The sequence below is a fragment of the Perissodus microlepis genome, chromosome 9 (assembly GCF_051167445.1).
Source record: "Perissodus microlepis isolate ML-2025 ecotype Zambia chromosome 9, ASM5116744v1, whole genome shotgun sequence".
Lineage (NCBI taxonomy): Eukaryota > Metazoa > Chordata > Actinopteri > Cichliformes > Cichlidae > Perissodus > Perissodus microlepis.
This window is the reverse complement of record NC_140469.1, coordinates 26517553-26661731: the sequence shown is the minus strand read 5'-3', so window position 1 is coordinate 26661731 and position 144179 is coordinate 26517553. Positions and strand designations below refer to the sequence as shown.

The 144179-nt window shown below is 40.5% G+C and overlaps 1 protein-coding gene and 1 long non-coding RNA gene across 4 annotated transcripts; one reads left to right on the top strand and one right to left on the bottom strand.

The window, feature by feature from the left end:
- Window positions 1–26825: 26825 nt before the first annotated feature.
- Window positions 26826–34353, top strand: LOC146380608 (uncharacterized). The gene is made up of 3 exons (XR_014801327.1): window positions 26826–26857; window positions 33801–33999; window positions 34240–34353. It is a non-coding gene; the product is annotated as an uncharacterized LOC146380608 (long non-coding RNA).
- On the bottom strand, window positions 34012–133902 carry LOC146380607 (cadherin-20-like). 3 transcript variants are annotated; one of them, XM_084939802.1, is made up of 13 exons: window positions 133420–133902; window positions 96199–96293; window positions 63243–63546; window positions 58053–58347; window positions 57651–57770; window positions 52131–52298; window positions 50494–50681; window positions 49821–50074; window positions 42462–42598; window positions 40736–40857; window positions 40353–40470; window positions 38263–38514; window positions 34012–35861 (listed from the first exon to the last, which is right to left on the bottom strand). In XM_084939802.1, exons 3-13 carry the CDS (start codon window positions 63459–63461, stop codon window positions 35344–35346), a joined length of 2391 nt encoding a protein of 796 aa, XP_084795928.1. In that variant the 5' UTR covers window positions 63462–63546; window positions 96199–96293; window positions 133420–133902; the 3' UTR covers window positions 34012–35343. The 3 variants fall into 3 exon arrangements, with proteins under 3 accessions (XP_084795928.1, XP_084795929.1, XP_084795930.1); XM_084939803.1 differs by having other exon boundaries at window positions 63243–63543; XM_084939804.1 differs by lacking the exons at window positions 96199–96293; window positions 133420–133902 and adding an exon at window positions 70982–71388.
- Window positions 133903–144179: the final 10277 nt, after the last annotated feature.

The following is a 144179-nucleotide window of genomic DNA, read 5'->3' as shown; positions in this document are numbered from 1 at the left end:
GAGGCAGACCCCGAGGTCATTTTATCCTGCTGAATTTAACTCCCACCATCAGGACAGAGTTTAGTTATATGGTAATTTAAGTGGGAAGAGAAGGGGGGAAAGTAATGAACAGATTTCCTTCCAAATTCAATTAAAAATGACACCCACTCTCAGGAAATGATTGAACATCAAGCCAAAGTGTTTTTACTTGAATGCCAGCAAAGAAATGAGTCAGCTGAAGACCTTTGCTTGCATAATTTCTCAATGATTTTAATGTTTTATATACTGACCCGTGACTTTTTCAGGCTTTCCAGGCTTTTTAAAAATCACACTGGATTTGGGGTCTGCAGATTTTTATTTTTTGGAATCACTTTAGATGACTTCATTATTCATTGGGAGCTACTTGACACTGTGATCCCTGAAAAGATGAGCTGTGTACTTACAGAAACATTTCTGTGTCATATCTGGCTTTTAGGGTGACATTTAAAAATGCATTTTAAGATGGCACTGACAGAGCTCGCGTTCAGGGTCATTACAAAGATAAAAACTTTGTTTGATTGTTGAATGGATCGTAATCTGCAGCTAGAAAGATTGAACAAACCAGTGCCAATAAACTGTAAGATAAGGATCGTTTCTTTGCCTGTGGACAGCCATGTTTGGGGTATTAGTTGGTTTTCTGTGGTGACTGGCTTCTTTTTTGACTTCCAAAGTCAAACTATGAAGTCAGTGAAGGGAAACGGAGACAGTGATAATAAACACAAGAGGTAATGAGGAAAGAGGAAACACAGCTGAAACTAATCAGGAAAGACCAGACTAGGGAAGTAAACTACATACCAAACATGCAAGATACAAGTTACCAAAATAAAACAGGAGATAACCAAACAAGAAAACATCACTGATGGAGACTTGTCACGCAAAGATGGAACTCAAAGGAAAAGATAATACACAAATCCAGGGGTCAATATAAACCCAAAGAAAACCAAGAACCACAGTGAAGCTGCATTCGCTTCAGCTTTTTGCACTTGCATTTCTCAAGTTGTTATCTCTTTGTTGTATTTTGTGCATTGAACTAAAACGGTATTACTTATGGATCTAGATAGGAACCACAATACCCCGATGTTTATCTAGTTTAATTTAGCTTCCTGTTCAGGAAATGACCATCACCACGTCATTCCTGCTTCTTTGTTTCCTCGGAATGTTCTGGGAACAACAAGCTGCGGTCTACAGCAAATCTTTTGCTCAGACATACTCTCGCTGTGACCTTTCCCACAATCAGGGCAGATGGCCAAACACACCCTGGATTGCTTCCAATTTTCATTCTTTGAAGAGATGGCACGCTCTCTGCAGCTTTGCACTTCTGCCTTGAAAAACAAGTTGAGATGATGTTATTTGGAGCTTCTGCTAACTTTAGAACAGAATTCAGAACCGTGTCTGAAAGTTTGAAGGCTAACAAAGGGCTCATTGGGGGACCATAAAAAAAAAAAAAAAGGGATTCAAGTTTTAATGGAAAAACCAGCTCCTGTGTGTTTGTCTCATTTTCTTCAGAGGATGCCCACGAGGTAAGGATGGGGTATGAACAGATGGTATGTTTTATCACCGGCGAGCACTCAGCTCTCATGCTTTTCTTTGAACATGAGTATTGTTCACTTCAAGTGAAGCCCAAATTGACTTCCTTCCTCCCTGAGCTCTATCCCCTCCCTGCTGCTTCACTCCTGGAAATCCCTCTCTGACGCTGACAATACCCCGATTCCCCCGAGCAATTACACTTCAAGGACTTAATCACACTGTTTCACACTCTCCTCTTTTATTGCTCCGGGATTCTTGCTCGATTCTCCTCGATTTTACTTCTCCAATTGACTTCCCAGCTTTGACTTAATTGCCGGTTTGAAAGACAGTGTTTCTTTTTCTTTCCTAGTCTGCCTGTGTACACATCAGCGTCTTTTTATCATTAAGAAGGGGTGTCAAGGATCGCAGAGAAGCCTGTTAAGAGACTAAAGGCTTAATTAAGGAGTTTAGACAGCCGAGAGCACTGCTTGCCTAAGTGGCCCTTTAGTTGGAAAGTTCTGTCAATCTTGGCAGCATCATTGGGGATGAAGATGGGAAGAGAACAAGATGGTCGCCATGGGTTTAAAGCTTTCACTCAGCCCACTACTTTAGCTTCTTTAAAATACTCGGATTCCTTATGCAACATTTAAAACCCCCTCTTACCACAGAATGTACGGGTTAGGTCTCAAGTAGTGCAGAAAGTTATTCAACAGCGTTTTTAATATTCAATTAATGCATTTGAAAATACAAAATATTTGTAAGTTACAGCTGTGCAGCTTCTTGATATAATAATAATAATATGATGATAATCTCTAATCATTGAAAGGCTTTAGGATCTTTCCGTGCTGCCCCTATAATGAGAGCCCATCTGAGCCCTGTAGTATTCCCAGGATCCGATCCTTCTGTACCGTATCAGTACAGAAGCTCAGAGATTCACAGATTAAACATGATGAGATGTTTCTACACTTTTAAAAACTGAAAACTGATGAAACTTCAGGACAAAAGTTTGGAAAAAGCTCTCAGATTTCTTTGCTTCTGGTTTTGACTTCTTCTCTTGGTTTTTAAGTGTATTATTATTATTATTATTATTATTATTATTATTATTATCCTCCTATTTAAGCACCAATGCGGAGATTTTGTCTGAGTGGAGGTACCTATTTTTTTGGAGAATACCACAGTGAGTAGCCGTGCACTCAGTGCTAGTATAATATTCTTTTGGAATATGGGTTTTTGCTTGGTCTGTGTATCCAGAGGGGTTTCCACCAACTGTGAACGTGCTGCCTTGCAGTACTCCAATATCTCAGTGGTGCATTGTTGGACGCAAATGACCTATTTCCAGTGTCGGTCGAATGTTGATTGGTTGACAAGTGGGCCGAACCAGGGAAGAAAGTGAGAAGCACAAACAATATACAATAATAAATAAATCAAAGATAAAGAAAAAACACAGCATGAAAGGTGCAGTGTAATGGGTTAAAGGAGGGAGGATCCACAGATCCATTCATATAGGTGTGAAACTGTAAAAATAATTGATAAAGTATCAGAATTTCAGGAGCGTGACCACGGCTTCAGACACGCTCCTTACAGTTCTTATCTAAATATGTTCAACAAGCTGTTCTTGTTTACGTGCCCCACCGTCCCACCCTTTTCAATTCTTTAACTTCTTCACTTCTATTTAGTGCACGGGGATCCGCCAGGCCCGGGAGCTGCCACCAGTCCCCTTCAAGACCTTCCCCAAATCGCAGCTCACGTCCAAGCCATTCACCTTTATCTACTAAAACACAGTCAAATTTTTTTGTTATTATTATTATTTTTTTGTTACAGTTGATGGGAAGACATTGGTTTTTGCTGCCACCACTTATAAACTGTCCCAAAGAGAAGTAATAGTGAAAGCAATCTGTCATCTATGTAGACGTGATCTGTGGTTGCTGACGAGTGGAGTGAAAAAAGTTCATTTACACATATTAATTGTTTTTTCCTCAGGAAGAGGCCGCTGATGATGGCAAGGAGTTTGTGTGCTCAGAGAGCACTTTGGTGATACATTTCAGTCAGCTGTTACCATTTTCATTCAGTTTTTAATTTACCTGTCTTAGATGATCAGAAAGTGGATACTTGGCAGTAATTGTAAACTGTATCGGGTGATGATCTAAAATAAGTTAGTTCCTTTTTCTGCCGTGATAATTATGCATGGAGCTGGAAATCTTCCTCCCCCTGAACACAAGGCATTCAGTTAAAGGTTAAGAGAATCATACACGGAGTAAAAAAGCAATCTTAATTTAAGCAGAGTTGTCTCTGACATTTACATCTTTCTTCAAACAAGCTTAGAAAAGATGCATTGTTTAAACAGAAGAGTAACCGTGCCATTTATTTTTCAAGTTGGAGCAGATAAAGTCTGTACATGACAACTCAGGAACTTGATACTGAGAATGAAAAGATCAATACTGAATTAAAAAGTAAAACAACAAACTTTAAATCACAAGTTAAACTTGTGAACGAAGGACACTCAATAACATCTTTTATTCTTCTGAAATGCAAAACAATTAAGCTTAAACATTTTTTCCAGTATTTTTAATAGTTTTTACAGTTCTTCAGCCAGGAAGGTGGGCGTCAATGTTTTAATTTGATCCAGATTATTTTGTTAAATTGCTAAAGAGTGGCAGAAGATGTATGTGTTTGGCTGTGTGTGGAGTGATGGGGTGGTAGAGGTCTATCATTTCTATTTGCTTTTCTGTAAAAGCCACTGCTCTATACAAAAGGATTCTAGAGTCAAACGTGAGGCCATTTGCCCAACAGCTGAAGGCTGGCCAAAATTGGATCATGCAGCAGGATGCACAGCAGCAAATCTAGAACTGAATGGCTGAGAAAGAAAAGGATGAAATGAACTAAATCATCACTGTAAATACCAAGGTAAATAATAATAATGGATTGCATTTATATAGCGCTTTTCAAGGCACCCAAAGCACTTTACAATTCCACTATTCATTCACTCACTGGTGGAGGCAGCTACAGGTGTAGCCACAGCTGCCCTGGGGCAGACTGACAGAAGCGAGGCTGCCATATCACGCCATCGGCCCCTCTGGCCATCACCAGTAAAGGCTAAAGTTGCTGCACAGCAATGTGAGAGACTGATGAAGTCATACAGAAAATAATTACTTCAGGTTATTGAACTTATTGCCGCTAAAGGTGGCTCTACAAGCAACTGAATCATGGGGTGTACTTAGTTCTTCACATGACTTCATAGAGTCCTGTAGTGAACTCATGAACGTGGCCCAGACTGACTATTGCAACCTCTTAATTGAAGCTCTTACATTTTCTTTTGCCCTTGTTACATTTGGTGATGTAGTTGATGATATTTCAGTCAGAACAGAAGAAAAACCCGGCATAAAAACACAGCAACACACACACGCACGCACGCACACACTGCTGCAAACCACAGAAAAGCTGAATAGCTTGTGTCAGTGTGACCTCTGTGGTTTGGAGTATAAACCGACGACTGGCTTCAGGTCTTTGTGGCACACCGTTCATACTTTATCTTTTCAGTCCTCTCTGCCTTTAGATGACGACAGGGGATAATAAAATAGACGAAATGATCTGGCAAATTCAGTCAGTGATGCCTATTTTCTGTGATACAAGATTAAAAACAGAGCTATGAGAAAAATAAAGACTGGAAAACAAAGCCTTTGTTTTTATACATTGTAATGGCATTGTTTCAAGGTTATGCAAACATCAGTGGGGACTATTTTGAAAATCTCGTTAGCTGCCGACTAGCAGTGTTTCCACCGGGTTTATTGTCAGTCAGTGAAACCCAGTAGATAAAAAGTAAACAAAGGCAGACCTTGAGGGATGATGTGAATTTGTTTTCTTATATTTAAAAGGCTTCTGTTTGGAAGACAGCAACAAGACAACAGATGTCGGTATCCTCGGATAGATAGAGTTGTTCCTGCAGGAGTTTGATAATTTGCCAATAATTTACCAATTATAATCCAGTCCTACTGTTTCTACCTAATTGTTATGTTTATGTAAGTCTCATGTTCTCTTCAGTTTATACTCTAGTTTTATTTATTCTAATGTTTGTACTCTTAATTTTTTATCTTAAATCATGTATAGTTTTCATCCCCTTCCCCTATTTAAAGTTGTAGCGTTTTAATTAAAGTTTTCCATTTTTAACTTTGGTTTTTAATTTTAGCCCCATCTTTGCACTCAGATGAGTGATGTTTAAATAAATTGTGTTTTCTTGTTTAATGGAGCAGAAAGCTTAAGTTAAAGCTTTATTTTAAATGACAATCCTGTCACGCTGCCCATCCATCCATCCTCTTAACTGCTTCTCCAGCTTGGCTTCATCCAGCCTGTCCTTTACATCATATCTTTTGCTTTGTGACACTTTATTTTTGGCTCATCGTGGAAACATTCACTGATTCACTACACTGGAGAGTGGACTTTGCTTCTTAAAAGTTCTGCACACTTGTGTTTATATCTATGATGCTCTAGTGGCAACATGTACGGCGGGTTATTACACGTAGACCTGTCATAATCCCTTCAGTCCTCCATCTATCTTTCAGTGTTTGTGTTTCCCTTCCAGGGAAGGTGTTGCCTTCTTCTTTGCAGGCTGGAAAACCTATAATCAGTCACCATGGCAGACTGGTTGGTGGCTGAATACACTGAACACCAGCAGGGACTTACTTATTTCTTTCTGGATGTTCTTCTTCAACTCTCAGTCCATCAAACTGCAGGTAACCTCTCCTGACGTGACGTACTGTCCAGCTTTTTCTCCACTCAGAGTGGTAAACTCCCACTGTGCCCGTAATGGCTAGAATCACTGCTCTTCCACTCTGGCCTAAATGGCCCACAGATGGAGCCACTTGTCTTTTTCAGTGTCTTCATCCTGATGTCCCACTGGGTTTTGTTTCCCATCTCGTGTGAGCCTGTGTTGATTATCTACTGATAGAAAGGCACAGCCATCTGGCTAATATCTTTACCAGACATCCTTTATAGATTTTTCTCCCCAAGTCGTACCAAAACAAAAAAGGTGCAATATCAATCTCCTGAATTCAGCAAAACCCAATAAAGACAACATCGATCCTGACCGGTCCCAAGAGGGTGAATCCTTCCGCTGGTGAAACACTTCACCCTCCATTAGATTATTTCTTAATTAGATTTGCAGTGCAGATTATTTGCCGTCACTCGAGACAGGCTGTGAAGCAGGCTGGCGGGATCGATGCTGTTCGGCGATGACTTCAGCTGCAGGTGGCAGAGATGTTCATTAGCATATTTTTACATCAGGAATATGCTTCTGGATTTGTCTGCTCTCCTCCCTACCCACATGCTCTTGTGTGTTTAGATAGTTCAAAGAGGCATAAACTGAAATTAATTCTGTCTGCGCCAGCAGAGGAGCAAAGCACTCGCTCTCTCCATTTCACTGACATTTTTGCCACTTGGCGATGTATTTCCTCAACTGTCCCATCGCCGCTTTAATTTATTGACGCTCATATTGATTCAGATAGTTCCCAGCGATGCATGGCCCCGTGCGAATTATTGGACTACACTGGAGTATTGACTGTAGAAACCTTTTTGTTGTGCCATCATCACACAGGCCTGCGAGCCAATTTCTGCAAGCCGTGCATTTTTTATGCTCACAATCATAAAAGCAGACAAGCAAAATTATGCAAACACACACTCGCACTTACACTCAGGCAAACACCTGCATCGCTCCACCCTCACACAACATATACAGACACGCACATCAAACTTGTTTCTTTCATTCCTTGCTGAAATGAAGCATGCTCGCTAAGAGACGGGCCCCATTCTGGCTTGTCTAATCCATCAGCTGTGAGGAAAACGCTGTGCCAGCCATATTCACTAAATCCCTCACTGTCAGAGTCATCAGCCCGCCTGTCTGTCTGCTTGTCCTCACTTCAGGCCCCTCGAAAGATCTTAACACTGCTCCATAAATATTCTCGACTTGTTCCAGACTTTAAAGGGTTAGTTTGCTCAAACTTGCCTCCAAAAATCGCTCAGCCACAGTTGTGTCTGCTGGTATTTACTAGCATGTGTAAAGTAATTATCAGTGTTCCCTTCAGACCAGTTTCATAGCAAAACCCCACACGTTTGCAGTTAATTTCAACAGGAATTATGTTTTGTTTCCTCTGAGGGGTGTCTGAGGTCAGCCTTAGAGAGAGGGTGAGGTGACTGGTCATTTGAACCACTGTTCCTCATCAAAAGGAGCCAGTCGAGGTGGTTCGGGCAGCTGACTAGCATCCCTCCTGGGCACTTCCTGGGTTAGTATTTCAAGCAGGTTCAACTGGGAGGAGCCCCAGGGGCAGACCCAGGACATACTGGAAAGATTATGTACCTTAGCTCACTTGGGAACACATTCATGTGACCCCAGAAGAGCTGGTGGCTGGCGAGAGGGAAGTCTGGGCATCTGCTGCTTAAAGGGACCAGGTCACAGATGAGTGTCAGAAAATGGATGAATATGGATGGATTGATGTATCTGCAGCACATCCATGTATTTTCTCCATACTAAGATCCTTGATTTAAACTTAAATAAGTATCTTTATAGATATTAATTCAAAATGCATGTTAACTTTCACTTTACATTGGAGATAATTTATCTCCAATAACCTTCGTTCGAACAAAATCATACAATTGATTGTCCCAAAAATCAGAACAGAATTGGGGAAAAGGGCTTTTAAATACGCTGCCCCTGCTTCCTGGAATAATCTGCAGAAGGAACTGAAATTATCAGAATTGGTTACCTTGGGAGAGTTTAAGTCTGTCTTAAAGGAACGAGAGAACAGCTCTTTTACTCAGTGTGATTGTTTTTAATGTACTCTTAATTTGATCTGTTATTGTATATTTTACACATGTTTGTATGGGATATTGTATTTGTTTTAAATGTTATATACCTATGTGGTATGTGACTTTTGTTGCCATGATGCCAGGTCTCTCTTGGAAATGAGATTTTTAATCTCAATGAGATTTTTTACCTGGATAAATAAAGGATTAATAAAAAAAAAAAAAAAAAAAATCTGACATTTATCTGAATATGACAATCCTCTTCCAGTTTATTCTCAGTTTCATGCCCCAGCTTCCTTCCCGGTTTCTCATTTCTCATATTTCTCATTTGTACATGAGGATCTGCTCCATGCACTTGCCCTCACCGCCCAAACACTCGCAGCAGAAAGCTGTCCCTCCCTGAGCCTGGTTATGCTGGAGTTCTTCCTCCCCACCATCACCACTTGCTGCTCATTAGGGATCCACTGATTGTTGGGGTTCTTTCTCAAATATTGTCTTTGCCTTACATTTGTAAATAAATAAATACATTCAGCATGAAAAGTTGCCAAACTTTAAGTGGTTTCAGCTAGCCTCTTCCTGCAGGTTTTATAACCCAGATATTGATTTCAGATGATGCTAAGTTGCAAAAGATAAAATGACTTTTTAAAATTTAAGCACAATTATGATGTGAAACATTTACCTTTATATTTAATCCATACACACCAAATAACTGCATCTGCCCATCCGTCCAGGTCTCTGCCTCATCGTTTTTTATACACACTCTAAAATCATTTTACTCCATACGTATGAGACCCCACAGCATTACAGTGTGGACACACTCTCCTCATACATTTCCTGAGAGACGCAATCATACACAGATACTGTATTTTTAAAGACACACCTGCTCCCACAGTCAGCCCATGCTGTCAGCTCTGATCTAATCAGACCCGACTGCCTGAGAATGGGCCGCTCTGACATTTACACCACCTGACCACAGCGCTACCAACTGTCAGTCTTCCTCTGTGTGTGTGTCCTTAAAAATGCAATTTATTGAAAGCTTTTATTCAAAATGGCTCCCAGTCTTGGGTGTGTGCATGTGTGTGTATTTCTCTCTTAAGTAGGTCCAGTGGGGAATCGAATACCTCAACTCTGACGTCACTAAACCGCGGTCTGAAAATAACTTCCTGCCCATGTTTTAGATTTGGAATCGAATCCTAAAGCACAAGTTGAAGGTAACCTCTTTCTGCAGGGCCCCTGCTGTTTGAATACAAGTTTCTTTAGTTTGCTTACATGTGGAAAACATGCTTATTAACCAAAAAGGACTGTGTAATAAGAAGGATTGTGTAAATTCAAGTAAATCTGCTACAAAACGTATGAGTTTAGAAACTATTTTATATTCAATGTCCTACATTATTATGGACAAAAATAAACTGTGTGCTCATACATTAAATAGCAGGTGTCTAGTATAAGTGTTTAATATAAGCCACTGACCTCAGTACTTTAACATTTATATGTTATGGAGCACAGATGTAAAAAATACATTGCAGATACAATTTAACTAGAATCATCAGAACGAAATGTATACAACAGCTAAAATGATAGATATTTATAAATACTTAAGATGGAAAAGTAAAACAAAGAAAACCTGTAATCGGTGTTTGTGTTTCTCTCCTAATGGGGCAAAAATGAGCTGCTCTTTCCACTGGAATGCAGGAAATGTGCATTTACGAGTTTCCGCCTTTAAAAAGACACATCAGAGCACAGGCAAGAATTTCAAGACTGTGAAACAAGCCTGTAATTATCCTTAGATCTGATGGCACAACAGGAGAGAGCAGATACAACTAATAGCGGGCATGCATTGCTTTAAAGATAAAGGACCAAGTGGTTCTGAAAATAACTGGCTCAGAAAAGCAAAAGCTTTAGTGCAGCTGGAAAAGGCATTGGAAAAATAACTGAAGCAAAAATGAAAAGTGCTAAAACACAGATGTTAAGTTAAATTAGCATACGGTATAGCAGATTTTAAAAAAAAGCTAAATTAGCTAGACGATATTAGCACTATCACACACTTCAGCATGCTGAGTTATAAGCAGGGCTGCAAACTTTAAAGCAGCATTAGAAGGATTTAGGACCAGTAGAGCAAATACTATCCACATATATTGGTCCTGCTGAATGTGCTTAATATTCACCCTTAATCAGGTTTCGTTTCCATTGATTTAGCTGTCAGGTGTTCTACTTCCTCTACAAAGACACTCAACTTATTTAATCTGAAACATTTAGTTCAAGCCTGCCTACTGGGGCCTTAACACGGGGAAAAAACACTAGCTGTGAGATCAGAGGCCATGAAACATCAGAGATTCTTTGACTTGTAGCAATGGCATGCTAATTAACCAGTGACAGACTGATCTGTCCAGAGTGTACCCTGTCTCTCCAGCCCCTCCCCACAACCCTCTGTTGGATGTGCATTAGTAAGCCAGATGGATGGGAGATAAACAGTCCAAGTTAACATTTGCACCTTGGACCCTGAACTTAATATAAAGCGTCCCGAGGCAACTGTTGTGATTTGGCACTATATAAATACAATTGAACTGAATTAAATATTCTTTCTTAACCACCGTTTACACATCATCAGATGAAAGGGTGATAGAGATTTATAAAGAATATCTTTAAAATATATATATATAACAATTTATCCAAAAAAAGGTTCGCTTAAACTTTTAAAGCTATTAAGTGGAACAAAGTAAAGCAACAAACAGTGTTGGTTCTTTTTTTAATATCAGGTTTAAAAATTTCTAATGTATAGGCGTCATGAAACATATTAATGATGGATGTATTCGGTTTAGATCAGCTGAACCATTATGTGTATAATATGGTTTGAAAAGTGAACCGCCATTCTTTTAAATGGCCACCAGGGGGCGATACCTGTAATTGCAAGATTGTAGTAAGTCTGTGAAGGTTCTCAGTCATCCAGGTCATCGTAGTCAAAGGAGCTTGTAAAGAAAAGCGTCTGGACTTCTTTAAGTTACTTGAAGACGTTTCACCTCTCATCCGAGAAGCTTCTTCAGTTCTAAGGTCAAATGGTGGGGAGTCCCAGATATAAACCTAGTGGGAGTATCCCCCCACAGAGGGACAAAAGGACCCCCTGATGATCCTCTAATCGCCTGAGCCAAGGTGTGAAACTGGGTGTGGGTCCCAATCAGCCAGAGTTTCGGGTGTGTTCATTGTGAAACCTGGCCCCACCTTATCATGCGAATTCCTGAGGTCAGATGGCCCAGGATGTGAGTGGGCGTTAAGGCGTCTGGGAAGGGATCTCAAAACTGGATTATAGATGGCAGAGAGTTGGTGTCGTAAACCCCCGCCTCTGTTCAAAGATGGTCGCTCACAGTGGACATAGATGGCTTCTTTCACTCCTCTTTCAAACCATCTGTCCTCTCTGTCCAAAATGTGAACATTGGCATCCTCGAAAGAGTGTCCTTTATCCTTAAGATGCAGATGGACTGCTGAGTCTTGTCCCGTGGAGGTGGCTCTTCTGTGTTGTGCCATGCGCTTGTGAAGTGGCTTGAACGTCTTCAAGTAACTTAAAGAAGTCCAGACGCTTTTCTTTACAAGCTCCTTTGACCAAGATTGTAGTAAACTTGTCTGCCATTTTGGACATGTGACAATCATGAGGATAATGTAAGACCAGGTCAGTAATCATCTGACAGTCACCTATCACTAGGTAAAAATTTTATTCCCTCCTTGGTCTGGCCTCTAGCATATTTCTGGTTGCATTTTGTATGGAAGTGTTGGACTTGTTGCTTGCTGCTCTCTAAGCTCTAGTAAAACTTGAAAAAGTATGAGACAAACTGGAAGTCAAGAAGGTTTGCCTTCAAAGTAAAAATTGCACATTTTGAAACAAACTTTAAAGGTGAACCTTCTGAATTTCTCTCTCGTGTCACATTTATTCATGTTTCACCAGAACTGGATTAGAAATTGACAAGTATTCGCAGGCAAACATGGAAAAACTACAGGCCAGCAAAGCAATCAAAGTAGTCGATGTAAAAACAACCCTTAGTCCTTACCTGTGTAAGTATTTGTTTATGGGATCACTCACTTTGGTCATTGGATAAAAAAGGAAGTCCATTGTATAAATTTAGTTTGTTGGCAGAAAGGAGGATTATGCAGGGAATTCTCTATTAGCTAATGATTTCTGATTTAATAAGTCATTAGTTCCACCCATCATATCAGCTTTCAAAAAGCCAAGATGGTGACAGCAGAAAAAAATCATCTTGAGACTTCATAAAAGGACTTCACAATGCCTATATCCATCTTTTATACTGTCTATGGTATACTGCTTAAGAAACTGCTCAATTTTACATTTAATTTAATAATTCATATTTATCTTATATCTTATTTGGTCTGGATGATCCAGTTTCAGTTTTTGACATTTGTGATTATCTCCAGTGTAAATTACATGTGAGCAGTGACTGCATTTGACCCGATTTGAGGTTCCATTTCTACCTGTTCTTTAGCTATCGATCTGTTTACGCCTCTCGGCCTTAATGAATGCACCGGGGAGGCTGCAGAGGCGGCATGACGGATTAAAGGAGGTCATACTCAACTCAAAACAAATGTGTGCAATCCTGGGAATATGCATCATGCTGCTCTGTATGCACCGTGCCCTGACAAGATGCTTGCTCACGTTGCAGATTCCTATCTGCCTAAATCCACCTTCATCCTGACATCAGCTTGACACACACCAACCGGATAGAGACCTGCTTCAGACTGGACTTTTCAAAGTTATCCAGGCATATAAATCGCTGTGTTGCCCTTGAGCAAGATCCTTAATGGCAGCAGAGTTCAGTCTGTGTTATAACATGAAATAAAGGTAAAAAATTGCTCCTTTGAAATGGAAAACTTCAGTGTAGTATTTGTAGAGAAGTCTGCACCAGCTCCTCTGTCCTCACATTTGTCTTTGGAGACTTAGCCTGGCTGCTCTTTGAGAGGTGTAGAGTCAGAGGTGAGGAGAGAAGCTTTACTTCATGTTTCTCACTGGGAGAAAGGAGTCTCAGAAGGTCAGTAAGAGGGCGAGAGTCTGTCTGTGTGACTGTAGTTACACTGAGGGAGACAGAAAGAAGGCACAAGTCAGTATGAAGGGTATTGTTAGAAAAAGGAAAGAGAAGATCTAAGAAAAAGCCATTCAGAGTACTTAACAATTTGGGCTAAATTTGTAAATGGACTCCACTGTATATAGCTTCTTTTTTTTGGTTACCATAGCTGTCACAATGCACTTTACAGTGTTTTTGCTTTATTTACCTCGCTCACATTCGGCCCAGGGGATCTGGAGATGTAATGCAAGGCTCCAGCCTGCAATAAAGAGCAACTTTAGGTCCAGTGTGTTACACAGAGTCTCTCTCAGTGTGTGGTGGAGAAGGTCAAAACATTGTATACCCCCTAGAGCTACTTATCAGACCTTAATGTCTTTAATAATAATATGAAAAGAAAAGGTAAATATTTTTTTCCAGTGTAAAGGAAACCATTGACAAACTTTTATTGACACTGTTAAGATACAGTATTAGAAGATATTTGCCAAAACAAAAGTAAAATAGGTTAGATATTGAGTAGATTTGAATGTTTCTCTGGGTGTGTTGATTTTTCACCATTTCAGGTCCATTTCTGCACTCTTACAACATATAATACCATTACCAGAAATTCAAGACTAGTCTCCATGAGGTATTATCCACATGGGTATAAATAAGTACACAACAGCATTGCCCAAGTTACAATAAGTTACCTTATTTTCTGAGAGTGTATCCTTATCTATGAAATGAACAGCTGGTGGAATGTCATCAGCTGTTACGTGGACAGCTGGTTAGGCTACAATCCTGTTGAGTCACTGCAGCCAGGCTAGGTACAAGCAGCTCAGTACCTCAGGTACAGGTGGTACACTTTCTGATTTCTGCAGTTTCTTTAAAGATATTTATTAAGGCATCTGGGCAATTGGTTTAACTCTCAAGGCGCCATGATCCTTAAGCATGCAAAGCACTTTCTATTACAAGTCTTATTCACAAAATTACACATGAATGGATTGGAGGCAACTTGGGGTTGCCCATCGATACTTTCACATATGGTCCACCAACCTTAGTAGCATCCCTCCTGGGCACTTCCTGGGTTTGCAGTCTGCAGACTTGCAACTCTACCACCTGAGCAACAACCGCCCCTTGTCTGTTCTTCCTCGTCCCTCGTTTTTCATCTTTTCTGGCTTTTTGTTTGGAATTCAATTTGCAGTTGTTGTTTTCGGGCTGAAGTAGGACTCTGGATTCAGACACAGGGTGCCAAAGTCAGTTTTAAAAGATTTGTTGAAAGGCAACCAGTTCTCAATATTGAGCAAGTGTGAAACTCGAGATCTAGGTCTCAAGGCAGGAAAAGTAAAGGGTAGACATCAAGTATAACCCTTATTTGTAAGTGTGAGTGACTGAGGCTCAGGAGGGGTTTGTGGAGGACAGGTGAGCATCCGGAAAGGTGAGTGGTGCAACGACAGAGAATGGATAGGCAAGGTTCAAGTAAGTCCTTCTCCTTATGGGTAGGAGATTCCTAAAGTGATGGTGGTAAACACAGATTTCCTCAGTGCAGCAGGGTTGGAACAGAGCAGGTTAGCTTTGCAAAGGCTAAAAACTACAAGACTGATGGTGAAACAAAGTTAGTCAATGGAAACCCAAAACACAGCAGCAAACAAAGAGGGCTTGATAACCACGAGAACGTAAGAGCAAAAACCCAGAGCCTGCCCAAACCATAACAGCAGTATCATGCATTTGGGTCCTCTCCATATTAACCTCCTAAGACCCGAACTCTTCCACGGCATGCATTTTTAACTTCTCTTTGATATTTGGACATATTGGGACCCGATGAAAAGATTTTTTTTTTACCTGATTTTTGTTTCTAAGAAAAATGAGAGCCACATATGAGGGTATTCGTTTAAAATTTCGATAGAACAGTAGCAGTATAATGTCCTCGTAAGTGGATATCAGGCCCCTGTAGAGCAAAATTGAGTATTTTGGTCTAAATAACCCAAAATATGTGGACGCAGGGTCCTAGGAGGCTAAGCTAGAAATATGTTTTAAATAATGAAAAACTCTGATGACAAATGGTTGCATCTCTATTATTTAAGAAAAACTATATCTAAGAGCATTTTTCTTGTTTAATACCAGATATGAGATACGCCTTATAACATTTGATATTTATTTTAAACACATCATAGTTGAGTCTGTGTGTTAGATCGAGATTCAGACTTGAATTCAACAGATGGTTTTCAGTAGATAAACTCGCCTGCAGGTGGGTGCAGACTGAGGCAGCTGCTCTTCACTCACGTGGCTGGATCTCCATGAAAGTGTGTCAATGACTGACATACAGCTGGCAGCTCCTGTGATGTATCGAGTAATCCTGGACTGATGACAGCCCTCACGCTCCACCTGTCTCCTCTGAAGATGTAGCCCGAAGCGTGCCCTTCCCTGCCAGCTCCTCCCCGCACCTGAGGGTGTCAGCGCTCGTCATGACTGACCTCTGAAACTCTGCACCAAGGGGGAATGGCTGCTCAACTTCTTACCCTCAAGGTTCCTTGAAAAAGCCAGACCTGGCGAAAGTTAACCTTGCCTGTGTAATCCGTGTGCGTGAAACAGCTGCTGGGCACTTCCTGACAAGATTCAATAATAGATTTTTCAAAATGCCAAGGATATATAGGATTCTTAGAAGAACTGTGCATCTGGCAATTGAGTTATTTTCTCATCAAGTCCCTGCTGAGCACTAATTGGACAGAAAGTAGTATGAAATGTCATCCATGTGGTCATGAGTTCCAGTGTAGCGGATCTATATAGGCCACGTCTCTGCAGCATTGAAATGTACTCACCTACACATAATGTCAACTTTTTACACCTCATTTTATTTCAATCAGTAAATTTATTGTTGTTCTAAATTTGGTCTAATAGTACAAATGTGTTTACACAGGAAGCACGATTCTCCACAGAGAGAAGTTCACACTCCATAGAGTGGAGCCAGAGGGTTTTTTTTAATTCACTTGGTTATCTCAGTTAAAAAAGAAGAAACCCAGACAGCATGAGGCCAAGAACCGGTTTCTCCCAGGGTATATCGTCTCCCCCCAGGATACAAGTGCTCAAAAAAAAAAAAAAAAAAAAAAAAAAAAAAAAAAAATGTAGGCATGTACTTCACATTTTATGTAAAGTAAATTATTTAAGTTCTGATTTTCTTTCACTCTCATATATAGACTATATTAGCCTGTCAAAGCTCCAGAGATGTTGTAAAAGATAGCTAGGCTTCTATCATAGCACAGCCAGGCAGTACAAGGATTCAAGGTTTTTTTATTGTAATTTCTGGATATGTAGTTATATGAGGTGAAAAGATATTTTGTACTCAAAATATAAAAAAGAATAAGAATATTTTTAAGAAAAAAATGAAATGCCAAGTAAGTTTCTAAGAGTACAGAGTTGTGATGCAAAAAACCCTCCTGAGAAGGTAAAGGTGCTGGTGTGCCATCTTAAAAAGGAAGTGCTGTGGCTCCTGGTAAGAGAGTGTACATGCTTAAAGATGGAGACGACTTCAACGGCTGCTCCCCCAATGTGTAGGGGTGGAGGGGAGTTTTTGCTCCTCTTGAAATCCAAAATCATCTCCTTTGTTTTCTTGACATTAATGCAGAGACTCTTGTCCCTGCAACGGCTCTCCAGTCTTTCTACCTCCTGCCTGCAGTCACACTCATCATTGCTGATGATGCATCCCACCACATCTGCAAACCTCACAATATGGCAGCTTTGATGTTTTGCTGAGCAGTCACATGTCAGCAGGGTGAACAGGAGGAGACTCGGCACAGCCCCCTGGGGAGCTCCAGTGCTGAAGATGATGGGGGAGGAGGAGCTGGTCTTAATTTTGACAGGCTGTACCCTGTTGGTTAAGAAGACCAGGACCCAATAGCAGAGTGAGGAGTTCAGGCCAAGCATTGCTAGTTTTTGCACCAGTCTGTGCAATAATTGTATTGAAGGCAGAAATGAAATTTAGGAAGAGCAGGCATGCATATAAGTCCTTAGTCTCAAGGTGTGTGAGGGTATGTATCACTGATGACCTAGTCTGTGATGCAATTAATGCCCATACACATATGCCTTGATTTGTTGAAATGCCCCTTAATCTTTTGTTGGTTTTGCCATCTTCATGATTTATTATATATAATATTAATTCAGCAAAAATGGATGATCATTTTACTTGAGCGCAACTAAAGCACCCAGAAAAATAACTTGTTTTTCATTTTGGTCTGTAGGTTTTCAGCGCGTCACCTCAGCAGGTGATTCCTCTGAAGAAGATTTCTAATTGAGGGTGTGCTAATCAGTGAAATCAGCAGTGGAGCCTGTGCCCTAAATTAAATCCTGCTGACACAACATGTGGAGCACAGTTGTTTTTTGTTAATTCACTTGGTTATTTCAGTTAAAAAATAGAAGTCCAGACAGTATGAAGCCAAGAAGTTTTGTCTCCCAAGGTATGCCTTTATCCACACATCCTAATGGCTGCAGTCTGCAGAATGTGGCATCCCTGTCTTTCAGCAGAGACTTGACCTCTGCATGCAGCCAGAGTTTGCATGCAGCCAGAGTTTCTGGTTCTGGTAGATAGTTTCGGTCTTAGCGGTGGTGACATGGGTAATACATTTGGAGACGTATCAGCTCCACCTCTCTCCACCTCTGTGAATTGAAAACTGTCCTGTAACACAGAGATAGGGTCACTCAGCCACATAATGATGGTCCTCTGTGTCCAATGTGTTGTTTTTCCATGTTGCTATGGTGCCGTGCTGGTAAAATTTAGGCAGGATGTCCGTCACATCAGTGTGGCTGAAGTCTCCAACTACCGCCTAAAAGGCCTCCAGGTGCTTGTTTTGGAGGGAGCTGATGTCGTCGTCCTCCAGCATCAGCAGCTGGTGGGATTTAAACAATCATGACAAACACAGCTGTAAACTCATGAGGTCTAAGGCGAAGGATCAATCACAGTGAAAACACATGAACACAGTGAAATGTTCATAAAAGGCCACACAATTCTGCTTTTTTACATAACTAAACCATGCTGAATTTGATTTCACCCACGTGTTTTCTTTTTTAAAGATGCTTATAGCATCAGAGTAGATCTTGAATCAGAGTCATCAGCAATAAGAAGTAGGTGCACTGTCAATTAACATTCTTTTATTTCAAATAAATCTACAAGTAACACAACACGGATGTCTGTGTCTGCTGTGTTTAACATTGGAAATGTATGACCAGAGAATGTTTAGATAAATTACGTTTTGTGGCAGTGAAAGGTAACATTCAATTCAGTCATCATCAGGGGACTGTGGATATAAGTAGACTGTACTCATGCTATGTTTTTCCACTCAACTTGAGCAAACAAAATGCCTTCTTACTACACAAATGTCCTTTTATAGTAAAAAAGGTGCCTCATTCACAGATTTTTTTCTACATCTAAGCCTTTGCCTAACTTTCACACACATGTACAATATGATAGATCCATCTGGGAAGGTCTCGGTTCAGTATTTTGTCTAAGAATATGTGAACATGCAGACTATGGGGGCTCCTAAGTGATAGACTACCCACTCTAGCCAAGGAGCCCCTCCATCCAATGGAGTTTTCAAAATCCGCTCACCACATAAGGCACTGTAAATTAACTTCTACATCAACTGGATTAATAAGGAAAGTGCACAAAATTTCCAACATTTCTCTTCTCACAAAGCAGGATGAGGCCAAGAAGAACCTGCCAGCAACCTGCCAGTAGGTGCAGAGTTTCCCTCATCTCTGGCCTTTCACTAAACCTGTTTTCTGGAGCAGGGACCAGCTTTGAAGCCAACATCATTAGAAAACTGATCCGTTTGTGCTGCTTTTGAGGATGTCGTTCACAAACTTTGGAACAGCTTCCTCACCCCATCAGGCTGTTTGAATCTGTAGTTCATTTTAAAATAACTGTTTTACACAAGCTTCAATCTGTTTACTAATTGTTGAGTTCTTCGAGTATTGTCCCGGTATTGGGTTTGTAATTATGTTCTTTGATTATTGTTGTTCATGTTTTGGGGTTTCTTTAGTTCTCAGTGATCTTAGTCCTCTCCCCCTTGGTTTTATCTCAGCCTGTGTTTGAGTCTCTGTGTTTGTTCATCCCCTGTCTTCCCAGTCAGTCATGCCTCCCAGTCACTGTTAGTTACCCTTGTCTCTGTGCTCTATGTTCTGTTCCTGGTGTCTTGTCTCTAGTGAAGGCTTAGTTCTGTCTGTCCTCATTTAGTCTCCATGCGCTGTGTGCTTGCCTGTCATGCTGAACATCTCTGTGTCGTCTGTTTGTGTCACATGCTTCCTGTTTTATTTTGATAGTCTTTGTCCTACGTCAGTGTATCTAGTTTTGCTTCCCTTGTCTCTTTATGTCTGATTAGTCCCAGCTGTGTTTCCACCTGTTCCCCATCCTCTCATTATCCTGCCTGTGTATTTTTGTCCTCAGCTTTCCCCTGTTTGTTTTCGTGTTGTACCATCAACCTTCACAATACTGTGGTTTTCCCTCTGCGTTTCCAGCTATTTCCTAGTTACTGTTCCTGGTTTGGTTTCTAGTTGGAGTTTTGTATTTGTAGTGAGTTATTTACAGCCAAAATAAAGCTGCCTCTTTTAGTTTACTCTTTCGTTTATGAGCGCTGCATTTGGGTCCTACATCCTGCCTGCCACACAGCAAATCCTTAACAAGTGTGGATCTTCATATTTCACTGTAGATCAAACTGGTACTTGAGATAAACTTTCATAAACCAGTATATATCACGGTCCTGTTTACTGAAAACGTATTCTTCTGTTTCTAATTGTTCATGTTTTCCTGGAAGCACAACAATTCATATTCCTCTTTTTTCCCCCCTTTGTACATCCTCTTTACAAAAGCTAGAGACAAGTGCTTTGAGATGAGCTTCTCAGCTTCTGAAAGTTAAATGGACGTGGCTGTCACCTCCATGGAAATTCAAGGGAGAGTTAAAAGTAAGATCTTTTAGCTCTCCATGTAGAAAATGTGAGCTGGCAGAATATTAAAGGCAAGACAATGCACTCAAGATAAAAAATGTAGGCTCAAATTTGGATATCTGTGCCGCTTCACAGGGAGCTGAAACTTGGAGGTTACCCTTTGTTGAACTCTAACACTCAGCTGCTTAAAAATCAGTTCAGTGTTGGAGGAATTCAGCAAATATGGTTCTGTGTTTTGCTCTTGTTTGCAAACAAAATGTGATGAATATATGCAAGAACCCACAGTTCTGGGAGTCTTTTACAAAGTGAAAGCCACTTAAGATTACTGGCACTTTAATATTACAAAGAAATGAAGATAAAGTGAAAGAAAAAGCTGCTTCTCAGATGCTGAGTTGAATATTTAAAAAGCCTTGTGTTTTCAGCTAGTTTACTATTTTAACAATGGTTTTGCTTGTGCTCTCCTAAGCATAATGTGTTTGGATGTAGTCCAGCTCCTTCAGCGAATGCATGATGTGCTTTTACTGCAGCTCGTGCTTGCACAGCTGGAATTAGATCCATGCGTGACCAAAAGTACACAAGTTGCACGTCTTCCATCCATCTTCAGCCAACTGATATCAAACCTGCTGTGCTCAGTGCCTTTGGCCTCTGGGGGTGGACAGCCATGCACCACTGAGAGTCTGCAGGATTTAATTTAGGGCAAAGACTCCACTGCTGATTTCACTGATTTGCACACCCTCAATTTCAAATCTTCTTCAGAGGAATCACCTGCTGAGGTGACAAGTTGAAATGAAAACCTGCAGATCAAAATGAAACAGAACTTCTGGGTGCTTTAGTTGCTCTCAAGTAAAATGATCATAATTCAGTTTTTGCACGTGTAACAGCTTATGGGTAGTTCCCATTAAAGTGCTTAATTAATTAGCTTTGAGCTATGCAAGCCCACAAAGTGCCCAGAACTTTTATCACTGTCAAAACATCTTTAAAAGTCTTATGCAGACAAATCTGTCTACATGATATCAAGTCAGGCATGAAAGCCCATGTTGAGGTGGGTTGCAAAGTAGCTTACAAGGGCAGGAGTAACTTATGCTGAAGAACCCTACATTGCCTGTCCCATATCAGATTTTTCAACAGGATACACAGAAGGGAATCAGATGAATCATCTGCTGATGTGAACTGGCTTTGAAATCAGCTGTAATGCTAGAATTGCTGTCTATGCTCCATTTCCACACAGATAGTAATTTTCCTCAAGCCGTGTTAACCTGTTTTTACACCATAGTCTAAAACCCAAGATGCATTTCACAAAACTGACAGTATGAACATTACAGTTTTTTTACACAACAACTACAACAAAAAACTATGTCGGGGGCAAAATGATTACAACCTTACATTTTTAAATTGGAACAGCTCCATGCCATGTTGAAGCACAGTCAACAGAGACTAAACGTGTTACTGTTGCAGTTTTCTTAAAAAGAGTAAAACTATCTTTAAAGATTTTGAGAGCTCACACGGTGGTTTGGATAAAGGGGACATTTCTAGAGCTTAAATTTCAATATTCTGAAGGTATAAGGTTAGAAGTTAGTGGCAGAGGTTTAAAATGCTCCAGAAGGAACCAAAACAGTCCATCAATAAACCGTCCGGTTCAGTGATTTGAATTAGTAGAAGCAAAAGCTTCTTATGTCTACACAGCTGTCTAGAAAAAGCTGTTGTGCCACTGGCTTTGAGCCTCAATAAAATACAGATTGAGTTATCACAAAAATTCATCCCATGTTAAATAGAACAGAAACTTTGATCATGTTTATTTTACTGCTCAAACTAGGCACATTAACAATGGAGTTTATGAGGACTGACTCACTTTGTCAAAGGTAGGGGTAGTTACTTTGACATCACCCGCTGGTTTCTGCTGTCCCATTTTGAAGCTTCAAGTTGAGTGTTTACCCTGTCACCACGTTGGTTGCAAAACCCTCCCAAAAGAACAGAACCAAAAAAACTAAACCAAAGAAAACCCCTAAAAGCTTGTGATTGACAAGTCATTAGCCAATGAGCATCTGGTTGTATACTACAGCTTATCCTCCGTTTTGAAACATGATACAGTGCTTTACTAAATACTCTTTTTATTATTGTATATGACTCCAAATCCCTCACTGAGATCACAAACAAAGAGAATTTTCACAGAGGTCAATCACAAATTAGTCAAATCTCTTTCCCTTGGACTTCTATTGGGGCCTCTTTTGTGAAGTCATGCTCACATTTCTCACGACTTGTCTACCATATTGGATTTGATGCTACCACTGGATGCTTGGGAAATATGTGTGTTCTGACTGGTGATTACTGGACATTGCTGGCCATGACAAACTGGATTGCAAAGGAGGTACTGGACAACAAACTTTACTTACAGATTTCCATAGTTGTCTGTAGTTTTCCCTTGTTTGTCTGCAAATACTTGCCAACTAACAGTGTTAGTTAAACTTCATCAAATGTGACTCAAAACAGTACCAGTTTAGTTTAGTGGGTGAGCAGGCAGCCGTATGGGACATGGCCAGAAGGCAGCAGCCTGGATTTGAATCTTATCTGGGGCCCAGAGATTTTGTTTGGGGAATATACTTTTTCCTAGCAACAGGTTGTATACACTTGCAATCAGTTTCCTGCAAGTGCCATCAACCTCCAGCAACCACACCCAGTCAGCGAATACTGATTTTGTCGTCACAGCCAGCGTTTGCCATTTCGTCGAGTACCACTCTCTAAAATATGAGTCACATTGTTAGTGGCCACATCTGCAAAACTCCACTCTGAAGTGAATGCAGGTTTTTAGTCATTTCCTTATTGGCTTATTTTTTCCTTGACCTGGAAGTTAAGTCCGTGTTTTACACCATGAGCCACTTTCAAGTGGCCACTAGAGGAACTGCATTTTTTTTGGCACTTTTTCCTTAGATTAATTTTTAAATTATACAGCTTAACCCCCATGATTGTATGTGACACGTTTCCACTTATTTCTGTATTTACAAAAAAGTTTGTTGTTTTTTATTTATGTTAAGAGACCATAAAATACATATTAAGAAATTAAATCACAATAGAACAATTGATTAAATGTTTTCATTTAAAGAAGTAAAGGTTGTTCTTTATATCCTGGCCTATTTTTGAGCCTAATGATGGAGATCTCATCAAGACAGCTGTGAATCAGAAGACACAAAGAATGAAATACTTCATCTCAGGCTCATGTAATGCTTAGAGCTGTCATTAAAGTTTGGGTGGGTGGCAGAAGATTTGTCCCAGTTGTCCCAGTGCAAGATAGGTTTGGTGATTTGCACATGCAGTATTTATTTAAGTCCTAATCTGAAACTACAGAGAAAGCAAATTATGATGGTGAGTTAGTGAAATGCTAAAAAAGAGGCTGCTTGTTTGTTAAACCAGCAATATTTTCTGAAGAAAGTCACATTCACAAATGGTTCATATTCGCTATCAGAGAGAAGGAAGACGGCTGGTAAACAAATCAGCCCAAAAGATCATCATCTTTATCATCTTGGGGCCAGCTTTACAAACACTCCATATTCCTTCCAGTCCTCTTGCTGTTTTCCTCTTTGTACAAACAAGCATTCATTGTGAAGGTCCCAGATACTCAGCACACTGTGTACCAAGTCCAATTTGTCAGATCCTGTTTGTGGATCCACAGGGATGATGGAAGCAAACAAACTGGACACTGCGAGGCAAAATGAAAAGAGGACGTATCGCTTCTTCTAATCATTGCCTTTGATAGATCGAGCTACACCTCCTGGGTCATGGTTCGCCTCCCACCGACTCTCAAAGATGAAAGGTGTCTGTCAGCACCATTAATAGCAAAACGTGCAAAGCAGGCGGGGGCGAATGCAGCGAACACTCTTACAGGATCAAAACAGTTTGAAGTGCAGAGTGAAATTCTTGTTTCTGTCATGAATTTTTTTAGAGTTTATCATATAAAGGAAAAAACAAAACACGCATGACTTCCTCTGTCATGTTTCTGTCATCTCTACCTGGAGGATAGCCGCTATCCGTGACATCTTTCCTATACATTCTTGTGTGTGAGGACTTTGCTGCTGTCTCTCCTTTTTTATTCAAGAAGCGGGACGGATGCTTTGATGCTGCTTGGCAGTTTTGGCTCCTCTGTATGTATGTTTAAGAGTTTTTATCTAAATACAGTGACATTCAAGTGACCTAATGCAGAGTGTTTAAGCTTCGAGCTTGTGTTTGACATTACTCATTTGTCCTCATTCCAAAGTCATCGAAAGTGCTTTTTCTTAAAAGCAGCTCTGCACAAGGTGTCCTCTGGTAGTGGATGAGGCATCAGGCATGAGCTGAGTCTGTCACTCCAAGGAAGGTCATTTATATCAGTTTTGTTAAGTTTTCTCTCTGTGATAACCATTAACCATCCTACCTGATTAGTCTCGTCTGTGTTTTCTTTTCTATCTGCTAATGACTCACCTGTCCACTCAGTACAGCTTCCTTTTTTTTCTCCTGCAAGACTGTCTTTTTCTTTAATCAAATGTTCAAGCATTTACTCAATAATACTCCTGAGGTTTCCATTTTCAAATGGTTTTGGATTTGTGGCTGTCTCGTTTTCTTTTTCTTTGTTCTGTTCTCCTCCCTTGTGATGCGCATAGCTAAACAGGCTTGATTTGGCAGTTTTACACAACCAGATGTTTGACACGTCGCCTTTGGGCTTATGTCTCAGTCGGAAAACAAACCATCAGTCTTGCCAGGCAAAACGTGTTATGCACTAGACTATGGAGCTATGCATGTTCTCATTTCCCAGTCATGTAAATTAGATTTTGGTGGTTGATTTCTCACAGGCTCTTTGAAATGACAAAGACCACACAAGGATGCTCCAGAAAATACATGTCATTTTCCAAAAATCTAAAATATTAACACCGGCAATTAAATCATTAACTAAATTATTAACAAAAAAAATATTTTCTAGCATAACCGGAGGAGTCTGATTCTGTTGTGCCAATGCCAGTTAACAAACAGGGAGGCTAAAACAAAGTGCATAATACAATGGTCTGATTGCCACCCCTCAAATGTCCCAGTGAGGTCCTCACTGGTCTAAAACTTTATTGGTGTAAATGTGGTCTGTCTCACTGGCCGCGTCCACACTAAAACGGCGTTTTTGTCTGAAAACGCTCCGCGTCCACACTAGCGTTTTCAGTTGTTTTCACAGAGTTGTGTGTCCACACTGAAACAGCCGAAAACGCTTACGTTCCAGTTCTGCGCATGCATGAAACGCAAGACGATTCGACCCGCCTCATTTCTGTCAGCCGCTTATTTACTTTCCGGCTCGCTGAAACGTTGTGTCAAAATGTTGAGGAAAAGCACCGAGTTTTTTAAATGGACTAACAATGAGGTGGAGTTGTTGTTTCGAGTAACACAAAAGTACAAAGTTGCAAAAGCGAGTGAGAATGAAAGAATTTAATTACATGTACAAACTGATATTAATCTTTAATAGGGCTGTCAAAATTCATAGCAAACAAAACAACTGGCGTACAACGCCCGCCGCTATCTTAGTTTAATAGGTCACATGACTGCATCATATGACTAACATGCGTCATCATTTTAGAAAGTCTGCGTTTTCACTGTCCACACGGCGACGCGAAAGCACCGTTTTGAAATATATGCATTTTCGAGAGCGTTTTCAAAACGCTGCGTTTTCCATCAGCAAAAACGCCGTCTCAGTGTGGATGCGAGGCCAAAACGAAAACGCATTAGTGTGGAGGTAGCCTCTGTCTTAGCCCTGTGATTGACTGATGACCTTTCCAGAGTGTATCTTGCCTCTTTCCCTATGACAGCTGGGATAAACTTCGGCCCCATGACTAAATAGATGGATGGCTGGTTGGTTCTTTTGCATCTTGTTTTGGTTTTACATACTGTTTGTTTCCATTCTCTGCGATGATCTGACCTGTCTTGGCTTTTGTTACTTCACCTGCCTCTGTGTCCTGCATTTTGATCCCACTGACCTTTGTTTGACGCTGCTGGTCAAAAGACACCCTCCCGATGACTTCTGATAAATTTGCATTATGTAACACCGTTCTTGCAACTTCATGATTACGTCCAATGAAAAGTAAAACCTAGGTCTGTGCATACCAACATTTCCCTCAATATAAATCACAATGGTTGTTAGGATGCCTGGGTTGTTGACCCAGGGTTTTGAGTTTATGTATTATTTATCATTTCTATTCTTTGGTTTCTTCGTTAGAGTTATGTCTTATGGTTTATGTCTCTGTGTAATCCTTCGTTGCTATATCCACGTGTCCAGTCAGTGTCTGTCTGCCCTGGTCCCATGTCTTTGTTCCCTCTGTTGCAGTGCCTGCATGTAAGTCTGTGTCTTTAGTTCAGTCTGTGTTATGTTTCCTGTTTTATTTTGAAGGTCCATGTCTGATGTTAATGTATCTGGTTTTGCTTCCCCTTGTCTCGTTAGGCCTGATTTGCCCCAGCTGTGTTTCCCTCCTGTTACCCATTCCCTGATTGCTCCCTCTGTGTATTAAAGCCCTGTGTTTCTCTGTGTCCGTGTCGTGATCTACCCTCATCTTGCTGTGTGGTCTGTCTGCGTAAGCTTATTTTGTATTTCTAGTTTTGTTACCCTTTTGAGTTTAGCATTAAAGCTGTTTTGAGTTCACATTTTGTCTCCGAAGTCTGCACCTTGGGTCCTTTTGCTGCCTGCACACAGCTGTTACTTGACAATGGTGACTTGAAGAGATTCTTTGTTTGGCTGGATGACGTGAACTATCATAAAGAAAACAGTTTAGCACCAAATTTGCTTCATACTGTCCAAAAACACCTTGATGTGCATGTCGAGCATGGATACAACGTCCAGTTTTATGATTCTGGCCCATGCTCACCCACTTCACCGAATGCGAAGGCTGTCTTCATTGTGACTAACTCTGGACTGCATGCAGACATGGGCACTTAAGAAAGCTGACGTCACATTGACAAAGATAGAAAATATGAATTGGCCATAAGTGTCTGAGATTACTATAATTTAGTACCACTTTTATTCTTATTCAGTAGCGTAAAGGGTCATGAATTTTCTCCAGTGGTTTCACTTTTAGTCCAGGAACTTTTTGCAGGATGTCAAAGTGCAGATGTGAGTGTGCTGATGATGTTCTTACACAGATTAACTGGTCTTAATTCAGATATCAACAGAAAAAAAATGTTGTGAAATATTTTTACAGTGATTAAAATATTAATATTGCTTTTGTTTTAAATTTAGACAACAATAAATGTCAGTAAGTTTCCAGCATAGCAGCTGATAGAGTTCTGAAATCTTCTCTTTAATATTCACTTCATGTTCTATGCAGAAATAATTTAGCGATAGGTCTATTAGATCAGCACAACCAGTCATGACCCATGTCCTAAACTGTCATAGAGAGATTTTATTCTAAGCTGAGAATGGATCCTGTACACTGAGGTTTTGTGAGAGCAGCGCTTTCTTCTGATCATTAAAAGTAATAAATGTAGGAGAAATTGGCCTTGAGCAGCAAACTGAAACTAATGTGAACTGAAGTTCGCTGATGTGAACTGCAGATTAATCCAATATGCACTTTGATATTGACTGCAATTTTCAGGCACACCAAGAGGCCTCAGATTCTTTTATTTCTGCAACAACAAAGCCCAGAAAGTCTCAAGTTTAGTTTTCTTTGTATCTGCCTTCAGAGAGCACAGTGGTGTGGTAGGTAGTCCCTTTGCCTCACAGCTCAAAGGTTCTGGATACAGACCTTCTGTTTGGTTGGTTCCCTTCTGTGTGGGTTTCCTCCCATGGTTCAAAGACATGCTTGTCAGGGGAAAAAAAAAAAAAAAGCCAAAAACTGCAGTTCATCTAATAAGTATCAAAAAGTGAGGATTTTGACTTGAAAGATAACATATTTCAGTTCCTAAACTCAGGCTTGTTTGTCAAGTGGCTAAAATGCAATCCAATCCTAAATAATTCAGCAGCAACCTGTTAGATGTTTATGTTGTGACGCCAGCTGTCTACGTGGAGGATTTGAGGTGGCTCTGCAATAATGGCTAATAAACACCAAAAATCTAATGGGAGAAAAACACCCAGAGGAACAAAAAACAAGGCTGAGAGGAATCAAGCAGATTGTTGCTTGAAAGTAAAGCTAGTGCGAGTGTCTGCAGCCAAGTGTGAAGTTTCTCTAATAGCCACTTAAGGCTGCTTCCAGAAGTGAGCTAATCCCTATACACTCCCATGTGAAAATGTCTATCCTAACAGCATAAAAAAAGTACATTTACACCCTATTTTGGCTTAAAGTTACTGGTCTGCTATGAAGGTAAACATTTTGCAAAATGTGAGAGCTTGCAGACACACGGAGCTGGAGCTATTAGCTAACTATTAGATCTAATCACCACTAATTCCAGTCACTGAACTAGACATCTCAACCATGTTTGTAAGGCTGAGGGATTTTACCTGACACATAACAATTTATTCGGCAAATATTTGTATGACGCACTTGTACATTTAATGGCTTGTTAAAGGGCATACTCATCTCTTGCCCAGTGACAGTTGAGATTGATTCCAGGCCCTCGTGACCCCGTGTTGGATAAATGGTTAGGAAAATGGTCCATGGATGGCTTCATAGTCAAGTGCCCAATTCCCTTAATGGATCTTTTAGCTACAAAGAAGTTGCACTGGTGACTATTTGTCTTACAATATTAATGAAAATGCATGTAAAATCTGTGTTTCGTATAGCCTGCTGCTCTCACTGGCTGTGGCCCAGTGCTTCTCTCGAGGTTACGTCAACGAGAGGAGCTCCTGAGATTATTTGGCATTATTTTCTGGCATTGCTATCGGCGACTCTGTAACAGCTCCCACAGTGTCTGGCTGCTCTAACCTAATGTTCCTCAAATCAGGACACAATTTGGGGTTTCACTTTGAGCTGGTCTTAAAAAAGCTGCTCGTGTTATCAGACTGATATTTCAATCAATAATGGCTTTAGTCTAGCATCCAGCAAAAGACAAATTCTTATTTTAAAAATGTGTCTTTTAATGTAATGAGTATTCAAAGTGGTGTTGTATGGCTAGACTTTCTAAAATTCAAAAATACTTAGAAACATTCTCCGGTGGCCTGTAATATGAAGCAGGCTTTGCGTTATTGAGGTAACTCAGTATTACTAAGGTGTTTCACTTCCTACCAAAGCTTACTTCTCCAGACCAAGATGTCTTAAAAGATCGGAGGATATTGATTAGGAAAAACCCTTTTCTGGTCGATTGTTCCAACACTTGAATCCAAGTTCAGTGGAGAGGATTTGTAACTGGGAACTGTGGGATCACATTGCTGCAAGGCCGTCAGACCCTTAAATAACTAAAGTGAGGGCAGTATCGTGTATCTGGGTGGGTGCTGGACTCCACCATGATTTCCCCTGTCTCCACTATCCTGTTTTTCATGGACAGGATCTCAAGCTGTAGCCAGGATGAGGAGGGTCTCTGCTTTGGGAACTTCAAATTAGCATCCATGATTTTTTTGAAGATGATATGGTTCTATTGGCTTCATCGCCCTTCAGTATTCATTGGAACAGTGCAGCTGATTGTGGAATGGCCAGAACCTTCAGTTTTCTCTGCTGGAAAACAGTGGCATGCTTCCTCTGGGTTGAGGGTCTTGGAATTTTAGGTGGAGTATGTCTTAGACCAGTGAACAAAACTGAAGCACTAATGCAGGCATTGTAACAGACTGTCATGCTAAAATGAGAGATGATCTGAAAGGTGAAATCCATCGACATTCCAACCCTCATCCATGGTTATGAGATCTGGGAAAATGACAGGAAGTCTAAGCAGCACTTGTCTCCCTTCCGAGGTTTTGCAGGGATACTCAGCTCCGAGGAATCCCTGAAGTAGACCCAGAATGCGCTGGAGAAATTATATGTATGCATATCTCATCTGACCTGTGAACACCTCAGGACCTCCCACAAGGAACTAGAAAGGATTGCTGGGAGAAGAACGCCTGGAATACTGTGCTTTAGCCTGCTGCCAATGTAGGTGGATAGATTTCTTGTTTGGCTTCAAATAGTCTCAACTTTATTGATATAGTAGCTTTGTTTCCAGTCTTAACTGACAAGTGCTTAAAGGTCACACATATTTAAACAGCACTTAATACTATTCTCCTCAAAGACATTCAGACTGCAGCAGCTGTGTTGCTTTTACTTATATTATGTTGTATTAAATGTTTGCTAGATGTTTCCAGTTGGTCAGCTGCTCCTGTGGCTACTTTTTCATGTAAACATACGGGTAGCTAGATTGATGAGCGTTGGGGTAACGATCTTTATGCTCAGCCTGATTTCGGCTGATAGGATAAATGAAGCTGGATAAATATATCCTGAATATGTTGAAGTACGTTCACCCTATTTGGTGCAAGCCCCAGGCCAGCAGCAGGGTTTAGTTCACATTTACCTCACTGTTTGCCATCATAGGGTGAGAAACATTTGGTTCCCCAAACCATACTTATTTAGCACGTGATTTAGTCCTGCATGGTTCACCAGCAACATGCTGAATGTTAAAGTTAATGTAGCTGTCTATGTGAAGGGTGGGAGCAGGCCCTGTGGTAATGGCCAATAAACTCCACAAACTTAATGTGAGAAAAACAGCTAGAAAAATAAAAGCTACGAGGAATCAGCAGGTTGTTGCTTGAAAGTAAAACTATGTGCAAGCATCCTCAGCTGAGTGTGAAGTTCCTCTAAACCTCTGAGACGGCGATGATGTGCCGCTCAGGAGCAAAACACCCTGACAGCAAAAGCTCATGTTCTGCTGCAGCTTAAAGAGATAAAGTGGAAATAACCCATCGCTGGGCTGAGGAAGGGAGACAAAGATGTAGAAAGGGGGGGAGAAAAAAAGGTAATGGAAAACATGTAGGGCTTTTGAGTGAAAGAAAGATTAAGAGTTGAACTTGTGGGAGAATAAAGGAGGTGGAGATGCAGAGATAAGGGGATCAGAGGGAGGCAGCCCGGCAGCGATTGGGTCTGTATATGTTTCACTCTCTGATTCTACATGTCAAATGGGTCGGACCTGCTTTTCTCTCCAGGGGCCTGGAGTTTGCCTTTCTTTCCGCCCCTTAATTTCCAGCAGAGCGTAGTGTGTGTTTGTGTGTGTCTGTGTGTGTGTATGTGGTGGGTTTTTTTAAACTTTGCAATAGGGGATGATTCAGTGGGTCTGCTGCAGTTTACCCTCGGCAGGATTAGAGCTGGAAGCCGTCTTATTATCTTCCACCGTTTGAGCTCCGTCGTCTGTTAGAAAGAGCAATGGAGCTTAAGACAAATTACCCCCTCAGTGTCTTTCGGCTGGCATGGCTTCGGCCTGGAAATGGCCTTGGGAGAGGTTGGCAGTGGGGCAAATGGGGAAGGAGGAGGCGGCCTGTGAATGGGAGAGGCTGGAGGGATTGTTAGTTTAATTTATGCTGCAGAACAAGGCAAAGTGTAGAGGAGGGCACTGAGGAGGAAAGAGACTGGAAGACATGTTTTTGACTGCATATTTATAGTGAGAAGTGATGGAGCGTCCTTCTTGTCTTTGAAAATACATGCCAGAATTTACAAAGCCCCTAACCTCTGAAAGATGTTATTGTTTTCTTAAATTCTTGACACCAGAAGTGATTGGATTTTGACAAGTTGTGTGGTAATAGAGTAGCTAGCTTTACTAGACAGTAAATTTATTACTTTATTTCTATATGTTTGCCACTTTTTCTCAAATAAAAAAAACAAAACAGAAAATTTTGAATATTTTTCCTGTCAATTTACCCCTCCTCGGGGAGTCCCTTAATAATCTGTTATTATTTTTGCCAAAAATGTCTGTTTCTGTCATTAAATCTGAATCTTGAGTAGCTTTGGCGTATTAGAGTTATAACCTCGATTTGGTGTTGTTTACATTTTTTCATCCACTTTCAATGCTTGCTAATTATTTCTGTATGCGGCAGCTATTTAGCCACTACCTCAAAGTCTACACTGGATTGTCGTGGTAGTTTAAAACACTTATTTTGAAGCAGAGATATGATGCAAGATAGGGAAAGAACAAAAGATTTGGAAACCCTTTGTTGAGCGCTGAATGCTGAAACAAAGAGTGACAAATTAGAGAAAACCCCCGCTGTGTAATTGAAGCATTCTGCTCAGTGTGAAGAGGATATGAATTCATTCAAGTTTAAATTTAAATCCGAGAAATATTGCAGGCTCATCTGCCGTGCAATTTCACTGTTGAGTGCCACTCAGCAGGTAAGCCAGAGCCACTGATTTCAGTTATTTCTGTTATTTGTTTTGACAACACAAATGGAAATTTTAAAGTAGTGGAAAATACCTTGAGGTGTAGATTATCACTTTCTCCTTTCTCTCAACGTCCACTTCTTGATTTCCCTTCATCTTTCCCCCTCCTCTTTAGTTTTGCCCCTCCTTTCTCTTCATTTTGATTGACATTAGCAATTAAGTGGAGCCTCTTGTTTATAATTGATTGATTTCCCATTGGCAAATATTCCATTCGTTCATGTAAACGTTACAGTGAGAGCAATCAGATGGAACGATTTTTGAGGCTGGAGGCTCAGGTACAGCAGGCGGTGTGTGGGATGAGCTTTTAATCAGTGCCGAGCATTATCGTTGCAAAACAAAATAAGTCAAGCAAATTAAGCACTTTGAGAGAAACTGTAATGAAAAGTGAATCATCTGCAGCAACACTTTAGAGGACAATTTAGCATATGATTGCAACTTTAAATAGCTGCTTTATCTTCTCAGGGACTTACACTTCTGTCACACTTCGGGGAACTGCATAATGCTCCTCGCCGCCCAAAGAAGCAGTTTATTATTCCAAATTACACTGACAAAGATGCTCAGAGAGGAACTTTTTGTTGTCTTCCTCATTCCACTGTATAGTATAGTACACAGAAATATAGCTTAAATCCTAAATGACCCCACCCAGCCACTTGGTTAATGGTTTCAATCCAGAAACCAGAAAATTGCTAGACAATGGAGTGACGGATTTACAAGAAAAAAAACTTTATGTCAAATTATGAGAGGAAAAAAAAGTGACTTTGAAGGAAGAGAAAAATATGTGAGGAAAAAAACTGCAACTTTATGAGAAAAAACCCTTCAAATTATGATAGAAAAATGTGGCAACTTTATAGTGATGGAAGCAAATGACAACAAGAAGAAAGCAGCAAAGACATTTGATGCAAAAACTGACAAATATACAAGGAAAACATTGAAAATGTATGAGGATGCAGAACCCCCCCCCCCCCCCCCCCCCCAAAAAAAAAAAAAAAAAAAAAAAAAAAAATTTGAACCTGACTAGAAAATGAGAAGAGTGGCAATTTCCCAAGGGAGACGCAGGCAAATTTGTGAAAAAAGTGGGATATTTAGGAGAAAAAGACAGCCCTCATTTGATACGCCCTCTTTTAAAAGACCTAAGATGTTGATGTCAGATGTTCAGAATGGGACTTGACACACCAGTGAATGACATCATGGTGGATACTTCCACCGTTTTTTTAGAGACCCATGAAAGATTAGCTGACGTTTGTTTGTTCCACAGGTTTTCTTTTCAAATGTGCACATGGAAGAGTCCAGACCAGACTTGCTGAGATGGGTGCAGAGACTAGACAGAACGTTCTGCCTTTAGTCATGCAACTCTTCATTTATTGGACTCTGCACTGCATAATGGGAGATTATGCAAGTCAGAATTACCTACTGAGCCTCAGTGCACAGAAACAAAGAAACATGAAGACCAGAAGGCAGGCAACACCCATTTTTGACTTTTTATTACCAAGAATACAAAATATATCTACATTCACATACCACTTACTGTAGCATGACTCACAACATAGATTTCAAGTAAACTCCATCCAATTGAATTATCAAAATCTACCTCCACATCTCTCCCAGTTTGGAAAATCCTTTTGGTGTTTGTGTGTGATTTGCGTTTTTTTATTTTTTCCTTCTTCTAAAATGTCTTTCATTTGTCCTTTTTACAGTTGGCACTTGATGCAGGTTCTCAATGTCTCTGTAGTCCACAGGATCGGAGGATTAAGCCACATTTGTGTGGGGACAGAAAAGCAACACGGTATCTCTAACAGGACAGATCAAGCCTCGTTGCCACCAGACTCCGGCTGGCACGGCGGTGGATCCAAAATGAAAGGCGACTCGGTCGGGCGTTTGTCCACATGTAGTCCTTTCCGCTGTGCCACATGTCTCAGATGAGATTTGAACATCCACTAAGACAAATCCAAGATTTTATTTAATTTTTTTAATAAAATGCTTCCCTCTCATCCTAATGAATGGATACCTGCTTTATGTTTTGGAGTTACAATACAAAGAGCTTAAAAATGGTACAAAAACAATAATACAGTAAACATATTAACTCTGAAACCCCACATGGGACTACGACATCGCCATCTCCGCAGCACGTCATGTGACATTTAGAGATGCAGCTTCTCACACGGATTGAAAACAAAGGCAGTTACATCATGTATGTTACAACGTATGCGTGATCTTTTGAAGATTTCCTCGCATGGCAGAGGCTTAAAGTACAGTCTCGGCTTGAAGGACCCAAATAACTTAGCAGAACATATAAATACAGCAAGTGGAACAAAGAAATAAATTAAGACCTGCCACGGATGGAACAAAAACACGACTGCAGCAACGACTCCTCGCTTTGATTCTTCAAGCCCAGGACAGTGGATCAGCTTTTTCAGAGTAAGCTAGTCCCGCTGTCTTGTTTTCATCTCTGGCATAAATTGCTCGGCGTCTTGAATCGAAGGGGCTCTGCCTGTGGCTGGGTCAGGCAGTTGAAGTTGGTGTGTGCTTTGAAGCCGTTCCTCAGCTTGGCCCCCAAGAGGCTGCCAGATTCGGCCTGCCTCTGAAGCCCGTCTCTGGGGTAGATTTAAAACCTGCTGCAGGCCTTCAAGGCTGTGGAGAATAGAGGCTTCGGCAGGATTTTGATTTCTAACAGTCATGGATGTGGCCATGAGCACATCTCAGCTTTGTTGTTGTCACTTCTTGGTTGTTTCTGTCTCTTTCTTAAAAAAAAAAAAAAATCTTTTTATACGTCCGTTTGTAAAGGAAAAGGCCCCGTCGTCCTACCACAGTGGAGGACTGTTTGTCTCCAGCACGCCGTACATCTCAGCAAGTTTTTTAAAGCGAGGCCCCCAGTCATTCAGGTAGTCGTACTCATGGTCGGTGTTTGAGGTTCCAGATTGCAACGAGCTGAGGGACTCCGCGACAGAGCCTTCCCCCTCGTAAGCGTACGTCTGCAGGGAGTCGTAAGGCGGGGCGCACGGGTCCATGTCGGCTTCCAGGAGCTTCGCCAGCACGTATCCGTGAACATTGCTGTCCCCGCTGCCGCCGCCCATGACACATGCCTGAGGGACGTATCGGGACAGGCTTTCGATCTCCGGCAGCATGTCCTGTCTCATCTTGCCCAGATGGTGCGCCTCACGAGGGTTCCACATGGCGGCGATGTCAAAGGCCTCGGTGTCTTCCTCGCCACCGCCTTCATCGTCATAGCGCACGATGTTCTCATGCACGTTCTCCTCTTCGTCACACAGGTAGGGCTTCTTACGATGGGTCCGCAGGGAAAGCATGAGCAGGATCATCACTGTTATAAAGGGAAAAAAATAATGAGTATAGAGGCCATAAGGAATCAGTGCTTTAAGTAAATGCTGTGACAGACACGGTTATTCATTTTTAATATTCTTGGTGTTTTAATGTTAAAATGTAAAACCAAGCCTCAAACTCTGCAGCTGCAAACCATACCAACAACTGAAGTTATAGTGGCTACTCCCATCTTTTATATACAGTCTATTATAGCTACTCATGGCAAAAGGTCAAGACCGGGGTTTTCAAACATAAGGCCGGGGGTCCAGAAAGGCTCCAATGGGGCCGCTGGATGGCTTTGGAATATTTGAAGGAGTGCATAGATTTTTAACTTTTATAATAAGGACTCAACTTACTTATTCACATCTATGAATAATTAACTAACTCTGGGAATAGGAGCAAGTATAAAAACATTACCAACTGATACAAAGCTCAAAGATATTTTTAGAAAACACTATTTCATAACCCTTCAGCTCAAATGCATCAACAGTGTTCAGGAAGAAAAGCTTGTGCCATCAAAACCAGAATTACTGCATCTACGAGGAAAAAAATTAAATTCACAAGAAGGCGAGCAAGGATGTTTTAAGAAAATTTACTGCTGCCTGTCAGAGCAGCAGAGCGAGTCAACCTGCTGAGCCCTCCTACCCACAGCTACAGGTCTGCAGGGAGAGATAAAGCGGGTCCGTATCGTCCCCTGGGGAACTGAAAGTGTGATGCTGCAGGGCAGCTGGTGCTAATGAATGCTAGACTTTCTGCGAGGGTGAGAAAAGAAATCCATATTTAATCCTACAATGCTGATGTCACACTGGGAGATGCCTCCTTTTTTGCAAACAGACTTTTTAGCCTTCGGCTGTTGTGTTGTGTCACGTCATGGGTGATCTAAGATCTCTCGGCAGGCTGCATATTTTGCACACTTTGCTTTTTAAGTTCAGCTTCAGGGTTGATTACCTTCTTCAGAGGGGGTATCACAAATATTTAAAGTAGCACACCGACTCGCTGAAAGGTCAGGGTGTAAAACAAAGTGCGGCAGTGATTTTAATCACGGCCCGCTCCTACCCCTGAGGCTCGCCCTCAGCTGGTTCTTTCACATCTTACAACAGGAGATTAAAATGTGGTCTGACTTGGAAAATGTTTTCCAGCCACATATTCCAGCGGTTTACGGAAGCTGCATGATGTCTTTCTGCATTTGTGCACTTCACGTTTGACCTGTCAATGAAGCAGGCATCCAAAATGAGACAAACCGTGAAGATTTCGGTGCAGAAAAAGGTTCTCGTCGTGCTGGGTTTCCAACATGACATTCACAGTTTGTGCAGAGCATGACTGGACAAATCAGGGACAACTGTTTGACCAATGTTTTTCTTTTGCATTTACTTTTTTAAAACAGCGATCGCAGGACTCAAGGATAAAACCACAAAATGGAGACCAAAAGCGACATTTTATAAATATTCACAAATATTAAACATGCCTAACCCGTATCCCTTTAAATCTCACTTGTTACACAGGACACTTCAGGGTAAGTATAGTGGAAGGTTTTACTACAGATTCTCAGTGCTTTGTCCTTTAATTTCAGGTAGGTTTAGGTCATTAAGCTGAAAACAGCGGCTGATGTTAACTATGACTTTTCTGAATAAAATCACACTACTGTCACACAGCTTGTTATATTTTCATATAAACACAGGTTCAAAAAGGCAGCTGAAGACAGAATTGCTTTATATTGTTTTAAGTTAAACACCCTACAATATGCATCTGATGACTGTGGGGAGGAAGAACTCCCTTTTAACAGAAAGAAACCACCAGCGGACCCAGGCTCAAGGACAAATGTGACAAAACACAAGCTACAGGCATTCATTGTGACATATAAACATAAAGACAGCATAACTAAGCGACGGTTGCTTGTGCAGGTTGTCTGCATTAGCTCTGTTTTGTCCACCCAGTGTAAAACATGCTTTGTTAACGCTGTCCATGTCAACCCAGAGGATTCTTATAAAAGGGATTCTTATTCTACTTTTAGAAAATATACAAGTAAGACTGTAAATGGAGATGGATAGTTTCTTCTATAAACCGTAAACCTGCCCCAGTATAATTGTCATGAAAGAGAAATTTCACTATAGATAATAAAATCTTGTTTTGTAGCAGACTGTAAATATGCTTAAAATTTGGCATTTTAGCATGGAAGTCTAAGGGCATTGGTTCTTGTCTTATGGAACCAGCCTCAAGTGGCCATTACAGGAACTGCAGTTTTTGGCACTCTCTTTATATTAAAACTCAAATGTTCGTTCCCTTTAATATGTAAGAATAATAAACCATGTAGGGCAGCAGCACTTATATATGTCACCTAAACTTAGGCTTTGTGAGCTTTTAGCTCACACGGTTATTTGCACATCATCGTAACAGCAGCTCACCCAGCAAGACGAAAATGCAGGCCAGGATGGCGATCAGAGCCCCCCTGCTGAGGCTGGCGGGCAGGCTGTAGGCCTCAGCGTTGCATGACATGACGTTGCCCTCCTGGTCGCAGCTACACACACGGATAGTCAGCGTGCTGGTGCTACTCTGAACCGGCTGCTCACTGTCCGAGATGAAAATGGGCAAATAGAAGACGGTCTGGTCTTGCTGTGACCAACCGCCACGGCGTGTCAGGATCCACGCTGTGTTGTCTGGAAGCGAACACAGAGGTCACAAAAAGATCAAGTTAGTGTTCAGAAATACAACAATAAGATGCTTAGTGTGAGGTAGCTGATAGCAGCAGGGTTTCATGTATGTGCTGCGTTCAGGGTAACTGAACACGCGGAGGAGTCATGGGATGGTGGTGAGAATTGAAGACGAGCACAGCTGTGAACAGGAAATGTCGACTGAAGCTACTAAATGCAGAAATATCACACCTATTACTCACGGAGGCTTATTTCAAGACGCTGATCTTTACTGTCAATATATAGCAGGAAAAAAGAGTTTTAATAGCCTCACATATATTTGATCATCTCCCACGGTTTCTACAGCTGTTACTGTAGTTAAAACATCCTTTAGTGCAATATTTCTGTCTAGCCTGAGGGAGAAAAAGTTAGCAAAATTATCTGATTGTTCTAAATTACTATAAATATAATTCTGCTTTGCATTCCCTTCCCCACGCTCCTAGAATGTAATTATAACGGAGAAACACTGAATCCTTCATTATATTTTTATTAAGTAAATGAAGATATTTGAGAAGAATCATCTTTAACAATATCAAGAACATGAAGATTCATAAGAATGTGAATTGTGTGTTTTAATGAAAGGAATTAAAAGTCCTTAGCAAGTTCTAAAATTTGATAAATACAAACTCAGATGAACTACAGCACATGACACTTCATATTTGCATAACTGATTTAGGAAAAATGAAGCCAAAACGCATGTGTGGTGAATACTAAGTATACCCAAAGAGGAAAGACATCTGCAATGATCTTATAGAAGCAACTATCGCTGGACATTAATCTGGAAAAGTTACACAATCTTTTTCAAACAATCTGAAGTCATTCTGCAATGAGAGATTCTACATAAGTGGAAGTTGACATCCCAGCAAACTCAACCCAAGGTCAGACTGTGCAATGCTTAAAGAAATTGAGATGTAGCTCTTGGGTTTTTAACAATTTGTACAGGTGTCAGTTAGCATGCTAAATGTTAAAATTCTGTTACAACTAGGAGAAGACGGAAGATGGTTAGTTTGCCAGGGTTGCCAGATATAGGCCTGTTCTCTCTAAAAAACAACATGGCAGCATGGCTTAGGTTTGCAAAGTTGCATCTGAACAAACCACAAGAATTCTGCATTAATGTCCTCTGGACAGAAAAGACCAAAGTGGAGATGTTTGGCTATAATGTACAGCAAGTACCAATCACAGCATGCCAGCACTAACGCCCCATACCAAGTGGTGAAGGGGTGATGATTTGGCACAGGCGCAGGACCTGGCCACCTTACAGTAGTTGAGTTGACCATGAACTCCAGAGTATCTGTCTCCACTTCCAAGTATTCTAGAGCCAGTTTTGAGGCCATATGTCTGTTTCATCGAAACTGAATCATGCAACAGGACAATGATCCCAAACACAGCAGCAACTCTACAACAGACTGGCCGAAAAAAAAGCGGTGTTATAGTGTAGTTTTTGTTTAAAAAAAAAAAAAACAAAACACACATGCTGCAGTTCATTTGAGGTTGTTTTTTAATAATAATTTAAAAAATTTGACTTGCAAAGGACCAGATGATTTTTAATTATGTCCCGATTCGTAAGACCTTAAAACAGAAGGAAGCTGTACTTGCTTTTTACCACGACTGCATTAAAATGTAAAAACCATGAATATTTACTGCTGGGCTGCATACTTCCATACTACATATTTTACACTGTGGATGCTGCTCTTCCATAGATAAGGAGAAACAGCGATCTTATTTTACTGGTCCGACCCACTGGAAATCAAATTAGCCTGCATGGAAAACTCGTGCATGACACAGAACCATGAGTGAACGTGTACCTTGGTTATCTTTCAGGGTGAAGTTAGGGTTGTTGACGGCCTCTGGAGCCAAGCTGTAGTAGAAGTGCTGCCCACCAAGCGGCTCGTCTGGATCTACTGCTGTCACGGTCTGGATCAGCTGGATTACAGACATGAAAGTCATATTTAAAATCTGCTAATGGCTTATTTCACTTTCAGCAAGAAATGGTAGAAGTAATAGTCGAACAGATGTTATGTAGTGGAGAAAAATGTGTTTTTCTGGAGTACAGGTAAGGGTGGTATAAAATGTGTCTCAGATTTTACTCTAAGAGCACCAGAATATAAATTATACAAGTATCTTATCATCACTAATGACTTACAGGGACTTATTCCAAACACTGTGATGCAAACTGGTGTCTCCGTACCTGCCCTGCTTTGGCATTTTCACACACATACGCCTCCAGGTAGTGCATCAGCGACGGAGGATTATCATTCACATCCAGGACCCTCACAGCCACCGACACGCTTGCGATCTGTGTGGGGTTATCTGCAGGGAAACGCAAACTGGTCAGAGGCTGATGGACGGAGATAAATGACTCTGAGAAATCCTAAGGTTCAGCATGTTTGCTGTAAAAGATTAACGGAGGAGCTCAGCAGGATCCTCACAGATTACAGTCCTGTTATTCCCCATTACAGCCTGCCATTTGCATACCCTAACCAGCTGTGTAATAAGCTGTGAAAACACAATTAGTGCACAGTAACTACTTTCTCAGGTTTCATCACATGATCCATCCATCAGAGGTGTGAGATTAGCTCTCGAGGCCAAAGCTCTGCGTGGTCCTACTGTGCTTTAATATTCACTGCAGTGAGCGTGCTCCAACTTTGCTGAAGTTGAAGAATTGGTAAATTAATAATCTACGAATTAGTTTAGTTCAAATTGAACTACACTGTGTAACAAATTAAAGTTCTGACACAATCTCCAAATTAATTAGCACTTTTGGTAGCAAAATGTTGACTCTATCCTAAACACATTGTCAAAATTCTTAAAAAATTTTTCACTTAATGCTTTCAGTTCTCACATAATCACCTTTTTAATTACTAGTATTGTTAGTGTCTGACTGCTTTTTGTGTTTAATTCAGGACATTTAGCAGTTTTTGGACTTCTTCACATAAGCCAAATAAATTTTCAATTTCATTAACACAAGTAACACAATTTTGTCATTAAGAAGCTAATGTAAAATTGTTGACACATCATAACACACATACCTTTCACAAACATGGCTCAATCTCAGTAATCTTATGTCCACAGGTCTAAAAATACTTATATTACAACTATAAATTTACAATTTCATGTGAGTTCCTCGTTATTTTTGCTCTTGAATTTACAGCAACATCCAAAAAGCTACTCATCAAGTATGAAGATGAAAATAAGAACTGTGAAGTAGAGAGAAAGTTTTTTATCGTCAGCTTTGCTTTGTTCCGGTTCATTGAAATTTTTTCCCTCTTCCTCTCTGTGCCCTTTCCGTCTCCGTCACATCTTTAATTAGCCACCATGCGGGAAGTTCTTTAATTAGTCATTAATTCAATTACCATCTCCTTTAAGGTGTGTCTACCAAACAAAGGCACAAACAGACAAACAAAGCAAAGGGAGGAGGGGTGAAGGTGACTTTCGGGGCTACCAGCTGTGTGCGGCTCTGCGGGGCATCTCCTGCTCAGCGTTACATAACTCTGCAAGAGCTGTTCTCAAAAAATCACTCAGTCTGCGTTCATTCAAGTTTACTCCATCCACCTGTTTGTTTCTGTTTTCTGCATAAAGCCACTGAATGAATCTCACAGATTTCTGCTGTTAAGTCCTTAAATTCAATATAACAGTTATTTAAATTTGAGCTGCAGTTTTACAGGTTATGATAACTGTATGCATGATTGATTTCTATATTACTATATTTACATATATCTATATTTTTTAAATGTTAGCACTAATCTGTGTCACGTAGTGCTCCCATACCACCTATGGATGCACATGCTGTTCAAAAACTACTTGTGGTTTCCTCAGTCTTTAAATAGAGACTACACTGTAATGGCATAAAAGCAGCAAAAGCAGAACTCAGTTACAGCCAGATGTGTCTTTATTTGCATGTGTGTAAGACGTACTCATCTCCATGGCGAGGATGGTGATGTTGTGCCAGCCGACTTCCTCTCGGTCTAGCGAGCGTACCGTCATCAGTGACCCGGAGGTGATCTCGATGTAGAAGTACTTGTCGGGGTCACTGGATCTGTCGATGGAGTACCTGGTGACACAAGATGATGACATAATGACAACAATGATAAATAAAATGCACCTTTGTGTAATTTTGAGTGGTTCATAGGGTAATGCATGCACACATAATCCAGTGCGTGACCCACGCGTGGATGTGTGTGATAAGATGTCAGGCTGGAAACTTCTGAGGGAACTATGAGAAGAGGCTCCAGATAAGACTTAATCAGAGTATCTGCCTCCTCTGCCAAACTTCCAACATGTTGGGACATGCAGACCTGCAGAGTGCCGCCCTGGCTCGTTTCCTGCCACCGTGGGCCATTTTCCAGAAACGCTCTTTTGAGAGAGACGCAGCAACAACAACAACCGGCCACACTCACACACACAGGAGGAGAGGGATGAAGAGCGCATCCTCTTCCAGGCTGCGGAGCAGAAACCAGTTTATTCACACAGAGATGGAGCTCACCTGTCACTGCCATGCTCTCCTCTCACCTGGAAGAGCCGCCAATGTGTGTTTCAACCAGGAAACAAGCATATGTGTGTAAATCTGTGATCTGATGATAACTTGCATGTTGTTGCACTTTCATTTTTTCCAAACATAAGGAAAAAAAGGAAAGTAAACTGTATTCTGTTAAATTCCTTAAAGGAACGTTAAAATGATGGTATAACAGAGCGTCAGTGACGTAAGATTTTCTTCTGCGGTTATATTGGACCAGTGAATACTAGACAGCACTTATTGAGCAGAAAATCTCTCATATGCTGAGGCAAGACTAGCATGCACAGATGATCAATAATAGCTTATGAAAAACCCACTTTTGTGCTATTTTGAACTTTTATAATTTGATCTGAGAGCAATGCATTCACGCAGATATAACACATCTTCTCCTTCACTGCATCCATGAACCTCCTTCGAGGCCTTCTTCTTTTCCTCCTGTCTGGTAGCTCCATCTTCAACATCCTCCAAATAAAAGTTTTAGCATCTTCAGCTCTGCCACCTCCAGCTCGACCTTCTATCTGCTTGTTTCACTCTTGCTGCTAACCTTTGGTCAGAAATCACTCCTGACACTCATTTCCACCCACACCGCCCTGCCAGCAGCCTCTCCTTCATCACTTTTGTGCATCGTCCATTGTTTTGGATTGTTTACCAGACGTATTTAAACTCGGGTACCTTCACTAACTGTACATCTGTCTCCCCCTCATTCACACACATGCATTGAGTCTTACTTCCATTGACATTCATTCCTCTTCTCTCCAGACCATACCTCCACCTCGGCAGCTCTCTTCTACCTACTCCTTACTTTCACTACAGATCAGTGTCATCTGCAAACATCAGAGTCTTCACCGTAGACTTCTATCTGACCTTATCTGTCAACCTGTCAAACAATACCCCCACCTTGAACCCATCTGTCACTCGTACTGCACATCTTATCACTCTCTTGTTGTCCATATTCATGTCTAGCACCACTTTCTCTCCCACTCATAACTTCATCGTGTAGTGCCACAGTTCCTCCTCATGTAACCTGTCATATGCTTTGTTTTTCACTGCTGCAAATCCTGATATTTTAGTCTGAACTTGCCCTGGTTAAGTCTTCTCTTTTAATAAATATGACCAGTTTTATTTGTCTCGTAGAAGCGCATTAAATGCATCACAACATACTGACACAGGCAACATACTGAAGGAAGAAATATTTTTGCCTTTAAATGACTAATTAACACACATGCTGTTGTGATCATCACCAGATGCAGATATCAAATGTTTAATAAAAGTCTGTTGCTGGCACACTGAGGCATTGGCAGCAGACTGTGCTTGCAGACTTGCTCGCTGTGCGCGTTTTTGACTGACTGCCGACAGGAAACGGTCGTGATTGGCATGTCTGCCGCTGGCGAGGATCTCCCTGAAGGATCTCTATTAATATCACTGGTCCACAGTCCTGAGGAGGGGGCAGTGTGTGTGAAAAAGCAGGTGAAAAAGTGTGAGGTGAGTGCATACGGATGTATCTGCCAGTCACGCTGCAGCGCAGAAAGGACGGAGAGATGACAGATGAGGCAGACAGAGACACTGAAGGTCACCTGCTGCTTGTTGTTTTCTGCCATCTGATGTTGCTGTTGCTGCAACAGCTGATTCCTCAGTTATCTGCAGCTCCCATTGCCAAAACTCGCTTTTTGAAAATCTCTCACTGATGCTCGTCCAGCTCCGAAGATTTTAGTGACACGACATTTTCAGACTGCAACTTCAGCTGCTCTGAATCCTGTTGCTTCCAGATATTAGAAATCAGTTTTCTGCTGATGGTCGTGATTGGGTTTTTTATTAATCATCAAAACCTTGGATGGCTACCTATAGATCTCCCATAGCAAAAAAAAAAAAAAAAGTCTTAGAGTTACTTTTGCTAGTCTCTCTGTCACATCAGTAAACGAGGATTACTTTATAAACTCGGCCACTTGTGTCAGTATAAAATAAAACATCGAGCTCATTTTCAAATTCTTACTTTAAAAGTCATTAAGGAGGATTATCCAGTGTTAGAGTTGAACACAAATCATTAACCAATGATTGTGAAGTTTCACAAATTGATCTGCATCTTCTCATCACAACAAACAAACAAAGGTGAGAGCAATGGCTCACACTATGGTTGCTGTGAACAGAATGCATCCATCGTTAATGTCTTTAGTAACACCTGTGCTTTCCTGTTTTGAAGTGTTAAAAAGAAGCTGATTAAAAAGAAGATGGACTGTTTGTTCTGTTCTTTTCTTTGGAGACAAGCTTCTTCAACAGCTTCAGAACTTCAAGTGAACAAGCTCAGCTTTTACTGATCATAGACAGACATGTGAGAGAAGTCTCCTTGTCCTCATTACTAGGCCATAATAAGAAAAACAGCTTTTACTGTCAATAAATAGCAGGCTTTTATAACAGTGAGTCAGTAAAGAATGATGCATTTGAACTTGTTCTAAGAACTTCCAGAATACCGCAGCCCCTTCAGTCGCAGCAGTACACAGTAACCTCATTGATGAATGTGTACATGTCGGCTGCATCTTGTGATTTTAAGAAGCCTCAGTCTTCAAACAGCAAACAAAAGGGCTGTTTTTAGGGAAAATGGAGGGAGAAAAAAAATCCATTTTCTGCTATGAGGTTCATTAAAAAAAACAAAAATAAAACACATTCTCTAGGCCAAGAGAGTATTTTTTAATGTGTCCTGAACAATAGTTCTCCAGGCTTTTCTTTGGACATTGGCTGCTTTTTCACTTATTTTCAGTCCAGTCCTTGTAAGAATATTTTAAAACCATATATACCATATATAATCCTGACCTATGAGTCATTCAAGGATAAAAAGGCATCTAACTGAAGGGATGAACCAGTGTTGCATCTACACATAACAGAGCACTTAGCAAAGAACCAATTTTAAATGGTCTCCTTAGCCACTTTTTCACTATCAGCCTGTTGCAAAAACATATTTCCCCATTTCTTTAGTTGAATGTATGAAAGATGTCAAACCGTCAAATAGAATTTTTCTACCAACAAGATGATTCTTGAAGAGCTTTTAGCTGAAAGCCTGATATATCTAAGCATGGCAGTGTCCTTGTGAAAATGAAGGACAAAAGAAGAAATGGCTCATTGCCACATTCACCTATTCATACAGGCACTTTTCCTGTCCTTAAGTGCTTTCTATCTAACATTCATACACATTCACAGCCATCTGTAAAACACGGTGGTTTGGGCACACTTTACAGACAGGAGAAATTGTCAAAATTGATCAAATTATGAACACAAAGAAGTACAGTCAGAATTTTATCCACCATGTAACACCATCTGGAATGTATCTCATCAGTAATGGCTAAATCTTTCAGCATGACAATGATTTCAAACACACTGCCAGTGCAGTAAATCATACCTGGGTAGAAAAACACAATCAGTCGTAGATTGTCCTCCTCAGAGCTCGGACCTCCAAATTACAGAAGAAGAGTGGGGTCATCTGAAGGTAGCTAACATCCAAAGATGAGCTTTTCCTTCAAGAAGGTTGGAGAATTGTTCCTAAAGACTACTTAAATAAATGATAAGGAAGCTTTCCTAAGAGAGTTCAGGCTGTGTTGAAAAATAAAGGTGCTCCTACCAGAAATCGACTTTCAAGCTCATTAGAATCCTCAAAACTGTTTCTGTAAATATTTTCTGTGTTTTGTTTTGTATGTGTTGCAGGTATGCACATGTATGTCCATGTACATTTTCACATGTTTAAATTAGAGATGGACCGATCTGATATTACGTATCGGTATCGGTCCGATACTGACGTAAATTACTGGATCGGATATCGGAGGGAAATAAAAAATGTAATCCGATCCATTAAATATCAGAAAAGAACCTCACAAAACTTGCTACATGGCGTAACTCGGCTCATAACCGTAGCACGTTGCAGCAGTATGTGTCACGTGATAGAGCGGCTGTGTGTATTTGTAGCCTTGCTAGCAATCCCGCATTTCATCTCCGAGGAAGTGATCCCAGAGAGAAGTAAAGCAAGTGTGTAAGTTCATCTCTGAATGTTTGTAAAGCATTCCCGCGTTAAGCTTAACAACCGATATATGGAGCGACTGCCTCTCTCTCTCTCCTGCTGCTACTTAAATCGTGAAACTGATCAATGATCAGCTGATCGGCTTTTCTGTCGCAAGTCCGTCTCTCTTCTTTGTTTTTGGCCCACTTCATGCCAGAAAGAGGAAACCAGCGGCTGAACAACATCAGCACGTTTAAGCTTGATAAGCTGTTGTTAGAATTTATTTAATATTACTTTCTACACCAGGATCTTTTTCTACGCAGCTGACGGCTGGTAACTGTGCAGGGGCGGGTCTAGCAAAGTTTAGCCAGGGGGGCCGATAGGGCATGAACAGGGAAAAGGGGGCACAAAGACATACTTTTCTTTCTTATTCTCATTTAAAATGTCTAGCTTTTAATAAATAATTATCTGAATCTTACACCCAAAGTTTTAATCTGATGTAAAATGTATCGAAGTCCATTACTGTATATAGTAACTGTTAAGTCTAATATACCCTAGTAAGCTATACTACTTTTTCCTTTGGGAAGGGACGATCTGTGCAGTCTGCAGTTCTGTTGAAGAAAGATGTTGAATCTATTTTTTGTTTTTTTTTTTTGCTGGGAGTTTTAGAGCCCTATTAGTTAGGTTGCTTACTCTTTGAAATACCAGAATAGGGAGGATGGTGCAGGTTTAAGTTTATTAGATTGATCAGTTTTGCTGAACTATGAAATATTTTGGGTGCAGTGTATTTTTTGCATACAGATATAACAGAATAGCTTTAGTGTTTTGTTTTGTTTTTTAACTTGAGTATGAACTTATACAAAAAGCAGCAAGATATTAAAAAATAAGTTTTATTGATTAAAAACACACTATATCGGATTCATATCGGTATCGGCAGATATCCAAATTTATGATATCGGTATCGGTATCGGACATAAAAAAGTGGTATCGTGCCATCTCTAGTTTAAATAAATCACCCATTTTGCCTCATCTCACTAGCAAAATATGAAGAAATGGGGGATGACTTAAGACTTGCAGTACTGTTATACAGGTGAGTTGCATGACGTGTTACCTGTCAGTGAAGGGGAAAACAATAGAAGTCAATATCTATGAGTGAAAGAGGACGAAAACCCTGACACAGCACTCGGATTAAACTGCTGAGTGTCCGTGCAGACGGATGAAGTGAGCAGCAAGCACACACAGGAGTCATCTACATCGTCTTCCTTTACTTTTCACCCTGATCGAGGTTGAAAAAGGGGAAAGCTGGGACGAGGTGCAGCTTGTGTGAAGCACTCAGTCACCCCCGCAGTCGCTCATTCCTTCAGATGATTAATAGCCTAATTAAAAGGCTTTATGTCTAATTAGTTTATGAAAGGTGCAGTCTGGACGATCAACACACCACGCAACATCTGTTCTACCTGAGCACAAACCAGACTGAAATAAATGACATACGTCGTCAGCGTCTCTACTTCTGCGTGGTCTTTGGTTGTTACACAGATTAGTCCTCTATCTCGTGTCAGCTGTCCTGCTCTGAACATACATGTGGATAAATGGGAGCTCAGTCATATCAGCCTGCAGCTGCAGCCAGCTGTGAGTTGTGTTGTGATGCTGCCCCCTGCTGGTAAACAGGTTACTTTACTCTTATTTTACTTTAAACTAATGAAAATGCAGATTTAACTAAATATGATGCTCCAGATAGACTGCAGTTATTACATTATTAAATTACTGAATCGACAACGCTGGTAAAATTGTGATGAAATCAATGAAAATTACCTACATATTTTAAATACATTTTGGTTTATAAGTTTCCAAGCTTATAGAAGAGTTGCTTAAAAAATATCCATATTTAAAGGTGAAGGGTGAGAATTTTTTTCAACCTCTGTTTTAAATTCACCTCTCATAAGTTTAATCTCTGAGAGAACCCAAACACATTCTGTGAGTCTTTCTTGGTTCCAGTTGACTGGTTTTAGTCAATGGCGGGATGGGTAATTTGTTTGCCGAACACAAATTAACTCATTGATGCATCTCAGAATTGGTTCAGTTTACTGCCTTCTGAAGCCAGTGGTCTCAGAAGCTGATCGAGGCTGGGCTGTTGGCATGCAGGATGTTGGCATGAATATCCATGAGAGCACCATACCTGATCTGATTGTTTCTGGTGGAATCTGAGCTGCCGAGATGAGCCATTCCAACCTAAGCTTGTGCCATATACAGACTTCTCTAGCCACCATTTAGTCCCTGTGTCTCTGAACATGTTGGGTTGATGCCTTCATCAGGCTCAACCAGTGACCTTTGCACCCACTGAAGGCTACACTTATCCAAGAATGGAGATAAAATCCTCAGATACAGATTGTGCAGTCCATGTTTAGACAGTGACTGCTAGCATCACATCCAGATAAGGCCACACCTTATATCAAGCATCTTGTATCTACATATATTATAGTGTTGGTGCATAAAATCTGACGCCAGTAGAAACAACAAAGAGGACTTTCAGCAGACTGTTTCTGCCACACATCTGCACAGAAATTCTGCTAAATCAAACCATAGGAAGCACATAACTGGAGCATTATCACAAAAAATAAAAACTTTGCCTTTGAGGGTTTTTTTGTCGTATCAAGGGTATTTATTGACCTATTTAAATGCTTAAAATGTAGACTAAACTCTTGCACAGTAAGCATGTTTGCAGTAAAACTGCAAAACTACTGAAGCACACAAAATCTGGAGTGGTTTATTTGTCATCCTCACCTCACAGTGTTGTTGGCAGCATCCGGATCCCTCGCTGACACGGTCTTCACCATAGTCCCGATCTCTGCGTCCTCTGGCAGCTCGACGTAGTACGCCGGCGAGTCGAACAGCGGGGGCTCGTCCACGTCCTCTATGCTCACGTGCACGATGGTGACGTCCTTGAAGGGCCCGCGGTGGCGAAAGGCCGGATCCAAGTGGGTGTTGGCTCCCTCCACCTTTAGAGTGTAGCTTGGCTTGATCTCAAAGTTTAGCGGCTGATGGGGTAACACACAAAAAGATTTTAAACTTTTAAAAATGAACTCTGGGGTTAAGAGGTTGATTGAGATTAAAAGGTTAAACTGCTGGTATTTCATGGTAAAATCAGCAAACGCTGGGCCTATCTGCTAGGAACTGTCCAGCTCAAAATAAAAAATAAATATTAAGCATTTATTTCAGTGCTGAATTTACCGAAGAGATGCTGCAAAAAGAATGTGATCTTTCCCTCACTCAAGGTGAAATTAAATTGATAGATTCCTGAAGGGACTTTTGAGTGTAGGACAAAGAAGGCTTTCAGCCTTTTGTAAATGATAAAAAATGGACTGTTTCTTTTTAAAAAAAAAGAAACAGAAATTGGATAGTTAATATCTATATCATAATATCATCTTTATCTCTATCACAGATCTTTAGTCTGTACCTTTTTCACTGTGATGATGCCAAAGAGGTTCGTAGGGTCGGTGCTGATGTCAAAGGTGTCCCTTCCATCCCCATCGATGATGCTGTACTTCATCTCAGCATTGACCCCAATGTCCCTGTCCTTCGCCCAGATGCGTCCCACCACCGACCCCACAGGAGCCAACTCAGGAATGCTCATCTGGTACAGCCCTGAAGACACAGATTAACATGAGTGTAATCAAACTGGTTCACTTTTCAGTCCTCTAGAGGGAGCCAAACCTCTTCGGCTCCTCTTGTCTCCAAACCACATCTCAAGCCGGATGAAATAAATGGCTCCATAAACGCCTCACAATTGGGTTATCTACTGTCTCATGGGTCGGCTTGAATTTCATCTACAGTTTAACCTCAAAGAAGAGGTGACAGCTGCCCAATTTGTGGAGCTCCCCGCAGCCTTAAAGCGAAACGCTTGCACATTGTGTTTGTCGGAGGGGAATCCCTGAAGCTCTTCACAACCGATCAAAGTTCCATCGGAGTGATGGCGTTAATTGGTTTGGGGACTGGTGATGGAGGAGGAAGTGGGTGCTGGGTGTTTTCTTTGTCTAAGAGCGAAGCCACCGGTCGGCCAAGCCGAGATGACCGCAGACAGCTAGACAAACCCCTGACCTAATGAGAGAAGTAGAAATTGGTATATTGAAAGAGACAGCATGGGGCGTCTGGTGGCTGGGAAGCAGGAGAAGAGGGAGGGAGGAAGGAGGCCAGAGGGTAAACGACTGGGGATTGGTGGCTAGAAGTGGACAGAGGGGCTAATGGCTTGGGTTCTCCAGAGAAATGAAGTGGATAGATGTAGAGATGAATAGTTTTGCACAGTTCTTATTGGGGGCAGTTTTAAAAATACACAAAGCACACCACGAGTGAGGTGTCAACCCTGAAACTAAACAGTGATCTCAGGGCCATTTCAGGGCTCTGAGTTTGGGTTCCTGGCCTGTCTCAGCTGCAGCACGCTCAGGCTGTACTACAATGCACAACGCAGAGTTCAGTGTAAAGTCAGCACCATTTTAAGGCCAAGCTTCCAGAAAGCAAAAACACCAACTAGCTCAAAATCGAGACTTAATCCTTCTTCTTACCAAAAATAATAAAATAGTATTTTTTTCTGCGTAATACTATGCTGAACCATAAAAATATACAAAACGGCATGATAAGGTCTTCCTAAAGAACGACATCTGAGCTTTCTCCAGAGACTCCCAGACTTAACTTTGAAAAGAGGACTTCTTATTAAGATTAAAAAAAGTGTTTACTGCAGTAGAAGTTAAATGGTTGTTTGTTTTTCCTTTTAGTTCAGTCATTTGTCTGACAAAAATTAAGAGCTAATTTGTGGACTGCTGGTTGGACAAATCAGCTCACTGGAAGAATATCTTCTGACATTTAAAGTAATGCTTTGTTTCAGCCCTCATTACCTCAGGGAGTCATAGCTCAAAGCTGCGCAGTTTGTATATACTCAGAGGCTTTTTCTTTTTCTTTTCGAAGTTTTCCTGCAGTATATCACATGCTGCTGTTTCATAGCTGCTGAGACAAAGTACATGTTGCTCCTCCTCGAGGCTGATATGGGTTCAGGTAGAAAATCAATAAAACTAAGAAAAACATCTGCAGAGGGTTGCTTACTTTGGTCAAACATGGGCGGGTTGTCGTTGATGTCGCTGAGCGTGATGTTGACAGTAGTGGTGCCGGCTAGCCCCCCCAGCTGCCCGCCCATGTCCTTGGCCTGGATGACCACAGTGTAGTTTTCTCTGGTCTCGCGGTCCATGTCTGCCAGGGACACACGGACCACGCCTAAAAACAGAGAGGCAAATTAAAGGTCAGTTGACACAGACTGAGGTGAAACAGCCAAAGGATGGTGTCCTGGAATGAACGTAAAACCTTGATGATCAACTTTCCTGTTCTACTTTTGACAACCAGCACAGTCTTGTGGCTTTTTATTAAAAAAATAATAATGACACCTGTTTCTGGATACCAATTTTCATCTACCTGGTCTCATTTTATACTGATCTCTGTCCTGTGCACACAAAAATTAATGCTGGAAAAATCCCAGCATCTCGTTGAATCTGTGCATGAAGAATTACGCAAGTCATGAAGACAAAAAGAGTTCAAACCCATCGCTAGCAAGGTGTACCAAATAAAGTCGACAGTAAATGTGCATTCTGCTACATCCAAAAGGTGATCTGCTGATGCCTGGGGGGCTTGAGAGGAGTGGATCCACTCCAGTGTCATCCTAATCCACATGCATGCATAAATCATCCTCACACCACACACCACAACTAATTAGTTTCTCTAATTTAGAGTCCCCCACCTGAACACACATTACTGTTATTTCTCATTTGGATATCCAATATGTTAGTATGATATGATGTTAGGGCAACTGTACACTGTTTTTAAATTTTAAATTGTGCAAGCTAGCAGAATGACAGTCTAGTTAGTTTATGCCTGATGAAAAATGAAAAACGTTTTTTTAGAAATCATAATTAATATTTTCCTCATTAATGATCCAACTCACAAACCATCCTCTGTTTTTCAGGATGTTAATTTTTATGCAGATTAACCACTGTGCCTGCGGACATATGTGCAATCTGTGCATCATTACAGTGGATGCCACTTAAGCCCAATAATCTCATTGTCATGTTAATGAAACCAGGTTCAAATTACTTTTTTGGCTTTGTGACATGGTGCATTATCATGCTGAGAGCAGTCATTAGGAGATTGAAAACCATGCGAATGACCAGCAACGTTTAAGGGGAGACATGGTATTCAGATAATAATGAATCAAAATCTATGGGCAAATGTCCCAGACCACAAAGAGTCAATCAACACCCAAGCTGAGAAATATGAAAGCCAATCATCTTGCTGCACTGAGACATGCACAGAGCAGAGGTTTGGGACAATTTTAATTGTGCAGCAGCAGACATATCTACTTGTTAATGTGGTAGAAATGTTGATAAGCATTCTTTTTGCTTTGCTGTTGTAGCCATAGCATGACTTTAGATTGCATTTGTCCAGAGCTTTTGTGGGACAAGCAGAGACACTGACCAAGTTAGCACAGATGTGCAAAAAGCTGCAGCTTTCAAAAACATCTTTATAGCCTGATATGAAAACATGTTTCTGGCCTCTACAGATAGTTTCTCTACAAAGGGCACTATGTTTTGAATCATCAACCTGATTCATCAATTTGAATCATCAAATTAAAAATTGGTCATCCAATCCTGGTGATGCTCACTCGTTCACTTGCTAATGGATTTTGATTTATTTATAGCGTGACTTCACCAACCAGTGAGCGTGACCACCAACGCATCATGTTCCTATGTTCCTGTTTATTCTGTCTTTGGTAGTTGGTAGACTTCACCTCTGCTAATGGGAGTCAATGAACTAGGCCTCTGAACCACCTAATTGAATTACCTGACAAATAATATGGGCTGCTGCTAAAAACAGCCTGCCCAAGAAGCTTTTGTTTCAGTTTGGGTGAGAAAATCTAGTTAATTAGCACTAATTAGCAGGTATAGGTGTTGCACTCATACAATTTGCCAATTTCTCATCCAAGAGGTTTCTTCGGTTTTAACAGCTGATGGGATTCTCAGCCAGTTAAACCCTAGTGGAGTTGTCACCTTGGAAGTAGACCTGAGGTTTGACTTACGCTGTTATCATGAGAGTTATTAGGGTCAGATGCATCTAGATGTGAGTGGGAGTTGAAACAGATGGGATCTCAAAATATATCTGTAGGCGACTGATCGATGATATCATTTTCAAGGACCTAAAAAAAGAGTTGCCTTCAACCCAAGCACCTAAGACTACCATGACTTTGGAAAAAAAAAATAACAACAATGTGGTGGTGGTCATGAAGATGTAATAATGTCCCTTTTAGATTCTATTTTGAGTCAAAAGAATCAAACTTTGTGGCTTCATATTTAGTGGACTTCAAAATAATTTGAGTACCTGACTTAATGTGACTTGCTTCTAGAAAAGGTCAACTGTGGTACTGAAAACATCATCTCTGACCATAGATTTGAGCCTGCTATCTGCAGCTTTAGGACAAAAAGGAGACTAATCAGACCAAGATACATTTTTGTCCAGTTTTAGTGAGTCTGTGACCTCTGCTGCCTCAGACAGACTCAATGTGGTCCTTTGCTGTTGTAGCCTGTCCACCTCTGACTCAAATGCTTTCTTTCTCAGCACGGACGTGAAGATTGGTTATCTATGCTACTGTCTGCCAGCTCCAACCGGTCTGCCGTCTGACCTCTCACCTAACTGAACTCCAGAAGCAGCTGTGGTGGAAATCTCACAATATCAGCAGTTGGAGAAATGATCTAAGACCACATTTCTCCTGATTCTGATGTTTTATGTTTAGATTAAGTAAGCATTCGGACTTATATCTGCAGACTTTTATGTTTTGCTCTGCAAACACATGATTGCGTGATCAGATGAGCACATAATTACACAGATGCACAGGTGTTCCTAATGAAGTTTTCACTCAGTGTCCTAATCAAGAAGTGGAAATAATCACATTTACTTTAGTTCGAACTGAAAATGAGAGCAAAGTAAAGTAAGAAATTGTTGCTTCTAGAGGATTAAATAAGGTGTTTTTTTGCATAGCTGCACAGTTAAAGTGCATGTAACCAACCTCAACCCTGCAACTACACCTCACTATTGGCTTACAGCCTAATTTCTCTGAATCGCATTTGTGTGCTTTTTAAAATTGCTTTTATTTTAAATCTGCAGCACAATTCATGCAAGGTAAAAGTTTTGTGCTACAGAATCAGAAAAGGAGTTTAAGTTGTGGGCAGCTCCAAGGCTGTCTGTGTTTAAGTTGTACATTGTGGCAGCACCAATAAAAGCTGTGCCTATAGTCGAGGCAGTGAGGCTGATTGATGGCTGCAGAGCAGACCTACAGCAGCAGCGGTAGCAGTAGTCTGACTGGCTGTTGATGGGCAGTGCACCCTCAATGGTTTGGCAACAGATTCTGTGCTGACAAAGAAACGGGACAGCTGTGTTAAACACTGGCCAGAGGTACTAATGGATTTTTGGACATGGTAGTAAATCCTTTAACCACATCCTAAAAAGCTACAGGTTTAAAGAAATCTTCCTCTTTTACAAGTTATGTTTACCTTATTTTTATATGCTGTTATTTTGTAAAACGCACTGGCCAACCAATAATCTTTATTCTTCTTCTTTCAAAAGATACCTGGCTGCAGTAATTTGATCTAATTCAGACCCAAGAGTATTAGAGAGGTCTCTCACTCTTGTGGGTTGATAATTTAGTTCATCCCAAAGCTGTTAGATGGTCAAAGTCAGAGCTTTGTCTGGACAAGTCCAGTTTTTTTCCACACCGTGCTGTACGCTGGCTTCACGCACTGAAGCACTGTCATGTTGAAACAGGAAAATGATAAATACACAAAGGTGGAAGTGCACTACCAAAAATGTCTCCACTTTTTTAAACACCCTCTGTGTGTAAATATTCCTGTCTCCCTTTTTGGGATCGTCTGTTGTCATCCTGAGGTCCCTGGTTAGTCTCCATGTTGCTGTACTCTGTTTCCTATCTGCAGTTAGTATTCATGCATTATTCTTCCTGTCTTTTTGGGGGCAGCTGTGGCTGGTTGGATACTTGGCTCCTCCCATCAATGGTCTGAAGCACCATTGAGTAAGATGCTGAACCAGCTAGTTACCCCAGTGCTTCATGTGTGTAATGTTATGTCTAGATAAAAACACTGTATGAATGTATGTGTGACACTAGGAGTGTTAAAATGGTGTAGATAATGCATACTTGACAACATTTAATTAGTTAACTGGATGCAACATAATGGAATATTAGTTGGTAAAATGGCACTAACATCACTAAAAAAGACACAAAATCTAGTTCAGTGACTCAAATTAGAGAAAGTGATGACTAATAGAAAGCTAGCAGGCAGCTGTGGCTTCCAGCTGCAAGTCAAGGTCGCCACAGCAATAATAGAAAACTTAAAGCCTGAAAAAACCCAGGTGGTATGGTTGCAGTTTTAAATCAAGGCAACAGCACAATTATCCTAAATATACAGACAGGTTGTAGCAAGCTGTAAACGTATTTATTTCTGCTATAAAGCCAGACATTTTAATGTGAGAGTCTCGGGGGAGTGACTCCGTGAACCAAAAACTGCTTCTTCTTTTTTTTAATCTTCGCTGCAACCAAAGGGAGTACACCACACATAAGTTTGGGGCCCTGACTTTTGTCAAATGTAGTAGCCTATATCATTTAGCTTTAAGTACAGGGTGCAACACTCCCTTTTATTATCTAATGTATACTAATAATTATTTTTAATTACTTCTGGTACTGATTGAAATGAAGAAGGTCAAGCTGTGTGCTGAAAAGCATTTGCAAGAAATACTTAAAAATACTTAATACAAAGTCAAGTATGCTGTTTGTTTCTTGATCCAGTCTTTATGCTAAGCTAGGCTCACAGGATGTGGGTTAAAGCAGGTTTCTCAAAAACTTCAAATAGTCCTTTACTAATAAAATGACTTAAAAAATAAATAATTGTATATTTTCTGTCACCATTGATGGATTTATCATCTCAGAAGAAAATACTCAAAATATAAGCCGGTAACTGGGACTCAACTGCTGCTTGGAAAGAGATAAAAAAGAGAAAGCAGGTGAGAAGAAACCAGCAAGATGGTTAAAAGTACTGCAAAGTACATAGTATTTAATTTTATATTTCTCCAAGCGTTTGCTCTCCATGCTATGAGGCGCCGTCTGTCTTATTCTGTCCTCATTTTCAACAGAAAAGTCACACTTTGAGCTCTTTTTTGTCGGGTGCCAGGATTTAGAGACGTGGCAAGTTGTGTCGCGTTTCAGACAAGTGTTCGGTAGTCTCATAGCAACAACAGGAACCTTGCTGAGCTTCCTACATTCAAAGTCAGTTTGGTATACACAGGGGTTTAAAGTGTGGACTGCTAAAATCAGACGAAATCAGTGTGATATAGTGTTAAAAAAGAGGTGGTAGGTGCCTGTTAATAAATCTTAAGGAAGTTTGTGGACTTTATCAGGTCATCTGACATCATTCCGAGTAATTACAAATTCATATGGAGCTCATAAAATAGTTAGTAGCTGGTGAAGCTTGAAATTTCCAGTTTCTGCATGCAATGAGTGGTTTTGCAGCTTCGTACCAGTCTTGGCATCTACAGAGAAATAAGGCTGGCCCTCCAGGATGCTGTAGACCACACGTGCGCTGTTGCCATATGTGGGGTCATCAGCATCTGTAGCGGTCAGCTGGATCACAGATGTTCCTGGAAGCAGAGGTTAGGGGGAGATGATGCAGTTATAAATAGGAAGCATCCTCTTAGGTGGAGATTTCTCCATCTGTAGACACAAACTAACTGTGCTTATTTACTTTAAAAGTATCTTTATGAATTGTGAATGAAGCAGATGGAAACGAGGCTGTAAGAACAAGCAACAGCGTCAACTCTGAAGGGCTTTTATGCACTTTGTTATTGTTCGCCACGGCTGAAAACATGGACAAACATGCACAGAGAACATTTTAGTTTCTGTCTCCTTTTCCTTCTGCTTACCTATTTTGGACATCTCAGGCACAGTCGCCTGGTATGGGCCATCTAGAAATCTCGGCTCGTTGTCATTGATGTCCTGGATCTTGACGATGAACTCGGACTCGGGCTCTAGGGGCCTGTCCGTGAGACGGTTGCGGGCCTGTGCACGGAGTATGTACTGGGCCTTCACCTCTCGGTCCAGCCTCTGGATTGCGTGGATGTCCCCCGTGCTGTCATCGATGGTGAAAGTGGTGCCCGCCCCTTCCCCCGTGAGGATGTACTTAATGGAGCCATCACCTTTGTCCATGTCTGAGTGGAGCTGAGAGGTTCAGAGTTGTTAGTTAAAAGTGAAATTCTCATGACCAGCATGAAAGACCAGTCATAAGTTGACAGTACAACAGACAAATGGTGCAGTCCAAAAGTATTAGGGCATTGACATGTTTTGGGAATGATAATTAGGTCGTATCTTCCAATTTTAGAAAAATGCAACAGCACAGCGATCCTAAGCATACAGAAATGACAAACAAACAGCTTTACTGGGACAAATGAAGCAACGTCCAAGTCAACCTCATGATCTCAGTCCAACTAAACATGTGTTATAGTTGCTGCAGAAAAAAAACACACACCCAGAAATGAGGATACACAAGAAAAGAGGCTGTAGTACATGCCTGGAACAACGTGGCTCCCTACTTAGGAAATTAGTCAAGTTATCAAAGAAAATTTGCTATTTCACATTTTTGCAACCTGACTGTTAGGAGTGTAAGAGTAGCCATGATTCAGTGTGCACAACAGAGTTACAGGGTAACTTTCTTAAAGTGGACTTGTTGTGCTCTTTTCCAGCTCCATATTTTTATTTTCGGCTTTTATTAGAAGGGCTCTGTCAGGGGCTTCGGATTCTCTGTCTGAAACAAGCCATTTAAGCCCCTCCCCCTGACACCAGCTTCAGTCTTATTGACTGGCCCTAACAAAGAGACGGTTTGAATAGCAAGTAGGTTGAGTAGGTTTAAAAAAATCAATGCATACGCTGGCATTGTTGACAATGGTTAAGGTGATGCTTCATGGATATTGTCAAATTTGGGTAAGTAATTTGTTATCTAAAATCTGCTGCAGCCCACTCAAACCTTTGATTCAAGAGAACAAGATGAATTAAAGTATCTTTGCCTTTGTCAGGGATTCATTTTGATTTTCTGATGATTTGCTTGTTGAAGATGATTCTTCATTAACAGCTTTCATTTGACCACCTGCTCCGTTTTACTCCCTCTTCTCTCGTCAGTAATGGAATATAAGATACGCTCTGAATCAAAAGTAGGTCAAATAAAATCAGAAGAACATAATTCAAGTGATGTCGCTTTATCAGGTTTTTTTTTTCATCTTTTTTCAGCCCCAGAGGTTACTCCACGGTTTCAGCCAGGGGTGTCAAACCTAAGACCCGGGTGGGGTCTTACTGGCAAAGACCTCACGTTGCTCGTCGTACTGCATCAAAGTACTTTGGTTGTAGTTAAATTGCTTATTATTGTTCGTATTACATTAAATAACAGAGAATTTCCAGTTTTTGTTGTTTGTTTTTTTACAGTAAAGTCACAGTAAAAGAAAAACAAAAAAGAAAAATAAACAAATGAATATATAAATTCAGCACTTTTTTGCAAATTAACATTGTCCTGTAATTTCTTTGTGTCGACAATGTTTTTTGAGTGTGAGCATGTCGAGCTGTGCTGGTGGGTTTGCGCTGCACTACAATTTGTAGTTAAACTTCTTTTCACTGAATGTTTTCTGCAATATGTAGGATATGTACCAATAGAGTTCCCAGTCTGGCCCACTTCAGATCAGTGGGTATGTGATGATTCTGACACCTGGATCTAAGCTTTTCCTGATGTAATTTGATGTAATGTGATTAGCAATTAACTAATTTTGACCTCACCAGGGGCTCATTGTTAATGGTTTTTACTTTGTAGTCTAAATAATCTGGAAAAATATGAAATGTCCTTATGATAAATTAATGCATTACTGTCAAACTGATTTGAGTCCCCCAAAATTGTAAAATTTTTGACCTCCAGGGATGGTGTGTGCTTATGTGTTGTTCTTAATATTGTTGCTGGGAGTAGACATGTAATCACAGCTTACAGCCTGTTGCCCGAGACCCTGCAGTGCAATCAGAAGCCTTTTGTGGCCTCTAAGAGCAAATGTCATCTTGTTGATCTGCAATCAGACTTTACTTTGTACTTAAAGGGCCTCTGCGTATGATGAGTGCTTGCTGCCATCACACTAGCGGAGTGAAATTAAATGCCCCCCAGTCTGTCTCATATATAATCAACAGGTGTGCAGCCAGGCCACAACACAGCACTAAATCTGCAAACACTCCTTTCAAGACACACTTCCTTTGGCTGTTTTTCTCATCTGGGGCCGAGCCGAGGTGGTTGAACTGCTAAAAGTTTTGCTACTTGTTATGCCAGTGATAATGCACTAGTAGTTTTTACAATATCTTTCATTGCCGAGAAGCAGACAATACAGCTTTTCCTATCACTGCCGACAACATGCCCACCTGCACGCTCTCCTGCAAAGCCCAGCTCAGCCCAGAATAGATTTTCTAATCAGCACCTCATTGTGGACTTTAGCCCTGTGTCTGGTAGTGATATATCACAGGCTCAGCTTTCCTCTGCTTATCCACCTTCTCCGGCTCCAGTGCCTCCTTTCCTTCAAAGCCTTTGAAAGTAGCAAGTTTGACACTCGGGCTATCAATTACCTGCTCCTTCTCAGCTTTGGCCCAAACCCCCAAACCTCCAACAACCCAGCGGCTCTGAATACAAAAGTTCCTCAGCAGAGGTAGGGAGAACTGAGGGGAAGCAAACTAAGGACGGAGGCTGCAATACATCTTCTGCTTTGTCCCAGACTTGAGTGGCCCTTTGGGTTGTAGCTCGGCCTGTTAGAATCACTTTATCCATTCAGTGTGAAAAAATTAGAGATGAGGAGTAACACGAGATAAATGGAAGCAAAGAAGAGGTACGGAAATTTTTCATGCCATATTTAAGTGGAAGTAATATTTTTCCTGCAGATCTCTCTGTCTGCATAAGCACATGGCTTTTAGGAATCTGACATTTTCCTCAGTATTCCCAAGCGGTGGTAGTGAAATTATTCCAGAAGACTAATTAAAGCAGGTTTGCATCACTCCCAAAGGGTGATTTCTGAGGATGAGCAGTTAATACTGCAGTGCTTTAAAAGCTGATGAGGGATATTGAGGGAGTGGTAGTTCTGAAATCAGGGCTTTATACTTTTAGCTATTCAGGAATAGCTAAAAGTGTTTGTTACAGGTAATAAAAAGAAACCCAAACAGGTTCATGCACGGAAGTATGTAAATTTAAACAGTTTGAGAAGGATTTTAAGTGGGACCACTATTACTTTTCTGTGTATAACTATTCAAAAAAAATCAGGCAAAGTCAGGCATTATGTGGTGTTATGTACCTGTTGGGCATTACAACAGTCTAAACTAGTGTTGGGTAAGGGGTGGAAAAAAATTAACTCAAATTTTCAAGATTAAAAAAGTAGCAAATATACAGGAAACAAGCTCAAATTTATGTATTAAAACTGGAAGGGAAAAACTGGGAAAAACCTTGTAAATTTACAGGGGAAAAAAAGTGTATGAACATTTTTTTGCAAGAATTTACAAGAAAAAACAAACAGGTTCAATTAAGGAGTAATATACTTCACCTTAGGAAGGTTATCTTGGAGAGAAATTCAAATATTTGGACTTCGTGGATCAATAAATCACCATTACTTTAATCTGAAAAAACAGATCATTTTGTCCAAATGTTATACCCTCGCCCAGTTCAGCTAGTCCTGCATATACAGGTGTGTTGTGCAGGAAACTGAAAATGTAGGATCATTCTAAAGAAAACAAGGTGTCAAAAAACTGTATTTATTGTTCAAACTCAAACTGGATTATCATTTAAAGTCTCTTAACAGCTTTGTGTTAGCGACTTAGCTTGGCTGCCCATTCAGTTATAATAAAATCTTAAAGTTAACGTGCAACAGGAGGGAATTAATTTGTTACTTTGGTTGTCATTTAACCATCGATGGTATAAAAGATGGAGATCACCCTTTGCCTCAAACCAGCTGTGATAAGTGAGTGATTCATCAATCACAAGTTATTAGCCAATCAGCGTTCTCAGAAAGACCAAAACTTCCACAATTGAGTTAATATTTTACTCAGAATGACCCAAACCTGGTGGTTGAGTTCAGAAAAAAGAAAGACTTCAATAAGCACTGGCTTCACATCCATCTTTCATAGTGTCTGTGGTGTTAGCTGCATTGATAATACTTATTTGTTGCTTGTAAACTGGTTAAAATTGGCTTCACAGTAAGAAGGGCATGAGCATTTTGTTTAAATCTAGATACATTATTACTTCTGTATTTGTTAAAACTAAAAGAAAACATGTGCTCCTGCAGACAATTTCTATACTGTGAGAGTAATACTCAGTGAAATGGCTCCTAAATCGACTCAGATTTGTGCAGGCACTTGACACTAAATTATTTTTTTGCTTTCTCTCTTTCCAGAGAAATCTTTTTTAGTGATATAATGGCATTTTTTTTTTAAGTTTGAGCTTGCAGAAATGATGCTTCTCTCTGCCGATGATGACTAGAATTACAACTATTGATCAAATGTTCAATTCACTTTAGCAAGCGAGCAATCAAAGTGCTCCATTGTGAGCACCTCTCCTCTGCTCTTGTGAGAGCATGTCAGCGGTGCTGCAGATGTGCCGTCCACTTCTGAGAAACGGAGACCGACTGAAGCTTCGGTTCGAGTCAATTAACTCAATCACTGCTGTCTGGCTCTGGTTCAAAGTGGACAGAAGAGAGGCTGTCTCTCATAAGAACTCAGTGCATCCAGGGATTAAATTGGAATTTCTTTTTCTTTTTTCTGCTTCTTGTGTTTATTGAAGCTTGCCTTTGCCCACCCATGATCTTCTCTTTTTGTATTCGTGTGCTCAGCTCTAGCCAAGCTGCCGATGACCTCCAGCAGTAGAGCTCCCCTATAGATCTTTTAGTTTGCTCTGTTTGAAGGAGTTTGAGTTAAATTCACTTTGCAGCACCTATCAGTTCAAAGGTTACTTAGAAACCCTGCTCCTTACAAGGCTAGAAACACGCACTCGTTGCATCTTATACCTCCACATGTACGTGCATGTTCCTGTCCATAAAGTGCAACTTATAGTGAAGACTGACCTTTCCAATATAAAGTGGTTCCAGTCCAGTATACTCCTCCAGGACAAAGAACTGATTCCACACCCAGCTTCGCTTTGCCCGTTGCAGCAGTGCTGAGCTCCCTACATGTTCCTCCTCTGCCGGCGTACCCAGAAGGCTATGAGGCAGAAGGGTCAAAATGCCAAGAGCCACGGGGAGCAACGTCCACGCAACTGCTGGAAGATGCACTCGGTCTCCCATCGTGAAACACGGAGTGGTATTTGAAAAGACTTTTCCCTTTTTCTTCACAAGTGGAGCTATTTCCTGGGTCCCGTCTTTGTGGCTGCTGGAAGAGAAAAAAGGAAGGGCACAGATGAGTCTCAGATTTTGGACACATTCATTTCTGTTAATATGTGTCATCCACAGGTCTCCAACAGTGCCACGGGATACAACAAGGACATTTCCACTGACTCCAGATTATTTCTCTACTACTGGGCTTTTGTAGAGTTATAATGAGCTGTGTATCTGTGTGAGCCTTATAACGGCTGAATGAGAGGGTTCCTCTTGTACTGGCGATGTGGAGTTGGAAAGAAATGAGGAGAATAAGTACATGTTCTTCAGATTTTTTTTGTTGCTTTGAGGTAAACCAAAATAAGTTGTGCTGTATTTTTCCTTTTTAAAAGTTATAAAACAAAAAGACTGTTGATATCACAGGTATGTGTAACTATAACATCTCTAGTGAGGATTGCCTTAGAATGAAGATGACCTTTTGTGGTTTTTATGGGTCATTTAAGTACATCAAATTAGTCCGTAGGTGTACAAAATTCAGGAACTGAACAGACTAATGTAACTTCCAAACCACTGTTTGTCATTTCTATTTGAATGTATTATATAAAGTAGTGAGTATCAGAAGCACTGGCAGGTGCATTTTTAAATTTTAATAGTAAGGCAACCAGTACCAAGCTAGGCCAACAGCCAACCAGCTTTAATAGTCATGACAACAAGATGAAGTCACTAAAACTGTAGTTCCTCTTATGGCCACTTGAGGCTGGCAGCAAAAATTAGTCAGTCTAATTTATCAGCTTCCTCCACAAAGCAACCTCCATAAACTTTTCATTCATTTCAGTTAATGCACAGACCTCTTGGATGGTCTGTACGACACAGCAAGCTGCAATATTAGTCACATAAAATGGTCAAAAAGGCACCAACAGCACAAACACACAGTGGAGAGGTCCAGTACAATATTAGTGGATGGGCCCAAGCAGATGCCAGGGTTCCTGTCAGTAACAGCAGCTACACTCATGCAGGTGGATGAGTGAGAAAAAGTTTCACCCAACTCATGCTATTCAGAAGTTTAGTTTTACTTTGCAGTTGGGCAAACTTTTAGAGCCTGCCTCAGGTGGCAACTAAAACTGCAGTTTCTGTCGCTGGCTTCATTTTCCACTTCATTGTTATTGTAATTATTGAACAAAGAATACTGCTTTCTATCAGTTAACTTAATCTGTGCTTCAATTAATACTGATTAGCACTCTTAGCTACACAGCATCCAACTAAGGAAAAGGACTCAGGAACTGCACGGTTAATCCATTTATTTGTCCATCAATCGTAGTTCTTTATTTTTGTTTCTTAGCAGCAATTAGCAGGTATCTGTGTTTGTGTGATACAGTAGCTGTAGCACTCCACCCTCTCTTATAAACAAGGTTATTTTTGGCTACAAAAACCCAAGATGGAGTCACCTAAAAAGCTAATTTGTTGCTAATGGTGGCTAATTCCATCTTTTATATACAGGCATTTCATCTTTTATCTCATATTATATAGTCATACAAAAGCCTGCATATTTCATATAACATTGCCCAAACTTCCCCTAAAAATGTTAAAGCAAGTTTTGGAGCCTGGAGGAGATAACAGAAATAATGAAGCACCAGCTCCAGCTTCTTTCCCTCCAGCTCGGGACACAAAACATCAGCAAGTGTAAGCACACTCTTTCTCTTCCTTCCTCCTCTTCCTGTCATGAGGAGAGGTGAGCTCCTTCACACCTCCTGTAAAAGGCCCGGGGGTGTGATGTTCTGAGATTGTAGTGTTTCTGTTAACACCCCTGCTCAGCTCTACTCACACCGTGTTCAACAAGCTCCCTTCAGCGCTGCACACCGTTCATTACAAGTGTGCTGTGTACAGTTTTTTTCTTCTTCCTTCCATATTGCAGGTTTTGAATGCCCCTATGGTGCTGCCTGGTTGCAGGATTTCATGACTCTAAATACCATCTCCCTCCATGTTGCTCTTTTTGATACGAGCATCACAGGAATCCTTAAGATCAGCGAGGTCACGTCTGTGAATTTTTGCAGAAGATGCTTTTTAAGGTATTGATCTGAGTTAATCAATACCTTTTCACATGCAGCGCATGGCACCTACGCTGCCTCTTCCCATCTGCATCCTGTTTTTATGTATTAGGAGGACGGCTGCATCTGCCCGCATTTTCCTGCATTAATGAGCTCAGGGGAAAATAGGCAGATTTAAGGTCTGAAAGTAGAAAAAAGGGAGCGAGGAGGGGAGGGGATAAAAGGAAAAGAAAAGCAAGAAGAGAGGAGGCTGTTAGCAGAAAGTTTGCAGCAGCGGAAGAAAGAGAGACTGTTTGACTCATTGGTTGACTCCATTATGTTTTGTAAGAGAGAGTGCATTGTGCTGCCGTGGAGTCCCTGAATCGCCAAACTCAGTTAATCATTGTTGAAGAGGCACAAAAGGCAGGGAAGGGTGGGAGGCGTGGCTGCATTGTCAACGGGAGGCTGAGCTGTGTGTGCGTGTGTGTGTGTGTTAAGACAATCCCCGCGAGGGCTGCTTGGCAGGACGACTGACACTTGACCTCGCTGCTCCCCTCTTTTCTGCCTATTCAAGCCGACTGGTTGCCATTATGAAGTCAAATTAGCTCCCAGACCTTCCTCCCCTTTCGGCTCCTCCCCTCAAAGGTCGCAGCTTGCACCCGGGCATTTTGCTCCATTTTGTCGTGCCTAATGAGGTGACATGCTACGTAATTGTGCTGGCAAAACATTCTTCACATCTCTGTTCTGTTAATCTTATGGCATTTCGCCTGTTTAAGCAAAACGGCAGCTGGTGTGAACAGCGGATAGAAGGGGATGGGAAGCTGAAGGGTTGAGGGGATGAGGGGATGAGGAGCTAGGCGGAGGGCGGCGGAGCAATCATATGAAAAAGCTTTGCAAGACTTAAGGCAAAGAGGTATTTTCCCACCAGGCTGAAGCATTCCTCCAAGTAGAAAAATCTGCCTTTGTATTCAAAAGAAAAATAACAAATCAAAATAGAAAAGAGGCTACAGAAACATCCAATTTGTCCAGTGTTTGTCTTAAAATGAAAGAAAGCATTGGAAGGAAGGGTTGGAGGAAGAAAATGAGTGACAGTGATTGTCAGAGGGAGCAGCTGGTGTGAGAAAATGATAGACCATATTGTCGTATCATCTTACTCCGAGTTCACCTGCTGTTCCATTAGCTGCGATCTGACAACAACAGACTATATCAAACTGTTCCTGCGTGAGGGAGTGAGGTGAGTGATTTCTTCCAATGGAGGAAAACAAACTGCTGCAGTACGACTGACAGAATCTGTACCTCCACCTGTTCATACTGAGTCACTGCTGCTTGAATACACTCAGAAAGCACCTCCATCCAGGTGAACTAACTGGTGGAACTTGTGCTCATAGGAGTGGGTGTTAAACCCGACTGAGCCATCATAGAGTTAAGAAGTCCCAAAAGTTAGTTACGAGAGGCTTTTGGAGACACTTTTAGGGGCATTTTGGGTACTTGTGCAAAGGTTTCAGCGTCAACAGGCAGAAAACACCTGAAATACAGTGCATGTAAATTTGTACCAGATAAATCTGAGAGGTAAGAAGAGATATGGAGGAACTAGCTGTAATTGAAAACTAGTCTAATCCCAGACTCCTTACTGTGAAGGGATGCTTCTGAGGCCTGACCATTGAACTGCTAGCTTCCATCAATGCTGTTTCAATCCAGTTTGAAGGGATAGTGGATTTATTACACAAAGGAAGTTAAAGATGGAGCTGCCATGGAGCAGGAAAAGAGGAAGACTCCAGAGAAAATTAACAGAAGCAGGTGAAGAGGACATAGCTTTATTTCCCAAGTTAAGTTCTTTCTAGTCAAAAGTCTTTTAGGATTCCACAAGAAATCTTTAATAGAAGAATTTATTTGATTCCAGAGAGTTTTACCTTACAGGCCCTGTCCATATGTATTTGGTACTTTGCTAAATCATAGTCTTTTCCATGTGTTTTGTCCTTTCGTCCGCATGTAAGCCGCCTTTTAGGTCACTGAGAACTTTGTAACGGCTGAAGCTTTTCAGAAGCTGAAACTGAAGGTTGTCTCGCTGCCTCAAACACGTGCGTCTTTAACTCCTTTTATGATGCCAGACTTCATAGGGTTATCATTTGCAGGTTTCTGATTGTTCAACATTTCTATGCAGTTAGGGTTATATTTTTCCACCTGTTGCTTTGGCATGCTCTTGACATTTGTTTTTATTTTCATGTGCATAGATTTCTCAAAATGAATGAATAGGATTAAATAAGTTACATTTGTACTTCATGCTACTCTTTTACGAGCATATAAACTGAATGGTACACTGCTGTTGGAGGTAACTCAGTGTCCTTTTTCTTTCTTTCTTCTTTTTACCAGTTAACAATCAGTAAAATGATCTAGATGGAAAAAACTTTGTCTAAAAACTACCTCTGCACTTCTGCATATAGACTAAAAGCTTTTTTTTTTTCAGTGAACAGACTTTAAACAATACATATTTATTGTAAATGGCCGCTCTTTGCCCATCTGCAGTACCTTCACAGTACACCAGGGGGCCGTGGCCCACCCTCTGGAAATCACAGCAGTGAAAAGTTTACAGAACAAAAAACAAGCATCTGCATAGCTTTTCTGACACGGATACTGTGCATGACAAAATTTGCGCTAGAGGCTTGCAGATGCTGAGCCCATAGCAACCATACCAAACTGCATGCTTCATTACCTACAAGTAGTTTGAGGAATTACAGACTGCACATTACATGTGTTGTTTCACGTTGTTTTGTATTAAATGTTCATCTATATTGATATATAGAATAATATAGTGTTCAGAGAGACACAACAAGCTGCAAAAGCTTATAAAATGTAGTACCGAGCGTGACGGTCACAGTCAAATGTTGCAAAAGTTTCTTCTGGCAAGTACACAACACACTGTGTTCACTTTGACTCAACCCTGTCAAAATAGAAAATATACACAACTAAGTACAACAAGGCTACTATTTAGTCACTAAGTTAGCACATAGTTGGTTATGCCTGTAGCAAAGCTCGGACAGCATGACATTCCAAGTTTGGAACCTCATTATTTTTGAGGGAAAGTTCCAAAAAGTTAACTTGTTATAATTTCTAAAACATTTTTGGGATCTAAACTTTACATTATGTAAAAAACAAGCAATATTAAAAACATTTCGAAAGTCATCTTTTTCGTTTTTCATATATTTGTTTATTTTATAGGCCAGTTATTCGTCGATAATAAAAAAGAGGTGGCTAATTTGATTTTAAATGCTATTAAATACTTTCGAGAAACGTTTCAATTCTTCAAACCCGTTACTTTGTGAGGTTACCAGGGGCCAGCTCAGTGTGTGGCACATTAGTATGGGTTCACCCTGTTCAAGTGTTATGTGGAGCATTATTAAGTGTTAATTTCACAGTGGCCATGTCTTTGCTCCACTCACCTCAGCTTTAAAAAGAGGCCTCCCAGACTGTGGAAAAAGGTTCTTAAAAACTGGGTGGACCCATGAAAAAGGGATCCACCCACCCCGGCAGGGCAAAACGTCACGGCCAATTTGTTAACCACAATTGATTTTGCATGGTGAAGAGCGATGGTCATGTGGAAGGTCTGAATATCTCCGACCCAGGCGAGGTTGCTGCCTCGATGCACTTTTTTGAGATGCAGAAGCCCCGGCATGAGAAAGTGTCTTTCACTAAGCCGAACACAATAAGCCGAGCGGCTGCTGTTACAAAATGCAGAAGGGCTTTCTGAATCTAATTTCACTTCCAGGGCCGAGCGTGACGGGCTGTATTCCCTATAGAAGTGTCGTTTTTTGTATATTTCTGAATGTTTATTTACTTATTTACGTGTAATTAAACGGAGACTCGGCTGCTGCGTGCTCTAACTTTTAATAAACAGGCCTCTACTTCAGCGTGGCCTCTGGTGTGGTTTGTATGTGTGTGGATAAAGCTGACCACTTCTTGTGGTTTCTATACCGTCACTGCCTGGAGCAAAGACCCAGTTTCCTGAGCTGGCTCACAGGGTGAGCCTTCAAAGGCAGCATCGAGCTAAGAGGGGGGGTGTGCAATCTGGCCGAACTCTCTCAAGATCACACAGTTGTTTGTGTGCTGGTATGAATATAAGTTCACAGCATGCCTGTGTGTGTGTGTGCCCATCAGGCTGCTACCCTGTATTCGCCTTCCTTCCTCCAACCTTGGACCCCCTCAGGACACAGATGCTGGCGTGGGCCCGGCTTTGAACCCGCTTCTTTAATTCTGGGATGCTCGGCCCGTGCAGCTGTGCACGCCGCCACCGCTGCGCCGCAACGAGCGTCTCCCTCCCTGCGGCTCGTTTACTGTAAGGTGTTTTTAATTACTCCTCCCTCCCTCCACACTCTGCTTCTCTTTGTGTTCTGGCTGAGCTTCAGAAGTTTGGTAACAAAAATAATCCATTCACCCTTTCATCATTCTTCCCTCTTTTTCAACATCTGTGCTACTGTACCGCTCCAGCTTATTTTTAACTTTCCATAAGGCTCTTTCATTCCATCTCTACTGTAGTTTTGGCCTCTATCTCCTCCTCCGATGCACATTCAGTTCATTCATCGCTCAGTAGAGGCCATAAAAGGAGCCTTGTCATTTATTGAGAAATTAAATCACACAAACTGGCATTCATCCCGGGCACTGGTGCATGGAAATGATGTCACAGTTCATAAGCGTCATCTGGAAAAGTTTGCAATCAGTGTCACAAATTAAACCGCGGCGTCTTGGGGACGGATCCTTTCAAATTAGCAGCTGGAGAAGCCCCCGCTCCTCGTTAGGCCCATTTCCTGTGCTGGAAATGTAATTTGAGAAACCTGAACGGTGTTGTGAATATGGATTCCAGCGCTCGATACTCATCTTTCAGAGAATCCTGCTTCTGATAATGGCAAGAAAAGCTGGTCAGCTCCTGCGAGGACGCACCTGCCAATCTGGTATCTTATTTGTGGGCCTTACAAGAGAGGCGATAGCTTAATGGGTTTGATAGTGGGGAGAAAAAAAAAGCCCTCATCTTGAGAAACTAGAACCTCGACTCAGGCTGTGGAATGAGGTCTGAATGCCAAACAGTGGTCCTTTAAAAGCAGATAGGCATTCCTCTCCTTCGGCATGACTTGTTTGAAGCAGCGACAGCGCAGACGTGCTGAGAATTGGAGCTATGGAAAGTTTGTTGTGCCCCCTCCTCTGCTAAAAAAATACTCACCACGACCTACTTTTGACAGCCACATGCGTGTTTCTCTAAGCACTCCCTATTAATTAATGCATACCAAAAGAAATTCCAACTATTGATCGGAGGGTGCAGTTACTGCTGAGGAATCCCCAGTGGCACTTACACCATGCCTAACTGTACCCTGTTTACAGCTTGAAAGTGTTACTGGCACAGTTCAAAACGTGACCGGTGAAAGTCACACACACATACACACACACACACACACACGCACACTAAAATCTATGCCTTACCTTTTTAACTTTATTCCTCCTTCTGCTCGTTTTTCTTCTCCTTTTATCTCTTTGTTCTTCTTTTCTCTGCGCGCTTGCTAAATTTGCAAAGTTGTGAGAGCTTTTGCCTGCAGTGAATCAGCTTCCCTAAAGTCACCCTGAGTCCACACTCCGTCTCTCACTGGCCTCTTTGTAAAGTTTCCCTTCTCTCCATCTGTATATATAAATAAATATAGATCTTCTGGTGCTGCCTGTGTACTCCGTCTCCACTGCTTTCTGCCTCTCATGCCTGTCTGCACACTCTCATCCCGGGTGTTGCTTATCTGGGAACCCAATCAGACTAAAGGACCAATTGTCCCTCTCTTTACAATCAGTGGGACGACCTCCCCCCGGCTCCAGCGTAATCCAGCAATCTACAACCTTGGTCAGTGGGTAAAGAAGAGGTGGAGAAAGAGGACGGGAGCGGTGGGGGCTCTGAGAGCAGGACAGGGGTGAAATTACAGCGGGAGGGGGTGCAAAATCAAGCAAGCAAAGGATGAAGGAATGAGACGAGAGAGGCATGAGGTAGGTGGTAGATAGTATGCTGTGGAGGGGCGTGCAACCCATTTCATCTCGGGGTATTTGCAAGTGAATAAAGTGGCCAGTGTGGAGTGGAACAACATGGGCTGAGTGTGGCAACTGCCAGGGGTGCAAGATCACCGACTAGAAGCAGAAAAAGGATGGAGGACAAAGAGGAAAATGCCGGCAAACCTGCCCCAATGCATTTTAATGAGCCGGTGTTGTACACCGCTGGATCTGTAGAGGGATTTATGGGCATGAAAGATGAAGCTTTACACTGCATTATATTCCGCTGCTCGCCCGGTCAGAATCAAAGCAATTAGTTTTCCAAATTGGCAAAAAGAGCCAGAAAAAAATCAGGCGCACACCAATACACACAATAAGCGCAGCGGAAGATTAGTCATGGTCACGGAGATCTGATCCCTGTTTAGCGCCGACAGAGAGGAAATAGCAGCGTTTCATTTAAGCAATCATGGAATTAATGCAGAGGTTCTCGGAGTCGAGTCTCTTGCATATTTCTCCTCAGGAGGAGGACAGCGAAAGTGAAATCATATTGGAGATGTACTCAACCATGTTTAAACAGAAATGAGAATATATTGCACAGAAAGTGTTCTAGGCAGCTGCTTGGCTTCGTATTTTCCTCTTTCATTACACAGTTTGAACTGTTTACATATTGTATTTACAGACAAAGTAAAGTGTTGGAGCAAAGTTTATCCACTGTTCCCTCTGGGACAACTTTGCTCTTTTTTTTTCCACTCGACAGCCCTTTGACTCTCCTTAATCTTCCTGACAGAGTAATTTGGTGTGTTGTACAGCTCTAAAAATACAGATGAAGGCTGTTGTCACCCACCGAGCCAGATGGTCAAAAGGTTGCACTTCTCCATCGGTTCAATATGTTTTTTCTCTCTCCCACTCTGTCCCTTTCAATATGTCTTCTTTCTCATTTGGCAGGTCATTCTTCTTCACCACCGACCCCTCTCCCCTCCTTTGCTGCCCTCCCCGTCGTCTTTGTCTCTTTGAAGACCTGACTGGTTAGCGCCCCGGCCAATCTGTTAGCGAATGCTTGACTGGACCCCCGGAAAAAAGGCAGGGGCTCCCTCTTTGTTGGAGAGGGTGGCATTCAGGCACACTGAACAACACCTTCCATCACTGTGGCAGAGGAGAGGATAATAATTGGCAGAACAAATTGAACCTATAGGACTTATGGAAGGGCCTCTGTCTGTGTCGGTGGACGTCTGGAGAACAAGTCCCTTTGGGCACCCGTCACAATGGCCCAGACCTGCTGTTTAAATAGATTGGATACAGCTATGTTCTGCATGTTGCCAGACTTTGGTTCTGTTGTGATATGCGGGATGTTATAAGGATACGCTGCTTTTCATGCATCGGATAAAGTACGCCTTCTCTAAACGTTTTTAAAAGCCGTGACTTGTTATGTCACCTCAGTGCACCTTTTGCCACAACTTACAACAATCGGAGGCGTCCGTGAGGAAAGCGGATGTCATGGTTGTTAGACTTGCAGAGAAGTTAAAGGTTTTGGTACCACACCACTAATCGCTTTATTGATTGTTTTTCAGTCTTTCGCCAATCTTTAGAGAAGCAACTCAAAACAAAGCTGCATTATTGATTTCCCCTTTTGTTGCACCTTAAATTATTTTCATTTGCTAGTTGGGTGTAACACATTCCACATTGTATCTACGATTGATAAATGTAATTTTCTTACACACAATGACATGAAACAGTCACGCTAGCTTTGTTCTTGATTGCAACATTTTACAATCAACTGACTGATGTTGCAATGAGTGACAACCCCCAAAATTATAAAATGCAGTTCATCCATTGGCCACCAGGAGCTGCTTTCAAAAGTGAGTCAACCCCTGACACCTATGCTAGCAAATATTCCACTATAAAAAAACCTTCTGGGGTGATTTTCTTATTCATCCAGTTTAAATTTGATCAAGTATTAAAGGTATGCAACATAAAGCTCCGTCCACACTGGAAGCTGTTTGCTTGCTGCGCATCACTTTGTATCTAATGGCTGGTCTGCAGGCTCCATCTCTCGTGTATTTACCACGCGGTCACATGTCGCACTTCATGTTTCTGTAATTATAGTGCAAACAAGAAAATAACTAAATATATCAGATACTACAAGAAGATATTATGAGCACTCACGGGATAGTGATTAGGTTGACTGCAATTGAATTTACAACCTACCAGTTTGTTGTGTTGGGTGCACTGGCCTGCACAGCCCACAAACACCACATTGTGATGACACAAAACAACCAAAATAAATAATAAATAAAACTAAATTTCTCCAAGTTAAAAATGACTGTGTTTGGTTTTAATAGTGATCTATTAGTGAAAGGGTTGGAGCCATAGGGGGTTCTTTTGTTGCTTTAGTAAAAGTGCTCTCCAGGAGAAATTGGCTGCATCCATCTCTCCGACTGCATCCACATAGCACTATCTTTTGTGTAAGCTGAAGCGCTCTGAAAACAACTTTTCAGATAGCCCAAATATTGTTTCTCAGAAAAAGCCTTGGGTTGGCTGGGAGACAGACATTCACAAGGCCACCCTTCTAGAAGGGAAAGTAGAGAAACCTACACTTAATAAACCCCAGTCTTCCACATTCAAATGGCTCTCAATACTGCCATGCTTCAGAGAGCCGATTAAAAATAATGACAAAGCTAAGGTCCCAAAGAAGTGATGGAAAAAAAACCAGCCCGGGAAGGTAAAACCCGGCTTCTTTACTCTCACTTATCATGTAACAGCTTTCAGACGGAATAACCTAAACAAAATTCAGCCAGTCTCACTCAGCGTATCGCTTTGCCACCACAACCACCACAAGGAGAAAGCATGAAAGAGGGTTAGGTTTCAGAAGAACAAGATGAGAGAGCTCCAGAGAGAGGGAGCAAAGCCTCCATGTCATCTAAGATAAGAGGAGCAGCTCTCTTCCCTTCTGCCCGAGATTAGAAATGGCATGGAGCAGAACAAGCCTGAGTACAAAGAGCTCTTCTGTGTCTTTGGGGTGCACAGTCAAGCCTTTTCATGTCTGATTTTGGCCACGGGTCGAAACAAAGGGAAATTAGACGGGGAAGTCATTGTGTCTTTGTAGAGAGAGAGAGAGACACACACATGTGAAGGAGGATTTGTGTACGCAAGCCAAGTTGCGGTAACCTTTACAGTAATTGGTAGAAAAGACAAAAATAAGATGTTTGGCCTTAATTGTGAGGCATCAGAATTGGCACGGGGTTGAAAGAGTGAACCGTGACATTAAGTGCCTGCTTGCCTGGCTTCATCTGGCTTCCTGCTTCTCGTGCTATTGTCTCAGATAAGCTGCCTCTTTCCAGATCCCATTTTCCCGGTGACCTTTTCACCATTTCCCCCTCTCGTGTCTGAGCTACGCCACCTCAGCAGGGTATTGACTTTCACTCCACCGTGTTAAACTTCGCCATCCGTGTACGCCTTGTTGCCGAGCCTCCGCTGTGACAAGAGGCGGCATTCTGTTTGGGATAAAAGGCTCCCCGGGCTGTTTGATGCGGTATTCCAGCGGGAATAGGCAGCGACTTGGCCTTGATGAGCTGACAGGAGCTGAGGAGACGTGGGGGCCTCGAAGCAGCAGGACCACAAACCTCAGGAACAGTGTGTCTTGCTCTGATATTTACCCCTCCCTGTTCTGTCATTCCTCATAACCCCTACTCTGTGCTCTGTCCCTGTGACCCTGTCTGCGAGGCTGAATTTGAAAGACTGGAGCAACTTTTTGAAGTAGGAATTAAGGATGAGCACATGCGTTGTGACTGATGCAAGCAACAAACACGAATGCGTGCAGAACATGAAATGCCTGAATTATGAATGTATTCAGTCTGCAATGCTACTCCTGCTTAATTATTTACACGAAGCCAACAAAATGAATATAGAAAGAAGAAAGGAATACATGCTTCTCCAAATGAAAAATAGCATCCTGTTCAACAGTATTTTAAATCACACGCTGGCAGCATCTGGTAACTTTTGCATAAGCATAAAAAATATTTTCTTCAGGACTTAGTGGAAGTAATAGACACATATCTCTGGTTAAAAAATTCTCACGACGCTGATATAAGCATGTTTGACTGAGTCTGAGTCCTGATCTCCACTTCCTAGAGTAAACAAAATAACAATTAGGTGTGCGCGCTCCATTACATGTTAGGTATGCCAGAGGCAGCGACACACATGACAAATGCCTTCTTTTGTTGGTTTCTGTGTGTTTGTAGTCCAATACTGATCCACTGATCAGAGAAAAATAAATAGTTCAGCGGGGGTTTAAACAACACCATCCGCCACTTTCTTCCACCTTGAAACAAACTCGGCTTATCATAGTGGTTCCTTTCAAAGCTTTGTGCATGAAAAGTTTTTCGGCAAAATAAATGTGATGAATCCAAAAAGAAGAACAGAGAATCATCTTCTAAAACTCGTGCTGCCCAGTCTTGGCTGACTCCTCGTTAGTCGGAAAAAATGAAAACAATTAGGTTGGTTATGAAGTCCTCGCTGAAGTCTAACTCGTGAGGTCTGTCACAGCATAACATTTTTTACCCCTGTCACCTGGCAACTAAAAGCTTCAAAGGACCCGTTCATCTCAGAAGGTCTACGATCCAAAAAACCCGAGCTGTGCCTGCTGCTTTATTCTAGCAAACAGACTGTCTGGAGGTCAGAGATTCTTGGGCTGCAGCAGTGAACCCTTTTACCAAAGAACATGACTTTTTCATCAGTGCACTTAACAATTAAGTTGAACAATCCCATTTTGGTGACTTTTCAAGCTGCTACGGAATAAAAGGTACTCGCATATTTTATATGTGTGTCTGGTTTCGTGTAGCTTCGTAAGCAACAACCAGCCTCTGTGCAGCCTTGCAGTGTACGCCAAACGGCATTAGTGTCAAACTTCCTGCACGAAAAGGGGGGAATAACAAGACACGGAAAGAGGTAAAGCACAGATAACAGTAAATAGTGATGCATCAGGGAGCTGAATATAATAATCAGCTATTAATTAAGGGATAATCATTTCAGCTTGCATATAGTCAAGTCAAAAACCCTCATACAGATACATTTTCAAAATTGTAAATGAGCTACCAGTCTACAACAGTCACACTTGGAGCTTAAAGGTAACACTAATGTGAGCATGCTGACATGCTCAGGCTAAAAATACCAGAAATGTCTGACTCACGGTCCAACTCAAGTCACAGGTTAATGTAATCTGTGATGTACAGAAAGAAAGTGATGGATTTTGTTGTCATGGGTTGGCAGTATTGCACAAATGAATAGGAATTAAAATCCACTGAGAAGTCAAGGAAGCACCCACATAGTCAAATCCGGTACAAATTCATCTTGTTTCACTAAAGTCTGACCAATAATGTATAAGAAGTAGCAATTACCTGGAACATGAGAAAGTGCCCATGAAAGTAACAAATGTGACTTTAAAGACCCAATAGATGATCATTGTGTTTAAGTGTGAAATTCTTACCTGTGGGAGAAGTAATGTTTTGTGAATTGTGGATGGAGGAATGATGCCTCAACATCATGAGAGCTCATCAGCTATTTGGCTGGATGAGCTAAAAATTTCATTAATTAGGTAGCCTACTAAGAGACCCTCAAATTTAGCTACGGCAGAATAACACAAAGTGGGCAAGCCCTAAGCTGAACTCAACTATGAAGTGAGTGATTGAAGCGACTACCAATGGAATCAGAGAATATCACTGCTTGCCATAAAGGGGTAGCGACGCAATTGTAGATTGACATACATGCTATAGTGAAACTATATTTGAATGGATGCACAATGTGACGATAAAAGGGGTGAATCTGACTGAAAAATCAAGAATTCTACCCTCACCTTTGCTAATGACTTCCTGGTTTTTACGCTACATCCACTATTTTTACTGTCTGTAGTAAAAATGTTTTTATACATGTAATCATAACTAAATCATCCTAAAATTTGGATGTTTATTCTCAAATTAACAAAATAACCCTAATCCGGAAAGGGACATGAATAGATATAACATTTTATGGTTATCAAGTAAAAAAAATCAGACAAAACAATAGTCACTCAAATTTATCCTCTGGGGAACATGAATGTCTGAAGCAGATATCATAGCAAGTCACTTAACAGTTGCTGAGGTATTTCTCTTCAAACCTGAAACCTATAATGGTGCGATTGGGAAATCACTAATAACCAAAATCATTAGGGTTCACCCTCAGGGGAACATGAATGCCTGCACCAGATGTCATGGTTATCCATTAGAAAGTTGACCTTTCTATTCATGGCAAATGTCAACCTCACGGTGGCTTTAGGGAAAATGTTTTAAGATTACAGCACTCGTTAGGATTCACCCTCTGGGAAACATGAATGTCTGAAGGTTGTGGGCTAAATGTCTGAAAGGATAACATTTTCATTGCTTGAGAAGCTACTTTGGCTAAAAAAGAAAAAAGTTGTACAAGGACAAATTTAATCAGGACTATTTCATTTTTCAGTGTAGTTTTATGTATTTTGATCTAGGTGCTTCTTATAGGGGATTATTGGATTGCTGGGTTTCTATCTATAACGTAGGGCTTAAGCTTACCCTTTAGAAAGCCCTGACTTGACTATTGTTGTGAATTGGTGCCATATAAATAACTAATGAACTGAACTGGCAAGAAAGCTGCCAGTTTCTTTATATTTCAGTGTTTTCAAGACAAATTAATATGTTTTGGCAGTCTGTTTCAAGTTGTAGTAAAAGGTTTTCGTCTAGTGCATACTGAATAATGAATTTACTGTATAGTTACACTGATTCTTACAAAGAGAAAATGGAAATGGAGTGAACAGGCAAAAGTGAAAGAGCATAGGAAAACAAAGGTTTGAAATGCTGCTTGATTTGTGGAAAAATCTGGCACCTGTTTTTCTAGCTGATTTAATAATGTTCCCATTAACTCCATGCCCGGTTGACAGCCCAGAGGTTGGTGACAGACTGATCTGAAATCATCTCTCTCTGACTCTTCTAATGACTCTACTGCTGTGCTCAGCTCTACACCGAAGTAGGAATCTGGGCTGCTGAATCTGGAGGCGTAGCTGAGACGTCACCATCAGTTATTTCTAAAGAACAGTCTTTTTTGTGCTGGATAGACAGCCACGGAAAGCAAAGAAGAATTTTAATACCTCATTTACGGAGCTGACAAAAACTATCCTGAGATGTGGAAACATTTGGTATTGACGAACGTGGAAGAAAGCAGGCCTACGCTCCTAAAGTCGGAATTAATTGCCATCACTTTGGCTGCTGCCATGAATGAGTTTTTTAAAACGTGACACTTCTGGGACTGATCTGGGCATTATCTGTAGGAAAATTAATCCAGAATTCATCTCCCGTGCACAAAATGGGATAATATGATACCTCCACATTCACCAAATTGACATCTTCGAATTTAGTAGAGATGCTGAAGTCAGGGAGTCAGTGTGACATGGCCTATTAGGAGCAGAATTGTGTCAGGGGACTTTAAAGTTCATTGGAAAAGTGACCCAGCGCATGAACCATCTCCTAAACCTATTTCAGTAATGTTAAATTTCATTACCTATAAACAGATCAAGAAAATGCATCACAGAAAGCACATCAAAGTTTTGCACTTTATTCTGCAGTGGAGCATCAATCGAATCTAATCTCAAAGAGCTCCAAAACTCATCTGTGTTTATAATCGAGCCTGTCAGGAAGCCCATCGGCTAGTCTGCCTACTCATGGCAGCAGCGGCGTTTTTCAGGGCATCTAGGTTCAAGACGTCCTGTTTGTTTAGTAATGGAGATAAATATGAAAGAGCTAATAAAAACCTAAATTACTATCAGATAACACCAGTGGTTTTGAGATTTACTTCTGGTGAAAGCATTCACACTCATAATACACTTTTCTATTTGCAGGAATGCAAATTGAAAGACTACTAGTGGAATCAGAAAACCTACGGAACTAAAATTCTTGGCCATTTCCCTTTGATTCCACCATATATGCAGATATTCATTCATAGAGATGCTTTTTTTTTAGAATTATTTTGGGGATTTTAGGATAGTAAAGAGGATAGACAGTGGGCAGAAGGTAAGGGTGATGACAAACCTAAACTCTGGCAGTGAGAACTTTGACCCTTTAGTGAGCTGTAGGTCTGCTATAATGACATGCTCTAGTCTGGACTGTTTTTTCTGTAGTATAAAGATTACAAAGATTACTTTTTTCTCTCTTGGCTCTTGACGGAGGCGGTCGCACTTTTCTCCGTCTCCCTCTCCCTTATCTTTCCTGCTTGGCTTCTCATGTCTTTTGTATAGTCTCGCTTATTCTCTAACCCTCAAAGAGTTTCTCAGTCTTGTTCTCTAAAACCTAAAGAAGAATTATGGATTTGATCAACTGGTCTCATAACGGAATTGACACCTTCCTGGGCTTGGGAGAGCCCGATTGTCCTGCGGAGACGTTTGCTGCCGGATACTCGATGGTCGGTTGCGTCATGTGTCTGGCAACACTCTCGATGGAAGACATTGAACGACATCTACCAATTCGGAACCACGATAACAGAGTTTTGGCTGATTGGAGCTGGCTCGGACCTGGCTTAGAACAAGAAGCGGCTACAGCTGTTCAAAATCCCATAAGGCTGGCTGACATGATAAACGATTGGCAGGGCTGTGAGCACTCAGACTGTGTTTTGAAAGCAATATGGATAAGATTTTGGAGAAGCTCATGGCTCTGCAATATGGATAACATCTTGGAGAAGAACAACGGGAATTGAGAGACTTGGTGACCAGTGATGGACATTTGTCCAACTGTAAAAATTGGATAAAGTTGTTTGCACTAAACCCATGCGGCTATCCCACTGGCACCAGCTGAAGGCCTGCCAAGGTCGAAGCTGGCTGGAACAACAAAATTCTCCATGATAACAGGATTGTTGTCAGAACTCTTTGTCCCTCCTTCAAGGCCATCTGCGTTGATCGAAGATTGTTGACTTGTGCTTAACCGGGTGAAGGGACACTTTCTCTCGGTTGATGTGGTGAGGTGTTTTTTTCTGTTCTCAAATTGATCTCCCTGTTGGAGCTCAGTCTGGGCGGAGTTTGTTTTCTCCTCGTCTTTCTTCATGTTGTGCATTTTCCATTGTTATACCTCTCTGACCTGTCTTCCCCATGTGACGTTTGTGTAATGTATGTATGGTCGGAAGGGTAAGATGGCACCGGCAAGGCTGGCAGCCTTAACCCAATTTCCCTCAGGATGAATAAAGTATTATCAATCAATCAATCAATCAATCAATCAAAGACCCTGTCCTAGGATTTTATCTTGGGTTTCTTTCACTCCTTTGTTTTCTTGGGTAGTTACCATACTTGTTATATCCTACTTTAAAGGATTGCTTCCTAGCTGACTTCACCACAAGGTTTTGTCTTGTTCTGTGTGTAATCCCCAGTTCATCCTCAGGGTTTATGTAGTGCTGTCTTCTCTTTGTCACAACGTCTGCTCCTGGTCAAATTCCCTTGTGGCGTTTGAATTCCCTTATTGGACTCTGACGCACTGGACTTATTTAAACGTAATTTTCTGTTGCACATTCTGCAAATAAAAGTTGAGTCTTTGCTGAATTCCAGTGTTTTCACCTTGCTGCAGTGACAATGAAATTACATGCAGGTGTAGTTCCAGGAGTAAAAGGACAGAAGTAGTTAGGTTTTTAATCTATTTGGTGTTCAGAATTGTCTGATATGTTGTAAGAGATGTGAGCTGGCAATGGATAGTGCATTGAATTTTGTCCTAATTTAATAAGTGCTTTGTGAAGATGATTTATAGGAGTTCAGTAACACTGTCCTTCCAAATCCAATTGCAAATGAACACCTTTGACAGACAGTGACAGTAATAGATGATGGACCTTCCATCAAAGCCAAGTGGTCTCCTACGAAGCAGAAAAACATGCGTTGTGTCTTTGTTGTCCCCTTTGTGTCTTTTGTTACTTCAACAACCACTGCAGATATTCGACTCTGTCCAGTAATCAATTAGATTATCTCTGCTTTCAGAGCAGCTCTGTCGTCAAGAAATATTTTAAGCAGAAAAACAAACTCAAGTTTGCTCATAGGTTCAATTCCCTCTACAGCCAGCATACGTCCATCAACAACCATATGTGCTTTCAAAGTGTCCTTGAGCGAGACGCCAAATCCCAAACTGCTCAGTCATGCAATATAAATCACTGTGAGCTCCAAAGGATTTCATTATCTCCATCCCTGATATTATGAAGCTTAAAACAAAAGAAGAACACAAAAGAATGTGTGTTTCTTGTTTCAAAGGGGCACTGGGCTATTTTTTTTAAGTCAAGTGGATATGAGGACAGCTGAACCTTGCGTAGCAGTCTTCAGTCCCGGAGCACGCCAGACTAAGCTTTGTGCCGTAATGCAAGGCGACACGCCAGCGGAGATGAGAGGAAAAACAATTGACAGAGCTTTTGTTACATCTTTAATTACAGGCTTTGTGTTTGTCTTGTTCAAATGAGGGGCCGTGGGGAGAGGGAGCTCTCTCAGTCTGATCTGCTCTAGTGTCTGTGAAATAAATGGCCAGACCTCCCATCTCCTCGGGACTTATGGACCTCTAATAAAACATGTGGCTGGAGAGAAGGTGCTGTATATCAGAGCAAGCACATTCTGCAACTCATCTGCTTCGGTGCATTTTGCATGTATCTGCCAACCTTCGCAAGAAGAGAGTGTGGATGTCTTCGAAGATGAGGCCCGCACGGAGAATCCACGAGGCGTGAAGTGTACCTGGGAAGCTGGGGAGGAAAAGGCATGCAACTGAGTCCCCTGTATATGCAGCGAGTTCTGGGATATGCCTGCTGGGACAGGTATGGGATCTGGGTTGCTGCCGCCAGTTAGATCCAAGGCTGTGTCAAAGCAGATGATCCGCGGCTAATATGCAGCTGTCTGACCCTATTACCTTTAGTGGCAGGGCCAGGCTGCTGCCGCCCAGAACTCCTCCAGTCCTTCAGAAGAAATTTAGTCTGGCTTTTAAACATGCCTCCATGCATTCTGTACAAGTATTTGTATCTGCATTGAGGGTTTAAAGTGGACTGCAGCGATCCAGAACATCACCTTCAGTTAATGAGTAATTAAATCTGATAGACAGTTTAATACAAAACATTGTCAAGCGAGCCATGGAGGAAATAATGTCACCCCAGGCCCTACCTGCACACTCTGCACATCATTTTTTAACTTCTCATCCCTGTCATGTGTCAGCAGACGCAAATATAACGAAAGTTGTGGTCACAGAACCTCAGAATCTAGCAGCTCAGCACACAACAAAGACACAGTTGCTGTATTTTCCAAGGAGAACTAAAGGTTAATAGGGGTCGGGTTACTTTAACTCGCAGCAAACTTTTAAGCGTTTTTTGACTAGATAGGCCTGCACATGCAGATTTTATGTCCCGCTAATTTAGTGCTTTAAATGCATTTTAGTATGGGTGCTGAGTAACAAGAGTAGCTTCTGGAAGGGCTCTGTTAGGGGACATTAATTTGAATTTAAGCTGGCGATGTTCTTTAGTAACGCTTGCCAAGATCCACCTTTATACTAGTTTTTACCGGGAACTGCAGGGGCTGGAAACTAGATGTGATTGCTCATGTAACACCTGCATACATCATGCAGTATATATTGTAGAATGCAGTTGTCTAAATCCACAAGGATTAGTAAACCCCAGAGCAGCAGCAGAAACAGCACAGGTCAGCCTGCCAACAAAGAAAATCGGCTGGAGCTAACAGTGGAAATTATCTTGCTTATTTGTAATTTAATTTTCAATTCAATTTTATTTATATAGCACCAAATCACAACAACATGTGCCTTAAGGGACTTTATATTGTCAGGTAAAGACCCGACAATAATACAGAGGAAACCTCAACAATCATATGAGCCCCTACGAGCACGGGGGTACAAACAGTGGGAAAGGCAACAGTGGGGAAAGAAGAAAAAACTCCCTCCATTTTTAAGTTCCCAATTCTCTCTCAACTTTAACTTCTACTTGCTCCAAAAAATCTCTTTTGTTTAATTTGTTTGGGTTACATACATAAGAAAATGTGGTCTCGATCTGCATTTACACTCAAAGCTTTGAAGCTGTTCGTTCATTCCAGACTAACTTGGGTTGGTAACCCTCTAATATAATTACTTCCAGGTCATATGTCAATCAATGGCATCCTGTGTGCCAAGACTTTGCAGAACATATTCCAAAAGCCAAATAAGTCTCCTTTTAGATATCATACAGTTGTGATTATAGTTGGATACTGAACTCGAAAATCCATGATAACTTCACTAACTCTTCCTAAGCAAAACCGAGCATTCAACTACACCCAAAGAAAATAAGTCAAGTCACAGGAGATGGACAAAAAGTTGAAAAACTCAAAAAAACCCAAAAAACAAAAAACAAACGGAAGTGCAAAAAAAGAAGACAAAGAAAGTAACAAAGATATGGAATAACACAAACATTAAAGAAGAAACCAGGAGCATGAGACTTTCCAAGTTCATTTTTGTAAATGAAAAACTACTAATAAGGTAACATCAGTGAGATTCAACAACTATGCCTATTGCTAAAGTGACTGCTAGCAAACTTGCATCCAAACAGATTGAAGATATTTGAGCATTTATCAGCTAAAGAGAGAGATATCCCCCTTAGGAGTTCTATAATCTGATAGTGATAAAAGAAGAGTGAATGTTGGACTCAAACACGACTCCTTACGAATGAACGATAATGGGGCCCATTCTGCGCTTGATATGTAATCAACCCACTATTAGCCGACGTGTTCACCTGTACTGTAAGATCAACTTTCAGGTTTAAAGTGCAGTATCAGCTGACATATTTAAGCAGATCTCCGTGTCAAAAATCAAGTTTAGAGAGCATCAACCTTGGGTCAGAGGGTATTCCATTACTGAAAAACATTGCGCACGGAGTGGGAGTAATGGGCAGTTAATGAGAGAACCAGCACCTCGTCTTTGCCCCTGGGGCCTTGTAGCAGATTAATGCAGCCATGCTAGATGCTATAACTAACTAATGAGCACCTTTTAAAAATACATTTATCTGCTTTGTATTGTGGCTGATGCAAAACCTTGCAAACTTTAAACCTTTAAAACTCCATACAACTCAAAATGAACTGAGACTAGACTTCTCCCTAATAATCTACAACCAAGAACTTTAGCTACATATTTAATCCCCTTTTTTCAAGTGCAATTTCAGTCATGTTTTTTGTAGTAAATTAAAGAAACACACACACACATTTCTTCAGAGAAATGTATGTTCCTTGACCAGTTGGAGAGTAGTTTCTGAATCATGTTGGCAGTTCCAATACTAAAGTAGCTGGTTTGTTTCCATGGGAGCAATCCCATAAAAGGTTCCTTCAGTTCTGGAGAAGAAAGAAAGACTTCCAAGTCCAGTTGTCTTCAACTGAAGTGCTAAACATTATCACGACCTGGATAACCTACATAGATACTCTGTAGTTTGCCCTGTGTCTCATCAGCTCTGTCTCTATATAGTCTTACGTCTTCCCTCATCAGTTGTCAGATAATCTGTTTGCCTTCTATGTTTCCATCTATTACTGCTTGTGCTTATTGTTTTTTGGTCACTGTGTAATTGTATGCATATGGATCGACCATAAACAGTTCGCCTTCTAGTTTACGACTTACTTTTTTCACAAAGGTGATGGAGAGTACAAAGTTAGATTAGATTTTTCGGGAGGTGGAGTTGACATCTCAGTCCTTGTGGAACCTGCGTGAAGCATGATGACCTGACTGTTTTGGTGCCTTCTGTTTTGTCTCCACAAAAGACCTCAAGGACAGTCCAGCTGCTTACTGATAAAAGCTAACTGTGGCTCCTTGTCAGGTGTTGGGTAGACAGACAACTCACAGAAGCGCCGTGTTTGTCCTCAGCTGTCCACTCCTTGATTTCGAGTATTTAAATAATGAATAGCATCTGTATTTTATGCCACTATAAACTTATAGATGATAGACAGGGTACACCTGGTCTCACTGCTATTCCCAGTTATTATAAATCCTTTTTCTCTAAAAGACAGAACGTGGGAGAAAATATCTCAATAAAAAGAGAACTAAGAAAGAAAAGGCTGTTCATGAAGGTTTATAAGCTGCTGGTAAACCATCTTGAATTGGTCTTATATGTCTGCAGGTGTTCACAGTCAACTCAATAATGGGAAATAAACAGGGTGAAGTAAACTGGACTTTAACCTAAGTCACCATCTATGATTATCCTAAACCTAGACCTATGCTATCAGAATATCATTTTAGGGTTCTGACTAGAACTGTGGTCATCAGCACATCATCATAAGACATCATCAGATTAACAAGCACACATCACAGGACACCCTCTATCATTAAAATCTTGCTCTAGTCCCCTGAAGAACCCTTGAGCAGGGAAAAAAAATCTCTGGCGAGTAGCTCCTAAGTGAACAAACAAAGCACGACGATGCAGAAATGAGGACCTCGAGAGCAGGCGCGTGAATATTCTTTGAAGTACCAGTTTTTTCTGTTGCCACAGTGATTCATCTTTTCCTCGCTTTTCCATTGGGTGTCTGTCTCACCTACCCTCCTAACTACTAGATCTCGTTATGTTGGCTTTTCACTGAGTCACACTGAAAACTGGCTTCATCAAAAGAAGCACTGTCAGAAGTCCTGTCCTCAGTCCCCGTCAAACTCTCACCCTGCCTGATGGAACACAAGGTTTCTCTGCAGAGATCTTGTTACAGGAGTTATGACCCATTCATAAAAGCCTGTGCTCTGATGTGCTTCTCAGGTAGATTTTCTCCTGTTCGTGACAGATAAGCACATTTCTGTAACCACATATTGAGCTCTGAGTCAGAGATATGTCCAAGTGTTGCCACACTAGTGACTGCAAAGTTATATTTTAGGATACTTTTTGAAATTTAGAAAAGAGTTGCTTTGGATTGCTACTAGCTTTCGTTCCTATGGATAAATTTTAACTTTGGATCCTTACACCTGTATTTAACTCCAGTGGTTTTAGTTGCTTCATATCACTTTTATCCTTCCATTTCTGTGTTTAACTGTGTTTGCATCACCGATATAATTACTCATGCTTCATTTGTGTATTTTATTCCACGTCCACTTTTTGCACTATGTATTAGAGCTATAAAGCTTTCTGCAGAACACGTAGCTTTAAGCAAAGTTTGTTATTGACTGGCAACATCCCTCCATTTTTGTCATGTCATGAGGCCGGCAATTCAAGCAAAGATACCCAGACTTCCTTCTCCCTAGCCAGCTCCAGCAGCTCTTGTGGGAGGACACTTAGGTGTTCCAGCTGTAGAGGCATAATCTTGAGGACCTCCTCAAAACACCTCACTTAGGAGGCAATAAGTAAGTCACTTCAACTTGCTGTTTTTAATGTTTAAAAGTTGTGACTTTATCTTACTGAACAATCACCTTGTCTCTAAGGGGGAGCTCAGGCACCCTCCAGTTGCTTCTATTGTGATTCTTTCGAAACTACCAACAGCTTGTCATTGGCTGAGGTTGAACCACAGCAAACCTTCCCTGGAAAATATCCACCAGCCTGGGTTCATCTCAAACCCAAGGGCCTGTGCTGTCTTCCCTCTTTTTCCCCGCTTTCTGATCTAGTCACTGCTGCGCTATCAAAAAAAGGCAAAAAGAACCCAAAAATATACTTAAAAAAAAAAAATAGTACTTAAAGCTTTAGAGTGTCTAAAACCTAATTTAAACAATTATGCAAAAAGTACCCTTTCTTCAAAAGTCATCTATAAATAGAAAAAAAAAAAAAATTATGAAATATTCCCCACTACGCACCAAGAGGGAGGGAAGTGCCAGGAATATCAGCTAGGGCTCTTAGGAGAGTGAAAAGGAGAGTGAGCAGTAGTGACGGTAAAAATGATCGAAACTAAGTCTTTTTGTTTTGTTGTTTTTTATAAGAACTATGTGCTTTTTGATTACACAGTAGTTTAGAATAAAAGTGTCATAATGTTAATGATGTAGCTGCCTGATCTTTGTTCATGTGTGGGCGTAATCTCAAGAAAACTAAAGATGAAGATTGGATTTTTATGTAGAACCCAATCCTGTTTGTCATTCACTAGTCGTAAGATCATTGTACAATCCACGATTTAGTCTGCGCTTGATTATGGTAATATTGTTTATATTCGTGCTTCTATATCCACCTTGAAGCCTTTTGATTCTGTGCATCACAGTGCATTACGATTCATCACTGGCGATTCTTTTCTTAGTCACCTTTGCATCTTATATGAATAAGAAGGATGGTTCCGCCTAGTAACTTGAAAAGAGCAGCATTGTATGATGCTTATTTTCAAGGCTTCGCTGCAAAGATTCCCTGCTTACCTCCACTCCTTGCTTGAATTTAAATACAGTACTTACTATGTCAGTTTGTAGGACATTTTAACATTAGCTGTACCTCTTGTTCATGCTGAAATGGGAAAAACTGGATTTAAATAATGTGCTGCCTATAAATGAAACAGCTGTGATGCTGTATTCTTTGACTTCACTGGAACATTTTAAAGGTTGCATTAGTTCATCTGCAGCTATTCAAACATTTGTGTGTATATGTGTCCTTTTGTTATGTAGCTGTTTGTCACAATTTTTGTATATGTGTATTTGTATAGGTGTCTTTTAAGTTCTTGATCTCCATGATTAACTTAGTACTTGTTTAACTTAGTACTAAGTACTGACTTGGGGCGATTGTGGCTCAAGAGTTGGCAGTTCGTCTTGTGTTGTGGAAGGTTGCCAGTTCGAGCCCCGGCTCGGACAGTCTCAGTTGTTGTGTCGTTGGGCAAGACACTTCACCCGTTGCCTACTGCTGGTGGTCAGATGGCCTGATGGCGCCAGTGTCCGGCAGCCTCGCCTCTGTCAGTGCGCCCCAGGGCAGCTGTGGCTACAATGTAGCTTGTGTGAATGTGTTTGTGTATGGGTGGATGACTGAATGTAGTGTAAAGCGCTTTGGGGTCCTTAGGGACTAAGTAAAGCACTATATAAATACAGGCCATTTACCATTTTAAATAAAGGAGTTAATGATAATAATATTAATAATAATATACGGCTTGCTGGTCCACATGTTTTTAATTGTTAATACATATTGTTATAGCATTGTGTAAAGTTGCATGTGCTAGCCCAGGTGGGATTTTCAGGTGGCATGTCCAGGCTCTGAATGTCCAAAGGAATGGCACCAACATGGGTTTTAACCTGGCTCCGGTGGATACCAGTGGAGGATCTGGAGGATCTCCATCACCTCTTGCTTTTCATTAACAAATAACAGCTCCTCTATCAACTTCAATGGCCCTGTCAGTCCCACCAGTTTTGCTCTGAAGTGTAAGAAAACTCACAGAAGGCTGAAGTTGTGAGATCTAATCAGGGAAGAGCAACATAAGTGAAAACAACATAAGTGAAAACAGATGTGTGGGTGTAATGTGGTTAATCATAAATTCATTTTTCATTTAACGAGAACTTTGGTGAGAATTAATTAGTCGGATGATTAAAAAAAAGCTTCTCTGGCTCTCACACTATTAATACCGCCTAAAGTTTACTCTGAAGAATTAGTGACAAACACAGAGTAACTTATTTTACGAGCCCGGTGAATATTAAACAAATGCCAGGGAGCCACTATTAAAAGCAGTAGGCACTCAATTCGAGTCCAGCTGGTAAAATCTCAGTTGGGAGCTGCTGATAAGCAACAACCACGGAGGTCCACTTTGAGTAAGGCTTTTCATCTTTGCTATCACTGCTGCTCTATAGGAGAGAACAGTGTTTCAAAAAATCATCAAAACCTGTATTTCTACTATATTATTGCTCATATAGACCTATGCAGAAAGTCTCTAAGTGAGTAATCTTGCAGTAAATTTAGGAAAGGCCAGGAAAAGATGACATTAAAAGAACAAATACAGAAGTAATTCAGAGCATCTGGGCCGGGAGCATCGTTACAGGTTGATCCACACACAGTGAAGGATGTATTGGACAAATGAAAACAAGCGCCGGCAATAACAGAAGCGGGTTTTGAATTTTAGCTAAAGGTGATTGGATATTTTCTAATTCATTGGCTTTAGTATAATCTAATGTGGGCTCTGAGAGTAATAAGCAATTACCGTGTGTTTATCCCCACAACTCAGAGAGAACTAATCTGCACTCAACAGCCAGGGCCAAAAATAATGAAATTAATTACAAGCATTAAGGCTATGCAACTGCCAGAGAAAGGTAGAAATGTAATTATCCACATTGAGACAGAAGCCGCTCTGTGTTTCCCTTCTGCTCTCTGTCTCATTGTTTGTGTCTCTTTTTAACTATAATGCTTCCTCGCTTTTCTTACAGGTCTTTTTCTTGATGAGCAACATCATCCACTGGCGCACAAAAGGAAACAAAAGCTGTGTTTTGTCTTTGGAAACCATCCATATCATTATTTAAATTGTCCCTAAAACAAATTGATGGTGATTTTTGTCATGTGGCCCGCCTTATCTCCATTTATTACGGCTTCAAAATTTTCATAACAGACAAAGCAGCTTTAGAAAGTGATACAGTTTGATAGGAGCTATTTATTATGATGGCAGGACCGGCAGATATTAAGATTATAAGGGGTTTATACAAACAACAACAAACCAGCTTGTAACGGGATTATAGCGTGCCGTCCTGTATGCCAGCTACGTTACATTGGACTGCGATGCTGTAATCTGCCATCAGGTCGAAAGTAAATCTAGTGGATATCAGTTTACATGTTATTTCAGTCGCACCAAAAAAAAGAAAAATCAAACAAGCCTCACCATTAATCTGCGTCAAGTGAGTTTAAAATGATCTACGAGTCCGCTAGATATTAAGATTTAATCATTAGTGACATAAAATCAATCAACACAAGACCCAATTCAATTTTTATTAAATTTTTCTTTTTCATCTAATTGCTCTCATATCAAAGACAACATCTACAATCCCAGAGGAAAATTTGCTTTCACAAAAAAAACCCAAAATACAGATAACCACACTGTAACAAGTGAACTCAGTTCTCTTATGCTAACACGTGTGCGCGAATACAAATGAACACCATTGATTTTGTATGTTCACAGCTGTTACGATTTACAATGCCAGAGTGAGCACTTCTATGTTCTTTTTAGTCCCACATCTGCAAATTGAAGATGGCAAGGTGGATTCAGGTGGTTATCTGTGCCATTTGCTAGTACTTTAACAGGACAGAATAGCAGATTTCGTGTAATCTTGTAGGTTTTGGACATGGCTAACAAGGTTGAATTATGCTTTTATAAAGCTGCAGCAGACAGTTAGGGGCATTGGACAGAGACAAATATTTTCAAAGTCCTTGCAACTGAGCCAACAGACTGAGTGATCAGCTCTAAAGAGCAGCAGATTATAAATACATCGTTTCTGAAAATTGAGTATTTTTGTGTCTGGATTATGTGGCTTGTATTTTTCCCCCTCTTCTTGTAGATCTTGTTTCTCTGTAGGATGTAACACATAATACTAGTTTTCTAGACAAAACATTACCCATATAAAACTTTGTATTGTATTGTAGCGCATGCTTTTTGTGTCCATGTGACAATACATGTGCGATATTTTGCCTCCTTGAATTCGTTTTGTGCTAGTTTCTCTTACAGAGGCTTTTTTGTTAGTCCCTGGGCCTTGTATTAAGGTTTTCTTTTTCTGTGGGTTTTTCAAACATAAAGTATTACATGAGTGTCCTAATTAGTCAGTATTTAGTTTTCTATTAATAGAGTTGTTGTTTTTACTCACTCGTGGCTTCATATCTTCTGTATTTCATGGGTTCTTTATGGTTTATTTTCTAGTCTTGTTAAGACTTCTGTTACTGTGACTTTCAGGTAGTACTTAGTTTGCTCCCTTTTTTGTTCCATTCTGTTCCAGTCTCTGTGATTTTTGTCTTTTGGTGTCTCCTGTCTCAAGTTAATCTTGTTTCAGTTGTGTCTTACTTTCTGTTTTATTTTGTTAGCTATTGTTCTCTGTGTCTTGTGTTAAGTTTACCTTCCACCCGTCTCATTACGTTGTCTTCAGCTGTGCTTTGTATACCTTTTTTAAACACTGTCTCAGTCATTTTCAGATCATCTTGGTAAGCTGTGTCTTCCTTCTCTGTGCTCCTTGGTAATTATTCCTGATGTTCTCTGATTTTGAAATCCGCTTTTCCAAACAGTTCATGTTTCGATTGTTGCAGCTGAACTTGCAAAATTAAAGCACTTTGAAATTTCTCTTTTCTTTCCATGTTTACTGACTCTGTGTTAAAGCAACTTCTGTAACAGCATAACAAATTCATCTTAGGACACAATAAAGTACATGATATTGTATTACTTACTGAACGAGAACAGATTGTTTCATGATTTGCTGTTAGACGGGGCTGACGGGTAACAGCAGTTTTCCTTTGCATCTTTAATGTTTTTATTTAGGAATCAAATTAATTTGTTCTCAATGTTAAATTCAGAGACTGTCTGATAGCCTAATTTTCTCTGGGTTCATCAACTGCACACTAGCCCTTTCTTAACATTTGTTATTTGATTCACTGTGAGTATGAAATATTTATTTAATTAATATTGATTTGTGGAGACCTACAAAGGATCAAAACATACTGATAAGAAACTGCTGCCACTGGCAGCTAAATTATGGAAGTATGAGGACTTTAAATGTCAAACTAATGAAAGCTAAATGTTTTGTTAATAGGAGCTTGTTTGTGTCATCAGCTCATCTCTAGTAGCAACTACCCGCTGTGGTCAGGTAAGACCAGCGAGGCCAATCCCCGGAGCTTGGGGCTTGGTTGTCATGGGAGACAGGATGTAACGGCCTTGTATAACTGCGGGCAGCAATTGTGCTGAAACCTGACTCTGCCTATGAGGAGCTATTGTTCTCCTTCTTCACACCTTCCTCTTGTGGGAGACCGGTGTGCCTTGGGGAAGTGGAGTCGACTTTCACCAGTACGCCATTTCTCAGGAATATACTTCATGAAATGAACATCTACTTCCCCTCACGGATTCACTCTCACTTCTCTGATCTCTGTCTCTCGCTGTCATCTACCTTCACACACAAACTACTAATTTTCCTGGTGTATATTTCACACCAGGCTGACAAGAAGGAATCTGATGCTCTTGCTTTTATTGAAACCTGTTTTTCAGGCTCTTTTCAAGGAGGTGCGGTGCATGTTGCGGTGGACTAATCGCAGCCTACTTGACCCTGATACAGAAAGCTGGACTGGTCGAGGTGTTAATGGTCTCTCGGGCAGCTTTAGGACGACGCAGGCAGGCATACATATGCACTCGTCCCCTCTGTTAGTCATTTATCATGATCCGGGTTACTGTTAATGAATAAAGGTGTCTAAGTATGTGTTATATTAACATAGAACCCCTCCCTTTTTTATCTGCATGCACAAGCGCTGCTGACCGACTGTGTGTTTAATGGCTGTATTGTGAAACCACACAGAATCAAATGCAAGCTCTTTATTGAGTAGTGGATAAATAGGTAGAAAGGGCTTTGAAAGAAAGTAAGTGCAGTTTCCCATTAACGTGCCCGTGCGAATGCATCCCTCCAGGTTTTTGCTTTCCTCTCAGCCTCTCTCTCTCCTCTACCCTCCCTGTCCTCTGAGTGGGTGATTGAATTAATTATGTTTATCACCTTTTAGCTGATTGAAGTCTACCTTACTCTCTTTAGACAGCTTGTGTTTGTGTCTTCACGCGCTGCGCCAAATGGATCGGGCCTGTCACCCAGTGCAGACGCTGCCATCAGTGTTGTCAGAGACTTGGACTCTGAGATCTGAGCGCTGAGTCTGGGTTGTCAGTCGGTGTTTCTGCTGCTTTTGTAGTGTTTTTTCCCCTTTGTTGTCTTCTTTCTTTCATTCTCGGTAATTCATCTCCATCAAAAAACGAGTCTCAGGCCTTATCCTGTTCATTACTCACACAATGATTTTCGGAACAGTTTCAGGTTTTCTGTAGCACAGTGTGTCTGTCAAGAGAGGTGAGCTCAGGTTTCTTTCATTAGCAAGATACAATAAGACTGCTGGATTAGTTTTGCAACTAATATTCATCTTTCTTATCGAGTAATCAAAGTTTATTAGTTCTGTTAATTGCTGTTTTGTGCTATGAGATGTCAGAAAATAATTGGGTTGTCACAACTGGAAGAATTTTGAGGGTGAAACTTTGATATGATAGTTTTGGTTTTTTTTAAAACATGTGGTTAATTAGAAAGAATTCATGATTTAACCGGAGGGGGAAGCTGGCCATTTTATAACCAGGTTCGGATAACCCCTTTCTCAATAATAAATGAAATCATCATTGAGAAATGAACAAAAAAACTATAAATATATATTTATTTATTTGCATTATCTATGTCTGATATGAAGCTTGTTTTATTCGCTGTAACGTGCGACAAGTGTGACAAAAAAGGTAAAATAAATAAATAAAAGAAATCAAGAAAAATACTAAATAAATACTTTATTACAGTACTGTAAATGCAGGGAAATCTATTCAATTCCTTTTTTATGCATGCATGGCATCACCTTGCTCACACCGTGAGCTGTTGCTGTGGGCTTGTGTGTATCACTGGCACAACAGATGCTGTCACATGTCAGAGTGTGAGCATTTTAAAGTTAGGAATTGTGAAACCCATTCACTGAACAGACCCTGTATTTGAGGTGCTTAGAATTCATTATAAATGCTTTGTGACACCACTTGTAAAAACTGGCCTTTGGTTGTCCTTGATCATCCAATTCAAATATGTCTCAATACCCATTCCACATGAAAGAAAACCAGGTGCTGTTACAGTTGTGAATTTTAAAATCAACTTGCTGCTAAAGTATCAGTTGTAAACTTGTATAGCTTCACAGAGCAGAAAGAAATGTCCTCGCTTTCCCAAAACCTAAAGTGATGTATTCAAATTTCTTGTTCAACGTTATTACAAACAGTGCTGGGCAAGTTACTTTGAAAAAGTAATTAATTATAGTTACTTTTTTGAAGAACTAACTAGTAACTGAGTTAGTAACTGAGTTACAAGATTCTAAAAGTAATTACTTGATAAGTAACTATTGCGTTACTTTAAAAAAACATTTAACCCTCTGGGGTCCAGGGTATAATTGACCATTTTTAACTACTTTTGATTTTCCCTCTACATTTTACCTTTAAAAACTATTTCCTTTGCCTTGTTTGGTATCATTCTTTTCAGCACAACCTAACGTGTCTGAATTTACAGTTATGTTTTCATTTTGACATACTGTATTAACACAGTTGATCTAAAATCAGACAAAAAACATAAAATTAGAGTAGAAAAAGTTATATTTTTTACTGTAACAACCACAAACATGTTTACGTTGATTTTTTAAATAACCATTTCAAACTATTTACAGAACAATCAGCTGTTCTGTATTCAATAAGGTGCCACACAAATTATTTGTGCCACTCCAAAAAAATTATTTCTGTCCACTATAAAGGAGAACATCACAGCCTGATACCTGCAGGTCTGACAGCAGCAGGTGTATCACTCCTGTTTCTACCTGGAGACAGCAGTCGCCTCATTGTTCTGACACACAACACAAAACTATCCGCAACACTACACACTAACTACACAAGACAACACATTAACTACACACTCCAAACACGCTAAACGTCACAAATCTCTCACATCTCAAAACTCTCTCTCTCTCTCTCGCCGTCACTCCTAAAACGTCCTGTTTTTTGTTTTTTAGCTCATAAGCAGAGAGTGCTTGCCAGCTCTGTCCTTAGACAGTAAACGTGACGAAACTATTGAGGAAAAAACGCCGCGTATATATTGTTTATCATGACTCTGGTTTTACGTGGCCTATCAACACAATTTAAAAACTGGTATATATCACCTTGTTGCTTTGTCTTTAAGTGGTCATGTGATTGGCTTACCAGGACTACTTTGCTCTTCCTCAGTCAAACAGCAGCACTCATGCGATTGTTTTGCCCCCTTAGCTCCAGGTGTTGTGCTAGACAGTGATCGTGATTACCGTCCGCGGGAGCGCGCGCAGCTGCTTAAAGCTGTAGCGTCCAGATTACTTACAGCTACTTCCGTGCAACTGATATAAGATGCGGTAAACTGAACACAGCTGCAACCGTCTGTTTGTTGAAAAATAGTAACAGACCGCATTTTCTTGTTAGTAACTGTAATGGCGTTGTAACGATAGGAAAAGTAATTAGTTAGATTACTCATTACTGAAAAAAGTAATGCCATTATTCCCATCACTGATTACAAACAATATTTTTATTTAAAAAGCCCCTTAATTGGTATCTACAGATTTTCATTTAGTGATCAGTTGTTAAGGTGACTTTTTTCAGATAAATAATATTCCTTGTTCCACAAAATAAAAGTATCCCTTCCCAAGTTCTTATTTTAGGTCAACAAATAATGCTGGTCTGGTTACTATTGCACACGAACCACTCTTTTTCATCAGTTTTAGCAATTTTAACTAAGGATGTGCGCAAATATTTGACTATATGTTTAAACATTGCTGCTCTTAGTAGCTGGCATTGGAAATACTCGTCATTAAAAGTATTCTGTTTTATTACTGTACCGTGGCAGTTATCATTCGTTCACACTTAAACAAATACATTTATGGTCTCAATCATGAATTCCAAGACTTATTTAACACATCACGGTGTGCATTTTGGAAATTATTTTTCAATTTAGAGTAACACAGACAATAAAGAAGGCTGTTTTAAGGAGTGGCGACCTTACCTTATGAGTCTGCCGTGTCCCTGGTTTCAAGATGTCAAGCTCAAGATGGCGCCGTCCGAAATGTGAACCTGAACCGATAGGTGACTTCAGGGTGTCTAAAAAAAAAGGGAAAACAGCAAAGAATCACAATCAGGCATTCAGAATGAGTGAATATGAATATTTTTCATATATGAAATAATGAAAGCATATACTTTTTCAATTATTTGTTTGTCCAGATTTTGAGTCAGCAGATAAAAAAAAAAAATCTGTATTTTATATAAGACTCAGTGTGATTAAGTGTCCTAGAAAAAACATTTAAACTAAACTTAATTGATAATATTACAGTGAGCATAAGTCACAGTCATGTTAACGTATGCCTTGCTTCAGTGCTTTGTTTCATATTCATCAACATGACAAACATCCATCAGCCTCTCTCCACACGTGTTCTCCACACCGCTGTGATAAACACACGTCGAAACAGGAAGACTCCTGTGCGTCAATACGATCGATCAGCTGATGGATTACGTCGAGGGATGAATTACACACAGTTCACAATTACCGACAATTAACTAAACAGGCAGGGGATTGATCTACGAGCAGCTAACCTGGCAGGCAGGCAAGATCCTTAATTTTAGGAAGGCAAGTAAAGAAAATGTGACTGCAAAGCTTTGGGAGTGGAAAATGCGATAAGATAGGTGTAATGGGTTTGGGGGGGAGGATGATAGGGGAGCAGGAAACTACACTGGTAGCTGACACATAACGCAGTCGATGCATCCCAGATCCCAAACAACAGAACTCCTTTTGTTAGTTCTGTGCTTGGTAATGTTTGACATCAGGGTCCTGGAAGATACTGTTTACAAAAGACTGTTGGGAGCTGGTTTCAAACTTAGATATCTCTCTCTCTTTCTTTGCATGAAGCTCATAAGATTTGCCTGTTTGACGCGGCACATTGGACTTAAGCAAATAGCAGCTTTTATGTGTCCCAGTTCTGTCGTACATGCTAATTCTAAGCAATTTAACAGGCAAGTGCAGGTCAGAGGCACTGACCAGAGAGGAAACAAAAAAAAAAATCACATATGAACCAATGCACAGGTTGTCTCCCATCCAGGCATTAATGACAGCTGGTTATCTCCGTGAAAGGAGCACACTCTATCTCCTGCAGAAGGTCATTCAATGCAGTTAAAGCACTAGAAAAAGCAGCAACAAGGCCTTAAGGACAATTTTGCTTTGCCATGCAGTTTAACTGATCTTCTCTTAGATTTCTGGTAAACTAATTGCCAAAATATAAACAATGCAACATAACTATCCAATACTTCCATACTGGGAAACAGATGCTATGTTTAATTAAAACATTCAAATCTGTAATTGCAGTCTTCACATTCTATCCTCTACTTACATAAAAGTATAAATATTTTTTTCCTATGCTATTTTATAAGAATCAACACAGAATGTGTTAATTATAATCATACTTGAAAAATACTCGCACTTAAAACTATTGGTTCACTATGTTCTGTGTGTGGTTTGTCCGAGTTATGCTGCTGTACATTAGCAGAAGGGACTAGTGAGTAGGTGCAATCAAAGAATGTATACAAAAGATGGATTTGGATTAGTTTTGAAGCCCTACGGTGAGTTCACACTAAACATGAAGGTGTGGTTATATACAGTCTTTCCAGTGAGGTAAAGCAAACTGTTCATGCAAGTTAAACATTTCCTGTTGTGTTGAAAAAACTTGTCAGCCTTCGCCTGGTCAGACCAACAGTCGAAAATAGAGGACAAGCTTTGCTATTGCTGTCTGTTTCAGGTTTGTACTTTGACAGATCAGGGAAACAGAGGAGGTAACTGGCCGATTTTGGTTGGGGTTCTTTGTTCTTCTTAAATTCTTGGTTTTCGGTTAGTGTTAGGATTAGTGCTGTCAGCGTTAATCTCGTTAAAATGACGTTAACGCCATAACCGCATTAATGCGGAAAATCTCCGTTAGTGAGTTAACGCAGATCGCCCCGTGCGAGGGCTGCACAGCGTCAACGCGTTAGCATGGTTAGCTCGTTAATGCGCCCCTCGCACGGCGCTAACGTGTTAACAGCACTATTTAGGATTTGTTTTAATTTTGGTTTGTTTCCACTATTATGTCAGTGTCTTGCGGTATTTCAATTATGTGTATTATGTAACTTGTTTTCGCCACTGAAAACTTAAAAGACTGAACAATCCATATAATCTGCTTGACAGTTTCAGGTGGTGGTGCCATGCGATTTTTAATGGGATTGAAGACTTTGAATTCCTTTGTTTCATGTTTGGTGTGAACACAACATTATTGTGTTAGGATTATGTTTTGCTATTGTTTGTTATTTGGAGCCAGAATTATTATTGTTATTATCATTCATAAACTGTGCAAATGCAATGCACACTAACAGATGCCTGCTAATTAAACCTAAAAAAGTGCTTTGACAGTTCAACCATCCAGCAGTCTATGCTTTTTGTTGATTAAAAATGCTGTCAGGACCTGGGGGATAGCTACAGCTCTGTATGTCGAGACATCGGACAAAAGTGGCACCAAAAATTAATAAATACAAGAAAATATAGTTTGTTGTGTTTTAAGAAAGATAAAAGTAGTCACAATAGGCACATTTGCTTTTTGTTGCAGGCTGTAAATATGATTTTTTTTTTTACCTGTAAAGTTTGGCAGTTTAACTCTGGCGTCAATGGAGATCGACTCAAATTTAGAGGCAGCCTCATGTGGACATTAATGGAACTGCAGCTTTTCTTTTTCATCTCCTGTGGCTTCATTTTACACGCTTAAAGATTAACTTTTGGATTCAATCAGTCCCTACTCACACCATACCACACCCATAATAAAATTTTATCTGAATACAATTTATATAAAATTTAATGTGTTTTATTTTATAACCTCTAAAAAACCCAAAGCTTTTCTTATCACTAAGTGGCTGATTTACTGTGACAGAGCCATAAAAGTAAAATGATGTTCTCAACGTGACAAAACTTAATCCCAGTGATTGAGTAAAAGCAGATGATTGAGGATTACCTTCTGTTTGTACTCGACAGAACTTTTCATACCGAACACATGAGCGTGTCACTGCTGTATAAAAGTCATCCGCCCCCTGAGGATGTTCTTCACTTATTTGGTGTCGCACCTACCCGCATCAGCATGGTGCTCATAATCACAGTAAAGCCAACCCTCCCAGGTATTATTATGATGATGACATTTGCCAATAGAAGGGCAGGCAATCACAATAGATGTTTCCATTGCACTAAAAGTGATTTATAGTGGCGCTCGTAGAAATGATTATCCAGAGAGGGCATGTAGACGAAGGAGGATAATAGTACCCTTGTGCCCACAGCCCCTTTCCATGTGGTGTGGAGAGCCTTGACTGCCTCACAAACCCTGTTCCCTTGGATGACTGAGCCTCGCGGCCTTCACTGAGTCTATTCCTCCCTCAGATAAACGCTGCTATAAATAAAAGAACACAAAGCCAATCACCTCTCTGTTTAAAGAGACGTGCCACCTTCCCACACACGGGAGCGTTTGTTTGATCTAATCTCCCTAGTTTGGTCTGAGGCCGCCGGCCTGACTGACTGATTGTTGGAGCTGCTACTGCTGCTGCTGTGTTTGTTGCGGAGACAGAGCCCAAGCTGTGGGTGGTATTTGCCATTTGAGGATTTGCAGCGCTGTAGACCAGATGGCCGTCAACCTTGTGTTGATCTTGGAGCGCAGTCATGCCAAGACGGCTTTCCCCATAGTGGAATAAGAGAACTCGAGATGTTAAACATGCTCCCAGCCCCAAGCTCCTGGCTTCAGTGTGCCACAGAGGGATTATGGTTGGATCTGGCCTGACAGAAGGAGTTGGTCAAGGCTGTAATAGAGCCTGAAGCGAGTGAGAGCTGGCACAGAGCAGGCTCATAGGGTGCCAAAGACTTCCTGTTTCTGCTTCCCTTCAAATCTTAATTCTTACTTTTAAACTTTATTATGATGTCCCACCCTTCAGATATGAAACTGTGCATGTCCCCTAAGCCCAACAGCGTGTTTTACTACCCCCTTATCGTTTTGACTCCCTTCTGCACCAATAGCAGAAAGAGGTTTCAAGAAAGGAAATCTCTGCTGTGACTCATGAGGACGTGGGTTATCTGCTAATCAGAAAGTCAATTATTTGATCCCCAGCTCCTCTAGTCTCCCTGTCAAAGTGTCCTCAGCTAAGATGCTGAACCCCAAGTTGCCCAAATGCATCCATCAGAGTGTGATTGTGTGCTTTAAAGCTCTTACACAAAGGGCTTTTAGTGCTCAATCAGAGTAGAAAAGCACTAAATACCTACCAGACCATTTACCATTTAAAGTTGCTAATTTTCATCAAATTTTAGATTCATTTCAGAGGTATAAAAGCAAAGCATATCAAAGGTTTCAACAAGCAACACAGCAAAAATATGGAAAAGTTAAGTTCAGTGAAACAAAAATAAACAAGGTATAAAAATCAAAGTGCTCACTTGAACAGATTGAAGAGTCTTCCTTTAAAATTCACCACACAGTTGGCTCCAACAAATTAAGGAACTCATTTTAATAAATTAATTATTCTAAAAGTTTCACGCTGTCTACCTGCAGCCAGTCTCTCTTTTTTGACTTTCCACTGGGCTCTACCCCAGTCTGGAGCCCTTCACCTCCTCAGCTGTGCTCTTCAGGCCTGAATTCCTCTGCATATTTCTCTTTTCGCCTGTTTGGTTGAGTTGTCCACCCTCTGAACTTTATGTTCAGTTCATCTAAGGTTACCTGGCTGCTCTGCACAAGCAGCAACCTTCCCAGTTCTCTATGTATCAAGTCTACTCTGCCTTATACTCAGTATCCAATCACCAGCCCATCCAGCCCTGCTGTTATTATTCATTCCCTGTGTATTTGTCTATCAATCAAATCTCACTAGCTCTGACTGATGATATAACAGCCTCGACTGCTGAGTGCTTCATTTTACACTGATTTATATGGGGGTCAAAATGACAGAAAAATAAAGTCCTTGAGAGCGAAATCAACACAGGGAACACATTGGGGAAAATGCCATAAACATTAGAATTAATGGCTAAGACGATGACAGTAAAAGCAAATGTTTTCTAAAAAGACCCGTGAAGTGATAATGGAGGAATTTACTCATTTACATGCACCTAAAGGTAAATCTACAAGTGCATGAATACGTTTTAAAATTTACCACTTTTCCTTTTCAAAAATATCTCTGTCTACATTATATCCCAGCCATATAGCCTGTACCTGTTTAGCACACCATGGGAGGCGCTTGACATAATTTTTTGCTATGTAACTTAGGGCTGCCATGATTAGTCGACTAGCCACGATTACGTCGACTATCAAAATTGTCGACGACTGATTTAATAGTTGACGCGTCGTTTGAAGTTTTGTAAGATCACAAAAGACGCAGGAATAAGTAGTAGGATTTAAGAGTGTAATAACGGACTGAAACAGAAGATGGCAGCACTGCATGTACAAGGATGCCAGCTGCCGTTAAACCCCGAAGAAGAAGAAGTAGCTCTGTCCCAGAATTCATAGCGCAGCCCAGCTCAGTTTCCAACAATGGCGGCAGCTAGTTAGTTTTAATATTACTCTTATTATTCTTTCTGGGTCACAAAATAAACGTTTAACATATTTTCAGGCGAGAATGTAGCTGTGTAAACCTCAAATATCTGCTCAGTTTATCAAGACACCACATATTTTCAAAAGCACTCCGACGTTTTCGGAGACGTCTGTTACCCACTAGCTCCATAGCTAGCCGGGGGCAAGGCTCACTAGAGCCGGTGAGAACACCGGACTCCCGGCAAATCATTTTCAAACCCACCGTCGTCTTTCGCTACTCAGGTGAAACATGATATATGAGTCACTTAGATAACTTCAAAATGTTATTGTTTGGCTTTTTTCAGTATTTTATTTGTTTCTGAGTAAATCGGCTTGGCTGAGATTAAAGTTATAGTTTTTACACAGCTGAATAAACGTCAAGCAGACAGCTGATTATCAGAAGTGTGAGATGCTCGAGAATTTACTCCGGTGTCCTGTTATATTTTAGATAGCAAGGAGTTTATTAAACTTCACCGAAACAATCTGCAAATTTCATTAAAATTTAATAAACTATCATCTTGTCTTTATTTTTAGTTAGCACATACCTTAAACACTTAAAGCTGCAAGCTAATGATAGTTATATAAGAGCAGATGCATGCTTGTGCAGTAAGCTGTATGTTTTACGTTCAATGGATGCATGATCTGATTAGTCGACTAATCGCAAAAATAATCGGTGACTAGTCGACTGTCAAAATAATCGTTTGTGGCAGCCCTAATGTAACTCCAACCATATAGCTGTTGGCCAATCAGAAGCCATCAAACAATACAAGGGCACAGTTTGTCTCAAATGTAGATAGAGACTCGCACATCTGACTTTGTAAGATAAAATGTTGTTTTTCCTCGTACATATCTAAAAGCAGAAACTGAGTTGGCTGAGACTGAGTTTCTTCACCTTGGAAGAAATTTTTAAAAGCTCAGTTTTCAGTGACCTAAAACACCACTTCCATGTGACCTGAAGGGCAAATTACATTAAGGTTTACCACAGCACATGTTTAGGAGTGGACCGGGCGTTATACTCCTAAAATAAAACAAATATAACACAAATACCTGAATGTTAATATTGTCGTTCACTATATGATGAATAAAAATAATATTTTTTGAAATCAAATGAAATGAGATATTACTAGCAAAACCCCACCTTAATGGTGTTTTTTTTCCCCATAGGGTGGGGTCAAAGCACAGCTGTGAAAATCTACAACTTTACCGTCTGTCTATTTGCCGACCTGCCCGAGTGAGCTTATGCAAACTTTACGACTGTGTCTAAAAGTTCAAACCAGATTAAAGCTTAAACGTCCAGCCTGTATGAGAAGCACTGGCACTCTGTGGTCATGAAAACAATATTTAATGCAACTCAAATACTTAATTTAGACTTAATTAGCGAGGCATGCTAACACCAGTATATTCTGGTTATATTCATACTACTGGTTATATTAATCATCACAGAGCTTACTAACATAAGGAATGTGAGTACATGGCTGTTATTTCTTTCTATAGTTGCAAACTTTACATTTACACCAAAAACAAAAAAACAAAATAAATATTTTGGAGCATTTGGAAAAAAAAATAGTTAAACAGATTACAAGTTAAAATGTTTCCTGCACTTATCCACAGTAAGTGAAGAAACCACTCACTCAACAACATTTTGCTGCATCATTCTCAGATAATCCTGCTCATGTGTCTCTGTCATGAGATACTCCGACTAGTTTGTCTGTGTTTACATTCAGGAATGAGTTGGAGCACTTTTCAAACATCTCTACATCACATTAAGTTTTATCAGTAACGTAATTACAACTCACTGGTACTGGTGCAGGCAGCTGGCGGGGAAGACAACATGGAAGACTGAAAGACAATACTGCAATTTGAACATCTCTACTCGTGAATAACACTGCTATCTTGGCACGAACTTGATAAATTGGTATACAGTGTAAAATTGAGTGATCAGTGAAGCCATTAGGATCAGGAAAAATCAAAACATGTTCATAAAATTTGAGACAGCAGCTTTCATCCAGTCATACAGGACCTCCCATCTTGTCTTTGTGGTTTTAACTAAACTTTGCAAAGAACCACTTTTCTCTGCCTCTGAGAGAAGGTTGTTGACAGTCTCTGACTACACACCTCAAAAAAATGAAGCTGAAGTACTGTAACAGCACAGCTGTAGAGTCATCTGCCTCTTCAGATCCTCCACAGCTGTCCAACCATGATTACATCTTCACTCCTCATTTAGTCCTCTGTCCACCTCCCGCTCCACTCTTCCGTATAACGACTACAGTCTCCATGTTAAAAAAACAGCAGGATACTCCATCTCTCATCCGAAACTTGGTGTTTTGCTGAGCTCTGAGAGACGCGTTTGCTTCTCTGGTTGCGATCCTTCACTCTGACCCCCCGAGCACATCAGCCAGTCCGCACTGAGTTGTTCTCATCCCTCATTACGTCCAATTCCACATCTGCCACAGGTCACGAGGCTCATATGCAGTTGTAGCTCTCGGACACACTCGAATGTTGAGGTGCAGTTCTTCACGCCAGGTATTTCCGATCCCTGAGAGGCTTGTTGTGTACCTCAGATGCTGTTTCTAATCTATTTGGGAATGTGAGTCCTAATGCTACACAGCAGCTGAATCTTCCAATCCTCAACCTCCTGCCATGTCTCTTGTCCTTCTGTAAGTACTGTAGAGGGAGGGTGGGGTGAGCCAATATTGGGTCTCAATCCCCTTCTCAGCACATCCGAAATGAAGCAAGGCTGAAGGGATAGCCGATGAATAAAAGAACGCTCTGTGCTTAAATGCTGCAATATGTTCTCTGATCCTTGTCCGCAATGACTTCTAAAAGCAGCAGACGTGACTTGTCTGGGATGTAAGGTGAACATGATTGATTCTTAATGCGCTGCTACTAAATAATAGTAACAGGAACACATGGAAATAGCAATAGAAATAAATCAGTGCAGCTATGCTGTATTCAAATGAGGAAAAAATTACAGAAAAATAAAGTATTTCATTTAAAAACTGAAATATGCTCAGCAATATAAAATGAAGTCAGTGTTCCTGGATGAGGGCGTGAAGATGTAATCCCGGCTGGACAGCTGTGGCAGGTTTGAAGATTCTCATTGGTTAGTTTCATATTTTTTCGCAAACTGTCATTCGTTAGGTTTTAGTCCCCAAAACTCTAGAACAGGTTAGATTCAGGAACCATTGTGATTTTTTTTATTAAAATATACATTCACAATATCAACACCAACCCTGCATGTTAAAAAAAATAATGCTTACTGAGTATAGCAGAAAGTCGATTCTGTTCGTCTGGATGGCGTGTTTTCAGTGAGAGAAAAATGTAGTCACGCATCCAAGTAATGTTCTCAGTGTCTTTAGTGACTTACTCAGAGATTATTGCTCGAGCATACATCAAGACTTATATTTATATATTTTGAAAATATGGTGCCAGATGGATCCTTTAGAAGAACATATATCCAACTAGGGCTGTGCGATATGACCAAAATCTGTAAGACATCTATCGTCCGATAACGATATAAATCACAAAAATGTAACATTTTCTGCAAATTCTGTGAATCTCCTGCAGCTCATCTTGCGGGAAGTGTTTCCAGCTGAGCGTCGTGTACCTGGAGTCGAGTGTTTTAACTGATGCATGAAACGATACATATTTAGACATAAGTTGTAACAGCCGCCGTTTTCTTTGTATTTATTACACAGCGTGCTGCGGGGAAAAGCCTGTTCTAACGTTTGAGTCTAAGGTTTATTTTTTAGCACCTGACGGCTCTTTTTTGCTTCTCATCCGTAAATACTCTGCATCTTTCACGTGATTCTGTTTATTTTGAAAAGTCTCAACGGGATCTTGAGCTTTATTGTGAAAGGTTTATGTGGAAAATAAACAAGCGGACACGCGATGGTTTTACCGTCATTGTTGCTAACCACAACGCATAAAAACAACCGCTTGTCCGTTCGTAGTGTGGTTATACTAAATAAAAGAGAAAGAGAGAACTTTAAGAAATTAATATAGCCACTACAGTGACCATCAAAACGATGAAAAAATATTGCCGTAAACAGTTTATTTTGTACCATAAATAAAATGTCATTGACATCTGTTGCAGCACAAAAGCACCTGCCTCTTTTGTTGAACACTTCAAAATACAAGGAGGCTGGTGGGGAGTTGCTGATCTCAACACCTGGCAAAGCACTTGTTGGTTCATTTGAGGGTCATTTAGTGAAATCAGACAGCAGAGCCTGCATCCTTTTTTTAAAAAAGGAGTAAAACAATCAGTCAGAGGGTTGAGACTGTTTTTAAATGCAGCACCAGTTGTTTTCAGGAAACAAGTGACATTATATCGCTGTGGCGTCAAGATTGCATCATTTGATTCTCCTCGAACCATGAAGCAGTGATATTATCTCATCCGAGCGTCTGATTATTTCAATTGTTTTCGGAAAAGTTTGCTGCTAGATTGAATTGTTTGTCCAGATGGGTATTTTCTTCGACAGGTCTCCTCCTGTTATCCTATTCGTATGCCCCCTTTGCACCTCTCTCCATTCAGGCTGTCTAACACGCTGCCTCTGAGGGCTTTCATGCTTCAGTAGGTGCACATACACCTAGATAGAGCTTTTCAAATGGGCAGATAGGTCAAACACTTACAGAAGCAGGAGTGTAGTCAACACAGGGTCTAGAGCTGGACACATGACCAGTGTGTCCAATTATTTCTTTCCTCTGGCCTATGCCTGCTTCTTTCCTTTTCTTCTTCACGTGTACAAACACTCCAGAGAGTCCTGCATCAAAGTACCTCTCTCTCGTTAAAGGCTTTTGGACTGAACGGAAATATGTGTTAGCAAGCTGGAAAGGTGTGGGCGGACAGCTTTTTGCGCCTTCATATCATTTTTAATCATCCTGACAGGTTTCCTGGTTGTTCTGTCAAATACCTCGGCATCGGATCGGGAAACCAACCTGTGCCAGCTCCAGCAAGAACCCATGGAAATCAATGATGTTTGGATAAGTTTCTGACATCTGCCCTGCCTCCTCTTCATCTTTTTTTCCTCTGTGGAGCTCAAGAACAAGAAAAACAAGCCTCTGAAACATTGTGCTTTGTATACACGTCGGATCAGAGCAAGCCGGGGCGAGAGGGGGCTCGCTGGAGCACGTTGGGAAGAAGTTTGTGGGGAAGACACAATCGCTCTAAATTATGCTAATTTTACTCAAAGCCTGAGCCTCACATCAGCAGAGGAGTCGAGGCTGGAAAGTTTGGAGATCTCACTGTGTGAGGGATGGACCGAGGAGGAAAATATTTACTCAGAAACTTGTCTTGAGGCAATATGAGGAGATATTTGAGGGAATTGTGGATTCAGATAAAAGACAATGGAATGAATAAAATCCAGTGTTTTTATTGTGTATTTGTCATCGATTGATTTTTTTTTTTTTTAATCTGAATTACTATTTTTAACAGAGTCCAAGTGTGTTTCTATGCCAGCTTTATATAGGTTTGAGCCAATAGCATTACAGAAACTCAGTGCATTGAAGCATGTAGACATGGTCAAGACGACCTGCTGAAGTTCAAACTGAGCATCAGAATGAGGAAGAAAGGTCATTTAAGTGACTTTGAATGTGGGTTGGTCTGAGTATTTCAGAATCAGCTGATCTACTGGGATTTTCCCACAGAACCATATCATTGGTTTACAGAGAAAATATCCCATGAGCATCAGTTCTCCAAGTAAAAGTGCCTTGTTGATGCCAGAGGTCAGAGAAGAACCTCCAAATAACCACTTGTAGCAACAAGTATGAAGAACAGCATATCAGAATGCAGAACACACTGTACCTTGAAGCAAATGGGCAACAACAAAAGAAGACCACGCCTACTTCCATCAACATCTATCTATCTATCTATCTATCTATCTATCTATCTATCTATCTATCTATCATTTGGATTATGGGGTCAGAACAACATGAAAACATGAATCCATCCTGCATTGTGTCAACAGTTTAGGCTGACGGCGGTGGTGTAATTGTGTGAAGGATATTTTCTTGGCACACTTTAGGCCCCTGGGAGATTTGCATCACAGATGTGCAGCCAACAAATCTGCAGCAACTGTGTGATGCTATCATGTCAATATGGACCAAATCTCTGAGGAATGTTTCCAGCACCTTGTTGCATTTATGTCACAAAGAAGTGAGGCAATTCTGAAAGCAAAAGGGGTGTAACCCAATATTAGCGCGGTTCAGGTAATGAAGTATGATGAGATATTGTAACAGACAAAAAGTAATGCCCACCTCCACATTTTCTCATGTAATGGAAAAGGATTGTCAGGTTTCAGCATCCAGGATTGCGGTGAATTTCAAGGCAACAACACCTAACAGCTCCTTATGTCAGTGATGCCAGCGTTATCTGAGAGAACGGCAGTGTAAAGCAGTTTTTCAATATTGGATTGGGCTGGGTCAGGTGACCCTGACCCGTCCCTCGGTTATACTGCTATAGCATCTGGCTGCTGGAGGACTTCCCGTCATGCACTGAGGACTTATTTGCCACTACTGTGTGTCATTAATTTCTGCCTTCTCTCTCATGTTGTCTTTTGTCCTTGTCTCACTGCCCTCCTTTTTTCTCTCGTTTTTCCCCTCATTCACAACCCGTCACAGCAATGAGATATTGGAACCTGAGCCTTGTTCGGTTGCAGGTCTTTTCCTATAGAAAGGGAGTTCTTCCCTCCCACTTTCACCAACCAATTGCTCATAGGGGATTGTCTGATTGTTGGGGTTTTCTTTCTAGTCTTGTGGGCCTTGACCTTACAGTATGAAGTACTTGAGATGACAATGGTTGTCAGTAAAATTGACTTGATAGATTGATAGATGTGGTCATAAATAGATAGGGAGGGAAAAATTACCACTGAATTCAAAGAAACAATGACAGCACAGACTCAAATAACACTATTTGAGTAAATAACACTAATAACATGATAATATATTTCCTGCTTTTCCACCGTCTCAGATTGATGTATAATCCCAACCATAAACTTCAATCTTTTCCAAAAGATTATAGAAGGCACAGACAAAAATCTGCTTTATTTTTGGTTTAATTACTGTAGATTAAAATAACTAGAATTTGGAGTGAAGCAGCTTTCTCCAGTTTTAGAAGACACTGACAAATAATTACTTTATTTTAGTTTTGAGGAGTTTTACTCTTTTTGTTCTGAATAGTTTTCTTTAATTTTCAGATATTTCTTAATTAATTTATGGTTTTTGCCTTACATGAACCAAAGATATTACAAGTTTAATACCAATTAATCACCTTAACATGGCATTTGCTGGTTTTGTCCTGTTTAGACCTATGTAAAATGACCTACTTCCTCCATGACCCCAAACCCAAAGTTCTCCCTCACCACCTTTCAGGATCTTTATCGTTCCTCAGCTGTTTAGATGATTTATTCTGCAGAAACTAAGACATGTGCTCATAGCGAAATGTCAAGGATTGTTGCTGCCGCCTGTTGTGTTTACTTCCTCCTCCCTTTCCTTCTGTTCCAGACCGCTCGTCTCTGTTACCTCCAGGCGAGCGGGCTTCTCACATGCCCCTTGTGACATGTCCCATCTTTAAAGTGCATCTTTGACGGCACATTTGTTAAACATGACAATGAGGGTTCCCCAACCCCAGGGCAAGCTGAAATACGCCTGCACACAGATAGTACTGTGCAAGCATGCCAGTGTTTGTACACATTTGTTGTCTTCTGCGTGTGCATATGCAGATTTATGGCTGTATATCTTCATGTTTTCCCTCGCTTAACTATTGTTTATCCTGAAGATTCAAGGGATTTGTACAGAAGATATAAATCACAAATAAAAGTGATCCTCAGATGCAAAACCATAAGACCTTTTAAAAATCTTGTTTTGATCATATTGACCTTACAGCACTGAATTAACATTTTTTACCAGTGCTTCCTTCTTATTAAAGTTAAAACAAGATTCACCAACACTTCTCCTCTTTAATGTGCCCGGGGCTCCAAATCCATTAGTGGTTATCGCCCCAATCACACCGGGAAAAACTCAGGCAATCTTCTTAGCAGCAAGGAGGTTGGAGCAAGGAAGGGGGAGGGCTTGGGTTTATTTGGGAGGGTGAGTATCCCCCTCGCAGGGTTAAAAGAAGCAACAAATGTGCCTCAGAGAAAATCACTCCTCCACATTGTGCGGACTAAATCAGAAAGCACTGCCGCCCCACCTTTCCCTCTCAGTTGGCGCTGTGGATGGTGGTGCTCCTGAGTGGGATTGTGCATAATGCGTGCGTGTTGTTTTTGCCTCATGCAGAAGTGGAAGGAGTGAGCAGTAACATACAAAATATCCTAAATTTTGACAGTTAGCATCTTGTTTGGTTAAGTCTGACAGTATTTGCTGGTGGATCTGCAGGCTTTGAGCAAAGTGAACAGTCATTTTTAATAATTCTGCCTGCAATGCAGGAATCATACATTGTTTTGATAAGAGATGCTTTTCACACTGAAGACTGAAAAACAGCTTTTCCCCTGAGTAAATGTCTTCAACAGCAAAACATAAACATAGAGCTTGCATTATCATTTAAATGTTCTTAATATTTGCATTAGTTTTTTGCTATGATAATAAATTATATTATTTCATTTATGCACGGAATAGGTAACAATTTCTATATATTGCACACTTTAAACACATTTTCATTGAAAAAATCAAAAGTTATTATTGTGGGTTTTTTGTTTTTAAGTTCCTGTGCTGACATTAATAAAATCCCTAAAAAGAGTCAGTCACTACATTGGTTGTTACACCCACCAAGATCCATTGGTGGGGGCACTCCATTCTTCTCCTGAATAACGGGTGTTCAGAAAAAAAAACAAAAACAAAACACAAAATAGCTTTTTTAATCAGCTGTAGTATAAAAGTAAGCATGGGGGTCTTTTTAACACATTTCTCAAGAATGTCTCGTGAATGTTGTCTTTTTGCTTGTGTACTTATTTTAGACCCCGACTGATATAGTACTTTTGAAACATATACGGTTATTTTTTAAAAAAACTGATATACTGGCTGATATATTTTTCTTTCAGACACACAAAACAGATTTCCTAATATTTGTTAAATGTTATATACGAGTCATAGATCCATACTGCCTGATTTTGATTGGATCAGTTGGTTACTTTTCCAAACACCTCATGCGTAAACTTTTTGAAAAGTGAAGAATCAGAATCAGCTCTGCTCTCCTGCCATTCCTGAGCACACGCCACCTTGACCCTATCCTCCATGTTGCTGACTCTCTTCAGAGCATCAACAGCATTGAATTCAATCCCGTAACCGTCTGTGTGTTGGATGCGCAGTATGTTGTCTCCAAACAACATCTCTGGAAGAGAAGGCATGTTCATGTCTTCTGCTAGCCGTTCAATGTCTTTGGACTTCATGATGTGGTTTTTGGAAGCAGTCACTTTCCATGGTCCAAAGTTGAAGTCCTGCTTACTGCTCTTGAAACCATGTGACATCATCATGGACAGATGCAGAATAGCCTGAACCCTGCATTCTTTTAAATTGTGATTGCAAAAATACTTAAGCATGTCTTAAGACTTGACTTCTGTAAACATTTCCTGTTGAGTTTATTGCCCCAGTGTCTCATTTTGGAAGAAATAAGTCCAATTTACTAATTTTGGTCATTTCAAGTTTCAGAAAATAGGACTATTCCTGGTAAATGGTAAATGGTAAATGGCCTGCATTTGTATAGCGCTTTTCTAGTCCCTAAGGACCCCAAAGCGCTTCACACTACATTCAGTCATTCACCCATTCACACACACATTCACACACTGGCGATGGCAAGCTACATTGTAGCCACAGCTGCCCTGGGGCGCACTGACAGAGGCGAGGCTGCCGGACACTGGCGCCACCGGGCCCTCTGACCACCACCAGTAGGCAAACATGGGGTTAGTATCTTGCCCAAGGATATTTGGCATGCAGCCAGGAGGCAGCCTGGGATCGAACCACCGACCTTCTGATTAGTGGCTGACCTGCTGACCTGGTATCCTTGTTGGCTCAAGATTCGTGACTGACAAGGCTTTAGCCAGTCAGAAGTGACAGATCCTCATATCTGGTTTCAAAACAGCAAAGATGTCACAAACCAGTGGATAATCTGTGGATTCACCATTGAAAACGATATAGAAGAATACGTCGACTGCTCTAGTTTCACAACTGGTAAAATGGAAGTCTATGGAAACTTTAGCTACTTGAATCTATGACCCTGCTAAAAACTTTACTGATGAGGTTATGATCTCAGTTGCTCGTTGATGTTTTACTAAACATAACAAGATGTATATTTTATAAGCTATGGTCAAATTTAGATTCAAAAAGGACAATAAACAAGATGTGTTTTAGGGTAGGCCTAGGCTGTTTCAAGATACCTCAAAGGTAACCAAAGGGGCTTTACTGACTAACAGGTGATGTCACCGTGATCACATGAATATTTACATACAGTACAGTGCCACCATGAAACTACAAACTTACAGAAAAATGTTGGATGAATACAGTTATGATCCCCTTAAGCCACACAAATACCACGTGGTTATGTAGCTACACTATTGAGAACATACCCTTTACACTACTAAACTACTGAGTAGCATGTTGTTTACTTGGGTCTGGATTAAAACCTCTTAGCAATATTGACATTTACTTTTGGGCACTCTCATTGGCTGTAGATGCAGGGGTCAAACCTGCTGGCTTTTCAGCTCTCTCCAACCTTTCAGCCACCTTGCCACTGGCAGTTAATTTCCCTTAATCTACAGGCAGGTCAGGGCAGAGCAGGGCAACAAAGGTTCAGGATAAAGATACGGCTGATTGCTCACTGGACTCTCATTTCCTTTTTCGTGGTCGTGGAGAGGAGTCAATTATAAACTTAAATAGCCAAACTTTTAAAAAAGTTACCGTCACTTAGTTGATTGCATGAGCTTTCCATTGTTTTTAGTAGACTTTCCCAGGTATTATAATTGCCTGGGTAATATGCAGAGCCTTTTATCCTGCTCATAAAAGCCAGTCGCATTAATCAGGCAGTACTGGTGTTGGTGAGCCATATGAGATGATTGGGACAATAAGTGGTGCGTGTCTTTGAGAGATGCGTGTCATCCTAGCCACGTTCCTTCCCATTAAACGTTATGACACTATACCTCCATTAAAAGTGCGGATATTACTCATGTTAGACTCCTAAACTGCTCTGGAAAGTTTATACGCTGGTGTCAATCTCATATCTCTGGTAATTGTGGAGCAGGTCATATATGGAAAACGGGAGGAGGGAGGGGAAAATAGCTTCCTCAAAAACATGGCAGATTTAATTTGTCAGCTTGGATGAAAATTGGCCAGTGAGGAAAACAAACGGCAGTTGCATGGGCCAATGGTACCAATTCGTCACGGGGAAGATTGAGGAGCCAGTCTAGAGATAGCTCACATATCCATAAATCATGTTGACAATTGACTTGAACTGCAAGAGGAGGAGGTCTCCTATAAAGCCAGCCTGAACAGGCGCTGATATAGGACATCTCTCTCTACCCACTGCCCAGAAATAGAATGACAGCCTAATGCATTGAGGATGGCCCTGATGGCTGACTGAAACACAGCCTGCTCGCTCACTTAAAGTGGGAATTTGTGGATTGTTTTGATTTCACTTTGGCTCCAGATTTATTGGCTACCCTTTTATCAAACAAAAAAGTAATTATTAACTGAAGAGTGCAATTCCTAGATAAATTATAATGTGATGGTTGAAAGTTGTTATAGCCTGCTGAAGCTTCCTGCTTGCAAGCTGAAAGGACTTGGTTGCCAAAAACTTACAGTTATACAGAAGTCTGTAAGGAAAAATCTCTTCTTCCGTGATCTCTGTGAACACTACTTTCAGGTCACAATACCTGTGGTGTGGATTGTAATTGCTGAAAGGCTTATGACTCTTGACTGTTAGGTTGTTAGCCAAAGGGTCTGCAGTGTTCCCCTGCAGTGTTTCTCAATCTGATTCACTCCTTGCTTATTGCATTGGATTTCACAATGCCAAGATGGCATAAAACATTTGTTTGGTGTTCTGCTTTGTAGGGACAAGCCAATGGGTGGCTATATCCCATATAGCATGATGGGTGGGGCCTTAAACCTGAATACATTAATTAAAGAGAATGCAGGTTAAGTGAATTTGATTTCTTATATTTTGTGAAAGAACTTCACAAACCTAAAAAAGTCCAGCTGCCTTCTTTGTCAAGCTCACTAGAGAATTTGGAATTGGTTTCCTTGCTTGTCTGTTATGGGTTAAAAGATTCAAGATTCTTTATTTGTCACATGCATAGTTATACGAGTACAACACGCAGTGAAATCTGTCCTGAAATGCTCCTCGACTCTGCAAAAAAGAGAACATTATATACAGTAAGTGAATTATGTACAAATGTTTTGAGCCCTAAAACATGTTTTAGTTTAGGGCTCGGATGGCCTGAGGATAGAAGCTCCTCTTGAGCCTCTTTGTTTTAGCCTGGATGGTGCGGAACCTTCTGGCTGTTGCAGAAGTTGGGACAGTTTGTTGCTGGGACGGGACGGGTCCTTTAATATCTGAGCTGCTCTGGACCAGCATCTCCTGGTGTAATTGTCCTGTAGGGAGGGGATAGTAGTCCTGCAGCAGGGTTCTGCCTTATGGATCACTCTCTTTGAAGAACTTTTTTGTCCTTAACACAGATGTTCCAATACCAGGAGGTATGGGAAGGACTGGATTGAAAACACATCCAATGTCCCAAGAAAAACTTTGAAAGACCTTCAGAAAACCTCAAAAACTGTAGCTTAAGACCACTTTTAAAAATCACAAGAAAGTCCTTCGAAACAAAATTTAAAGAAATTAGGTGTGACTCAAGACTTCAAGTCTGTGGGAAAACTGTCCTGTTTCAATTCTCATTCATATTCTGTTGATATGTGACCTTGGAAAACAGTTTACAGTAATACTTGCTAGTCTCACATCTAATTGGATATAACATGATTTTCTTTTCTTCAAAATTTTGTCCCCATTAGTGTCAAAAAAGATGACAAACAAGAAGACCTTCAGTCAGATCTGCCCTCACTGGTGAAACTGCTATGCTAGATCATGCTACGATATCTTTGTCCATCGTTTCTAAGCATCCATGGTTTAAACTCAACAAATAAACCCAGGATTAAAACAGACTTGGATCTCAGATGATCCAGGAGCCGGAAAAAGTCATTAGGCTCCACTCACTCATTTAGCGTCCTTAAGTCCTGCAAAATGCACATTGAGCCAATAAAACAAAGTTAAATCTGTTTCTCTGGCTATTAGCCTCTCATTTTTCCTGCATGTATCCTCTACCTCCGTGCTCCTTGTTGTAATGCAGGGGCGAGAACAAAGACTCCCATAAATGAATAAGACTTAAACAGGTATGATATTTCACAATTATTTACAATGCTGTGGGTGTAATTTGAGTTACGACCTGTCGATAGGATCAGTAAATGTAATGTGATAACTAAAATTAGAGCTTTAATATCCTGCATTACTGTGTTACAGAAAGGAGTAATGAGATTACAGCTTTATAATGCATTACTTCCACCAGAATTGACTATGATGCACTGAAAATACTCCATCATTGGCTTCTGCTGTTCTGTGTAGGTGCTTTACAACACCCAGTCGAGTGTATAAGCTTTTAAATATCCTTCGCTGCCTCTCTGTCGGTGGCTCAGAGAGCTGTATTTATGCAGGATTCACCAGATGTTGAGTCAACTATTGAACAGATGACAGACTTAGCCAGCAGCTGAGGAGACAATTCCACAGTCCAACACTCAGCAGGCGTCCACCGCGCTTTTTCTCTGCTTGCTTTGTTTACATATGTCTGTCTCTGTCTTGCTGTCTCTTTCTGACTCACACCATCTTAACGTTCCTCACTTTTTCTTGGCACATTTTGCAGTCTCTCTCTTTCACACACACTCTATTCCTTGTGTTTTTGAATACAGATCATCATGTACAGTTGCAGATTATAGTTTCAGAGCTGCAGTGCAACCAAAGAAAGTGTTGCATACAAAGCTGGGTAATTGTTGGAGAAGGAAATAAACCTTGAGAAGTAATTTACTTCAGGGGCTCAAATAAACATTAAATCCATCCAGCGACGCCAAATGTGTAAAGCTGTCGTCGGTGAAATGACAGATTAGGGCGTCCACCGAGCCAATAAAACACGTCTCTGAAGGCTGCGAGCTACTTTTCAAAATAGAAGCTCTCTCATGATTATAGACACGTTCAATTCCCATCACAAAACAAACACAAAAAGGGGGAAATTATTATTATTATTGTTTTCGTTTTTGGTTGGTTTGACCACCGGAGATTGAAAAATGTAACCAGCATGCCAGTCAGATAATTCCATGTCTAATCTCTGAAAAGACATGTTGTTATCCACAGGAAAAGTCCATCCTAAAATCTGTGATGCTGTATTCTTTTTTTTTTTAACATATGTTCTCCAAATAAATGGGTTGTGATCTGTAAAATACCCCAACCCTCAGAGTTATTGACAGCCATCTGAAGCATCATACGGAGAAAAATCTATTGTAAGACACAGACCAATTTCTCAAACAACAGTGGGTTCAGCAGACCATGGTGCCATACAGCTACAAGACATGGACGCACTACACGACTCCCATTTTTTTCCTGACTGTATGTAACCCCCGACTGCATGCAGCATGCTGTCTGGCACTTTTCAAAAACATATTCTGGGAAATGTCAGAAATGACAACTCAAGTTGACATACTCTGCAGGAAGAGGGGGAAAGTGGCTAAGAGTTCAAAAATACTATAGTAGACTGCACACCTGGAATCTACTGAACTCTTCACTGACAAATGAAATGTTTAATTCTTCTTTTTTAAATAACCATCACTCCTTGCATTTCCAAATCAGGAAAAATAATTGCTATTCACATTGCATGTTAAACGTGTAAAACAAGTTTATTCACTTGCCGTGCTCGTTCGCCTTGAAATAAATCAAGAGCGGGAGCCGAAGCACATTCATTATGAATGCTGTCCTATTCTTGCATGTGCACCGCAAAGCCTCTCATCTCCTTGTTCTTAATTTGCGTCTGGCTCTTCAAATATTTAAAGGTAGGACTTAAGAACTGAATAGACTGCAAACATGGATCCTGGTTCCACTTGATGAAGCGGTTGTAGGTTGTTGTACAAGACAGACGCTTACTCAAACATACGGCCATGAGAGTTTTTCACTGAACAAGGGATGCCAAACCACTGTGCTTCTGTCCTTGAAAGTGTACAAAGTAATTACATCCAATATTATTATTATTTTTTATTAATATTATTATAAAAATCAGCATTGGCTCAGTTGGTACTAAGGGGCCCAAAGTGATGCCAAAAAAATATCTCCCACACAACTGCATCAGCACATCACCACCACTAGTTTGAAACACTGACTGATATCAGGCAGGAGGGATCCATGCTTTTTATGTTGTTTACACCATTCTGACCCTTCCATGTAAATGTTGCAGCAGAAATCAAGACTCATCAGACTAGGCAACAGTTTTACAATCTTCTGTTGTCTAATTTTTATGTGAATTGTAGCCTCTGTGTCCTGTTCTTAGCTGACAGCAGTCGGAATTATTGTCGTCTTCTGTTGCTTTGGTCCATCTGCTTCAAAGTTCGATGTATTTTGCATTCAGATATGCTCTTCTGCATACGCTGGTTGTAACGAGCGTTATTTGAGTTTGCTTCCTATCAGCTTAATGCAATCTGGGTGCTCTGTCACGACTGCTTGCATCAACAAGGCATTTTCACCTGGAGAACTGTTGCTCAGTGCATGTTTTCTCATAAACCCAGGAGATGGTTCTTTGGGAAAAACCCAGTAGATCAGCAGTTTATGAAACAGACCAGCCATGGCACCAACGACCATGCCACGTTAAACTCACCTAAATCGCCATTCATCTCCATTTCAGTGTTCAGGTGGGAATTCAGGAGGTGATCTCGACCATGTGTACATTCCTTAATGTACTAAATTCCTGCCATGTGATTGGCTGATTAGATAGGTGTATGTAACAAAGCCCATGTATGTTGTAAGGTTTGTATCTGGCATAAGTAAGTATCTTAATCTTCTATGTCAGGTGTACAGTGTTGTGTATACCAGCTTTTTTACTGACTAAAAATTAAACCAGTAAATGTCCAAAATTACCACTAAAATGGCAGAAAATCAGTGAGCTTGATGATAATGTTGCTAATGTTGTGCCTGATTGAATAGGCAGCTGTTCACTGGCATGATAGCAATGTCGACTACATAAGGTGATTTCATGTAATGAAAACAAAGTGATGTTGCCCTTAAATATTCATATATTCAATATATACTGTATTAAAAACAACCCCCAAACTTTTGAACTGAATTCGGGCCAGATGTAATCTAGATGTCTAGACATTTTTGACCTGTGAGACATCAAAACTATGCTTCCTGGGAAATGTTAAAGAGTTCTCCTTTACTTTTGATTTCATGGCAACCACACGAGACATAAGTCTCCTCAGGAGACATATGAGACCCTGAATAAAAGAAGACGAGAAACTGATCCACCCACTTGACTGGGAATTCCTGTAGACGGGTGATATAAAACTCAAGCTGTGGTTATTTCCTCACTTCACTCCTCCTCTACATTTTCCATTCTGTCTCATCTACTAGCATACACTCCTCAGCTCACAAAGAGAACACAGGTAATGTGATTTCAAAGGGAAGAATAATGATACCAGGAGGAGGGAAGGAGGGAGGGGGAGGGGATGGGTGTTGAAGTGATTTCAGGGGAGCGGTGTGCCTGCGGTTCAGGGGTAGGGATTTTTTTTTTTAACTTGAGTGGAGTGAGATCAAACGGCTCATCCGTGTTGGTGCGTAGAGTGAGACTGAAAGTAAATAAAGAAATTAACAGCCTGGAACAGCCATTTTGCTGGTTGAATTAGGGATGTCCATAAGGGACAACTTGCCAGCGGACCTAATCACCCTGGTTTGTTTACATATGTGAAGCACAGTTTCTGGAAACACGACAGCTAAATGCAATGGCAGATTATCCCATAGATCATTCTGGGATGTTCCCCAGGCTGCATTAAAAAGATGAGGAGCTAAATTAAATGGAAGATGGGATATGGAGGACAGGACAGAGGCAGAACGACAATCACCTCTTGAACCTGGTGGGACCTATTGATACCAAAACATCTCCATGTAGCTGCCGAACTGAGGTGCATAAATGAGCTATAACTAATTAATTTAAAGCTCGGCAGCCAGCCTCAAACATAACATTTACATTGCACCAGCTTATAAAGTACATTTGAAAAAGAAAGTACACTCTCTTTTGGTTCTAAGGTTTTACGTATCAGAATATAATAAAAAAATAATCTCCACAGCAGATCTTAAAATGAGATGAGATGAGCAACAACTTGACATATTACACCATGTCACTGTTTGTTTAACATAAACTAAGGCAAAATGTGGATGCAGTGTGAAAAACCTGTAAAGTACACACTTAATACTTTCACAGGATTTAAGAGGGTAAGTAGCAGCCAGGTGCTGCTAATCAAATATACCTGATTAACTGATCATCAACAAACGTGAAGGCCTATGTGAGATCAGAAGCTTTCACAGGTCTGAAGCATTCAGGTGTGTGCTAACACCACAGAGTTACTAGCAGTGGATGTTCCAGCAAATTCAACCCAAGGTCAGAGGTTGCAATGCACTGAGAAACTGTAAAAAGCCAAAAGCAACATCTCAGATTTTACAGGCCTCAGTTAGCTTGTGAAAAGCTGAAGTTCATGACAGCACAATTAGAAAAAGACTGAACAAGTTGTTTGGGTTGCCAGGAGAACGCGTCTTCTCTGCCATATTCTTTCTGGGAGAACGAACATGGCAGCACATCTTAGGTTTGCAAAGTTGATTCTGAACAAACCACGAGACTTATCTAGCAATGCGCTTTGGACAGACAAGACCAGAGTGGAGATGTTTGGCTATAATGCACAGCAGCATGGTTGGAGAAAACCAAACAGAGTAAATCAGCACAAACACCACATGCGAACTGTTGGGTAAATTGGTGGATGGGTGATTTCTTGGGCTTGTTCTGCAGCCATAGGACATTGCACTCACTAAGTTGACCATGAAGTCATACAGGATCAAATGTAAGGACATCTGACTAACAGCTTAAACTTTGCCATGCAACCAGACAGTGATCCCAAGCCCATTGGCAAGCTTCAACATAATGGCAGAAATAGTAAAGAATAAGGGTGGCGCAATGGTTCAGTCAAAGTTCTTAATAAACTGAAAACCTAACTGAAATACTGTGGTGGGACCTAAAGGAGCTGTGCATAAATTAATACCGAAAAACCTCGATGAGCTGAAGCAACCTTTTATAGATGAAAGAGACTGCAACCTATACACTCTGTAAAATAAAATCTAATGTAATTTTTCAATGCCAGCAAAAACACATGAAGATGTAACTGACCCCTGTTTTGTCTACTCTATAAATCATTATTAGACTGACCCTTGATGTACAGTCAGAACACCTGTTACATAAAATGAATCCACATTTATTTAGCCGTGTGCAAATGAGTTCAGCAATATTTGACTCTTTCCTTCAAAAAGACTAGACGACCTCCCCTATACCCTTAATGATGATCAATAAATAGAGAAGTTGTCTGACAACCATAAGAACAGGTTCCAGGTTTTTTAAAGGCAGCTCTAGTAAGGCAGAGATTAGAAGAGAAGAGAAATTGTTTCTCTTAAATTTCAAGGGTTAAAATACTATTTTATTACTTCTAGTTGGAACTTTTTCCTCAGATTCATGGCTTTTTAAAATAAGACCTCCAACAAACGTTGAAGGTTGGAGGTCTCACCTTCAAATGATGCCTAACAGTGACTCCCAGACCTCTTACGAACTGTTCTTTAAATCTTTTCTTACCATTTTAGCCGGACCTGGATGTAAAGAAGTCTTTCTGCTCTGCATTTAGAGGCTTAAAATAAAAAATAATCTGTCTCTTTGTCTGCTAAATGCTTGACTACATTCACCAGCTAGATGCCTGCATTTAATACACCGTGTTTTAAAAAAATGTATTAAAGCTTAAAAGCCCAAAAGCTATTGCTTTAACGAGACACAGCCAGCAGAATTTCAGATTACATATCTGAGGGCTGCTTACAGATCAACACTGTGATCAGATATTATTTGCTATAGCAGAGTTTGGGAAGAGTGCATGAACTACAACTATTTCACTTCCAGTGATTTATTGTTCTACCTCAAACAAGTAGCTCGTCTTTGCAAACAGCAGGAAAGAAACACATGTGAGCATCTAGTTTTCTGACTTTGTCTGCATGGTCCTTGCTGTATCGATCGGAAGCTTCGGGATATGAAGGAAAAACAATGTTTGAGGAAAGTTCAGATAAAAGCTTTCCAGCCAATCAGAGAGCAAACTATCATACAACACAATATATATCTTTAAGCCTTGACTACATATTCTGCAGAAAAAAGAAAACATGCTTGTCTCACAACTACAGATGATGCGGGTGATAAATGCAATATAGGGGCCCTGTGAAATGTGTACGGTATGCTTGTGTATATGTGTGTTTGTGAGCATCCAACACCGGACACCCGATCCTCTCTTTCATCCTTGCATCTGTGGCAAGCTGCCACAAGCCCGTATCATTTACCACACTACACCTGTTGGGATGAATTTGATACCTGGAGATAATGGATTGGAGTTCAAAGAGGAGAATGCGGACAGGAAACTTTTCCAGAGGTCGTATTTCATGAGCAATCTGCGCTGATTCAAATACACACACACACACACACACACACATACGTGTGAAGTTGAGAACAGATGACGGGCAAAAAGAAATGTTCTCATGCTTAGGACTGTAGTAACAAGTTTCACATCAAGCTTGGACATGAAAAGAAGGTGAAAACAGCTTCAGTTACAGCACAATGTATCTCAGAAAATAAATCTTCTTTTTATTGCCTCTCGTGTTTAATGAAAAGTTCACCCATGAGCCAAGAAAGACTTCAGTAGTTTTGGGCGTCTATATCAACTCAAAGCACACTAATAACTTGTGAACTTTTGCAGAATTTTTGCTAAAAATACAATGTGAATGCAATTTGGTATCTCCAATTATACAACAAACATTTATGTATGTACTAAATTAGATATGTGATTTAGTATCACATATCAAATAAAGAGTGATGGTTGCTAGAAACAGCCATGTAGGACTTTTACAAGGAACCAATCATGCAAGTCTAGAGATCATTTGGCAAACATGGCCAAGACTAGGAGTGCAGAGAAAGTCAGCCAGCGGTTATTCATTGTCATATAAAAGATGGACGTAGCCACTGTGACCATTGGTAACCATTGGTTACTAAAGTTCCAGTTTGTCTATATCAAAGTGTTAGCTGTTGTCCATCCCTGGTCTCTGATAGCCACATACCTGCTGCTTGATTCCTACATAGACATACCTTTCATCATTTACAAGATACGCTTAATAGTCTATTTAACATGAGCTGGTAATTCAGCACATAAACTCATCAGGGACGTTTCTGTAGAATCACAGCTATCTAACCCTCTAGGTCAGCGGTCCCCAACCTTTTTTGCGCCACGGATCGGTTTATGCCCGACAATATTTTCACGGACCGGCCTTTAAGGTGTCGCGGATAAATACAACAAAATAAAACTAGTATCGGTACCGAAAAAAATAAGATTTATTCATAACACACGTGAAAAGACCCAGGAAAACCGAGTTAACGATTAAAAACGATAACAAAATAACGCTGAAAACCGATAAAAACCCTGAAAACCATACATTTCACACCTGAACCTCTACTCTCGCGGCCCGGTACCAAACGACTCACGGACCGGTACCGGTCCGAGGCCCGGAGGTTGGGGACCGCTGCTCTAGGTTAAGGAATTCACTCTTGGAGCTACATAATTTTTTATGTTTGTGGTTGAAATCTTTATTGTGTTTTGTTCTCTATATAGAAAAAGAACTCTTAAATAAGACATTCTCCAGTGTTCATATCTTGTGGGTGATCAGTTTAACCCCAAGGTTGCCCAGCATTCAGTAGCTGGTATAAGGCCAAGCCATTATTTTATGGTTATTACTCCAAGTCATCTAGAAATTTTTAGCTCCTGCTTTTAAAACTCCATTGGAAATTATATACACGGCATTAGTATCTAAATGTATTTTTGATAAAATTGTCTTCATGACCAACAGATCAGCCTAAATCCAAATCATATTGAGTGAAGGTTTGAAAGTTCGAATGTATTGCATGTATTGCAGTAGATTTTAGTACATTTTAAATCATTTTGGAGAAATGAAGCATTATGACAGGAGCAGGAATTTGCTCTTGCTGCTTTTTGGTGAAACATGCCCCTGCTTTTTTTTTTTTTTTTTTTTAATAGACTAAATCAGTTTTGATCATGCTGTGTGTCAAATCACAGTAAATAATTACTCTTTTCAAATGCTGGCTAATTGGTGGTGCATCATGCTGTTTGTAGTGTTAGAGATCTCGCTCTAACTCTGGTTAGCATTTAGTCTTCTATGGGTCTGTGTTTGAAAAATATCCAAGTGTCCTTGGATTCCTTTTACTTTAGTCTCTCTCTCTGTAAAAATGAGTCTATGGATTGAATCCAAAAAGTGGTCGACGAACAATTCAAGTAATTCATTAGCAAAATGAGCACAGCCATATGAGCACACTACGTACTGCATGTATGGGAAAAATGCACCAGAAATTCACAGAGAGTAGCACCATGCTGAGAACTGCAGAGTACAGAAACCTAATGGATGTCTGGGTCAGATTTATAGTAGCTCATCCCCTCCACTGCTATGAGAAAAATTTGACTGGAGCACACCAACTCCAGAGACTATAATTCATTCGCCATCTCACTCCATTTTATTCAGCCAGAGTACATTGGTGAGTATTGGGCTCCTTTTTTCGGGGCCAATAAAATGTAATCACTGTCTGCCAGGACCAAGGTCGAACTATATTCCTAAAGCAATGCGATGATCATTCTGGCCCTCTCTGAAGGTCGACTGGCTGTTTATTTTTTCCCTATGCCTGTAAGATGGATTGTTAAAAAATTAAATAGGGGATGTTTGCTTTTGATGAAATTGTAGATTATAGTTTAGGTGTTTTATTTTTTTCCCGATGATCTAATCCAGAGTGTGATAACTGAGCAGATAGGATGTTTGAACAGGTTTACAGTGAACACATTTACTGTTGCATGAATTACACTTGTGAAATTTCATTGTGGTGATGGTCTCCTCAAATCCTCTATTGGCATTAGTAAGCCAGTCTGACATCATCCTGTTGACTCTCATCCCTTGTGAAAGCTCTTCATAGACCAGCCTGTGTTGTAAACTCCATGATCTAAGCCTGAAACCCCCACCAGTGTTTTTCTAACTAGACTTAGAAATATTATGATTATCTTCCCAATTCTGCCACTCACCTTGAAATTAAAGGTAAAAGGAAGCTGCATAGGGATTTTCATAGGGATTTGTAGTACCCTGAATACCACTCAAAATGTTGTTTTCCAGAAGACATCATTAGAATGAACTGATAAAAATATAGACATAGAAGCTGAGAAGTTGAGATTCTTTTTTCTCACATTTTGTTTCATTTCGAAAATCACCATTTAAATTACAATTCTGTCAGGTGTACTTTGAGTGATTGCCCTTCTTCGTTATGTTAATTTTGCCAGAAACATTTTAACTATCATTAGCAAAACTTAGCTAATGTCAGAAACATGCATATTTAATATTAACTAACAGAGATGGGCAGTAATCCAATTTAATTTTTGCTTGATGCATAAAGTTAAAAGATTAAAACTAAAGTTTTAAAAAGACACTTTTCCATTTGATTCCATTTTATATGATGGATTAGGCAGAAAAAGTAGAACTGGGCTGAAAGATCTATCGCTTTATTAACTATTCAGGTTGTAAATCATGTTTTAAAAAAGTAACTAAGTAACTAAGTAATTAATTACTTTTGAAAATAAGTAACCAGTAAAGTAACGGGATTACTTTTTGGGGCAAGTAATCAGTAATTAGTTACTGATTACCTTTTTCAAGTAACTTGACCAACACTGTTAACTAATATCAACTAATATTAGCTAAAGCCAGAAACACACATACTGAACATCATATAATACTGCAGGGTCTCTAACTTAATATAAATAGAATAGAATAGAATAGAATTCAACTTTATTGTCATTGCACATGCACAGATACAGGGCAACGGAATGCAGTTTGCATCCATCCAGAAGTGCTTTAGCCATGATATAGATATATTACAATATATATTAGCAATAATATAGATATGTAAGTATATTACAGAAATGGGTCTATTATGGTATGTTATAATGTACACGGTATGAAGTATGTTGTGAATATTCTATAACTATAGGTATGTACAGGCTGTAGTGAGTACAAGCTATGTACAGGATATGAACAGGATATAAATATGAAAAACTATACAGAATATGAAATAAATAACTTTACAGAAATCTGAGATATACAGTTATACAGAAATGGGAACTATGCAAGTTGTAAACAGTTGTAGGGTTAAAAATTATCGTATGTACAGAATGATTATTTACAGAGCTATACAGTAGTGCAGTTAAGATAAATTAGATATGTGGATAATTTCTACAGTATCTATATAAAGTGCTAGTGGTTGTGAGTGGTGGTTCAGTCCATGTTATTATTGTGTGTTTGAGGGTACAGTTGTCCATTGTGGGTGTGTGTATGTTCAGTCCATGTGTTAACGTGGGTCAGATGTCAGGAGGCAGAGTTCAGGAGTCTGACAGCTGTGGGGAAGAAGCTGTTCCGGTACCTGGTGGTCTTAGTCCGGAGGCTCCTGTAGCGCCTCCCAGAGGGCAGGAGGGTGAAGAGTCCATGTGATGGGTGACTGGGGTCTCTGATGATTTTCCCAGCCCTTTTCAGACACCGCTTCCTGTAGATGTCTTTTATGGCAGGAAGTGGTGCTCCGGCGATGCGCTGGGCAGTTTTCACGACCCTCTGCAACGCCTTCCGGTCCGAGGCAGAGCAGTTCCCGTGCCAGACTGTTATACAGTTGGTCAGGATGCTCTCGATGGTGCAACGATAGAAGTTCACCAGGATGTCTGAGGACAGGTGGTTCTTCCTCAGAGTCCTCAAGAAGAAGAGGCGCTGGTGAGCCTTCTTGACCAGCTTGGAGCAGTTGGTCGTCCAGGTGAGATCCTCGGAGATGTGGACTCCCAGGAACTTGAAGCTGCTCACACGCTCCACAGCCGTCCCCTTAATGTGGATGGGTGGATGTGGGTCAGCATTCCTCCTGTAGTCCACGATGAGCTCCTTGGTCTTCTCGGTGTTAAGCAGCAGGTTGTTTGTGTCGCACCACTCAGCCAGACGATCCACCTCCTCCCTGTAGGCGGCCTCATCGTTGTCACTGATGAGGCTACAGCACCTTGAGGCACTGCTGTTATGATTTGGTGCTATATAATTAAAACTGAACTGAATTGAATTAAATATGTGGGCTTTGGATATGGTTCACAAATGCTCAAATGTTTGATTAATATCTATCAAGCACTCTGTGAAAACAGCTCTATAGGCTGTACAATGTAACAGTTAAGGAAAGTTTATGTGCTCAGTTTTCCCTCCTGGCTCCAGTGAGGACCACTGAGAGAGAAAGCTCATCTCTCCGATCAGCTTCATTTAGGCATTGATTTTTACATGTGGCCTTGAATATTGAAAATTTCCTTCTCAAAACCCGGTCAGACCAGTGGGGGGAAAGACTACGGGGAATCAATTCAAATTAATTTTTCAAGATGAGGTGTTTCTGTCTATTACTGTAAGCAACTCTCATTTTAAATAGATCCACTGCCTGAGAGTCAGTCCCAGAAAAAAAAAGAAAGAAAAAAAACATGATTGCTTTCTTTAACTCAGGAGGGCATGGAATAATTCACCATCTGAGTTTGGAGGGAGCTGCAGGACCAGCTCAGTGAAATGAAAACCTGCATCTTTTGGTGCATAATCAGGTATTGAAGAATTTGTTCCAATGAACAACCAAACTATCAGCTGTGTGCACACATGTAGCACAAAGCGATGGATCATTTAGCAGTGTATATACACTGAGGTGGAAAGTGAGAATATTTCCTGTATTTAAAAACTCTGAATACCATGGGAATGGACTTATTACTTGCTGTAGGTGTTCTTTAAGGATGCAGAGCTATATTAGCTGTGTTGGCACTGACAGTTTAAATTGTAGTTGTACTTTCTAGCTGCCTGAGTCCATTTGTTCACTATGTGCCTCTTCTTTAACCGCTAAACAGATGCTTCTGGCAATGTGCAGGTTCTGACTGCTAATGTGGTGCAGGAACAGAGGTCCTAAAGTTTTTTTGCCTATTTGTTTGAAATCATAAGCAGGTGTAGATGCACAACTGCTTCCAGCAATCATGGCTAAAACAGTAACAGCATCTCCCCGGGCAGAACTGGTTGTAGCAGAAACTCTAACAAAAACTTCTTTGTGAAACTGTAGCAGTACATGTAGCCAACAACAAAGTTACATTTCCAACGTCAGCACAACCTTGTCAACTGTCAACCTGTCAGCTGACAGTTACTGAACTTGGAAATGTTAACTTGAATAAGAGCACCAAGTTTAACTTGGATGTTTAACAGTGCAAATTGTATTTTGGTTTAGTTAGGTGCAACTGTAAATATCTATCCGAACGCCAATTTGGGATTTCTCAATGAAGCGAAAAAAGGGCAATTTTTAGTCCACATTATTACAGCCAAAGGACCTTTGTTAGGTTTTAAAGAAGACCTTCGTAAAGAAATAGCAACGTTTTTCCAATTGCAAAATCTACTACGTCCTTGTAATGCCTAAACAGAGAAATTTCTTGTACAAAAGTAGTTTTCATTGCAAAATCTAACCAAGTAGTTTCAGTGCCTAAACATAACCATGTCATTTTTATTGCCAAACCAACTAATTTTTTGTTCCTAAACCAACCCTAGTGACTTTCAATGCGTAAACCGAACAATGTTCTTGTAATGCCTAAACTCAAAATAATATCAAGATGTTTTTAATGCCTAAACCCAGGGGTCTCCAATTCCAGGCCTCGAGGGCCGGTGTCCTGCAGGTTTTAGATGTGTCCTTGGTCCAACACAGCTGATTCAAATGGCTAAATGACCTCCTTAAGTTCTCCAGAGGCCTGGTAACGAACTAATCATGTGACTCAGGTGTGTTGACCCACGGTTATATCTAAAACCTGCAGGACACCGGCCCTCGAGGCCTGGAGTTGGAGACTGCCTAAACCTAACCACCTACTGTATTGTTCAGACAATAAGGCGCACTTGATTATAAGGTGCATTAAGCGAAACAAGCATTAGCATTCATCCTCCAACTTCACTGGTTATATTATGCTAACAAAGCTGTGTTAGCTAGTGATCAGGTAGCACATCATTATATACCAGCTAGCCCAACTTCCGTAACCCTACAAACGTCACTGCTGTTTAGTTTTCTGTCTTCATTTATGTTGGAAGTGATAGCAGAGCTGTATGTTTTAATTATTTCAGAAATCTCTCAGTCAGAACATGCTATATCATGTTTAGGTGGAAACTAGCGAGCTAACTTCCTGCTAACTTCTAACTCTGTTAAATTTAATAAATCCTGTTTTCATGGATGCCTGAATGTTAAACTTAATTGTTACACCTGGTAAAGCAGCAACACTGATCATTTTGTTAAAGATGAAAGAATTTAGGCAGTTTTTACCTCTCAGTGATGCTGCAGTGTTTGTTTGACTTTGGGACCTGAAGCGGACGGAGTTTTGGACCCAGATTACTCTGCGAGGCTCCTGACTACGGTAGCCGTAATGTTCTGACAATCCATCAAGCAGTGCGGCTTCGTAGCTTACCAAAGTCGTACTAAAACATTTTTGACAGATTTTTGAGTGCCGTGTACCACCTGAAATTGGTTCGAGGTCAGCAAAGCACAACCAGAATGCATTCATAAGGTGCACTGTCGATTTTTGTGAAAACTAAAGGCTTTTAAGTGCTCCGTATAGTGCGGAAAATACGGTAGTTTTTCTATATTAAACCTAACCCTGTAGTTTTTAATGCCTAAAGTTAACCAAGTGACATATTTTTATTTTTGTAATATATTTTAAAAAACAAACAAACAAACAAACAAAAAAAAACAATACGAATGGAGTGTGAACATCTGTGAAATCTGAAGACTTAAACTTGAGTCTCTGGTGTAAATAGATCCACCACCAAGGCCTCAGCCTTTGAAGGTGGCCATTTTCACCCTATAAATAAAGGGGAAAAGATAATGAGCGCATATGAGACCGGACAAATGAGAACTCATATTCGGGAGACAAATCAGTAGAGCTCGAGACTATTTCATGGATGGCTATTTATTAAATCGGGCTTTCATAACAGCCAGTGCATAGCTGCTGTTGTCTTGTGTTTGTTTACTTTGCGGTATGCTTGTTATTGGATCATTGTTGATTTTCCAGATAACAGTGCTGTTGAGTGGTATGCTTTAAAAAAAGAGTATGTGTGGTGTAAATTACAGTATTGATAGTGGTTGTTTTATTATAAATGTTTGCCACATAAGTCAGGCTTTCCTGTGTGCCATTGAGTAGTCACGCTATGTGTGTATACTTTATATACACAGCATTAACATTTTACAAATATATATTCATGTAGCTGTTTGTCGTATGGTTGCTGCGGGTGCTACCAAGCTCCTATTGCATTCCTGTCATGATATCCCTTACATAAAAGATGCTCCACCTGCTATGGATTGACCTCCAATTGAGCTGTGCCCCCTCATGCAGTGGTTTCCCAATGGTGCATCAAGGCACACCAGTGTGGCTTAAGAAATACATAATTTCTTTGCTTACATGGTGCCAATCGAGCTAATGAGGACATAAAATATCGAGAAACTTTGCCTAATTTAGAGTTCAGGGTCTAAACTGTAAATTGTGAGTGTTTTTGTAAAGAAAATGCAAATTCCAAAGCATAAGTAGTCCTGCTCTTTGCTAAAGTTTGTTATAAAATGTTCTCTTTTAATCGCAGCCAGTGTGAAGTTGTTGAATGAAACTGGTTTTCATCAGCCTATTTTCTATGGATATTTCCAGTTTTTGCATATTATTGCACTTGGCTGGTATGGATAAGGCTATGTACTGGTAAGTGCAATGAACACAAAGTTAGCAAATATATCCTAAAGCATCAAATCTGAATGTACCGGTGTGAGCTCTATTGTTTCTGCCGTTAAAGAATGAAGTAAAGAGCCTTGTTTTAACACCATTTACCAAATCGGTTTTCATCATTTTATGGTTTCTGGATATTTAGTTCAAAACATGAAACACATTTAAATGAATACTTTTAGTATTTTCCCTTTTTTGGGTTCAGATCAGTAAACAGCCCACAAAAACGTGCAATATTCACTTTCAAAGATAACACCCAGCAACTTAGTACACATCGCTGGAGTGTGTTAAATATGTGAAGGAGAGGTGTCGTGACAGACTCTGCTGCCTAGAGTTTCTCTGAAGTTTGCAGCTGTTGTTCATGACCTGATATTCAGCACGACTAGCAATGAGCAATAAACACCAGAAGCAAATGGAGCTCTGCCCGTTTTCATACCTGTTCTAGCTGGCCGATTGCAGCTGAGAGTGAGAGAGCTGAGAACTAATGCTGGATACTAGCTGCAGAAACTGGCTCACGCAGGACCCCCATGAAATAAGCTTTTCAGCACTCTATGACTACCAGAGCAGCTCTTCTGCCAAAAGAGCACTTCGCCATTGAGCAAGAATGGCTCAGAGAATACCAGTTTTCATGCTATTACTTAATGCATCAACTATACAATACTATATTTATCCCAGATTTGAGGAATTATTTTGTTACAGTATAATAATAATAATGATGATGATGATGATGATGATGTTGAGGATAATAAAAAACAATTAGCAAGCAGCTTTTTTATTCTGAATAAAGAAAATATTTGAAGATTTGGACTTGATTAAAAATTGCATATAACTGTCTCATCCCAACTAGTTAACAAACTGATGGGTGAAAAACTGCAGTGTTAAAAGAGTGTGACATTTAACAAATTGGCCAAAAGTGTGCATCGTACTCTTTTGTTTCTGCTGAAGTGGCAGCGAGCGCCCAGAGGTCAAGACAATCCATCCGTAGCTCAGACAGATGACTTACAACTCCGACAAACGGATCCGCACCACCACACAATACCACACGGGTGTTTCCTGTGCACGAAACATATCTGGTCGTGTTCCAAATTTTAAACCCAAAGGTGGTTTTCTGTCTTCGATCACAGCAGCGGTACCTGTGACACGGCTCCCCGGTGTCAAATAGCACTGAGAAAATGTACTGCGTGATGATCAAATGAGCCATAAAAAATATTTCAAAGGAAGAAAAGCTAATTAGAGGTAAAGTGACACCCGCTTCAACTCAAGCATAACATGGCAGGTGTACAAGCACTAACGCCGTCCCACAGCCGCTGTTGCCTGCCAGGCCTGGCTGATTGACATGACGTTGCTTCCCAGACCACAACAATGCCAGCAGGGTCCTTGTTATTTTGTCTGTTCTCAAAGGCGCCTTCTGGTAGCCCATAAAGCACCATCAGGCTCCAAGCCCTGCAGTCATTCAATTAAGAATTTACTGGGCTATTGATTTCACCACAAGCGAAGCGCCTCACATCTTGGAAACAATAAGGAGCCCATAAAGGCTATACTAGCCTTTTACCTAAAGGGTGATGACATGGTCTTCAGTGTGGAGAGAAAGGCAGGGAAAGGCTAATGCACGAAAAGTGAACAACATCTGAATCGAGTTTACTCTTACTTCAATCTCCTTTTTAATGAAGCAGTACCTTCATTTTCAGCGTGACCTTTTGAATAAATTGTGATTTTTTATTTTTAAAGAAAAACAATTTTTAATTAATGTTGTCAAGAATCACTAGTGTCACTGCTTCTAGAAACTAATTAAAGATTCCCTAAAGTCAGAGATGGTGTCGAATAAAAGTTTGAGAAATTAAAAAAACTCTGGGGGACTAGCCTAAGTGCGTAGAAGAAAATAAATGGCATGCTTGGCAGAAAAAGAGCCCACAATGTATGTGCTGCCATAAACAATTTTGGGGTGATAAAACAGCTCTGAGCTCAGTTATTGACTATTTTTTATTAGATAAATTTTAATTCAATGCGTTGTTTTGCCTTTTCACTAAATTTAATGAATTCTTTCTTGTTAGCCTTAGCGTGAGCTTGCTGGCAGGCAAACTCATCTTTTTCTTTCGGACCAATTACTTGACAACCAATAACAATCTTTAGGTCAGTTATCAAATAATGTTTTTTTTTTCTGTGTGGGTTGACCACACGAATAAGCAAAAAGAAACAAAAACCGTAAAACACCAACCGAAACCTACAGCAACAAGCTTTTTGCCCACTTGGGGGCAGCACAAACGGGCTGCAAGCAACACACTGATTTGTTTGTTAGCAAATGCAAACATCCAGAAAAAAACAGAACAGCATTAGCTTTCATTTACATCTATTTATAAGCTCTTGTAAATCTGCTATTTTCATCACGTGGCGTTTTGGTGCTTTTGCCCTGAGACATAAGCTAAAAACTGATGACAGCAAACAAAAGACATGGTGGACATGAGCTAAATAAGACCAAGGAACACAAAAACACACTTGCGTGATCCACTGTAGTATAAAAGTGTTACTGATATATTTGGTAGCCACTGTAATGTTGCATTCTTTCATGTTTTAGCAGGATTTCACAGCCCTTCTTGTTATTAATGCCAGCAAAGTTCCCAAGCTGCCATCTAATAAATCTCCCATGCCCCCCACCCCCCACCTACATTGAGCGACCCCATGTGGCATCCTGAAGCCAGGCTTAATAAACTTTGGGGTCATTCTTGTCAAAATTGTGTTCACAGTATCATCCACTGCAGAGCTTTGGGGAAAAAAATACAACTGTTGATGCAACACAAGTTGAGCTGGGCCAATTGAGACTACAATGAAAGCGAGAGAGGAGGAGCGGTCGTGTAGAGTGAGTATAAGCTGGAGAGAGGAAGGAGCGTACGAGAGTAGTGCGGCCAGAGGAGAGTACATGTAGATGCTTAATGAATTCAGTCACAGCAGCACACAATGAAATCTTTATCCATGGGGGATGAGGCAGGGGACTTGGCAGAGCCCCGGCGTATCTCAGCAAGGGTGAAAAATAGAAATCCCACTGTCCCCCTGTTGGCTCTCCCTCATGTCAGCTGCCTTGGTTACTGAATTGGCTGCCAGCGAGCCCCCGCCACTCCACTCTATCCCTCCTCCTCCTATTCCCCTCTCTCTTTCTCAGTCGTTCAGTTCAACTCTCCTTCACACTCATGTATTTTTCCCTGTTTCTGTCACTGTACTTCGAGCTGTCCCTCTGCTTTTTCTTGTATTATTAACCCATCCTCCTGAGTCAACTTCCTGCCACCGCAAGTGCACATTGCTGCTTCTCCTCGAAGTCCGTAAATGATGGCTGTAATACACACCCACTGCACAAAGACACACTCTGCACAAGCTCTTAAAATGCAAGGACTTGACTTACCTTGTTACAGGTTGTTCTGATAATTATGTTTTTATTAGACGATTTGGAAAAGAGAGGAATAAATTAAAATCCTTACCTTTTGGAGCTTCTCTGAACTTCTTTTCCTTCGCAGACACTGGGATTTACTGCAATTTTCTCACTTTCCCTCCCGACGTGTTGGTTTCTCTATCTCAGTCTTTCCACTGTGGGTTTTTTCTTGCAGAGAAAAGTCCAGCTGACCCCCTGCGCTGGGAAAACCAGGCAAGAGGGGATTTAAAAAAAAGAAAAGAAAAAGACCAGAGAGCAAGCGCTGGCAACTCCTGATGAACTCAGCTTCTACCTCGCTGCTCCTTCCAGCACTCGGGGTGAATGAAGTGTGAGACAAAGTAATCTTCAGGTGAGGAGACAGACTCCCTTTCTCTCTCCTTCTTTCACTTTCCTCCTCCTGCACGCTCTCTCTCTGTGTCCTGTGCTCGCTCTACCTGCTCAGAGCGCTGTGGATGAGCTCACACACAGCTCTCTCTCTTGTGTCTGAGCGCTGTGCTCTTGCTCCATCTATTCCCCTCATTTCTCCCTCCCTCTCTCCCTTCATCCATCCCTGTACGGCTCATGAATGTTTAGACACGGCAATTGTAGCTGAAAGGCACTGAATTAACCCGCAGGACTCAAAATACACTCTTTCGCTCCACTCACTTTCCCCCACTTTATTCTTTTGTTCTCGCATTGGCTGCAACCCCTCTCACTGTGTATGTGACCCCCCTGAGCAGCACAATCAGTTCTTTTTAGGGGGAGTGATAGTCTATTAACTTTGTGGTCTTTTCTCTTTACTGTGTTTTATCAACAGACCGTCTGAAGCTTGGTTAAAGGATTGTGGCTCGAACATCCCCAGCAGACTTCAGCCTGTTACATTAGAATGCAGCACACATGACTTCACATTATAAGAAAATTGGTTCATAAAATAATCATGAACAAAACAAGAAATATGTATGATGAATAAGTAAATATTTGCTTCTCCCTTGGCTGATTAATAATTAACTGTCCTTAAACAAGTCTAATTGGGCTTAATTGAAGGTATTGAGTCATTGGAAAACAGATAAAAATCAAACCGCTCATGTCCCCGCGGGCTCAGAAGCGTTTCCGATGAGTTAAATGAAAGCCGAGCTCGTCATATGCCTCCGAATCAAAGTCTGAAGAAGTCCCGGATTTAAAGTCTTACATCAATTTATGTCAAGTCACCGGAGATAAGTGCAGCTTCAATTCCTTAACCCCGCTGACAATTCTGCTGCTGTACTTTGAATGGCATTGGCCCGTTCTGCATCATATTATACATCGCTTGAAAACACACCTCCTTTTAGATTCAGATACCAATGCCACAGCAATAACAGCAGCAGCTGCAGCAATCGTTGCCCTTTTTGTCATCTATAGGGACTCTTTAAATCTTTGTGTTGCACTTAGCTTTCCAGCAAATACACTTCCTAGCTTTCATTCCCACTAACAAACGAAGGTATTGTTAAAGGTGTTCTTACGCATCATGTGTACACGTGATCCTATACTTTAGATTTTTGCTGTTTGATTATTCTTTCTCTCTGTAACAGCAAAAACAGTATTACCATACTAGCTACGTATAACAAAAAAGGAGACCTGCTTATTTTTAGGTCTATATTTTTGTCTCTACTAGGGTGGCTTTGCATGAGTCCCAGCTTAAAACAATAATTTATTATCGTATTTATTGTCTACTAAGCCTTGGTGAAGTTCATCAGCTGATTAACTGCCTGAAGCCAGACCTTTTAGCTCCTTTCTATTTAAGCTGACCTTCCTCTCCACTTCTCCTTGGGAGCTTGGGAATGACCATATTAAGGATTTTCTCTTTGAGATTATATAGACACAAGTGTAAAAAAACAAACTCTAAAACTAGTCTAAGAAATTTATTCAGCTCGTATATGTAGAAGGTTGGCCAAGATAAGCTTCCTTAGCCTACAAGCCACTTTGCAACCCACCTGAGCTTCACCTTCTTCTTTTCATACTCCACCTGACTTAATCAGCATCAGTGTTGTTGGTTTCTGATACATCATCTGGTCTTCGATACTCTTCCTGCCTCATGCAATGTAATGCTGGTTGTATTGCAATGGGTTGCAATTTAAGAAGCACAGGTGATGCAATGGTGCTGGTTTTGATTGTAACCATAAGCTAGATGACTGAAGAGGTCACTTGGACAAGTGATAAAATGTTTCTCCTACTGACACAATTGCATCCAGATTAACAGAATTAACATTGTTTAATTGGATTATTGGTGTCAACATACTCCCTGCATCATGCGCTCCATGCTAGACCGCAGAATAGAACCACACTGCCAAATCTACTATATATTCCTGCAGATGTATTGGCAAAATACATCTGAGACCTTATTCTTTGAAACTTTGGGCATATGTAGTACGAGTATCCAACATGACAATGAACAATACCTATTGATTGCCTGTGGTAACTGGCAGTCCAGCCCACCCTCCTCCCTAAAGTGTTAAATGTTGTTTTTGGTAATAGATCCAATAGATTTGGATAGATTTCTCACGCCCAACTCATCACAAATCAATGTTTACAAAAAAAGAGCTCTTAGCATCACATTTAATCACTATAGGTGGATGTTTGAAAAAAAACTTAAGAAAAACAAAACAAAACAAAACAAAATCCTTTTCAAAACCTACAGCAATTTTTTGGTGCCTAATGCCTAACCCTTACTGTGACAGTAAAAGGGAAGTGAAAACAGCAAGAAAAGTGTAAAACACAAAACATGCAAATTACTTCAATGCCACCCCTCCAGCCTTTAAATGCCGAGGACCAGTTTCTTGACATTTCTTTGGTTGTTGTGTCGAAGGACAGATGCCAGAGAACACCTTATGAGTTGTATCTATGAGATGTCAGCACCATCTGACAAAACATTTGCAGTATTCCATGTCATGTTGGTCAACCAGATGGTAGCAGCAAATCCTCTAGGTCCTGTAACACCCTGTCATCAGTTTTTCTCTCACTGGCCTACTGTCACCATGAGTCTCGCCTGTTTCACAGATGCTTCCCTCAGTAGTCTGGTCATCAAAATTTCACTTTCAGGCCTTTAAACCTGACTTTTTCTCCCACAACAAGATTAATACAAGGAAGTTGACTTTGGTATTCTCTAGAGATAATCAACATTATTCACATTGTCTGGGAATTTTCACAATGTTTAAGCTTACAGGTGTTCTGACACATAATTCTAGCAGGAGCAAATGAATTACATGCACACTGCAGGGTTCTGCTGCAGCTCACGTGTTATATGCATTGTTTTCCACATGTTTTATGGATAACTTCCTGGAACCCTTATCTGAAGATTATACCGCACATTGAAGTCATGGTAGTTTCAGCAGGTTTTGACTTGTAAATGTTGTTTCCTTAAGTTAAAAAGCAAATTTTTCCTTCAAAGTGTCCAATGTGGCATGTAATGCAATGCAAATACCTGAAACCAAACACTGCGAGTGCCTCACATCAGATTTGTTGTTGCTGGTATATCCAAACTGATGTATTGTCTGTGCACAACACATAGTATATAATGTTTAGACAAACAACATGGAAATCCTTTCCGTCTCTACCATCCATCCCACTTGATCTGAATAGGACATAAATCCTAGTTCGACTGATCAATTGCATGGCATCAAAAGCTATTATAACAAGCCATTACCACCAACGTGCAGATGTAACAAACAAAGTGAAAGTGCATGTTGGAGAATCAATGATGTCTCAAAAGAGAGAAACGACAAGCAGGAGATGGCTTGAAAACCAAAGTTAATTGTGAAAGCATTTTGAAAAAGCAGATATACACCATGACAAAAAGTGTTTGATTTATTGAAGAAGAATTTATTTTTGTTCACTTCAGGGCAGCAGAATCTTATGAACTTATAATATCTAATTTTCTGTTCAAATAGAAACCCACAGAAACTTTAGTTTTAGCTCTATTTTGGTCTCCACGACCTTTGAATATCTTAAAAGATCATAAAGCAAAACACGATGAGTACAGAAAGCAGCTGCAGTGACACTTTTCATTGTTTTTATCTCTCGGTTTCGCTCTCTTTGTGTGTTATAATTTCGATCTTCTCCGCGACCAACTACACCTCGAGCAAATTGACCCAAAGACCGGTCGTACTTCTACACTGGCTCCATCTGACCTCACTCCAGGCAGGCGGACAGGCCCTGGAGTGGAGTGGACAGCGAACCCAGTGGCTTTACTGGACCATAAATTCCACTTAACTGTGTCTCCTGTTTGATGCTGTGTGGTTGTTAGATTTCACTGTTTTAAACCTGGAAAAGCTCAAATAAAGCAGCATTACTGAAACAAGTACTTGTTGCTTATGGAAGGACTAAAGTCTCGGCTCTGCTTAGTTCCCAAAATTATTATCATTATTATTATTATTATTAAAACCTGGCTTATATATAGACACATGAGCCATAGGCTATATTCTGACAAGCTTGAATGTCAATATTTGGTATTTTTCAAATTTACAAATGGTCACAAAAGTAAAATGTGAAAAGAATATTATAGATTTTCTCCTCATTTGTGGCATAATCAGCCTGGATAAAAAATTTAAGCAGGCCACAAAGCCTAAGTTATTCTACACTTCCAACTGGCAAATGTCAAGTATTTAAGCACTCACAGCCTGCAAGCAAATTTGGAGGCAAATTTTATGCTATGCCCGACTTAATCATGGCTGTTGGTCTCTGATGCCTGCTCTGTTACGTGCTGGTGTCTGCACCTCTCCTCCTTCTCAGCAAAGCCATACTGAGACATTTACTGTATTTTACTGCAGATGCATTGGCAAATATAAAATATACAGCAGATTGAAATCAGACTGACATATATTCATCCTTCTGTCTCCTATTTCCTAATATTCTTTAAAGTGTTTGCTGCGTTTGATGGGGATGTTTTCTTTTTTTTAATACGTGCATCAAACATTACAACTCTTCTGCTGAGCCCAAAGGCTGATTCTGAATGCTTAACTGTTTGGTATTGATCCAGTGGCTTATCTGACATACCTTTCTGACAGGTACTCAGTGTGATGCATTATCGAGGACAAGAGAGACTTAAGAAAAAAAATCCCACCATCTTTAATCCAATACAGTATATGATAGTGCTGTTGTATCCTGAAGCCTTTATCAGCCTGAGTCATGTGTAAGATCGATAAAAAAAAAAAACAAGCTGCAAATCTATAGTCGATGTGTGCCTGACTCAGTTGCGATGCTCCTTTTTTTTCTCTAATGAAGCCGAGCTCCTTAAAGAAAAAAATGTTTGTTAAAAAAAATGACAGCAGTTCTCATCAAACCTTGGTGGATTTATTTCTCCACAGCTACAGTATTTTACATTCTGCTGTCCTCATGAGGGCCAGAGCGATAATGTTAGGAAGGCCAACTGCATCATAGCAAATTAGCACAAAGTACAGTTGCATAAGGATATTAATTAGCGGAACTGTAGAGACAATCACAAAATGGTACGTTTGGAAAGAAATGTGCTTCAGCCGTAAGCGAATAAAGGTATATTTTTAGCAGATGTGGATAAAAAAGGAAAAAAAAACACAGCTCAGAGTACGATTATTAAATTGAGTATTTGGGATAAGAAAAGAGCTTGATTTGAAAAGCTTCCCTGATAATCTTTGGAGAAAGTAGTTTTTTAGGTCTGGATTGGCCCACACAAAGTGAAAGCATGTGATTGATTTCCCCGGTTTATCCCCGGGAGATGAGAAAGTTTGCATGTCTCGCTCCCTAAACCTATAAATCACATCGATCAGCCGGGATAACAAGGCCATGCCTACACATCCCCGGAGAGTGAGGTGGGAAAACAATTAGAGGAAGACACAGAGACAGCGATGGAACAGAAGTAAGACCTAGATAGATAGATAATAGATATATAGATGGATAAAGAATAAAGGTAATAGAAAAAAGGCAAAATAAAGACGATGCTGGTGCAAGCTGTCAAGAGTTTCAGAAACAGAACGTGTCAAAGAGAGGAGCCATTAAATATAGGGCAGAGCGGGTTATTTTCTATATCTTTCTCACACTGTTGCTGACATTTTTTCCTAACCCTGACCTGTGGAGTCTGTCTAACTTGTCTCAAGATACTGTAGTCTAGATATGAAATGGTAGGCAGAGACTTTCTGCAAAATAAGAAAGTGTGAAATAAGCATATTATATATATATATATATATATATATATATATATATATACATACATACATACATAAGTGTGTGTTTTACTTGATATTTATATATAGTCATGTAAAAAGACAGTACACCTTTTTGTGTGCATATAATAGAATGGGATTTATAATAATTTAATCTCAGATGAACAGTAACACATGACATTTAACAGTGTTGTTTCATGCAAAATAATCCAAAAGTGGAAGCAAAGGGTGTAAAACTTAATACACCCCTGCTGCTTCCATAGGACTGAAAAGTAGCAGCCAGGTGCTGCTAATCAAATGCACCTGATCATCAGCGAGAGTGCGCACCTCTTTAAAATCAGACGTTTTTGCAGTTTGTAGGTCTGGAGTATTCAGGTATGTGTCAACAAAATGCAAAACAACAACAAAACAGGACAGACAACAATGATTGTTGCTGCTCATCAAGATTATTCTTAAGTGAAAAATAATCAAGACAGTCGGACACCTTGGCAAATTTATCCCAAGGTCAGACTCTGCAATACTCAGGGAACCTGCAAAAACCCCACAACTCTACAAACCTCACTTAGCTTCTTAAAGTCCATGACAGTACAATAATACGAAAAAAATAAAGATGGCTTGGTTGGAAGGCTTTCTAGGAGAAATGCTCTTCTCTTGAAAAGAACATAGCAACACAACTTAGGTTTGCAAAGCTGTACTTGAATAAACCACAAGACTTCAACGATGATCTTTGTAACGATGAGACCAAGTTGGAGGTTCTGGCCACAGTTCGTATCAGCATATAAGCACAAACACCTAATACCAGCTGTCAAGCACAGTGGTCAACGGGTGATGATTTGGGCTTGTTTTGGAGCTGAAAAAAAAGACTCAAGGTGCTGCAGTGGCCCCATCAAAGTTCAAACATCAACCTGACTGAAAGAACCTTAGGAGAGCTGTGCATAAACAAGCGCCTTAATGAACTCAATAAACAAACCTCACTTAACTGAAGAAACATTGTGACAAGTAGTCGACTAGAATTCCTCCATAACATGAGAGACTGAAAAAGTCATACAGAAAGTGATCACTGTAATTTATTGCTGCTAAAGGTGTTTCTACAAGCTAGTTTTTCACACTTCTGCATTTTAGCTTCTGCGTTTTTGTTAAGAAATAATGGCATGGTGTAATATGTCATGTGTTGTTGTTCATCTGAGGTCGCATTTAAGTAATTTTAGAACCTGAAGGACCAGATGACAGTTTTTATTATGTCCTGACACATAAAACCTGAGACTTGAAACAGAGCATACTTTCTTTTTCACACAAGTGTTGAATGTTTCTTGTAACAAAATGTTATTTTTTTAGTTTTATCATTTCAGTACCTTAATAAATGAGATCTGAAGATTCCTAATAGCCTCTGGTTTTCTGACGTCAAAGGCCCTCTCAGCTGAAGCATATGGTTGTCAACAAAATCCTATGAAAAGACCCAAATCAATAACTCATGTATTCTTCTAGCAAATAAATGGACTGCATTTATCCAGTGCTTCTTTTACTCTTAGTGATAATGAGGCACTCATGACGCTTTACATGTCACATTCACAAAGCTTCTGTTTCACACACCAATACCTGGTAACAAACCTCCTGCCACTTTATGTTAGTCCAGTGTGTATGCAATAGAGCTGTAGTGTCCAAAAAGAAATAAAAACCACCTCATTGAGCTGCCAAATATCAAATGCATCATCTTCTCCTCTTGGAATTGCTCCCAACAGTGTTCTGAATATTATGGAAACTTTTCAGGACATTGTATTTGTGACTTGGAAAGTCCCAAATCTACATGACACTCTTGTTATATAATGACAGTTACTGACAATAAGAAAAATATGTAAGATAACACCAACCATGTGCTACAGTTTCTCTGTGAGCTTGACTTTCAGCTCATGTATCACTCCACCACGTTTTTGCACGTTCATTGTAGTCATCTGCCACACCCACTTCACCTGCTGCCTTATACAGCACACAGTTTACTTTACCAACCTGGTTTTTTGCCTTTGCATTGTTTGTTCCAGCAGTCTCAGTTTTACTTTATCTTTTCATTTTTCCTGCTTGCAAGCTTGTGTTTTTGGCGTTCTACAGTAAAAGGCCCTGCAACTGTTTCTGTGTGCTTGGTACACCCTGTGCCTGTCCTCACTATTTTTCTCATATAACCTCATTTAACCCTCTAACCTTGCAAAAGGTTGTATCACTGTTTGAAACTCAATATTAAACTATTTGGAAAAAGTTGCCGATCATGGTGAACTCACTGGTGAGGCTTTCTATTACTAACTAGTATAAATTGTTCTTCACTTAAGTAGAGCTGCAGGGGATGAGTTCAATATCGATGGCACTGATTCTTTGTTAAAAGGTTCATTTTTACTCACTAATTTAAAAAGATGTATTGTATTTGAAAAGAATCTCTCAAGTGTCTTATTCATGGAGCCCAAGGTTATTTATTTGGTTGTTACATTTGTACAGAAGCTACTCACTGAATTAGAATTTTTACCTTTTATCTTACGTTTTCTAGAGTTATTTCCCTTCAACTTGTGTATGAAACCACAGTTTGAGATAGTTATTTCCTGTGGATTTAATGCCCTTAGTGTTTCCCTAAATGTATCTTCCATAGGATTTGTGCCTTGTTCCTTGAGTGTTTCCTTGTCTCCATTCTTAGTATGTGTCTTTTTGATTGGTTGCAGTTTTACTTTGAAGGTTCGTTTTCTTTCGTGTCCTGTGTTAGGGGTGTGAGAGGGTTCCCTCTTCAGGCTTCACAAACTTTCTCTGAATAAAACAATGCAAGAAGTTCTCAGCTCAGCTCATACATTTTCATAACATTGCATGCTCTATTTATTTTAAGATCTTACAATGCAACAAGGTCAGAAGCAACCGAAAGCCTTTATTAGAGCAGAGAGTTTGTAGTGGTCAAAGAGTATCAATTAGAATCTGGAGATTCACTTTAGCGTGTGTCTTGTATTCATGCCGGACTACTACAGTCAAAAGAAAATTATTGTTTTCCTCTCCAGTAATTTAAAATTGTATGTTTATAATTTTTTTTTTAAATGTCATCCAGTCAGTCTTCATTCAACCTGGAATGATTTTCACCACATCATCAGTCAAAGCTCACTTGCCTGACTTCAGCTAATTCAGATGTTTAGATTTCAACTGGCGCCAAGAAACATCACCACATAACTCCTGCCGTGACAAACGTACACTAAGATTTTAAACTGTCACAAATTAATTTTAAAGCTTTCAATGAGCTTATCCCATAAATAAATAACTTATAAATCCCATGTGCCTGGGTGTTTAATTAGATTGGTGAAGGGGGCTCTGCTGGTCTCGGCTCGCAAACAAAAGTGACCTGGCTTTTGTCGTCCGAGCTACTGTTGAAGTTCTGTATACATAAAGCTATTTTAATTTATTGCATTTTATATTATGGCTCAGAGAGCATAGGCAAAACTCACATACTGAAAAGGGAAGGTATTGCTGTCAACAGATACTAATTAAGTCTGGCACAGTGTGAGCAGAAGGATCTGGGGTGGAGGTATATTCCAAAGCAGCTTGCAGATGAGCAACAACTGGAAACTAAAAACTCTAAATCAACATTTCTTTGATTGGCATGAATATTGTGAAGTTTGCTGCTCCTACCACAACTTGTGTGCTGTGGCACCTGTCACCAGTAGCTGCAGATGCACTCCACTGTAGAGATTTATGTTGACTGTCGCCATAAAATCCAGTATTTTGACACAACACTGCATCGGGCATCATCAATCCAGACAGAAAACATGCTGAGCAACATAAAGCTGTTCGTTCAAATTCTCACATCTTCTAATGCAGATGTGCAGAGATCAGGCTGGTATTAAATGACATCATACATCTCCCTGCTGGTTTGCCCGCTGTGCAGGGACATTGCAGTTTCCCTGAAAGTCACATGGAGGAAGCACTGAGGATGTGCCAGATGCCCCTAGGGTGTCGTGGTTGATGACCAAATCTCCGGGATTGACAGGTGGTTAAAGTTTCTGTGAAGCATCAGTGAGCGATAATGATTGAACATGATTGGTTAAAATCCATCCTCTGTTTCTGGACCGCTGGCTAATCTCATATAAGAATGATTTGGGAATGACGATAGCTTCCTAATTGTCAGCTGTAGTTCTTTCCTCGTGACAGTTGCATGTTTGGGGACTGGCTGGCGTTTTGACGGCGGCTTTTTGGGCCAGCTGCCATTTTCTCTGTGATGGACATGTGCAGTGGCTGCCGGTCCTGGCTGTCTGATTCTTGATTCAGCTCCTTGTTACCGTTAGAAGCCTCTGTGCAGAACCTGTCAAATCAAGCTCTTCTTCACTGAGTGTTGAAGCTTTGAAAAATACACAACAAAAAGTTTCAAGGTACATATTAATGACAAGAGAAAAACATCCAGTGTTTTCACAGTTTAAGGAAAATTTGAAATTTGTGGTGTGAAATGTGAGTCGTGCCTGTGTAGCCGGAAAATAAATCAAAATCGTCAGTTAGCACAAGAAACAAGTGAGCCACCGGGGTAACATATACAGCAAATTAGGTTTGGAAGCCTCACACTTTTCTATATTGGATCAGTGTTGCACTGCAAACACAACTGTCACATGAAGTTTGTCATAGTTTGAAGAGAGAAGAGAAAAGAGACCCGCAG

Excerpts from the sequence above, each read along its gene's own strand:
- LOC146380607 (XM_084939802.1), bottom strand. The coding sequence starts at position 63,461 with ATGGGAGACCGAGTGCATCTTCCAGCAGTTGCGTGGACGTTGCTCCCC. Across the intron at positions 40,471-40,735 it reads AAAATGCCAAAGCAGGGCAG|CTGATCCAGACCGTGACAGC; the intron begins GTACGGAGACAC and ends TCTGTAATCCAG. Across the intron at positions 35,862-38,262 it reads CTGCATTTTCGTCTTGCTGG|TGATGATCCTGCTCATGCTT; the intron begins GTGAGCTGCTGT and ends CCTTTATAACAG.